Source organism: Beta vulgaris, chromosome 6 (genome assembly GCF_026745355.1).
Source record: "Beta vulgaris subsp. vulgaris cultivar EL10 chromosome 6, EL10.2, whole genome shotgun sequence".
NCBI classification, from domain to species: domain Eukaryota; kingdom Viridiplantae; phylum Streptophyta; class Magnoliopsida; order Caryophyllales; family Amaranthaceae; genus Beta; species Beta vulgaris.
This window is the reverse complement of record NC_079207.1, coordinates 2,411,610-2,551,528: the sequence shown is the minus strand read 5'-3', so window position 1 is coordinate 2,551,528 and position 139,919 is coordinate 2,411,610. Positions and strand designations below refer to the sequence as shown.

Sequence of the window (139,919 nt, the reverse complement as noted above, 5' to 3'; positions counted from 1 at the left end):
CATGTCTATGCAGTATGCAGTCTAATAATTAATCTAGGTTGGTTCTTTTAACACACACAAAAAACTAAATTTTGGTGATATATTAATTATGCAATCAAATTATAATTAGGAGACTAAATCATTGCCCACATTATCTTATTACACGTGAGAACATGTATTTGGGACTTTGATTAGCAAAATAAAACATGTGCGATGATGAAAGCATTAAACATGTTGGCATGCATATGAATATAATATATAAATATAAAAGAACAGGAAAGAAGAGGATTAGAGATGCAAAATATACAAAAAGCATAAATTCTTTAAGGATGTACATCATGAAAAGTATATTGTTGGTATAATAAGAAATAAATTGTAATTGACCTCCAAGAATTATACTTTTGTAGCATGGTCTTGAATGAAACGATCCATAGGAAGAGTAATCTTGAAGCTTGAAAGAAGATCTATAACATGTTTGAAGTGTTGTGGAGTGTATTTAGATCAGTGATTTTCGTGGTGTATAGCGTATGTAAGTTGTAGGAAAAAGTCGTGGAAAAAGTGGTCAAAAATCGAGTGAAAATGAATAAGTCTATTATAGGGAAACATCAAGATAAGATTTGAGGATGTGCGGCGCGTAGGCCTATTTTACGGCATGCTGATGTGATCAGGTTTTATTATCTATCTAATCTTTGAAAGATTTATTTTGTCCTCATTAAATATCATCGTTTAAAATTCGAAAATCTATTATTCTAAGGATAAAATCTTACTTTTCATATATAATATCTTTAATTTAGAATTTATTTATTTAAAAAATACAATTAATTATTTTTATTTGGAATAATCAATATTTATTTAAAATACAATTAATAACCAGGAATAATTAATTGAGATTTTTTTATTATGAATTTTTAAAATACAATTAATTATCATGAGTAAGTAATTCGACTTGGAATAATATAAATGGACAATAAGTTTTTAAAACGATTTGCATTTAACTTTTTCAGATTGCTCTTCCTTTGGACTCTACGAATTAAGACGATGATATAATTTTTTATCATTGGGTGTTAAATTAGGGAGACATTTTTGTGTATATAAATGTTAACTAATATATGTGTCAGTGTTACTAGTGGTAGTTAACTTCTTATAAGTAACTTTTCCTTTTTCTTTTTTTTTTTTTGAGCCCCTGTAACCTCACGGTAAAATGAATTTATGTTAGGGTTGTGAGTGCGTAGCGGAAGCAAATTAAAGATGTAGAGATTGAGATAAATAAATAGAGTTGGAAATATGTGGCAAGAAAAGTAGCAAAAGATGGACACAAAATTTAACGTGGGAAAAATCCTCAAATAGAGGCAAAAAACCCACGGACGACGAGTACCCAAAATCCACTATATGAAATAGGGGAGTACAAGAACCCTAAATATTATTAGGGTGAGTATACAATAAAACTCTCACTATAGTAAGAAACTCACAAAAGAGTATTACAAAGAAGAATAGTGGATTAATTATACAAGATAGGTTACAAACAAAGATGGTTAATAATTGTAGGAAGGCTTATGTATGATTTTTGGATTTGTGGGTGTTGGTTGATCCAAAGCATATGCACAACACCTTATTTATAGGTGTAAGTATGTCGGTTAACATGCATCCTCAAATATCTAGATTTCTCTAGCTTAATGACTTTGACATATGCAGACATTATATTTCCCCAAATGATTTCTAGAGAAATCTTGATGCAACTAGAGCACTACTTCAAGAGATACACCGACATAGAGTTAGGCTTTGGGCCATATAAAATTTGGGCCATATTGACCCAATAATTTCCTATGGGATACTCTTGCATAGGGCCACTCACTCAGAGATCCATATAACACCAATCTCCCCATCCACTCACAACAATATTGAAATATTTACATCCATCAAGATCTGAACCTTAATCTCCTATGAAAGAGATATTAAAAAGTCATACAATTGAATCTCACAAACCAAAAGAAAGTCCTACAATATTTTTACCTTGCTTACGTTAGTTACGTACACGTATTAATTAAGAGATACTTCCTATATAGGTCGTTGACTAGCTCCCATTCTCCCAACGGTTTCAAACTAGTCCAACAAAAAGGCTAAACAAGAGACCTAACACCTAACTCAATCAAAATTTCCTATCAATTTACTACCTAGTGTCCTGATGCTTCTGAAAATAAACTACTATATCTTTCTTAATTTCCTTACGTCTAATAACGGTATTCCTCGGTCAAAAACTGAGGATCATGATATCATCAAAATTCATCATCCGTGTGCTTTACTCCTATTTTCTTACACAGTTTTACTTCAATTCTAACACAGATGTCAAAGTTGCTAATTGCTAACTAATTCCATGTTGACCGATTGGCCTGGTTTCAGATTTAGGAGTAAATATATCAATGTAAATAGTATATTTGTGTCTACATTAACATGGACTAATATTACATATTTCCTTCGTTTTATAATAAGTGAAGTACTTACTATTTTAGAACGTTCCAAAATAAGTAAAACATACCTTAAATGGAAAAAAGAAAATGACAAAAATACTCGTCACAAAATTGTGTAGTTTGCTTTTCTCTCCCTCTTTTGATAATGAAAAAGATGTTTTATGATTTTTTGGCTTTTGAAAATGATGTTTATTAAATTTTGTATCCAATTCTTATATTTGACTTATTCTGAAACGGAGGAAGTATGTTATTCTTTTCCCCTCGGGGAAGAAAAAAAAAAAAGAATTTGAACACGACTAAGAGTGAATAAGTTTATATAAGAGACATACATATAGGTAAAAAAGACGAAGCCATAGTCTTCGTTTTCATTTTGAGTTTTATTCAGTTAAACAAAAATTGGTAATATAGGAACAAGTTGTACTAATGATTAACTTGTGTAAGCAAATTGGTCAAGAAAACCAAAAAAAAAAGGATTATAAGAAAACAGAGGATTATAGTACATCAGGTGAAAAAAAAAAAAACCTATATGAAATTACGAATACATCAATATTAATCAGAGAAATGATTTCTGCTCCATCTGAGATATATTAGCTGCTCCAGGACTCATCATAGCAAAAGAAAACCAAGCTTGAAAATTCGGTGACAAAATAAGTTCAGTTGTACCTACACCATCTTGCATCTTTTTATCCGAAAACGATTTCTGATCTTGTTCTACTTTACAAGATACTTGTTTTTTATCTGATAACTTGTTTTGATCAGTTTGAAGTTGAAGTTGAAGTTGATGAGGATGAATCGGCAACGGTGGCGGAGCAACACTCTGAAGGTTGCTACGCCTATAGCGCGGCGGCTGCTGAGACGTTGCCTGATTTATTAACAATTGAGGTTGTGCTCCCGTGAGTTTTTGTACAAGTTCGCGAAAATGGATCGGTTTCACCTTGTAAACCTTTGGTTGTGGAGGACCTGAGGGTGCTAATGCGGCTAATGATTTCATCTTCATGATTTTTGAGGCAGAGGTTTTGTGAACTGAGTGAAGATCATAGTGAGTTTCTGATCTATGTTCTTGATGTTTCATGTTTTTTTTTCTTTAGAAGTTATACTTGTATATAACAATATGATTGTCACCTTGTTATTTTTTCACTAGTGTTTTTGGGTTGGTGGTTAACAAGAGAAAGACAGAAGAGAAGAATATAAGGGGAAGTTGAAGTGGGAACAGGTTCAGAATTTATGACTTATACTTGTAGTGGGAACTCGGAGAAAGGGTAGCTGTTGTTAATGGGACATTAGACGTGTTTGAGAAGGTGCGTGGTCAATATCATAATGCTTGACCTTATATTATAACAATTTTTACTTTTTGAGGGACCTTATATTATAACATTATTATTATATTACTTTTTCCGTTTCAAAATATAGTTCTTATTTTCATTTTAAGTGTTTTAAAATATAGTTTTTATTTTCATTTTTGATTCCACGTATTTTCGTAATTTGTCTAGAAATATCGTGTCCTAATCATAAATTTGCTTATTGAAATTAGCTTTTCGCTTTGTTTACTCAACCCAAGTGTTACAATTAATGCTCTTTAACTAATTATTTTCCACTATCTCTCTTAAAATCATTTTTTTCTTTATAACTTTTATTTAAATAAATAAAAAAATTATTATTATCCTTTTTAGATTCTACTTACCTTAATTCTCGTGAAAAAATATAATTAGGAATTTTTTTTTTGGTGTTTGTACCCGATTCACCCTTCGGGCTACATCCGTATCGAGGCCAAGTTCGGGGTGATTAGGTTCGATTCCTCTCCCTAGGGTGTTGCGGGGATTCGAATACGGGTCTATTCTACCAAAGTCAGTCCCATCATCATTGGGTCAATACTTGGTTAATTAGGAATTATATTTTGAAAGGGAGAGACTAGAGAGTATAAGATTATAGTCTACGCTACTATAAATCGCATGGATTTTATATGGAAAAACCGTTAAAACATGTGGGCATTTTTGGCTTCATGTGTAATGGTGGGACATGAGACTGTTTGACCGGCCGCCTTCAATTGGCGGCTAAGGCGCTGATATAGTAGTGAGAATAGAGCGAGGGATGCGCATAAGGCATAACTAACATTCATCTTTATCATTGTCTTTTTATGTAATTCTATCTCAAACTTGATTCCCCCGCTATTATTGATCCAATTGGTGTATGACTTGTAAGTTGCGTCAATTTTTATAATACTTATATCGATAATACACTCGTGCGCAAAGAAAAAAAACTTCCACTTTAATTCTTGTATATGTGTCTAACTAGGATTGATAATGAAATTGGTTCGCGTCAAATTCAGGTCGAGCTATTTACATAAATGGGTTATTACCTCCAAATCCAACCCATTCATTTAAACAGGTGAAAAATTTCAACCCGAACATGACCTATTTATAAACGGGTTGACCTGAATTCGACCCGTTTAACCTGATTTTTAAAAATTTCTTCTGAGGTTCAAGAATAGGTGTTCAAGTTCTCCCTGGTGAGAATTATGTAAAAAAAAAAATTAATTGGGGAATTAAGCTTCAATAACTTTTATCAATAATTTATTGATCCTTTTCGTATATTATCCATGTCTCTTTTTCTATTTCGTATATTAGGTGGACAAGTTCTATTTCCTGTCGTATATTCTCTATTTCTTTAGTACTTGAAGTTGCAAAAATAACTTTCATTTTCAATTATATGAATTAGGCTAATCTATGAGTTTTTTCTTCCTACTTTCTCTTTCTCACACTATCTCTCTCCGTGGGTAAGGCTTTACAGTTAATTTACATGGTTTAGGCGGGTTATTTTCGGGTTGAAATTTTCAACCCGAACCTATCCCGTTTAGCTTTCAGGTCGGGTTCAACCCAATTGGTTAAACTGGTCGAAAACTTCAATTCGGACCCGCTTATTTCAGGTTAGATTCGGGTGTGGTTCTCGAATTTGGTCAACTTTTACCAACCTATGCCTAACAAATTGAAGTAGAAATGTATGATTAATGATATGTATAGTTTATAGATTAATAAATTGGAACCTTCTAGATGGGTGATGATTGCCAATTGCCATTGCCTATTTGCTACATTCACGTGCTATATTGGTGATCCTATTTGGAACTTGAAGCACCCTATTAGTGTATTATGGATTAGAAAATTCTTGCTTTAGTTTGACTCTTAAGAGATTTCGTTTGTTATTATAGAATTGGAGCCTTCAAGTATAGGTGGAAAAGAGGTGGTTGCGTGGTTGGTGTTATCTTGGCCATTTGTTTTTTTGTTTTTTTTTTAAAAAATATCATCAATCCGATCATATTGAGGTGTAGATTGAACATTAATTAGATGTTGGTTATGCTTGATTTACCTATCTTATTTAAAGTGTAAAAAAAAAAATCAACAATATATAAAAATTGTGCAATTTATATAATACCATATGTAGTGCATGTATTTTGAATCTGAAAATCACAAGTACAAACCTTTAAAAACATATAGATATTCTTGTCTCACATTTGATCATCAATATACCCCCAATTTTACCATTTTCATTCAAATTTAATTTGATCACTTAATAGATTGTTTCTAATTAATATTCGTTTGTATCGTCCACGGTCCACCCCATTCAACCTCATTCTTTCAATTATCAGCTTTGCTTCTTTCCATTTCTTTCTTATACTTGTCTTGCCACTATCCCTTCCCCTTTATAAATCCCCGTCTTTCGCCATCCTCTTCCCTATCTTAACTTAACCTTCGACAACCACAACCTAGCCCTTCTCTCTCAACCATTACTTTACCTTATTCCACATTCTGACTTACCTCATTTATGGTACGGACTGCACCCAGGTTCGTACTTTGGGGTGATCAAGCTATAAGTTTTACTTGGAGCTTGGTGCACCCACGTTATAGTTCAGGGTGTTGAGGCCAGTTTTACCTTAATAAAACTACTATTGTTTTTTATTTAGTTACAACAAATTTCTTTTTGCAATATTAAGGAAATATGAGAGAGAAGGATTTGACCCAATTGCCCATACCTTTTGCATGTGGGATAGGTAAAATGAGGATAAAATGGTCAAATTGCCCCAAACTTTTACCAAGAAAGGAAATGTTACAACTAGATCTTGGCATGGGTCGGGCATGTTAAGGGGCTCAACCCGCTTGGGGAAATGACGTGTTGGGTCGTGTCGTGCCAGATTTTGTTCACGACCCGTCCCAGGCCCACTGACCAAGCTCATGCCTCCTGCAAACTTGACATGTGTTTGATGTTGTTTTTTATTTTCTACTGTTTTAGGCTTAAAAATAAAGCAAAGGGGCGTTCGGCTCGCGAACCGGCCCACTAACCATCTAGGCAGGCTTGTGCCAGTGCGGGCCTGAAATAAAATATCTTGAATGTGGCAGGCCCACATAGCAAACAACGGGCCAAGCCAAGCCTTGAACGGGTTCGCATGCTAGCCCGACCCAGACTCACCTCTAATTGCAACTAAATAAAAACACCTATAAATAAAATTTGTTGCAACTAAATAAAAAAAAAAAAGCATACTTCTACACCAAATAACAACACATATATGTTGTTAGGTGTCCAGCCCATTTTATCAAGTAATAATTATTCATTTACCAAATATACACGCAACAACTTGTCAATAGCTCAGCCACTTGTTAATTCCTTTCTAAATATTAGCTACTACTAGTACTAGTACTAGTACTAGTAGTTGTAATTGTTGTTAGGTGTCGAGCCCATTTTGTCAAGGCAGTAAGTTTGGGGCCTTTATGTTTGGGGCCTTATTCTCCTTTGTTGAAAAAATGGGTCTTTGCTTCGCTGAGAGGTGAAGAGAAAAACACTCGAAAATTTGAAAATTAGCAAAGTGAGAGTCGACGGCAAACAGATGGATATGGTACGGGTATGGGTACGGGACAGAAAATGGCAAGATTTTGAAATTTTAGGAGAAGGTACGCGTATCCATATAGAATACGTATCGGGTATGGGTGCGGGTACGAATACGTGACCTAGAAGAAATACCCGTGCTACATAGAATGCAGGAGATTTAAAATATGGTTTAGTAGTTGTTTCTAGGTGCCAAAATTCACTTCCTGTTGGTAATTTTCTTATTGATATGTATGGCAAGTACATGAGCTATTGGAGTTCGGAGAAAGTGTTCGAGGAGATGGGACTGCGTAATGAAGTTTCGTGGTACTCACTTCTGTTTTCCTATACAAATGCTGGTGTTTTAGATGTTGCTGCAGAAGTATTTTACAGTAGGCCAAATAGGGTTGACATTTCTTGGAATATAATGGTTGCTGGTTTTGCACGATGTGGAGATTGTGATTTGTGTTTGAACTTGTTTAAACGAATGAGAGAAAATGGTGGTTGTCCTGATCAATGGACTTTGAGTGCTCTCGTTAATTATTGTGCTGAAAAGGAGGATACTCGATTTGGAATTTTGGGTGCATGATCCATGTATTTGTGACTAAAAGCGGTTGGTGCACGTGTGTTGAAGTGCAAAACTCAATCCTTAGCTTTTACAATGAATCGGGATCCGAGATGATGTTAGCAAGGCACTTGAGTCCATGAAATCCTGGAATCAGGTTTAATTTCCTGGAATTCTATCATAATGCTCATATGAAAATGGGGAATACCAATGAAGCTTGCATTCTGTTTCAGTTGATGCCACAAAAAAATATTGTTTCCTGGACATCAATGATTGCTGGATATGCAAGAAACGGGCTGAAAATGGAAGTCTTTTTTTGTTCGTCAATATGATGAGAAATTGTGTTAAACCTGATACGCTAGTATTTGGTCATTTGGTGCAGTCCTCCTTGCATGCTCAGATGCTCTGGTCTGGCTTTACTTGGCCATGGTTTGGTGATACACGGATGCTTGATAAAACAAGATTTCCAAACCTGTGTTTATATAGGGAATGCCGGAATGGTCTAATTAACATGTATACTAACGGCCCGTTTGGTAGTCGTTAATAAATTGTGGTAATGGGAATGCATTTTAAGTGTAATTCTATTAGGAAAGCACCCTTAAAATCTCCATGGGAAAGCAATCTCACCCCTAAACTTGTGTTTTTGTCTCCAAGGGGAAGCAATTTTCATTACCACTCATTACCACCTATAAGCTGGTATTGGACGGGAATGAAAATTCAAGAAGGAAAGTGAACACTTTAGGATAAATTAACATTACCATGGGAATAGACAATGATATTTTTCACAAATTTAAGCACAAATTCATTCCCATTACCACCATTTATGACCAACTACCAAACGGGCCGTAAGGCCTAAGTGTGGAGACTTACCTGGAGCAAGCAGACCATTTGGTGATGTTGTGAACAAGGATTTGATATCATGCATGGAATACAATGTTGTTTGCATATGGGTTGCATGGACAGGTTAACCAGGCCATGCAACTTTATGAAGAAATGTTGGCACTCGGGAATAAAGCAGATGTTGTCACATGTCACATTCATCGGTTAACTAACGACTTGCAGCCATGCCGGCCTTATTGTGAAGGCTCAATATCTTCTGGAGTCTGTGGTCAGCTCATGGCCTATCTCAGGAAGTGCATCATGTGCGTGTATATTGGATATGCTTGAGCGTCGTGAGTTATTAGCAGAAGCTAGGCAGTTAGCTAATAGTAATTTTCAAGGAGCAAAAGTTCTAAAAGGAAATTCATCTGAAGATATCATGTTAGGAGCATGTTCTATAAATACAGATGTAGAGTTCGCAAAGCAAATTGGTGAAGATTTGATGACCTTAGAACTTGAGGAAGAGATGAGCTATGTTTCATTATCAAATTTGTATTGTGCAAGCGGGCAGTGGAAAAACGCGGAGATGGTGAGGAAGACTATGGTGGATCAAGGAGTTAGGAAAACGCCTGGAAGTATTTGGATAGAAATCGGAAATGATACAACAAGTTTTGTTGCAGGAGATTATTCACACCCATACATGATACATGGACAAGATATGTAAGATACTAGGGAATCTTGAACTAAATTGAGATATCCATGCATTTTATTAAGTTGCAGTGTTTAAGTTTGATTCGAGTTTTCAACCTCTCGCATGAATCTAAGACAAGATTTAGGACTGTGAGACGGTAATTATAATGAAAATTACTATGTGAAAGATACTTCCACTTTTGCATAGTCTCTTCATATCCAGTTTTAGGCCCGAAGTGACTACAATTAGTACCTGTTATTGAGGACTTAATTTCAGTTTAGTGCAGTTCATTTTAGTCCAATTTAGTTCACTTTATTTCTGTATGGGTATAACCCAAGTTCATTAACGGCCTTCTCATCTATGACCGCGAATAAGATTATGGACGCGAGTATGATAAAACCATTAAAAGCACCGTTCGAGCCAGTTCATCCCCTAGGACCGGCAGTGTTGGCGGACGCCTAACAAGACAAAATAGAGGGAATCTTCCCACCTGTCAAATGCGTCATAGCCCTACACGTGTCAAAGGATTATACATCCTGTCAGAGGAATAGTACTTCTATAAATACCCCAATGGTACTATTCTGCAGGTACATTCTCTTACACACTAAAAATAGCTTATCTCTCTCTCTCTTATTTCTCTCTCTATATCCTAATGGTCCAAATATCTGACTTGAGCGTCGGAGGGGGTTTCCTCAAAACCACCCCGAGGGTAGTTTACGTTTGCATCCTGTGCAGCTTTCCAACAAGGACGTGAGCTCTCAAGACTTGGCGGACTCTTGCGAGGACGCTAACCGTTTCAAACCGAAACAATTTCGGTTCGATTTCTCTCAGTTCAGTTCAATTAATTTTAGTTCGGTTCAATTTCTCTCGATCTAAATAACTGGGCAATTGGGTATCAGAGTACGAAGGCTTGTGCGCTGTAGCACTTTAAAAGAGACAAGGATATCATCAACTGGGTGCTTTCAAATTGTTGCTGGGGTGCAAGGGTACTATGCAACACCCTCGTGAGAGATGAATGTGCCAGCTGTACATTGAAGTGTTGCGGTCATCATCTACACATCTAATAATAGACGTAATTTTGTAGTTGTACTCTTTGTATGGTCACTTTGTTCAATATCTTGTTTAGCTAACTAAAATTTAGGTAAATACAGTGTATTTTCATTATTTTGTCTCCCCGATAAAGAACAACAAAGCTTTTTAGCTCCCATAAGTTGGTCGTAGGCTTGTAGCACTTTTTTTTTTTTTTTTTTTTGAGGGGAAGGCTTGTAGCATATTAGATCCTCCTTATAATCGTTAGGGGGCATAAGATCTTGTCATTTCAATTTGGCCTAAATCCAATTCAATTTGAAATTGATTTTTGATTTTGAGTTCAATTCAATATGAATTTGTACTAGATCTAATGTGGTCAAATCTCAATAACAACTTGATTATTGGAACCTTTTGAGAATCCAAATAAACAATTTTCCCCTCTCAATTTTATGCATGCGATGCATGGAAAAGCAAATATAAATTACCTTAAAATTTGATATAATTTTCACGTATTTTAACCTTGTAATTTTCTTAAAATTGATAAAGATATATAAGTTTGTTTTTTTTTTAATTTAAGGATATTGATAAATATATATAAGTTTGTTTGTTTTTTTAATTTAAGGGTATACTTCTTATTTAGGGTAGATTTTGAATCTTGCCCTCTTACCTTATAGTAGAACAATAGAGATAATAGAACAGCATGTGATAGTCTAGTGGTATTGGCATCACCTCCGATCCCAGAGGTCATGGGGTCGAGTCTCACCCCTTGCGATGAGGGATCCCCAATTCCCCCCCCCCCCTTCCTTACAAGGGACTTCACCTTACCTTAAATAAAAGTACAATAGAGATAATAATGGACTAATAAAAGAGATTCTGAAAATTCAAATATTAGTCAACAAGCCTTAGGCCTTATCCTTCTAAGCTGAACCGAATAAAACTAATGCCACCATGAAAGGAAACTAAATGAATGTGAAGTGGATCTGTTTGAATTGAACTTAATGGAGAAAGGGCATTTGTTGAAGCTATGATATATAGCGCACAATACATGTGAGTGTCCTACATTGATAAAACAAGAAAGATGAGTTCAATTTATAATGCAAATAGATTACTCCCCTTATTGCCATATGATTTTAAGATAGAACTTCCTTTATATTGTGAAGTGGATTTTTCATGCTTTTTCTAGATTGCTCCTACAATCTCAAAGCCCTCACTCTTTTTTTTTTTTTTTGTTAACTAATGCTTGCTTGGTTTTGTTTCATAGTATCAGTTTGCATCAACGATTATTGAAGCAAATAACATTCAAATTTTAATGATGTTCAGCACTGGTGTAAGTGTTGTTTTCAAATAAATGAATAATGCTCCAATTACTTTTATTTGGAATCTTTTGAAAAAGTGAAAAGAAACATCGACAACTTTGTTAGGAATTAGGATAGTACAAGTGTACAACTGTACAAGTATAGTACTTGTGTTTGTTTTGGTCAGTCGTTCCACTATCTATATGCTTTTGTAAAATATCCAGAAGTGGTAGAATCTATCGTCAATTCCATTACTCCTCTATATAGTCTATATTTAGGCCTTGTTTGGTTGTAGTATATAGGAAGTCATACTTCCTAGGAATTTATTTTTTCCATATATTTGAAATTCCTAGGAAGTGTAAAATTGTGTTTGGTTGATAATGGGAAGTAGAACTTCCTATGGGAACTCTACTTACCTAGGAGGACCTAGGTAAGTAACTTCCTCCAAAATGGAGGAAGTAGAACTTCCTAGGAAGTGCAAATTTCTATGGTTTTGCCGATCAAACAACTTCATATACTTCTACTTCCTAGGAATTTGCACTTCCCATGATTTGTTTTGTCAACCAAGACCTTAATATTTTTTGATCCATTTATATTTTGTGGTGAAACTTGAAAGTCAACTAACGATATATAACAAATAGTTGATGTGAACAAAAGTAAGGTTAGAAAAAGAGGGAGCATAATGTGAATTGTTTTAGATACAAAATTTTCTTCTAATTTTTTCTTGCTTGTCATCTTGTCGACAAAGGACCATTCGGAGTTTCCTAAAATCAACAAAACCTCAACAATAACCTCAAAATTGTCAACTACCTCTGGTAAAGTTGAATTTACATATTGGAGAGTCCTGTTATGGAACCTAAGGAGCCGCAAGTCTGAAGTGAGGGATGAGAGGGGGAGAAGAGGGGTAGCCAATAAGCCAATAGATGACCCAACTCATACTTTATGTGTACGTGTTTTAGAATAATATATTTGTGAATTAAAAATACAACACGCTCTTTGTCTTAAAGTCGTCTTTTTTTTTTGAAAAAAAAACTTGTGATGTCATAGATTAAGATAGGGATAAATTTTCATAAGTACATATGGGACAATTTTAGAGGGAACATGACACTCCCATCGTTGTTCAACTCCAAACGGCACAAGTATAGCAAGGTGACGGGCATTATAATTGACATCCCTACGCACATGAAACTACCAAGACACAACATGACATCATCAAAACTTTTACTAAAAAACAATACATTTCTATGATCGAATCTAAATCGGAAAAAAAAACAAGCTCCTCTAGTAACGCGATAACCTAAAGATGACAATCCGTCTCAAACATCACACAGGTATGGCTATGCGCACGAGCCAATTTCACGACAAAGCAAAGGGCTTTTTCCTCAACAATTTCAGGGGTTCACTAGGCCTGAAGCCGACGAGTAGCAGACCAAAGCGCGCCACCACTGTTGTCTCGCTCTACGACCCCCAGCCTCACCCAATCTTCTCCCACATATGCATTGGTGTTCACCTTTACAACTCCATCAGGTAGAGCCATCCATTGGTCTTAATGTCTTCTTACTTTGCATGTAAATACGCTTTTATAAAGATATTCTTATTTACTTTATTCTTTTGTTCGTTTTCCACACTGCTTTACTCTACTTGTTGAATTCCGTATTTCTCCTTTCCTTGATTATAAACAAAAATATCAATTTTTACATTATCTATCTTCCTTACCTTATTTCATGTTGCTAGAAGGAAACATAATACTAATCTAATTAAAGCTTTTCAAGGAGAATCCACTAGTGGAAAAATGAAGAAGGGTTGCGCTGAAAAAGGCATGTAGGGCTGCGCTTTTTGACAGCAGCTCTTTCAATAGCAGCCCTTCACATTTTTAGTAAGGTTGCGCTAGAAAAGCGCAGCCCTTCATAGCTAGCGCTGATACCTAAAAAGCACAGCCCTTCCTACCCAAAAAAAAAATTTTTTTTTTTGACATTTTTTATTCACTCATAATCTCACATTTTCTGAAATTATACAGAAGAGAAGAGAAACGAAACGAAAATGAACCCAAAACAAAAAAAAAAAGAACGAAACAAAAGAAAAAAAAGGAACAAAACTAATATACAGAAGAGAAGAAATTATAGATCTGAAAATACAAGAACATTAATCAAAACGAATATGAAAATACAAGAACATTAATCAAAACAAAGAGAAGTATACAAGAACATTAAATCAAAACAAAAGAAGTATACAAGAACATTAATCAAAACAAAGAGAAGTATACAAACATTATAGATCTGAAAATACAAGAACTACCTCCAAACATTAACCTAATAATGTTTAAATACATAAAACAAAACCTTAATACATAATTAAGGAAAAAAAATTCGGAAAAACTTAAAATGCCTATTTGACTCGTTGACCCATTCCGCTTCCGAAAAGGTATCACAATAGGCAATCGGACTCCGTCGGCATGATTCGTGCAAATCATTTCAGGCTTTTTGTCGCGTTTGTCGCATTTTCTGGGAGTTTTTGAGAGAGAAGAGAGGATGAGAGAGAAAGAGGAAAGGGAGGAGGGTCGTGAGAGAGGAGAGAGAAGGAGGAAAATGGATGAGGGACGTGAGAGAGGAGAGAGAATGAGGGATAATATATCTGATGCCCGCTTAATATTTCAAAGCCCGCGATTTTTTTATTTCAAATTTTTTTAAGAAGGGTTGCGCTTTTCTTCAAAAGCGCAACCCTACTAAGTGTTGCGCTTTTCCTAAAACCACAGCCCTACTAAGTGAAGGGTTGCGCTTTTCTTCAAAAGCGCAGCCCTTCTGTTATGTAGGGCTGCGCTTTTGTACAAAAGCACAACCCTTCACTGGTAGGGCTGCGCTTTTATCAAAAGCGCAGCCCTTCCTCCGCAATCCTTCCTTTTTTTTCCCCTAGTAATCCTAGATGTTTCTAGAAGGTTATCCTTTTCGTGAATTTGGTTGATTGGTTTGCTATAGTTGATTTGAAGTACGTAGTAGTAATTGTCTAGTACTCTCTATACCAACACTTGTAACTTCTTTAATTCATCAAACCGTCAACTCCTTTCCGTCATTCGATCCAAAAAGGAAGATAGCGGATAGGATTCTAATTCTCGATGGTGTTCACTCATGTTGTTTTCAAAGGTACTCCAATTATTTCTTTCCAAAATTTTGATAAAGTGAGAAAAAAAACATCGACAACTTTATTATGATAGTACAAGAATAGCACATAAGTTTGTTTTGGTCTCTCATTATGCTATTGCAATATTGGATTAGATAGTCTTGTAAAAAAAAATAATTAATTATCTAGTAAGTAGAAACCTTGTCATTTTTATTAATACTTCTTTGTTTTTTACACTATTTACCATGTTTATCTGGGCAAATTAAAGAAACAAAAGAAATATTGTGTAATTTTTTTACATTTATTTGTCTTCATATAAAATTCTAAATCATTAATGAAGTAAATAGTTAAAAATATTTGCAATTTGTTTGGTAGTTGGTTATAAATAATGGTAATGGAAATGAATTGGTATGTAAATTTGCAAAGAGAAATCATTATTGATTCCCATAGTAATGTTAATTTATTCTGAAGTGTATAGTTTTCTTCTTGAATTTTCATTCCCATCCAATGCCACCTTGTTAGGTGGTAACGAGAATAATGAAAATTAGGGATGAAATTACTTTTACACGGAAAAAAAATACAAACTTGGGGATTATAATTCTCTCCTCATGGAGATTTTAAGGGTCCTTCCCTTTTAATTTATACTTAAAATTCACTCTCATTCCCCTCAAAAAAAAAATTCACTCTCATTACCGCAATTTATTAACGAGATGAATGTTGTGTTTCAAAGACAACAAAATGTTACAAAAGAGAAGAGTTATTGTTACTTATTTATCGACAAAACATGAGATACAATTTTTTTTTTCCTAATTAACTCTTGCGTTTTTACTTATATCTCGTCCTCCCTAAAACAGAGGACTATACAAAATTCCTCAAAAAGAACTAAAAGTGTAACCCAAAATTTGTAATCTTTCACAAAATCACACACAAAATTTGTACAAAGAGAAAAAAAAAATGATCCCACAATCATCTCATCTTTCTTCTTCAAGAAGTTCAAGTTCATCATACCCTTGTCTAAACCAAGGATCCTGTAAAATCTCATCAACACTTATCCTGGTCTCCGGGTTCGAATCCAACAATCTTAACAACAACCATTTCAATCCCGAAGACATTTTCTTAAGCAATCTAAACTCTCCTCTCTTCATCTTCTCCACCATTTCCTCCAAATCACAATTTTCTCCATTAAATGGTAAAAACCCTGTACATAAAACATACAAAACAACACCACATGACCATACATCAGCCTTCGCACCATAGTACCCTCCACCTCGTCCTGCCATGATCACCTCCGGAGCCGCATACTCAACTGTCCCGCAAGGGTCTCTAAGGATCGGACCAGGCTGATCATTAGGATCATCGATGATTGCGGCGAGGCCGAAATCAGATAGCTTAAGGCTCCATTTGTGATCGAGGAGAATATTTTCTGGTTTTATATCACGATGGAATACGCCTCGAGAATGGCAGTGTTTGACTGCTGAGATGAGCTGCTGGAAATAATGACGACTAAGATCTTCCATTAATGGGCCTCGTTTCGAGATCATCTCAAACAAGTCACCGCATCTGGCGAATTCTGTTATAACAAAGACTTGACTACTTCCAGCTATGACTTCCATTAATTTTGTAACATGTGGGTGGTTTAGTCGACTCATAGCTTGTATTTCTACTATGTCTATGTTGTCGGCAGAGTCTAGCGATTTAATCGCTACGCTCTCGCCGCTGCGTGTATCACGAGCATGGTACACTTTTGCGTAAGCACCACTGCTTAGGAGCTTTTTTAGCTTGTATTTGCCGGAGAAGTGTCTTTCTGGCATTGTTGTCTTATGACTTTTCACGTCTGAGAAATGGGCAGAGGTTTTTTTGTTCTTTTAAAATTGTTTGGGTTGTTGAGAATTGAAAAGAGGGTTGTGGTAAGTGTATGACCGTATCTACTGATAAGCGAGTTATCAGGATATATAAAGGCAAAAATTCTTCTTTGCGTGGGGTCCACGATAAGTTAATCTATATTTTATCCGTTAATAGTTAGTATTAGTTAATATGGTTGTAAATCGTATGATGCGATTATACTCTTTGGTTTTAATAAATGCAAAGATTTGAATATCTCTAATTTATCGGTAAAAATAATAAAATATTAATATGTTATAGAAGTGCTTTGGTATTTGCAAACTTATATTTAAGTTATATGAAGATACATGAATAGTGCATGGTATCGTGTACCATTGTTGTTAAAATCTCAATATGGATCTTACGATTCTAGGATCCAAAATGATCTCATCGATCCTGATCCTACGTAGGATCTTGATCTTGTAGGATCTTTCGATCCTATTCAACTACAAAAAATCACATCGTAGAATCTTAATACGATTATACGATCCGACGATTCTGCAATTCTACGACCTGATTCTATCGTAAAAAAATCATAAAGTAATTTCACATATCTTATTTCTCCTAATTTTGGTTTCATGTAACATCAATCTTATAATATTGAAAAACTATCACCATTTGTTAATGAAATAAAACATTATTAATTTGCTTAAATTTTTAACATGAGTTTCTCTCACTATATTCTAGCATAATTATCTCTATTTTATAGAATTGTATGATCTTACGATTATATAATCCTATGATCCGATCCCACCGATTCGATCCCGCCAACCCCTACGATCCAAAATAGGATCTTGATCCTGATAACATTGTTGTGTACATTAAGATGAACATAAAATCCTATTATATACTAACATGTGAAAAATCAATTGTTGCATACTTGCATTTATTTTGAGATGGAAGGAACCGTTTTTCTTCTACTCTTTGATGGTTTTAGAGGGGTAAAAGAGTTATACTGTGACATGGTGAGTCGTAGACTTAAAATGATATTTTTAAATAATCATATTGGAGTTACACTGCTACGTTTTTCTTTAATCAAATAAGGAATAAACTTCTAAAAATAATATAATAATTACTCTATTACGTGGTTTTTGTTAAAACCACCAATCTAATAAGTTCAATTTTAAATAAATATTGTAGAAATGACTATAACAATATTAAAAATATATTGAATCTATCACTCAAAAACAAAAAAATAAAAAATGAATCTGGTCATTCAATTCCCTATAAGATTTTCTATATAAGAAGATATAAAAAGCATATAATAGAAGCATGATTGCTTAGCGATTACTACAACAAGTCAATAAATGTGATAAGTAATGAAGAGTGGGTAGTGTATGCTGACAAGGAGATGAGGCGAACGAGGAAGAGGTGAGAATATGAACGAAAAAACACGTGAGATTGAGCTGGAAGTGATTAATATGGTGTAATTATAATTTATAAATGAATGAGTCATCACGCAAACTTAATTTTCTTCAAAGAAAAAAAAAATGCGGTTTCAAGTTCGCGCATTTTTATGATGTAGTCAACGATTTAAGGCGTGGCGTGGTAGGCGGTTAGAACATCAGAAGAGTTAATTGTTGATCTACATAATTAATCGTGAACGAACAATATTATTATTCAAAACTATATAATATTCTTCGCATTATTCTTTATTTGTCTTAATGCTTTTGATGATAGTCAACAATTGAAACTTTGTATAGTTGTATCTGACCTTGTGCTTATTACTATTATGAATTATCCATCTAGAATGTATGACTTCCAATTGTGATTCACATTACTTGATTGATTGAATTTATATTTGTTACTCCTTTCGTCGTAAAATATAATGATTATTTTAAATTTTGCGAGTCCTGAAATATAATGTTTATCTGCATGTCAAAATATTATTTTTTTGAAATATCATCATTGTAGTAATTTTATTCTGATTGTATTTTCATATTTGTTGAGCAATAGGTAATAGTCTAGTGGTGTTGGCATTATCTCCGATATCAAAAATACTGATATCGAATCTCCCTCCTTGCAAGGAACTTCATCTTACCTTACAAAAAAATCTTCATATTTGCATGAAACACTATACCTATATTAATGAAATTCGGAACCTTTGACCACTTTCTCAAAAAAATTTCTATCCCTAACTCTCCTCATCTACTTTCATTTTAACCATTTACACGTTTTCTCTCCTTTTTTATTTTAAATCTCTTAATCTTATTAGATGTACCAATTTATTGTTTCCCGGGTGAGTACATTATTTAAATCAAATGATAAAAATTTCACTTATCTTGATTTTTATGAAAATAATACAAATATTAGGGTAAAAAGTGTAATATAATTGAAATCTACCCCCCAAAAATATAGTTCCAGAATTATAGTTTTTGATTTGATTTTAAAATCAAAACATGGTATATTCACGAATCAAGATTATCAATGTAATAAATTCATATAATTTTTTTTTTTATCAATGTACTACTTATATAAGATAAATACGAATTGGTATCCCGCCTGTCAATGATCATTATAGTTGTTGCCTTGTTGGAATAATTGAGCCCAGTGAGACAACTGTACATAACTTGAACGTTTTTCTACATAAACGAATATACGATCAATTCGATAACATTATCTATGATCAAAAAAGCAGAGACGTTCAATAATACATGTGGACGTCCAATAATACATGTGGAATATGCTCCATGTTCCGAAGTGCCATCTACTTTTGTCTTTCGGTTAGGTGTTGGGTGGATGATTGGATCAATTATGATAGATACGTCTTCCAGGTGCCCAAAGATTACTGCTTAAGGTTGTGCTTTATTTCAATTTCGAAAGAATTATCTAGTTTATGTAAGGGAATCTTAGGAATTTTCAATGGTAAGGAGGATGGTAGGGTGGATATCGGATCGGAGGAATTGTGATCCGAATTCGATTTAAAATTTTTGGATATCCGAATTTGGATTGGATCACCAGGTTTTCGAATCAAATCACCGGATTTTCGGATCGGGACGTCGACATTTTTGAAAAATTTCGATCCAAAAACCCAAATTTTTTCGAATATCCGAAATCTTATAATCGGATCTTTGGATCGGATCAGCGGATTTTCGGATGGGATATATTTGAGCATTCCTAGAGGATGGTATGTCTCAGCATTTTTTTTAGGCTTATATTGCCGTACTTCATTGTTCATTTTTAATTGCAACGTTTTCTTTAGTTGAAAGTTTTATATTAAATGCAACATTTTCTTATTTGGTAATATCTTTTATTTATTTCTCTCTTGACATAGGTCTTACTTTTTGTCTTTCTTTATCTCTCTACTCTTCATATGAATTTCTTGAAATATTTTGCCAATGTATTATGTTGCGATTATATATTATAGAAGGAATAAAATATTAATCATTCTGTTTCACTATAATTCTAGGAGTGAGCGCTATTTTTTTAAAAAAAAAAAGGTAAGAAAGAGTATTAGGAGGTCCTTTGCACGAGGATCAAGGAAATCTGCTAATGCATTGTTACAAGGATTAAGATCGAAAAAGTCATAATCGACTAAATGGCGAATATTGGCTATTCAATTCGTTGCCTTGTGTGGTTCTCTATATATGTGTTTGATGCTCAAGCTACTAAAAGACTTAAAGGAGTACTTGTATGTCTCCTATAATATTTGCAATTTGCCATGGGGTTTCCTAGAGTCCTTGAATTGCTTTGCGGCAAGATGAATGTCTCCGTCAATTGTAAGGTTTTGTATCCCCTGCTATATGGAGTAGCATGTAGAATACCATGTTGTAGTATGATGGATCGCTATGTAGACTTGGATTGTGCCTAACTTATAATTGTTTTAAGGATATTCCCTTGATGACACAGATGACAAACTGCGATAGAGGATGAGCTAATAAAATCGTCGAAGTTGAGTTTAAAAAATGATATGGCAAGAGGTTCCCAAGCTATCAAAATAGATTGATTTTTGAGACAGGAGTGGATGGTTGATAGGTAATATGAGAGTAAGGTGAACTTATCAAGTGGTAGTGGTCGATGATGATCTTAGGTGTCATTTTATATGAAAAATTGGGCTTTTGTGTAAGATTATGCAGATGTTTAGATAGATTTTCATTGTTAAAAATAACATCATTACGCTCTTTGCAGAGGCTCCAAAACATACGGATGATGAATTTAGTGATTAATTTATTTTTTGCCTTGATCAATTGTCAAGTAGATAACAGATAATTTGACAATGTATAAATTGAAACTAGCTATAACTTTGGGGAGATCCAAAAGTTTACTCGAGTTGATGCATTAACAAAATAAATGATCTATTGTTTCTTGTTGCTGATTACATAGTTTGTAAGTAATGAAGGGGATAATTTTCCTTTTATGGAGAATGTCAAGAACCCTTAAACTATTATGACATATTTGTTTGAGAAAATCTTTAGGTTGGGGGAATGTGTAGATCCCAAATCCAAATGTATATATGGCCATTTATTTTTAGCGGGCTCGAGGTTGTGGGCTAGCCAACTTGCCAATATAATCATGAAGTTCACGTTTGAGTCAACCCCTCATACTAATGTGTCTGTTAGATTTGATTTAGGCAATAAAATCTCTTTTATTTAGGAGGGAGGATCTCATTGGAGTTTTGGGACATTACAAGATTCATTAATTAGGATAAACTAAAATCCACCACATTCAAAAAAAAAATGATAGTATCTATTAAATTCTAATTAACCTCTTCTAAGAAGCATAAGGCGCCTTAAATTGAATAAAAAACATGTCAAAGATTACTATAAACTCAACAAATTCTCAAATGTCATTTTCAAAATCATTGTTAATTGACGGAAATCGCATAGACATACAAATTTTCAATAATATTGAAATTAGAAGTCAACTTATTGAACTTCAACTTTCAAGGAATCTTTTCCTCATGAAAAAAAGTAAAATCTCTTCATAGATGTACATACTAGCTTTCATATGCACGCGATGCGTGTGTTACTTTCAAAATTTGTTATTCTATTAGATACTCCATTCGTACTTTATTTATGATTAAACTTAAATGTGAAAAATTCAACAGTTAGATGAATTTAGATATATTAATTCGCTAATGTAAAAAAATAAAAAGGTTGTGAGTGATTGTTAACATTAATTTTTTGTGAATGAATATTGAACTGAAAAAACAAAAATAATGAGTTGGTTTAACTAAATTAAAGAATATCAAAGGATGTGAATGTTCAGACTTTTCATGTGCACGTTATGTATGCCATCTTTTTTTTATGAGGTATAAATATTTTGTCCATTTAATTTTTGATTGAAGTATTTGATGCATATACCATTTTAAACTTGTTTTAAATGGCAAGTTGGAATGAGAATTTTTAAATGATTTGTTTTTGTAATTTTTTTCATTCCATTAATTAGATCATTAAGGGTATTTTAGTCACTTCAAAAGAGGACACCACACCTCCTCCCTTGGCTTATATAATAGAGATTTGACAATTCTAATAGAGTAATAGAGGTGACATCGTGATGTGTATACACGTCTTTAGTATAGATTTAGGGTCTGTTCTCTTCGGCATAAAACAGCTGAACTGGACTGATCTGAACTGAACTGAATTGAATTGAACTAAACTGAACTGAAATGAATAGTGATATGTGAGAGTAAAAGTATTGTCAATAGTTGAACTGAACTGAACTGAAAATAAGCTGGGGAGAACATGCCCTTAGTGTTTTCTGAGTAGTGGTGAAGAAGCCCTAAAATTTCAGGTCTTTGACTCTTTGTAAAAAGTTTCGAAGTCTTCGAAGGTGTATATTTGCGAGAAATGATAAACATCTATCTGATAGATGTTTGCAAACATCTATCAGGGAATAGAAAATAATAAAAGGTTGAAAAAGGTGGTAATGTGGGTCCTAGAAAATAATAAAAGGCTGAAAAGATGGTGATGTGAGTCCCAAGAAATAGAAGAGGAATGAAACACTATTTATATTTCATGAACACTATTTTTTAGTTGCATAAACACTATTTGTAGTTACACGAACACTAGTTGTAGTAGTATGAACACTATTTTTTAACTCGCGATTTTCGAGATCACTTTTTTATTTCACTGACCGTTTGCAATTTTCGAGATCACTTTTTTTGTTTGACTGACAACCTATTTCCATATACATTGACAAATTTATCCCTGATAGATATTTGCAAACATCTATTATATGTTTATCATTTCTCGTATATTTGCTCATTTATTCAGGAAGTGAAACCCTCCTCTCTTCATTCTTCCCTAAACCCCTAAAACGGTAAAACCCTCACTCTGCAAGCCGCAAAAACCCTAACAATGGCGGAACTAAAACTCTCAGAAAGCAAAGACCTAACCCGAATAGAACGAATCGGAGCCCACTCACACATCCGAGGCTTGGGCCTGGACTCCTCCTTAGAACCCCGTTTAGTCTCTGAAGGTCTCGTGGGCCAACTCCCGGCCCGTAAAGCCGCCGGCGTAATCCTCCACATGATCAAAGACGGCAAAATCGCGGGCCGAGGAGTCCTAATCGCGGGCCAACCCGGCACCGGAAAAACCGCAATTGCAATGGGCCTGGCGAAATCATTGGGCCACGGAACCCCATTTGCAATGTTATCCGGGTCAGAAATATTCTCCCTTGAGATGTCGAAAACGGAAGCCCTAATGCAGGCGTTTCGGCGTGCAATTGGGGTTAGAATAAAGGAAGAGGCGGAGGTGATTGAGGGAGAGGTTGTGGAGGTCCAAGTTGATCGCCCTGCTGTTGCTGGGGCGGCATCGAAGACGGGGAAATTGACATTGAAGACAACTGATATGGAGACTGTTTATGATTTGGGGACTAAGATGATTGAGTCTCTTAGTAAAGAGAAGGTGCAGAGTGGGGATGTTATTGCTATTGATAAGGCTTCTGGCAAGATTACTAAGCTCGGGAGATCGTTTTCGAGGTCTAGGGATTATGATGCTATGGGACCTCATACTAAGTTTGTGCAATGTCCTGATGGGGAGTTGCAAAAGAGGAAGGAGGTTGTGCATTGTGTTACTCTTCATGAAATTGATGTTATTAATAGCAGGTACTTTTTTTTTATTTGGTTAAGCATTGTGTTTCTGTTAAGCTTTTATGTCACATTTATCTTTCTAGATGTTTTCCCGTCAATTTTAGTGCAAATTAGTAGGTGTACACTTCTGTATGGTGGAGAAGGTGTGCACGATGAACATCAAGCACTAGGTTATGAACATAAAGACCAATACCAATGAACATATACTAACATAGATATATATATGTTTACTTGGCTTGTTAGCCATGTACATGTATTCATTTGGCTTGTTAGCCATGTACATGTGTACCTTCCGCATCATACGGACATGTGCACCATCTACGGATTATAATTTTAGGCTTAAAGATGTGGTTTTTTTAGTATAGATTGCTGGTTTCAGTAGTTTTTTTAATCGTATGTTCTATATGTACTGAGGATTTGATGGTAGGAAAATGACCTATGTCAAAAGATGAAAGGCTGGAGAAGTAGGAATTGGGGGATGAGATAATGCTAGCTTGTCGGGATTGATCCTTGTGCCGTTTCAAACCTTTTCACAGAAAGACTATGTGGTAGCATTTGTAGAGGAAGTGGAATATGTGTTTATCTCCCTCTATTTGGGAATTATTTTTGGTTTCTGATTCCTCGATTAAATTTCTTTGGTAAGACACTTAGAGAGTGTTTGATTGGGCGCAAAACATTTTCCTAGTAGTTTTTCCTTTTAGCCTTTGGTTTATAGAGGGTGGGAAACAATTTTCCAAATGGTGGAAAACACTTTTATTGTCAAAGGGACGGAAACCATACCACATAATCCATCCTTGTACTCACCTTTCTCCCCTCCAACCTTCCCCATTTATTTACGTTCCGATTTTTATCTCCGTTTTTTATGCAGAAAAGCAAACGAACTATAAGTGTCTTTTCCCTAGGATAATGTTTTTCAAGGAAAGACATTTTTCTCTGAATTTTTTTATGTCTAACCAAACAGAGCCGTACTTTAAGTTTTAGCTTGGTTAGGTTTTAAGAATTGTTGGTTGAGGCCATCAATAATAGGAATTGAAAAGAGAAGTAAAGCAATAGGTGTTTTTGGGGAGGAGGGGAATAAAAGATTTCTGTTTCATGATTAATAATCTTTGCTGATGTTTGTGATATAATTTATTCGATTTGCTATCTGGATTTCAATTGGGCGCTGAATTTGAGCACAGATATAGGGAGGCAATAAGTATTAGGATTCCAAATTATTGTCTTGCACATTTTTATGAGAATTTTGTCAATTCCTTGATACTTTCATGCCTGTACACACTATCCCAATGATTTGCTTCTGTCATCTTACTTTCTCAGATTTGCATTGAGTTCTACTATTATGTACCTTATACATTTTGGAGTGAGAGCAATAAGCATACACGCAAGTGTACTTTTAGGTCTGCCAATTTGATGGTGAAGAAAGCAATCAGTTGAAAGTTTAAATTGATGAGTGATTTGCTTTTCAGGTTCTGAAATGAACCCTCCCTCGCCCCTAGTGTATAGATTGTTTTGCCTGGCACTTTCTGATCCGAAGGGAATAAAACTACTAGGGTTCTATGAAGTAATCATTCATGAACTTATTAGTGATTCTCTTTATAGGTCCATCATAGCACATCCTCCCTGTTACTCTTTGGATTGTTAGGTCTGGCACTTCTGAACATCCGAATACGTTTATAATTGCCATGTCAGGCAACATAAAGTTGATAAACCACTGGGGTTGATATGAAGTCAGCACTCTATTAGATTCTTAGTGATTTTCTGTACAGGAAAGGCATTTTCTCCTGATTAGGAATTGTTAGGTCTTGCACTTCTGAACATGTGAATACGTAACCAACATATTTTAATTCCCATGCTTCTCTCTAGGTAACATAAAACAATTGGAGATGATATGAACTAAACAATCAATTAACTGATAAGTGCTTTCTTATTAGGTCTGGAATATCTCCTTTTTTTTTTTTGTATTTTGTCTGGATTGTTAGGTTTGGCACTTGCAAATATCTGAATTAATGGCCACCAAGTTTCATATTGCCATGCCTTTTTCCCAGGAACATATATTTATTAAACCATTAGGGATGACATGAAGTCGGCAATCAGTTAACTGAAAAATGCTTTTCTTTATAGTTTCAGAATAGCTCTCACCACAAATTATTTTTTGATTGTTAGGTATTGCCGGCAGTGCACGTTCAAAATATCTCAATGTATAACCATTTTATATTAATGTGTATGCTATTATGAGGCTCATTTTCTGCCTACGTCTGCCCTTTTTTTATATATATAATGATTATATTTGTCTTGTGGGTGGGTGAGTGGGTGGGAAGTTGATTTAGAGGTCATCTTTTCATGGTTAATTTAGCAAAAAACTGTTTGTATGCTGTATCATATAGTATTATTCTCCCTAAGTTTTTGTTTGGACTTTAAGTAGTTTGCTTAGTCCAGACACCTATGAGCTCATCTGTCAATAGCTTACGGCTCCCTGGGCTACTGCACACTGTCAGTGTCTATGGCATGGCCGAGTTGGTCATCAACTCATCACTAAAAGTCTGAAATTATCTCCTTATTTTTCTGATTTTCTTTTGTGATTAAGTTCTATCACACTTCAGCATGATCATATATTCTTTTTCTGCTGCATCGACTCCTTGAAGTCTCTTAGGTGGTACTGTGCTATGGCCAGTAAATTCTGCATTTACATACATGATCTCAAATCTCTATGTGTGGGAATTCCAGTTTAATTTCATACGCATTTAACCAGTTCTGCTTGTAGCTCGTATCCTGCCCTTTATGCTAGTACATCAGGCCATCTAGTTTGCTATCACCATTGTTAAATTTGTTTATACCATGGCATAACTCTTATTACAAATCAGTACATGTGGCACTGTATACATGGATCTTCGTTGTAACCATGGTACCATTCTCAAATTCATATAAGTACATGTGGCTCTAATCTCATTGTTCGAGTCGATCTTACAAAGTTCGCTATGAAAGACGGACATTTTGATAGAAAATAATACGTTGTAGGAGTGCATTCATCATACACCCAAGGCTACTTTTTGCTCATTTTCTCATTTGGAGCTTACCTATTATGTGATTTCAAATGAGCAACGAGCAAAAAAAAAGGCCTTGGGTGTATGATGAAATATCCCTACGTTGTAGGACTGAAACAGACTCTGTTGATAGTGCAAACACCTGATAATATTCCAAAGAAATACTGCTATCCTATCCCCTGATAAATAGAAACTTGATATTCCTTAATATATGTGGTAACCTTATTTTGAAAGTATCCAGACTTATATAGCATTAAGCAATTGTTCCCTCATCTCACTGTATATCTGTTGGTCAGAACACAGGGATTCCTAGCACTCTTCACTGGCGATACTGGTGAAATACGCGCTGAAGTGAGGGAACAAATTGACACGAAAGTAGCCGAGTGGAGGGAAGAAGGGAAGGCTGAGATTGTCCCAGGGGTCCTGTTCATTGATGAGGTGCACATGTTGGACGTTGAGTGTTTTTCTTTCTTAAATCGTGCCTTAGAGAACGAGATGGCACCAATATTAGTAGTTGCAACTAACAGAGGGCATACAAGGATCAGAGGGACCAATTACAAATCTCCACATGGCATCCCGATTGATTTGCTTGATCGACTGCTCATCATCGCCACGCAACCCTACTCGGAAGAGGAGATTCGCAAGATCTTGGACATCAGATGCCAAGAAGAGGATGTGGAAATGTCCGAAGAGGCGAAAGTTCTGTTGACAAAGATTGCAGTTGAAACATCACTAAGGTATTCCATTAACTTGATAAACTCCTCTGCTTTGGCATGCCTAAAACGCAAGGGGAAGTGTGTTGAGATGGAGGATGTAAGCAGAGTCTATCAGCTGTTTTTGGATGTAAAGAGGTCGACACAGTATTTGATGGAGTATCAGAACCAATATATGTTCAATGAGGTCCCGGGAGGAGAGACGCATGAAGACCAAAACAGTGAGATGATCTCTTGATAATATTATGTTTTAAACTTTAAATTGAAATGAAAGTTTGATGTTGACCAATCACCCTTCTGGTTCATTCTGAATTATGTTATGATCCTCACTGAATTATGTAATCATCTTGTGTAGCAACTATTTCTGACTTGCTGCAGGCAGAGGTAGACTCTGAATGATTAATGAAGGGCCTATGTTAGATTGTTCAATGGGCCTAAATTTGATTATAGTATCTTCAAATTGTTAAAGCCACATATATGTTTTCCAAACACTTCTGAATTAAGACTCTCCTGTAATTATAACTTGGAAAAACGGGATTCCGCTGATTGTGACACTCAAATCGAGCACCACGTAACGAGGCTTTAACCCAGAACTTCACTAGCATCAGGTTATTCATGAGGGTGTAATCTTGTTTACCCCACCAAGAATAGTGAATTCCCCAATTTCCTCTCAAGAACTGTGTAATGAAGCAATATAATAAAACTTGAGCCACTTAAACAAGGTACGAGAAATAGGCTGCGGATGTTCATTTTTGCATAGTCGTGGAGTGGTGTAAATCAAATGAATCCATAGTGAGTTAGGTTGTGCTCAATTAGACTCTTAAACAGTTTGAGTCATCCTTTTCTACGGAGTCGAATTCCGAGTTCTTAGCAAGTAGACGTGTTAAGAGTTCGACTTAGCACCCTAGGTGACATTAGCGCCCTAGGTGAGATTAAACCTTTATTTGCTCGACACAGGGATCAAGCAATTATATGCTCTTAATATGTATTTATGTTATTATGTGCATCCAAATAAGAAGGGACATATACATATATTAGTAACACCTCATACAATGCTAAGCTCTATACAGTGCTAGAGGAGAAATAGAAACACAGCCTCTGCTTCTGCTTCTTCCCCTGAAGGAAAAATGAACAGAAGTAGAAAGAACACGAAATACAGCACCAACATCGAAATGAATAGCAGAAACAGCCCACTGCAAAGAAGCTTGAGAATTCAACGTCTAGTCGACAGGCAGGCCCGTATTTGTTGAGTATAATAAATATTGTCATTACATATAGAATTTTTTTTTTACTTATTTGCATAATAAATACTTGTCGATTAGGGCCCAATTTTTCGTTTCGCCCTTAGGCCACCGTATACTCAGAAACGGGGTGATGACAGGATGAGGTATGCCTGTAGTTACAGTGCATCAAGGAGTCAAGAGGAGCGTTTAAGTTGATGGTGCCAAGCCATTAAGTAATAATTCTGCAAATGCAACATATCAGAAATTAAGCATGTCAAAGGACTATAATTGGAACATCTGAAAGGCAGTCATTCAACTAGTAATTATGCATATAAAAAAGCAGGTGGAGAGTTAAGTTCCATTAGAGAAAGGCTATTTCGTTTCCAGAGAGAGTGAAGATGTCACTGTATCTTGATCGGCTCTGTCTATCTGAAGTATTACTTACACCAACCCTGCTAACTGAAACTACATGAACGACATACATTTCATTACAAGTAATGAGTCCGGCTATTTGGAGAACAGTTCGCCGGAGAAATAACTGTGGCATGAACCTTACTTGGAAACTGAAAAGTCAAATTTTGCCCTTTCCATAGAACTTGCGTTGTCAAGTAATTTTAGGGTCTAAAAGACATTGCAGGTCCATGTTACAGGTGGTGGGGAACTCACCTTTTGACTTGAAGGTCACAAATTCGAACCCCACTACCTAATTGTGTTTGGAAGCAGGGATTCTCTTACTATCAGTTTATATCTTTGGATATGGACCCATTTCCTATAGTTGGACCGTCGCCACCGCCGGCTTACCAATCCAAGAGGTCCAAGAAGACACTAGCATCAATCCCCAAATAGCTTTTCTATATATACAACTTGGGCCAACCATCAAATTACCAGGTTATTTGAGCCTTTATAGTTTTCTAATGGGAGAGTGCAGTCCACAGTCCACATTCCACATTCCACAGTGGGATCATCAAACTAAAATAATTAATTTTCATAGCAGCAGGATTATTAATTATTAATGAAGTTCTCCATAGTTCAATTAGCACAAAAATGATCTCAATGACAATCAAAATATAAACAAATGAGGAGTCAGTTGGGCCACAACAACTTTATACTGTAAAAGATCCCTCATTAATTATGTACATTTGTCTGGGATAAAGTTGTGCGTTATCCTTTAATTACGCAGCTCCTCATATCAAATTATATTTTCAGATTTGACACTACTTTTCACACGTAAAGCATTAACTTATTTAACTATAATGAACATTAACACAAAGAAACACAAGACATAATGTAATACCTTATACCTATAAACAAGGAAGGAATGTTCTTCACTGCTTCCACTACCACAAAAAGCTTCATGTTGGACTAGTAAATTATCTATTGAAACTTAAAACTAGGTTAAATACAAAACTATAATATAGATTTTTCCTTGCAAATAAGAATTTTTCTCAAGAAGTATTTCTCAAAATTTTTTTAAGATAAGATGAAGTCCCTTGCAAGAAAGGGGGAAAATTGGGGATCCCTTCCAACAAGGGGTGAGACTCGATCCCTTGACCTCTGAGATCGAAAATGATACCAATACCACTAGGCTATCACCTGCTGCTCAAAAGTATTTCTCAATTACACGAGGTCAAATAAACAAACTATTCAGATATTATAGCTTGTCTCCTATATGGCTCTACGACGCATCACAGCATCACATGCTCACAGATTTTATAGCTTGTCAATTTAGTAGGGTTTATATTTGTGCAATCATATGATTTGTTTTGTTTTAAGCTAACATATCGTCGCTATTATACTATGATTATATTTTATCTTATATATCACCACCTTAAAAATCATATTAACATTTATGACTTCAGGCCATGTTTAGTAAATGGTTTTTTCATTGGCTTTTAGTTTTTCAATTTGATCAAACAGTCAAAAAAAGTGTTTGGTTATTAGCTTTTTAGTTGGCTGAAAACTGACTTTTAAGCCAAAATGAAAAAGTTGTCTGGACAGCTTTTTTGGGATTGGCTTTTGGCTTATTGGCCCATAAACTCTCTAATAAACAGCCAATAACCAAAACACTTTTGCAAACAACTAACTTGAACATTCAACTCAAAAAGTCAATACATACAACCAATGCTTACAGCCAGTCAAACAAGCCAAAAGTCAATAGCCAACAGCCGATTGGCAAACAATCCCAGAATGTTCGATATTGGATAATACAATAACATAAACAATACGAACAAAAACGGTCATCTACTAGTAAAATCGTTGCTTTTGAAAAATATTTTTCCACTTGTTAAATATGAGTCTAGGCCGCACCCGATACTCATCATAAAAAGAGATAAGAAGGTTCCACATCAAAACTATAGATCAATAAAAGAACTAGTTGCTTTGCATTATAAAGTAAACTCATTATTTCTCTTTATCAACTAGGACATCTCCAATCTCCATTGTTATGTGCTATACATTATAGTTTCAACGATACTATTTTGTGCTACTCGTCAAGCACGGCTATCTCGATTATAAACATAAAAACGATCATATGGATTATAAAATAGGCATTTCCTTGAGAATCTCACAACATCAACTAAAAGTCTAGAACTATATACAATACTATATGCAAAATGCAAGATTGCAAAAAGATTATTAGTATATCAATATGGAAGGAAAACTCATATACAAAGCATAATATTTATGTACCTAGAAATCAAGACAGAAGAGGCTGAACCCAAGAAGAATTGTCTAAATTTGGACGAAAATACCCAAAATTTCTGAGCACCTGATTATCAGCAAAATTGAGGGCTTTATTCATCCCTTTAAAACAAGACTCCAAATTATACATCTCATTGTGTTTCCCACTGCATGGTTCACACCCAGTAAAATGTGTTATAAATGGTCTCTTCATTAACTTTTCATTTTCTCTCTCCAAATTATACTCCCACTGCGCACGATAATCTTCCCCTGCCTTTTCCGCATGTCTCCTCCTTAACCTACGCTCCTTCTTCTCTATCTTGCTATAATGCGCCGTTACATTTTCATAATTTCCTACTATTTCCACCCAATACCCTTCAAAATAATAATCTTTTTCTAAATATATTTTGTCTTTCCAATTTTCTCCTTCTTTTACCATCAAATATGCTATCCCAGTTTGATCATCTGATTCTGGGTATAATTTGTCAGTAAAAACTGACTTTAGAATATCACCCCATTTTTCATAATCTGGGCTTATTGGGCCGAATTGAGCCCATTTATCTAATAAGTCCATGGACCACTGACAGTTTCTAAGTAGAAAAACACCAGCATTAAGCCCAGTCCAACTCTTCTTCTTAAACACTAAGTCGGCCCAACCATGGATGATCAAGTTATGGGCTTTGTATTTTTCAAGTGGTAGAGTGAAGTCCATATCAGTAATGGCTGCGTCCGAGTCAACCCACCAAATCCACTCGGCTTCCGGGTGGGCTATCATAGCGGATTTAACAACCGGGTATTTGGCCCAAAATGAAAACATCCTAGGATCCAACAACACGTTGTTGTAGAATATATCGTAGCCGTGAATCCTACAGTAGTCCACTTTATTCTTAAAGAACCGCAGCAAGAAGTGGTCACCCATAGGATTCTTGCACGGGCCGGGTTGAGACCCGGTTACCATCACAACCTTGTCCGGCCCGGAAATTGATGGGTTCCGGCCCATCCACTGCTTGCGCTTCTCGTCCCAGTTTTGGACTGGGCTTTCTAGAGTGTAGCCCATTTCTGGGTCGTCGTAGAATGTTGTCGGGTCGGGTTGGACTTGGGTTTGGGTTTGGGTGGGTAAAGGAGGGGAGAAAGATGAGGAAGAGGAAGGAGGGGCTGTGAAGCACCAGAGAGACCAAATGAGAAGGAAAGCAACTAATGCACCACCCAAGAACATGACGACGTCGGAGGAAAGCGACGTCGTTTTGTGGCGGAAATTGGGGAGTTTTTGCTTCTGTGGAGTTTCATAAACATGGGTTTCTTGAGGTACCATGTTTCTTTATGAGGAGGAGAGAGAATTATGGAAGGAATTGAAGTGGAGAAATGAAATGTAAGCATGAAAAGAATGGGTTTTACGTCTTAAAAAGGAGTGTAGTAGTAAATTAAGGAACGACTGAAACTGCATTAATAGAGGGAGATGGGTCCCACTAAATTTACAACTATGTTTCAGTTAGATATTAGTATCGGATATTCGGATTCTCGTCAGTCGTCACTTCGACATGAATATAGTACTCCCTCCGTCCCATAATATAGTGCTTGATTCCATTTTTTCACGGGAATTAAGTTAAATAGAATCTAAGAGGAAAGTAAAAACTTTTTATTATTAAAATAAATATTGTGTAGAAAAAAAGGTGATCTTAGGAGAGAGAATGAATAATAATTGGTAGCAGAGCATTAAATGCAACCCTTGGGTTGAATAAACAAAGCAAAAAAACTATTTTCAAGAAGCAAATAAATAATGATGACACGATTTTTCTAGTCAAATCACAAAAAATTATGAAATTAAATATAGAACCAAGCACTATATTTTGGGACACCCAAAATGGAAATGAAGCACTATATTATGGGACGGAGGGAGTAGGAAAAAACTGTTTACCCACTGGGTAACTTACTCATTAGAGATAGACATTAATAATAAGCAGAGTCCAATTTAGTAGAATTATTTATTTTTAATTGTCTATTTCTAATGGGTAGTCTATCCAGTGAGTAGATGTAGGCATGTAGCAATTTCCAAATACAGTATAGTGTTGTTCGATTTCGAGTTAAATGCAATAAATATATTTTTACGCACGTCGATATATTATACTATTATAGGATGAATATTTGATTGTAATCAATGATAGAGTAACTCTAAAAGTTGACAATCTTGTATGTGATAGATAGAGAGAAAGTATAATAAATATATTAGCTATAAGTATATTGAATTTATTATTATTTTCTTTTTATCTTTCTCATGAGAATTGCCAATTATTATGGACATGAAACATTTTCAGTGTTTTTCTAGCACAAATTTGAATATGTAGCTTGTCTAACGAGTCTGAGTAACATAAGATGATACCAGTTTTACTGTACTCGTTAGTCTAGGATCGGTCATTGGAGCTCATATCATACGCCCTCCGTCCCATAATATAGTGCATATTTCATTTTTGGTGGTCAAACTTTAAAATCTTTGACCGAATATTCTCATTTGTATATATAAAAAAACATATTCATGTAGGATCTTATTAGATTCGTCTCAATGTGTAGTTTCATAATATCAACTTTTTATATTTTTTATTAATAAAGAATTGAAGATATTAAAGGTCAAAGTTACATTTTGGAGACCGTGAAAAAAGAAACAAGCACTATCTCTATTATATAAAGGAAGGGGGGAGCAATGGTGTCCTCTTTTGAAACGCCTATTTTGCCCCCCTTTCTTTTCTAAATTACAAAAGGAATGTCAAAATCAAAATCGACACTCAAAGAAAACTACCTAAAATAAATTTACAACACTCACTCATAAATCACTTAAAAGAAGAAACTTTACAATTCACCCATAGAATTGAGAAAATCACGTTATAAAAATCACACAAATCACTCAAATAATCAGGAAACTTTATTAATACTTAAAATTAATATACAAACTAAAACTAGCTAATAACCTAGAACGTCAATACATACAAAAATATTTAAAAAATTAATGGTGGGTCATGATAAAAAATAGAGGTGTATTTGTAGTGAAATCAGAATTTAGAAGTTAGACAAGGAAAAAAATTATTTACTTTTTTATAGTGTTTTCTATATATAATGAAACTTTTACATATATTTGGACATATTTTTTTCTATTATATAATAGAGATTAATTATCAAGGTAAAAAAGCTTATGTAAAATATCATTCAAGAATTAAAGTACAACATATCTCTATTATATAAGGGAAGGGGGGAGCTATGGTGTCCTCGAATGAAGAGACTGTGTTACCTCCTTTCCATTCTAAATTAAACACTTACAAATCAAAGGGGGATTCAAACAAAAATATCAAAAATATAATTATAACAATCACTCACAAGGCAACTAAAATCATAAAATTGCATAATTTACGTTATCCAAATCACTAAAATGACGAAACTTTACAAAAACTTAAAAATCCACTTACAAACTACAACCTATGAAAAAATTGACTTGAAATCAAAGTGTCTATTTTCTTTACACTTTATGAAATATTGTACTTAATTCAAAAATCAACTAAAAAATTATAATATTAGAAATCATAAATAAATTCAATAAAATTTCTATTTTGTTCATAGAATTTAACTTTGAAAAGTAAAAAAAAAAAAAAAAAAAATTGGGATAGATTTAAGTGACAGAAACTAAACCAATCAAATTTTGCAACTAAAAACAATTATACTTCGTATGTCTAATGTTCAAATTTTGACTCTTATGCCGAAGAAAATCGAGTTTCTCTTTCAAAAAAAAAAATTCAAGCACGCATCGCGTGCAAAAAATTCTAGTATTATGGGACGGAGGGAGTATGAATTATGAGTATATAACTCGAAGAATAAGGTAAAGATCTGGACACGTGGAATAAAATGTTGGAATTTCAGAAAGTATTTTTGCTTCTTTTGTTTTTGTGCTTTTCGTAACCGACACAGTTAATTGCACTTGTCAATCTTTTTTTCTTCCTTTGGAACAAATTAGTCACTTTTCATGATTAATTGCCTGGGAGAAAAGAGATTACCTGTGAAACAAAATTGGCTTTATTGAAGCTAATAATGGAAAGGTTAAAGGAAAAGGGAATCCTTGGTGATATTGTTACTGTTTAAAAGCGCGCTTCATTGAATGAAAGTGTCTATACTTGAGATGATCTACTCAGATATGTCAAAATAACATAAACTCCTGAGCAACCTCTGAACTCTCAATTAGGTAGATATTCATTCAAATGCTATTGTGCTTTCGGGTGCACAAAGTACTTGTGTACTAATTGGCATTTTCAATCAGCGCAAGTACGGGTAAATGAGACGACACAACTCGCGAGCTATATAAGATCAACTTGATTAAAACTCGATCAAAACTTGACTCGAGTAAGGGCGGATTAAATTCGAACTCGGCCCGAAATGTTGGTAAGTCAAGTTCAGAAACCCGATACTCTACTCGAAAACTCGTGAGAGTTTCGAATACCCAATTATCAATAGCAAATACCTAAATTCAATATATTTCAATCTTAAGGTTGCTTTTAACATGAGACATTTGCAAACTACTCAAAATTAGTCGATCAAAACTCGACTCAAGTGAGCTCAACTCGAGATACTAACGAGTCGAGTTGAGCTAACTCAACTCGAACTCAACTCGCATTATTGACACCCCTAATCTCAAGTATCATACTCCTTCCATGTTCCATCTTAAATTACTTGTTACATTATTGTGACACGTGGGCAATTGAGCATAAGTATTTCTAGTAGAGGACATAAGGTGTAATGGAGACCACAACTTTATGGAAAAATAACAAATATTTGAGAGTCATACATAGAAAGATGGTAGAAAGAAAAGAGAATATTGATACTTTTTTTAAAAGATTATGATTACCAATTAGGGCTCGTGTGATTAAAGTTGGAAAGTATAATTTCCCATGAATTTGCATTGCCCATGAAATGTTATTTTCTAGGAAGTACATTTTTTTGGTTGGTAGAACATGAGAAATTTTATTTTCCATGGTATTTTCCACAAGGTGTCGCTCTTCACCTTGTGCGCTTACCGGTCAATTTGCCACCTGGATCTCGCTTCACATTGGCCCCTGTCGGTAGGTCTCCGACCGATTGCCGCCTTTCATAAAGTTCTCATCCCAATTTTGGGCCCTTTTCTCATGCTCCCCATGGTATAATGTGTTCCACTCCTTGTCCCACGAGCTATGATCATAGATCTCTTGCCAATCTTCCAAGAACCACCATCAAACATAACCTTATGAATCGATTTAGCAAGTTGGGTCACCAATATTAAGCTTTTCTTCAACCTTGGAATGAACTTGACATCTTTCAACTCCAACAAGCCACCATGAGTGAGTTTAAAACTCACATCACCTTGCCCATGACTTCCACTACATTGTCATCCGCAAAGATATATTTTTCCAAGTTTTCAGGATTTAAAATTCCGAAACAATTCCTTGTATGGTGAGGAATAACGAAAAGAACCCTAAAGACCCATGATCTTGAGCACCCAATGAACTCTTCTGGATCATCCATGCTTACCATCAAAACATGTCCGAAATCAAGTCAGTTGATTCATCTTCTTCTTCTTCACTTGCCCATTCATCACCACAACCCTCTCTTCAAATGCCCTTCATCACCACAACCCCAACACACCACATGAGTTCCTCCATTTGGTTTACCATGCCATCTTGACTTTGATCTTTCATGGCTTGCATTTCCTCTTTGTTGATTTCTTCTCCCCTTACTTTCACTACTATATGCACCACCTATGATCCACCAAACTATCTCCTTCCAATGTTCTCACTCAAAATCAAGTCTCACACGTCATCATACTACAACTTCTATTTGCCATATGAGTTGCTTATGACGATCACAAATTCACAATAGTTTTCCATGACAAGGGCAAAGAAGACAACAAACTAATCCCTAGTTATATATAGTGTTTAACATCCCCGACCCTCTTTCTCTCCTCACCCTGGTTTGTGTGCCATATATAAATGGTGCAAAAATTGTGAAACAGAGATAGTATAATCTTAGCAAACAAATTAATATAAGTTTATATTGCAAATGTTAATCAGGTTTACCTTCAAGTGGATAATCCTTAATGTAGTTATATATATATCGTTTAACATCCCCTCTCCCTCTCCTCATCCTGATTTGTGTGCCACATATAAATGGTGCATATATTGTGAAACATAAAAAATACATTTTTAGCAAACACATTTAATATAAGTTTATATTGCCACTGTTAATCAGGTTTACCTTCAAGTGGATAATCCTTAATCTAGTTATATGAAGTATAAGGTTGAGTCGAATTCGAGTATGTATCCAATATATTTAACATAAGATAGACATTTATTTTTTATCACAATTGTTTTAGGTCAAGTCAATTCTATTTAGATTAATTTCAGTTTACATTAAAAATTTGATTACGTACTTTGAGTACATTATGAAATGGGGGTTTGATTTTCCAACTTGATTTATATGATAATTTAATAAATATCTAATTTCACCTATGAAAACAATATGGTATGTTCAATTCAACTTTTTCAGTTTCGAATATGTAACTAGAGATGCTAATCGTGTTGTAAACTACTAAAGTTTTGAGGTGCTTAAGACAGTCTTAGGAGAAGACTTGCCTATATTTGTTTGCGGTTTGAGATGAGGTATCGGCAAGGACAAGCATAGTAAATAAAACCCAACACTTTTTATACGTGTCGCAGTTCCATGGTGAGGCTTTCATGATTCAATCAATGAGGTTAAACAAACTAGTGGAAGTGTGGAGCTTTAATAATTTAGCTACCAGTAAAAGTAGAAAGTAATAACCATTTTAATTTCTTAACGAAAGAGGGATTTTCTTCACATGGGGAGACTGGCTAGGTGGCCACTGCGGTTGGACGAGTTACGTGTGGTTACAATCGCTCATTATGCATTGCTTTTTTTTTTTTTTATTCGTTAATTTACTAGCCTAAGCAAATATCCATGCAAATGCTTTAAATATGGGGTTGATGAGAGTCGAACTCCCGACCATGAGTGTGAGAAGTTGGAAATCTAACTATTGAACTTCCACATGATTCTCAATTCTCATTATGTGATTTAGAATCAGAAGCAAATATTCACACAAACGCGTCAAATATGAGGTTGATACCATTGGACTTCCACATGATTCTCATTATGCATTGCCTATTAATGTTGGCGAAGTAGAAGCAGAAAAGAAGTAATTATTAGTTGCTCAAAGAACATGGGCTTGCCTTACACACGCACTTGCATCAGCCAGAGATGTGGGACTGCTCATTAATGTTAAGCGAAACACAGAGGGCTGATGGATTGGCCCAATGATATAGTCCAGTGGTACTTTTGAGAAGTGAAATTATGCCACAATTCTCCCTATGCAACTTAACCGACGAAGTATAGTAACATGGTATATCAGAGTCTTATATGATTCAATTTAATACTATATCTATTTTACAATAAATGACCAATCTTGTTTGTTTGATAGAGGTAGTAAAGAACTCACCTTTTGATTTTAAAATCGCAAGTTTAAGTCCCACTACCTATTTGTGTTCGGGAGTAGGGATTCCTTAATCCCCCTACTCTCAAGCGTTGACCTGTGTAGCACTGTAGTTGAATGTGACTGACCTTGCAGGTTGCAACCTGCAGGCACGTTATTCATCTTACCTTTAAAAAAGTTTTAACATGTATGTTAGATTTGAAACCCCGGGCTTTAGTATACATAGCGAAGATACGGGCAAAATGCCTCGATGCGCTGCAGTCACTACTTTGATTTGACTCCTTTTATACAATTATGAACTTTACGTAACTTTCTCAATTTCAACACATTGATAGGTAGGCCTTGGCAGTACGATAAAGTAGTCAATTGGGACGTCCCAGGAATTATACCTATAATGTTCACAAACAGACCCATTCACACAGCTTTTCCTTTGATTTTTTTTCCTACAAATTATTAGTAAACAAATCCTTTATATTCAATTATCCCTTATCATCAAACTTATTTAAGAGGTGACAATTGTAGATTTGTAGTAGTGTTTTGAATGTGGGCTGAACCGGATGGTACCTTATAGTAGATTCTATTATTCTAGTGATTCTTTTAATCTAGTGTTTTTGGATTTGTGGGAGTGGGATGATATCTTATAAATTCTATTATTTGATTTTCTACAGTGGTTGTCTTGGTATTCTAGATGGTACAAGATTTCATACTAGGACCAAAGAATTATATGCTTTACATAAGACATCCTTTGAATTGAGGAACTCTAAAATAAATTGAGGAATACTGATTTTTCCGTGGTTTTCTCCTCATTTAGAGGATTTTACATAAAACTATCTTGTGTTATTTGTGCGCTACATTTCGCTCATTTATCTTGCCAAGTATTGCAATTTGCAACTTACTTGTTAACCCATCATGTAACAAACAAATCCAATTCTTCCATCGTTCGCTTTGGCATGTAATCTATCACCATTTTTGGCCTCAAACCCTGTCTCGTGCTCTTGATAGTTTATGTAAGTTTGGTTTGATTTCTAATATCTCCTAAGAACTAATGATATCTTTGTAACTTGTGTCCAAGAGTTGAGTAACATGATCTTTTTAGATGAAGCTAAGTTTCTAACCTTTTGGTCTATATGAAGTATTGAAGTGTCAACTGTCAAGTGTTTATTGATATGTTAGAGGCAAAACAGGCAATTGAAATGAAAAATCCAAATAAAGTAGCTAATACTATCACGAACAATGTGGACACATGGAACGAGAAATAACATATAAACTATTGATCCACATTATAATTCATGTAACAATTGAAATAATCATCGTCTTCCTCAATGTCCTTAGGCATATACATATGCAACACAGAAGATTACCAATACAATATGATGCACATTAGAGCTATGTTACTCGGATATAGAATGAAATCTCTCAACCTATGTCACCAACTCACAAATGCAACAACAAATAGGCAGATGCATCTACGCATAACATACGCAATCCATGAAGCTGAGAAGTAATAACCAATATCTACTATCTTCCCTTAACTCACTAAACACGGTCAAGAATATCTGTAATCCGTAAAATGCTCCTTCAATTTTCATCTAACAACCTTCCAAGTCTCTCCATTGGAGATACACCAACCCTGCACGATAATGACTATACGCCCCAGCAACAACTAGTATGTGAAACAATTGGTGGCTATGTCCTGCAATGTCGAACTTCCCAGGCATCCACCGCTCAGGAATCCTAGTCGCATAAACCAGAGCTCCAAGGCCATAAAACAACCCCATTAAGAGCTCATAGCCAGTAGTATAGACTGCAGCAGGTTTATTCCAGTACAAAATGTTTTTGTGCAGAATTGGTAGTATCCCGGATAAGGCCATACTAGAGAACAGAACAGCTCGTATGGTTCGTAACTCTGGTTTCTGGAAGGCGGGGAGAAGAGAAAACAGAACCGTCATGACTGCCAAAACAGTGATGAAACCAATGTAAAGGTTGCAGAAGAAGGGGTAGCACATGAAGGAATAATAGACCAGAGGGTAAAAAGAGGTTGAGATGAGGGCTGCAATCCCAGCATAGTCTACTCTGAGCATGATGTATGCTAAGCGCTCAGAGTGGCAGTAAAAGAGGTGACATATGCTGCTAGCTAGCAAGCAGAACATGGCTCCGCCTAAGTAGGCGAAGAATGGCCAACGAGTTATTGGTCTCCTTGTTACAGGTGCTATTACATTTGCTAAGTCACCTGTCATGGTACGCTGCAGCAAAACAAGTGTAAATTTTAAGATGGAACATATTCTTTTATCTACTTATGAACGAAAAGTGTTGGAATAAACAGATCTAGTTCCTAGAGAATGCATAAAATGAGCACATGAAGGGTGAAAACAGATTCAAAATATCACTTTAAACCTCCTTTTTCTAGTACTGAAAAACCCATTGCAAATCATTTTGTCCGGCAAAAGTTATGAAAAGAGGATAGATAAGACTTGAGAGAATTATATTCTCTATCAGATACAACACTGCTAAGTGCTAATGCTGGATTTAGACTTGAGTGGGTACGACATTTCTAGGTCTAAACTGCAAGAAAATGAAAATACTGCAAGTTCTGAATTAGAAAATTGAACATAAATATCAACACAAGATAGATCAACAAAGGGCCGAAAATTAGGAACCTACCAGAACACAAGCATCAGTGTGATTTCCACTAGAAAAGCACTCTGGTAAACAGTTTGAAAGAAGCTCCAAAACGTGCCAACCAGATGAGTGGAGCATATTCTTTGTTGGCAGTGATGTTTTAAGTTCTTCACAAATTTTATGAATATCAGACATGTCTGGTAATGAAGGCAGGCTGGTCAGTAGATCTGCATGCATCTTGTGCAAATCCGCTCTTCTGAATACATCAGGTAGATGTTGAATAGAATGGAGATCGACAACATTTGGAACTTTCTTCGCAGTGTATATTGTCAAGCAAAGAAAAAAGAAGAATCCAATCAAATGTCTGCAAAAGTGAGTACAATAACAGAAAATTATTTTAGTTCTAAGTTCAGTGTGCATAAGAAATCCAAGAAGATAAGAGGTCAGCCCCAGTTTTGCAAATGTAGTAACATGAACAACTAATTTATTTCTTAGTTTCTAAGCAAAAACTACAACAGCTGATTCTATAATGCAAATACTCACGAAAGTAGACTGAACTATGGACTATCAAGCAAGAACAAACCGAAGTAAGATATTGTACAAAAATAGACTGAACTGTTAAGTGTTAACTATGTGAACAAAATTAGATTTAGTGATGTTTCAATTAAAAATTCATGCATAGAAGTCACTCATGTGAATGATTAAAGAAGTTACTAATGATAGTTGAATTGGAACATTTACTCAGGAATGTTACTCCAATTCATTTTCATTCTTTCCAGCATTGTAGATGCATGAAAATCCAACTTCAACATCACTAAGGTCATCAACTGTTCGACTTATTTAAACTTATTTTAGAAAAAATGAGTTTAAATAAGATCAGATAAGTTCAAATAAGAACAAATAAGTCTAATAATACAAACATCATCAAGTTTATATAATAAGTTCAGATTAGATAAGTTTTGATAATATAAGTTCAGATCAAATAAGTTTAGATAAGACAAGAAAAGTCATGATGAGTCAAAATAAGTAGAATAGGACGGACCCTAAGGGTCTGTTCGGTTGGACGGAGAACATTTCCAATAGAAAGTGATTTTCCATGAAAACCATTTCCTAGTGGAAAGCTCAATTCTGGATTAATTTTCCTTTGTTTGGTTGCAAGAAAAGTAATTTTCCTTTATTTGTGAAGTGTGGACTATGTTGTCTCACTAGGGAAAGTAATTCTCCACCCTTGGAAAATGAAATTCAACCCATATTTTCCCCTTCTTGATCCGGTCCAGACCAAACAGAAGAACGTGAGGAAAATAGTTTTCCTAAAAAACACTTTGCTCCCAACCAAACACACTCTAAGTCTATCTTTGTTAACATGGTTACAGTTCATCCTCCTTTTTGTGCATTTCCTTAGTACATTCTAATTTTTATTAGGTGTCACATAATTATGTTTATTCTTTTCCATGTTCCCTTCTAATAATAATTAAACCTTAAAAGAACAAGTACATTTTGTAGCTATACAAGTTCTCTTTCTGTTGAGGAATTAAGGGAACATATAGCGCTATTTATGCAGTTTGGACCACTTTGCCAGATTTGCTACTTAATATTTAATGATGGTATCTACAGCATGCTATAGGACAGTCCATTTCTCCAAAAATAATATAAAAAAAAATCTACGAGCTAAAACATTATACTTCCTCCGTAACAAAATAAATATTACACTTATTAAATATGATTGTAACAAAATAGATGTTACACCTTCTTTGTAAGCAACAATCTCTCTCCTATTACCTGGGTCCTTTTTTTTCTCTCTCCTATTTAAAAAATTACCTAGAAAAATGTGTTTGTGAAAGTGTAACATCTGCTTTGTTACGGAGAAAGTATGAAGCAAAACAAATGAAGAATGTCAAAGGTAGACTTCAACAACAACAAAATAATCCAGATTTGCTGTTTAGTTGAATTATTGAACTTAAACGATATCAATTATTAGATATATGTATAAACAAACTATATAATATGAATCAAGATCCAAAAATATAATACTATAATAAATTCAGAGACAAATCATAGACTAAAATAAAAAAGATTAAATTATAAGAGGGTTGATGAATTCATACGTCCAGACATTGAGAGTCTCATTATGAAGAGAAAAGATGCTGAAAAAAGCTTGCTTTAACGGCCAATTAGCTCTGTAATGATCCTTAATATACTCATTATCTCTTAAATAACCTGGCAAAGAATGATATTCCACTAATTGATACTTCACTTTCTTCCATAATCTTTTCCCTTTCCCTTGTTTGTTACAACTTGATGAAGATTGAACACTCGAATTACTCATCTTCCTTTGATTTTTTCACTGAAATAAAATGTACCCAATTTCTGAATCACAGAAACAAAAGATACCCAGAAACTATTTTACTGGAAAAAATTGATAGCAAGAAATTAGAGGAGAGAGAAAATGGGGAGCTGAGAATGAAATCCAAGAAAGCAGGGGTTTTAAGTTGAAGGAGAAAAGATGGGTGAAAGAGTTAGGTGATGGAAGAAACTACTTAGATTAGAAGGGAAAAACGAATTTGGGAGCGCTATTAATAAAGAGAGAGGAAAGAAGTAGGAAAAGAGAGAGAGAGAATTGAAATTTGAGGGGGGAATCTGGGTATCCAAATGTTAGTTATACTCGTTACAGATGCGAAGATGCCAGTCGAGAAAATTGGGTGTTTTTTAATGAAACAATTGCTAAATTGGCTAAGTCATCTTTTGTTACTTGAAAATGATGGGTGATTACTGATTTGTTTAAGATTTTGTTTTCTATCGTTTGTTGCTTAACGATTTGGAGTTCTTTAAAGAAAGTTAATGTATCTACTAATCTAACCGTTCAATTAAGGGGTGCCCACTACCGGCTGCATATAAAGAAGGTAAAAGTTAGGAATTGGGATTGATTCAAGTGGTAAGCTTTTCCGTCTTCTCTAAGAGCATGTATAATGGAGCTCTCTCAGGAGAGAGAAAATGGAGAGCCATGTCTTATCCAATAATGGAGCTCTTGGGTGTCTCTTCATGGAGACACTTGGGTTGATGGAAAATGACTCTCCAATGGATGGGGCCCACTTCTTATTGTAATTACTTAAATTCTATTTTCTTCATGCAACCATTTAATGATCTTTTTTATAAAATTTAAAAAAAAAATGGTAATAATTACTATGCCAACAACTATAATTTTTCTTTATCTATAAAATGAGCCTAATATTGGATATTTTACTATCTTTTTCATATCTCATCCATCTTTAATTTTTTTAAGTGTTGAGGAAAAAAATGAATACCAACTCAAACCCAAATTTCAGAAATACCCAAATACTCACAAGAAATCAAAGGAATCCAAATGCAAGTTTAGAGTTCGTCATTAAGAAACTCGTAATTAGCTTCAAGATGACTTGGTACAACATGTATGGAGAAAGTTTGGGGCAACAAATGAATAAGTGTGAATATTAGCTTTTCTTGTTGTATGAACGTGTAAAAGTGTTGTATAATTTAAAAATTATTTTTTCATGTTGTAGGTTAATTCTTCATTTCATGCCAAATTTATGAAATTAAATATTAGCACTCATACTTAATATTGTTTTTTAAAAATTTTACATTACATAAATTATGAAAAATATTAACTTGTTATTATATTTAATTTACATGAATAACTTTATTTATATAACTTTGATCATAATATGAAATAAGGTTTATTTATTGACAAGGGGATCGCAAAATAATGAAAAGTTAAATGGAGAGCTCTTTAAAGAGTTTTATTGTTGTTGGGTGTTTTTAGACATGACTCTTGAGAGTAGCTTGAAGAGAGAGGATATGAGAAATAGTGTGGAGAGCTAGTTAGATAGACACCAACCATTGTACATGCTCTAACAATGTCTAGGGCTCAATTCCTACCCCAAGCATTTGCTTGGAACTTAAGAGAGGGCTCTATTCCTATCGCAAGTATTTGTTGGGATTTAAGAGGGAAGGGATTGGGGGTATCTGACTTGTAATAAGCCTCTGGGTAGGGGCCTTATGCGAGGACAGTCTAGAAGATTTCTTCTTATCAAATTTAAAAAAATATATATATAAAGAAGCTAAAAGTGAACAATGGACAAAACATTAATTAATTCAATGGATGTATGATTTTATCATAATTTCAATTTTACAATGTCTACAATAAAATTATAGTTACTATAACTTGTGTATTTTTAACTATTTATTTTTTATTTTAGATCCACGACATTCATTAAATTGACTTTATAATTGGATTATATTAAAATTTATACATAGATAAATTATATATATATATATATATATATATATATATATATATATATATATATATATATATATATATATATATATATATATATATATATATATTAAATTTGTATATTTTAATAGGTTTTATATTTCACAAATCTTTGTTAGTGGCGATAACAAAAAAAAAGCTGAAGAAATAAAGGAATATACTCTAAAAGGAATAAGAATGTCTAATTAATTGACACTTAGTAGGAAATTTTATTGTTCTTTTTAAAATTGAAGCTACATTTTCTTTTTTTTTTCTTTTTTTTTGACTTAAAACGACGATGGATATATTAGCTTATGGGCATAGCCCTGTTAGGAGTTACATCTTCGCTGTTTGTGCTATTCAAGAAGTTTTGGCCCAAGCAGCTATCTAGCATAATAAGTTTAGTACAAGCCGGGGAAGGGGATAAAATACATTCAATCCCATAATAGCTATGTGAGTCTTCTTTTGCACACTTTGCCAACTCATCAGCGGTGGTGTTAGCTTCTCTTTTTTCATGCACGAGCTGACCTCCATCTTGCACATTTTGACTAGTCTGGTTAGTTCATCTTCTCTTTCCTCTTTCACTAGTAGAGAAATACCGATTTGCGTCAGACTTGGGACGCCTATTTGCGCCGGACTTGGGTCCGACGGCACAGGTCTCGACGCAGATCTTTTACCTATTTGCGTCGCATGTTGTATACGGTGCAACGCAGATGGCTCTCCCCAGCACCAGATAGAATGAAGAATTAGTTAGTCCAAGCTCCTTCTCGCCCCCATTGGAGGCCGAGTAGGATAGCTTGTACCTCCGTTGCCTTACTATTTTTGCAGAAACTATTTGCAATAAAACCTTTGAGCCAACAACCATTTTCATCTCTACAAAGACCTCCAATACCTGTTTCAAAATTAGCTGACAAAAAAGCAGCATCCACGTTGATTTTTAAGGTGTCACATGATGGGGGTTGCCAACTTGGGGTGATTGGGATTGTTGTTTTAGGTTTAACGTGATTGCAATTGGGTTGTGAAAAGTACCATTCTTGAGCAAACCACGTCAAGTGTTTGATAAAAACATCCTCATTTTCATTTTTTTTCTTAAAAATTCAATTGTTTCTTCTTTTCTAAATTTCCCATAAAGTAAAAGAAAACAAGACATTCCAAGGAATTTTTCCACGATGGACTGTAATGAGATTGAGGTTTTCCTCAATCCACTTATGCAAAAGTTTGGTTCGTCGCCCAATTTGGTTTATTGATTTTTTTTCCCAAATCGTGCGAGCTCTCGAGCAATCTCTAAGCATGTGTAACATATTTTCCTTTAGGTACATTTTCTTCATTTTTTTCTATGTTTTCAAGATTCAATTAAATCAATGGATATGATTAGTCTTTCGTTGGTGTAGGCATGGGTGTTGTTATCAAGGCCACATCCTCTCAACAAGCGAGATTATAATAGAAAGTTAAGATTACAGAGGCAAAGTCGATAGTCCTGGGCTTGCGAATGGCGACGCTATGCAACCCAAAAGGTTCATGGTTGAATGTGGTAATCTGCAAGTGGTTGGCATGATAAACCATAAACAATTTGATGGATTTCACGTAGGAGTTATATATAGGAAAATTCGGCCTCTTGTTAATTTGTTTGATGTTGTTTTATTTCTCATGTGTTAAGAGAAGCTAATCTTGATGCTCATGCTATCATGCTATGACACACTATTCCCTGCTCGAGTTTAATGGTGACTTGACCTAATTAACCGTGACTTGCCTATACCATCAATAAATAATGGTGGATAATAGATTTGTAAATTAGTTAGAACTTACCCTAATTAATGGTGACTTTCCTATATGAAAATTGGACATATTGCTAACCCATTAGATAAATAAGTTAAGTCAATCAATTGTATACTCTAAATCTCTAATCATGATATCGAGACGAGTGACCATGATATATATGGACACGATCAGCACCGAGGGAAACAACACAGAAGGTGGGAATGACACAAGAGCGCACGAGGAGGTTGACGTAACAACAGAGGATGCAAATACAATTGCGTACAGTTTGTGATATATTGAAGATGGAATTGACCTAATGATTGAAGAGTAAACCGAAATTGTGGATCGAGAAAGAGAAAACCTAAAGCTCCAATTATACCATGTACGAGTATTACGTATGATCTAGTTATTAGGTCCAGACTATCCCCGGGTAAGAAAAAAATTCATTTATTAATATAATACTTTATGATAATAACATTAAATACAACTTAGCCTAGTGGTTAAGACTTTAGTATATGTATTTGAGGTCTCAAGATCAAACCCTATACTACGTAATTTCTAAATTTTTTTATTATTGACATAGATTACATAAGCTAAAACTCCCTAAGGAGAGCGCCACGTGGCACAGTTTCTTGTTTATACACGCCTTTTAATATATTTGCATAGATTGTTGTTCACTGATCAATTAGGGAGCACTGGACTATATATATAGATAATGTTTTTACATAACTAAAAAAAAATTTGGGCTCCTTTTCAGGAACCTAATGGTGAGAAGAATTTTCCTATGGGTTGTTCTCGAAGAGGATCCTCACCTAGAGGTCCAACAAGCACCCCCCTCCATCCAAACATTGAAATTATACTTCCACGAAGATTTGAACCTTGATCTTCGATGTAGGAGATATGAAGCGATACTATTAAAACAAAGGGTCTTTGATTGTTACACATAACTAATCAATATAAAGTTCTTTTTTATCTCAATTATATACTTCACAATTACATTGATAGTATGACCTTGTATTACAAATGTAAAATTTCCAAAAAATAAAGTTGAAGCAAAGACTCCAACAAGTAGATGAAATTTTCAAAAGAAAATGTGACCGTGGGTTGCAAAGGGTGCTTATATAGGAGTATTTAATTACCTCTTCAACGTCTTCTCCACAATCCTTAAATTTATTTACGTTTTGCAAAGTCGAAGCTTAATTGAGTTCGATGTCAAAAAAAAAAAAAAAAAAAAAAAAAAGCTTAATTGAGATAGCGTCCAAATGTAAGGCCGTAAGGGTCCAATGAATGACCTCAAATACAAGGTTAACTCCAATAAATTCCCTTCTTTTAGTTCTCTAGATATTAAAAATAAATTTTAAGTAGGTAAATAGAATCTCCTTAGCTAGCTAGGAGTAATGTTTTGCAGATAGGCTGATCACTATTTTTTTATATAGAAAAAAGAGATAGTAGGGAGATTTCCCATGGTGAGTCACGTAGATTTGTTTATTAGACAAGGTAATCCAATGGTTAAAAGATTAGAGTCAAATTTACATAGCTTTTATTGGACATGGCTTTATTGGATAAGGTCATTATTGGGCAAGGTCATTATAAGGCCAATAAAGAAATTCAATAATTTTTGAAAAATAAAGATTTTGTAAAAACAATTATATATTCAGATTGACATTCATTTAAACTCACTTTTGGCGAGGGAGATGTGGTAACTCAGTAGAGTACCAACTCGAATTCTAGGCATTGTCCAAGGTTCGAATACTCATCCCAGCAATATGTTGAGTATTTAATTCTGGGATGTTTAGTTGGTCTTTAACCAATTATCTTTCTTAATATTAAAAAAACTCACTTTTGGCTCGCCTGATCGCTACCGGTCTTTTATGAGGCGACCCTCTTACAATTTGTCCCGCACTGACTCTAACCCGACAATAATCGAGTCTACCCTACATCATCCTTTCGAATAATTACTATGCTGATCACTTTGAAACCACAATAAAGTTTTTGGATTAAAGTCAGTAGGTTAATGAATTGACCATGAGTAACTTTAATTTTTGATTACAAGATACGCAACCATGGCTCCTACCTCCTCCCTTCTGCATCTGATCTTACCATGAATGAGCTTCAAGAAAATGACATATTTGAAGAGTGAGCGATCAATAGGGAAGAGATGGATACATTACTGAATTTGGTTGTTCTTGTTCGTCATGCATGTGATCATATGAGTAAGCAATTCATGATGGAGACGTTTATTCTTTGTTTACATATGAAGTACTATATATATGCTATTATATTGTTGCAAATGTGAATGATATTATAACATACCGCATGTCACTTATTCGGTTATGCCTTAGGACTTGTGTTTATGGCCGTCAAAGGTAGATGGATTTTTGGTTGGGCTCATTATTTGTTGCTAAGATTTGTAGGTGGACAGTAGAGATTGGTATAAATCAATGAAGACTAACATTGTCTAACCACTAAGCCTTGCAATTTAGGTACTCGCCTACTAGTAGTAATTCTATGATATAATAGTTCTCTTTCTTGCCTAAATTTAGGTGGAAATGTTGAGTCATTATAGTACATTTCCTGCATATTTTCCGATGTAAAAAAAAAAAAAGATGTCCTTTATATATTTTAGTATATATTAACGTGTAAAATGCAACCTGTACGGAGCTCAAAACTCTAGCCTCCCTTCTCTCTAAAACCCTAGCCTCCCTACCCGTTCTTCATCAGTTTCTTGAATAAATTAGCATCTCTTTATGATATTTCTTCAAACCCTATTATGAGGTTTTTTAATAAGGGGGATCTTAACTTGCCAAGGGTGAGAATCGATCCACAAAAACCTCCTGGAATCGGAAGGGAAGCTCTAACCATTAGGCTCCCTCACTCTCCCTCAGGTTTTATATATGCCAATGCATAACTTACAACTTCTATTCTCTATTGTTTAATATTATAAAAATTTGATAGTATGGAAATACACATTAAGACAAATCACCATATAATAATTTACATGATAAAATTACTTTTATATACTAATTTATTTGTTTCAGTTGCTCCATTTGACATTTGAGCACTATATCAACCAATTTTGACCAACTTTTTCTGTTACCATTATTTACAAAAAAACAGTCAAGTAGGACCTTGTTGAATTCATTGCGAGGATTTGGAATATCAACTTATTATAATTTTAAATTACATGCAATTAGTGATATATATTAATGTTCGAATAAACGTGTTGGAGTTAATGAAAAAGAAACGGTGCAACTAAATAGAAATAAAAACAGAGAAAATATCATATTAAGTTGGTGGTAGACTTCTAGTCCATATTGGACTCTCGACGCCAATCCTCTAAGGTAGAGGTAAATAATCATCATCTGCAAACAACACACAGATTAAACACAACGAAAGAGACATTTTCAAGAATCTATTAGTGTACACTCCTAGATAGACCTAAAGCCCCATGCCAATTGCAACCGTCCCCTAGCTTAAAGTGTTACAAAGTCCCATACTTTGAACATGATGTCTTAAATTCATGCCCATGTATTTTAATTCAGGCCTTCCAGGGAATGTGATATGCCTCTTCGTGTCTAGTTAAACCAAATACAACGATCTAACCTAAACCTGTGTAATACTATCACTTATGGTGAGAAGTTCTCTTAAGTCTTTAAAACTATACCACTTTAAACAAAGAAAACTTGATGGAATAATAAATAAGGCCAAATGTAGTCTCAATATTTGTATACTCCCAAAAAAATCTTGACTATTTATATCTTTGATTACATACTAGCAAAACTCATAAAGTTTATATTTCGATAATACACATTGCAATTCGTTAGATTTCGTGGTAAGGAGCTACCTTGATAATTAAATATTGATTGTTAACGTCTCTTCACCGCCCTTTCATATTTGTACACCCATTGCTAATTATCTAGAGTACAAGTCATACTACTCTTTAATTTTATGATTGGATAATATCTACATATCTTTGATCTCATAAGATTTGGTTGGACATTGAACGTGGTCTTATACTCTTATGCTAAACAGCTAAAGAAGTGCCACAAACTTATGTTTGGAAAAGTCTGAGGCCAACACTTCTTCGGCATAAAATAACTGAACTAAACTGAACTGAACTGAAATGACTAGTACAGTGATATGTGAGAGTTAAAATATTATCTAGAAAGACTGAACTGAACTGAAAATAAGCTAGGGAGAATAGGCCCTAAGTTACTAGTTTGTTATTGACATCTATTTGATACGATGTCAATAGATTGGCACCGATATTTTTTTTAGTTAGTACCGTCACTAGTAGAATAAATGCTATTTGCTGCGGTGATATTGCTGCGGTTTTACCTATACGCAGCAATATAACACGCAAAAAGAAAACAAAATAGAAATTGACAATATTGCTGCGGTTTTTTAAAAAAACCGCAGCAATATAGTATTAACAGAAATTTTTTTGAAAAAAGGTTGACTATTTTACTAGATATATTGCTGCGGTTTTTATCGAAAACCGCAGCAATATTTTAAAATAATATTAAAAAATAAAACTTTAATATATTGCTGCGGTTCTTATCAGAAACCGCAGCAATATCATTAATTTTTTTTTAAAAAAAAATATAAAGCCTACATGTCATGTGAGTTAGGGTTTTTCTTTCTCATTTCTATCACACTACACAGCACACGCCGTTTCTCCTCCTCTCATCCCCCCTCTCTCTCTCCTTCTCTCAACCTCTCTCTCTCCTCTCAACCTCACCGGATCTCTTCGTGGCCTTCTCTTTTCGTCGACAGCAAAGCCCTCGTCGCCGTTCTCTTTTCGTCGACAGCAAGCCCTCGTCGACGTTCTCTTTTCGTCGACAGCAAGCCCTCGTCGACGTTCTCTTTTCGAAGACCTTGCGCTCGGTGGCTTCGTCGAGATTTCTTCTCGTTGGTCGAGATTTCCTCTTCCTCACCAGTCGAAGAACTTGCGTTCGATCGTCTTTCAGATCGACCCTTCGAAGCCCTCGCGAACCTTCGTCGTTCCTCTCGCGTTCGGTCGTCTTTCAGATCGACCCTTCGAAGGCCTCGTGAACTTTCGTCGTTCCTCTCGCGTTCGATCGTCTTTCAGATCGACCCTTCGAAGCCCTCGCGAACCTTCGTCGTTCCTCTCGAAAGCCGTCGTCGTTCAGGTATTTCTCTGATTTTGACATTCAATTTCTTGTTTTTTTTGGATATTTTGTCCTTTCTGCTTTGAGTTTTACGATTTTAATTTTTAAAGTTGTTTACGTTTATTTTTGCAAGATTTTGTTCGTCCTCTTTGTCGTTGTTCGTCCTCCTTCTCGCTGCTCGCTGGACGTTGAATCGCTGCTCTGGGCTATATTTCACTTTCATTTTTCAGTTTATTATTTTTTGTTTTAGGGTTTTTTGTTTTCAGTTTTTTATTTTTTTAATATTGTTCTTATTATATTTTTATTAGTCATTTAGTTGTAACTGTTTTTTATTTTTGCTTTTTCATTTTATTTTTTGTATTATTTATGTAGTTACTTTTTTTATTTATATATATTAATTTGATTTATATGTCAATTTATCTTCAGTTCGTTTATGAATTTCGTGGATAGTGGATGGATTTGTTGCTTGATTTTAATCTTTCAAATGTGATTGCAAAATGCAAAAAAAAAAAAATTTTTTTTTGGTTACCAGGACCTATTGCTGCGGTTTTGGGCCAAAACCGCAGCAATAGGCTCTGTTAAATCCATAATACATAATAATATTGTTGCGGTTTGGACTAAAAACCGCAGCAATATTTGTAGATATTGCTGCGGTTTAAAACCGCAGCAATATAATTATTAATTATTGCTGCGCCCTTAATTGCTGCGCGCCCAAATCCCCAGCAATATGCCACTTTTTAACCGCAGCAAATAGCATTTATTCTACTAGTGCGTAAAATTTACAAATATCACTAAGATGGTACAATTGGTAGGAATTTAGATACAGTTTTTTTTTTCTTTTATTTCGATAGTAATTATAAAAGCACCACATTCAGTCTTTACTCTTTACTCCCTCCGTTTCCTAAAAATCTTCCCACTTACTGTTCCTACAGATATCAAGGAAAATCAAGTTGTGTGGGGCATAGTGTGAGTAAAGTAGGAGAGATAAATGGGTTAAAATAAATAAACAAATAAAAAAAGGGGTTAAAGTAGGAAAGAAAAAGGGAGTAAAATGAATTAATAATGTATTGGTAGACCATATGATAGTGACATGAGAGGGTAAATAGGAAAATTTGTTTTGCCAAATAAGGAATAAAGCAAAAGAGGGAAGATCTTTTGGAAACACCCTTAAACGGAAAGAGAGAAGATCTTTAGGAAATGGAGGGAGTATTACTTTACCGTATTCTTTTTTGGAATTGAATGTTCCTTATTATTAGTTTACTCATTTTTTTGTTTCTATTTTTGAAATGAGACCACCAACTTTCCATCACACATACATTCAACTTTAACATAAAATAATAGTTTGTCTTCCCTTCTATGTCTCACAACATTGTTTTTTCTAAAACTTTGTGAAAAAAAACGGGTAAACTAATAAAGATCAGACACCAGAGAAAGTATTTGATACCGATAAAATTGGAATTTTTTCCTTGAATAATGCAAAAGTGAGTTTTAATTCCCAAAAAAAAAATTCCCTGCGTACCGTCCATGTAGGACAGCACGCGAGAATTTTTTTTTTCAACTTAAGTAAAACCACTACTTGACTGAAGTAGCGGTTTACAAAAAAAAAAAAAAAAAATTTGTTTTTGTGTGTTGTGTAAACCGCTACTTCAAGTAGCGGTTCATTAATCAAGTAGTGACTGAAGAAATCCCCAACTCCAAAGTTTGATATGTGCTTGCAAAACTTTTTTTTTTTTTTTGTGTTGTGTAAACCGCTACTTCAAGTAGCGGTTCATTAATCAAGTAGTGACTGAAGAAATCCCCAACTCCAAAGTTTGATATGTGCTTGCAAAACTTTTTTTTTTTTTTTTTGTGTTGTGTAAACCGCTACTTCAAGTAGCGGTTCATTAATCAAGTAGTGACTGAAGAAATCCCCACCTCCAAAGTTTAATCAAGTAGTGACTGAAAAAATCGGTTTCTCGCGTGCCGTCATACGTGGACGGTACGCAGGGAATTTTTTTTTTGGCATATTTTGGGAATTAAAACCACTTTTACATTATTCAAGGAAAAAATTCGATAAACTTGTACTAGACATTAATTACGTGGCATACAAATAGATGCAACGAATTTGTCCACACTACTAGTAACAACTAAGAACTCACTGCCATTACATATTAACATGTTTACATCACTTGGCATCTTCTTCTTTCCCGCCTAATATAGCGCAAACCATAACCAAATCAACAAATCCTTTCTCTTTCACTTCATCTCGATTAATACCTCTCTACTCTAAAATTCTGCCATGTCCTAACCCTAAAAAATAAACAACCAAAAAGGAAACTATAGATTTTTGTCAGATCTTCAGGTTTTTCTCGATATTCCGCAATTAATTTCATTTATTATTTTGATACTATTATTTTCAAGTGCCTATATTATCAAAGTCACATCCATCTATTCTAACAATTCAATTTTCTCATCTTCTTTTATCATTATTGATCTCTTTTTCCTCCTCAAAACACGCACTCTTTTTTTTTTTTTTTTTTCTCTTCACTCAAAATTCAATTTTATGTTTTTTCCGATCAATTCAAAATAAAAATAAAAAGAAATGGGGAACTGTCAGGCGGCGGAGGCGGTGGCGGTGGTGCAACACCCAGGAAATGGTAAGATTGAGAGAATGTATTGGTCGATCAGCGCTAACGAGGTCATGTGTTCGAATCCTGGTCATTATGTTGCGCTGGTTGTTGTTGAATCTTCTAATCCATCATCACCTGTGAAGCACCAACTTAAACTTCTTAAGCCTACTGATACTTTGCACGTTGGCCAAGTTTATCGTCTCATCTCTTTTGAAGGTTTGTCGAACAAAATTCAATTCTATGAATTTTCGTGTTACGTTAGTGTAATGTTTTGTATTTTTTTGGGGGGTTTTTGTAGATGTTATAAAGGAGTTTGCGGGTAAGAAATCTTTGAAATTAGGGAAATTGCTCAAGGAAAGTGGTGTTTTGAAATCTGATGCGCGAAGATCTAAACTCGATCACAAACAGGTATTTGTCCTTTTAATCCCTTGTTTACGTATGATTTACTAGTTAAATTCACTTTCAATTGAATTTAATCCTTGTTTTGTAAATTTAGAGGGCGTAGTGGGATAAGGATACGGTATTAATGGGTGCAATAGAAAGAAAATAAGGTTTTCCCCCTTGTCTAACATAAGTTAGGAATAGTATTGAAATAACTTTAATAAAAAACCATAATACCCTTGCGGCATGTTTGGTTAGTGGTACTAAATTGTGGTTATGGTAGTGCTTTTAAGTGTAAATTTGTGAAGATCTAATGTTAATATTCATGGTAATAAAACTTGATGTCAAAACATGAGTTTTTCTTCATAAATGGATTGTAATGAAATTTTAGGAAGAAAATAGGTGTTTTAGGATAAACTAGCATTACCTTGAATATTGACATGTGAATGCTTTCACAAATTTGCACTAAAAATCATTACCATTACTACCATTTAGTACCAATAATCAAACGGGTCGTTAGTAATTCCCACCTTCTCTACTCTTTTCTTTTAGTTTAGGATAAAGTTGTCTTTTTAACATTTTTCTTATCCATACATCTTGTATCACCTTTCTCTCACAGCCCGTTTGGGTAGTCGTTAATAAATAATGGTAATGTGAATGAATTTCAAGTTTAATATTACAAGGAAGCACCCCTAAAATCTTCATGGAGAGACAATTTTAGCCCTTAAGTTTGTGTTTTTTCTCAGTAGAAATACAATCTCACCCCTAAACTTGTGTTTTTTCTCAACGGTGAAGCAAATTTCATTATCACTCATTACCACTTACAAGGTGGTATTGGATGATAATGAAAATTTAAGAAGAAATATAAACACTTTAAGATAAATTAGCAGTACCATGAAATGAACAATGATTTTCTTCACAAATTTACATACAAATTCATTCCATTACGTTATAACCAACTATCAGACGGGGCGTTAGTGAAAATTCTACAAGGATCATACATAAAAATAACCATTGAAATCTAATGATCCTGAATAATTTTGAGTTTTGAAATATACATTTAGAATCATTCTAATCCATTATATTTTCATGATTATCTTCTATGACCATCATATAAATGTCCTTCTATATACAATTTTGATGGTATAAGGGGAATTTTATCCCTCTTCGATTATCTGTTATATCTATCCTTCTTTTCTTATCCCTCTCAATGAGCACCACAAGAGTATATATTACTGTATTAGTGTAGCAAACTGGCAATCTTACATGCTGGTGTGGTCCATGTTGGAGAATAGCTGATCTATTTATCAATTTACTTTATGAAAAGAGCGTGTACATCATGATTTTGTCTATCTACCTAGGTTTTTGTGAAACCATTATACTTAATTGGAGATGATTGCTTATTTGCTTTACTTAGATTGCATGTAGCAAGTTTTTTTTTTCCATATAGAAGTTGGTTTTTACATGTATGATGTGTCCTATCTAATAGATTATACTTATTGAAAGTGGGGGGAAGAACGAGCGAAGATAATTTTACGACTTGTTGAATCTTATTTGAACGTATCTAGAATTATCAAAAACTGTAACTTAATTTTGGTGAAGTTAAAATGGATTGAACAAGATATTATTAAAGTTGTACTTCTCAAACGTAGGGTATTAGTTAAGTAACTTCCTCATATTTGTATTTTTATCAACTAAATAATATTACACTTCCCCGCTTTCCAGTTTCAAGAAAAAAAAATCCATGCTTTTATATTATGGCTCCGTTTGGTAGAGCGTAAAACGTTTTCACGGAAAACTGTTTTCCTCTATTTTTAGTTTTACATTGTTTGGTTGGCAAAAGAGTATAAAACCATTTTCCCTTGGGGTAAAATTATTCCCCCAATGATGGAAAACCATTTTCCTTTCAAAATGAAGGGAAAACTATTTTCCTTATCTCTCTTGTACATTCCTCTCACTACCTCCTTACTTTCCCTTTCATTTTCCTTTCATTTCATCATTTTCCTTTCATTTCATCATTTTTCTTACATCGAACCAAACAACGGAAAACTAATTTTGGAATTGTGTTTTCCATTGTAAATTGTTTTCCATGAAAATCATTTTACACTGAAAATGTTTTACGCCCTACCAAACGGAGCCTATATGTCAAATCAAACATCCCCTTGGTCTTAAATTGTGAACTTTAGTATTGATAATATACTCCTATTTAAAGTAATAGTACTGGTCTTATAGACCTAGACATTTTAAGTTTTGTCAAATCAATAATTGTGTTATGCTCAAAATGGAAGCAAGGAGGATAATTTGAGAATACAGGGGACTTCGGAGAAGGTTTTTTTAATTATTTGGTAAGATGAATAACCTCTAGGCTGCCCTCGTACAGGGTCCAACCTAAAGGCCCAAGCACTTGAAAAGAGGGTGAGTTGTAGGGGAATTCTCCTCCAAGTGCCCCTCACTTGGTGGGATTCGAAATCCCGACCTTAAGGTTATGAGGTGGAATTCCTACCAACTGAGCTAGGCTAAGTTTGGTACTTAGGAGAAGGTATGTGAGGGTTATGGAAGTATGTATTTGAATTGTTTTTGGATGCATGATGATGAGTGATGAAGGTTGCATTTCGTTGTTATGAAATATTTAGACCAAATAACTCTATCATCCATATGGTAGTCTTAAACTAGTCTTATGTAACTGAAATGCCGTGTGTCCAAGTGCCATCTTTCATGAGTATGGAGTTTGATTGACCAAATCATGTAAGGAACATGAAGCTGAAATGTAAAGCTTAGCTACGAGGAAATCCATAAGTATCATTATTAGAAAATTTTCTAGTACGGAGTACCAACTTTGGTTTTTAATGTACATTGGTACTACCAGAAAACTTTGATACTATAAAAAAACTCTTCGAGATTAAGATGCATCTTGAGTTGACGTATAGTGTGACTTATCAGATATATTGGGTCATATGAGATTTTCCCGTTCTCTCTCCGATTTCGCTCAAAAAAAATTACATCCTAATAAGAGACGACCATACTTGTTTAATTTATCTCTCTCAACTTGAATACCATGAAGAGTTTCAAATGTACTGTAAAAAATCATGCTGTTAGTGTGAAGCCCTTTAGTAATACCACAAAACCCTGTACTGGTCCTCAAAATGAAGTACTTAATTTGTCTTTCTAATGAGAATGAGTTGTGAATTCCCCTCAATCATAATGTTTTTATCTAACGGGAATATGGCTGGTATATATTATTCGTTCAACAATCCTGCATGATTGGAACAGAGCAAGTGTGACCTTTCCACCTGAAGTGACCTTTTATCTGGTGCTTAAGTAGTGCACGTGCATGTCAGCATGTCTAGTCCTTTACTGTCCCTTTAATTCACTCCATTTTTTTTAAATGTTTGGATATGTGAATTTGAGCTCGTCTAGGCTTCTCATAGGAGCATGACATTTCGCACAAAAAGACAAAAAATAGATGCTAAATTTTAGTACCAACTTATACTAAAATTTAGTAAAATTGGTATCAATATCAAAATAATTCTTATTTTGGTACCTAGTGTAAATGAACTTTGCCACTTTGGTATCAACTTTGAGTTCTAGTACCAATTATACTTACATTGGAACCAATTATACGTACGTTGGCACCAATTATACTTACTTTAATATTAATTTTGAACTTTGGTATTTCTAATACCTCCTTTGGTACAGTAATTTGATATCAATTTTAAATTTTAGTATCACTAAGGGCTTGTTCTTTTCGGCATAAAACAGCTGAACTGAATTGAACTGAACTGAATTGAACTAAATTGAATTAAACTGCACTGAAAATAAGTTGGGGAGAACAGACCCTAATACCTCATTTGGCACAATAACTCTTAGTCTGGTACCTATGAAAGGCCATTTTGGCCTCTTATAACGAGATGCCCAGTGTTTGTCTATGAGTTTAGACATGAGGGAACTTATTAAGATCTATTCCAAATTATTTGAAATGACTTGGCTATTACCTATTGGCTAAATAATTTGGTACGTAGAGCAGGAGATGCAAATTGGAAACTTTATCATACCTCCCATTTCTTGACCATAGGCTAATAATTCTGTGGAACCCTCATCTTATGGTTCCAAGCTATGTAAGTTCAAATAAGCTATTTTCAAGGCTAATACATTTAGGTTAGTGAAGTTCAGAGTCAATAAGTTTAGATAAGTAAAGTCTACACTAGTGGAAAAATGAAGAAGGGCTGCGCTAAAAAAGGCATGTAGGGCTGCGCTTTTTGACAGCAGCCCTTTCAGTAGCAGCCCTTCACTTTTTAAGTAGGGCTGCGCTAGAAAAGCGCAGCCCTTAAGCTAGAAGGGCTGCGCTAGTTAGGAAAAAGCGCAGCCCTTCTAGCCCAGAAGGGCTGCGCTAGTTAGGAAAAAGCGCAGCCCTTCTGGGCTAGAAGGGCTGCGCTTTTTCCTAACTAGCGCAGCCCTTCCTACCAAAAAAAAAATTTTTTTTTTTTGTCATTTTTTTACTCATAATCTCACATTTTCTGAAATTAAACAGAAGAGAAGAGAAACGAAACGAAAATACTAAACCCAAAACAATAAAAAGAATGAAACGAAAATGAAAAAAAGGAACAAAAACTAATATACAAAGAGAAGTATACAATAAGTATACAAGAAGTAAAAAGAACATTAATCAAATAAAAAGAGAAGTATACAAGATAACATTAATCAAAATAAAAGAAGAAGTATACAAGAATAAATTAATCAAAATAAACAAAGAGAAGTATACAAGAATAACATTAATCAAAATAAACAAAGAGAAGTATACAAGAATACATTCAAACAAAGAGAAGTATACAAGAACATTAATCAAAACAAAGAGAAGTATACAAGCAAGAACATTAATCAAAACAAAGAGAAGTATACAAGCAAGAACATTAATCAAAACAAAGAGAAGTATACAAGAACATTATAGATCTGAAAAATACAAGAACTACAACCTAATAATGTTTAAATACATAAAACAAAACCCAAATACATAATTTAAAGGAAAAAAAAATTTCGGAAAAACTTAAAATGGGTATTTGGAGGCTTAAACGAACTCGGATGGCTTAAAAAGCCTAAACATCACGCAGCAGTGAGTTTTCTTTGGCTCGTTCCGCTTCCGAAAAGGTATCACAATAGGCAATCGGACTCCGTCGTCATGTTTAGTGCAAATCGAAAATTATAAATGGTTTTTGAGACAAATGTTTATGGGAGTTTTTAGAGAGAAGAGAAGATGAGAGAGAAGAGAGGTGAGAGATAAGGAGGAAAGGAATAATGAGGGACGTGAGAGAGGAGAGAGAATGAGGGATAATATATTTGACGAATCCCCGCTCAATATTTCAAAGCGCGCGATTCCGAAATTTCAAAATTTTTCAGGAAGGGCTGCGCTTTTTTAAAAAAGCGCAGCCCTACTAAGCAGAAGGGCTGCGCTTTTTAAAAAAGCGCAGCCCTTCACTTAGTAGGGCTGCGCTTTTTCAAAAAGGCGCAGCCCTTCTTACCTACAGAAGGGCTGCGCTTTTTTGAAAAAGCGCAGCCCTACTAGTGAAGGGCTGCGCTTTTTTAAAAACGCAGCCCTTCTTCTTAGTAGGGCTGCGCTTTTTTAAAAAAGCGCAGCCCTTCACTAGTAGGGCTGCGCTTTTACGAAAAGCGCAGCCCTTCCTGCGCAGCCCTTTATGTTTTTTCCCCTAGTGCTAGAACCAATAACAACTTATCAACTCCACTTTACAATGTAATAAGTATTAATAAGTTAAGATAAGTTTAGTTCAAAGATACATATACTTCATTTTTTGGGGGTTTTTCTACGTATTGCCCTTGTGTTTAACAAAATTCTACGTTTTATCCAACTTTTTTGAACTTTTTACATCATACCATTAAACTTTCAAAACGTCACACAAAATACCCTTACCAATAGAAAATCCTACTCCAAGCCTCACTTAGAGCATTCCCAATGGTGATGGGTTTGATCACCAAATTTTCCTACTTACTCATGTTTTGATCATTTCATGATCAAATGTATCACCTCCACCCCATTCATGAACAAAAAAACCATCAAACTCCACTTTATCTCTCCTACTTTTCACTACCCCACCTCAACTTTCTCTCTCCTATTTCTCTTTCCTACTTCAATAAATAATATAATTTACATATTAAAAATAAAAATGAATCATCTTATGATTACTTAAAATTATAATAATTAATTACCAAAATTAATTATCATTATTGGGTTATTAGTAAAATAATAATTAATTACAAAAAATTAATTATTATTATCGCATGGCGGGTAAAATAATAATTACTTACGATAATGTAATTATAATTATCGCGTATTAATACCAGAAAAATTATTATTATCGGATAATTACTTTCATTAGTTGATGATTAATTACTAGTAATCGAGAACGCAACATCAATCCATTAACAACAATCAAAGATGTTTTTTTTTAGTAAAAGAAGGTAAATATATTTATTAGAAAATATGTTTTTTTTCCCTCTTTTTAGGTGAGGAGGAGAAGGTAAAAAATTATAGAGAAAAATGATGTATAAATATTTTTAGAGAGAGAAAGGTGAGGAGGAGAAGTGTTTTTTTTTTGTTCTGAAATATATCAATATGGGTATCATTTTATAGAGGGGAAAAAATATGAATTTTGGTATGTTCTTTTTTTTGAAATACGAATTTTCTGAGAAATTTTGTGGAAATTTCCACGAAATTTCCCAAAAAGAACACAGCAGCAGCCACGTGGCAGCTTGCCACTGGCTGGCTGTGTGTGACAAAGCTCATTTTGTCTTCCATTCACACGGTTCATTTGCTGATGGGTTTGCTCACATGGTGATGGATGACAAAACATGTCATTTGGTGATGGGTTTTCTATCACCAATGGGATGCATGTTTTTTTTGTTCAGCCTGATTTTGGTGATGAGTTATATCACCATTGGGAGTGCTCTTAGCGTTCAGTTTCTCATATCATATCCCAAACTTCTGTCAACTAACATAAAATTTTGTAAAACACATGGGTTTGTAAAAAATTCTACTCTATGCCCACAAGGTAAGAAAGTACAAAATCGACTGTTTGATATCATGTATAAGGTATTTTGTTTTACGTTTCGAAAGCTTAGGGTGTAACTTGAATTTCAAAAAGGTCAGATACAACATAAAATTTTGTAAAACACATGGGTACTATGTAGAAAAACCCGTTTTTTTTTGCTATTGCAATATATGAATTTTCACACTTGCGATTGTATAAATTTAACAATTTTTTCACCAAATATCCTTAATAAAATCGCAAAATTTACCATATACCGTCAATGTTTCAGATATTCACCGTATACCCCTAAGGTTTCGAAAAATTTCACCAAACGCCTTTTTCTAATAGGCGGCGGAGGGGAGGGGGCTGTGGCGGTGGAGGGGGCTACGCCGACAAGTTATGGTAAGGGTTAGAATTAGGGGATTAGGAGTTAGAGTTAGGGGTTAATAATAGCAAAATCGTAAATAAAGCAAACGGCAACTTAAGGTCCGTTAGGAAAAGGGACATATGGTGAACGTTTTAGGAAACTTAGGGGTATATGGTGAATATCTGAAACATTGAGGGTATATGGTGAATTTCGTAATTTGTTGGGGGGTATATGATGAAAAAACTATAAATTCTAACATTATTATCTCTAATTACGTTTTAGTAATGTTATATAAAGTTGAGATATTAGATATCTTTCAAAAAAAATATAAAGTTGAGATATTAGATGTATATATCGAAACGAATCGAACAAGATCCCATAAGAACGGGGCCTTGATCCACATGTTAGTCTTAGCTCGTCCCATATTATTACAGGGCCTATTGTACTTGGCCCAAGTACAAGTTACAGCCTTTGAGCCCCAAAACACAATTGTAGGCCCATGATTAAGCTAGCTAGTCATGGGAATTAACCGAGAGTATTATGTAGCTTGGCGAGTAAAGTAATCTTGGTCTCTGCTCGAGCCTAACCGGCTTTGATTGTTAAGCCGTGATTGAACTTGGGTAGCACCGATATAGGTCTAGTAATTCAGACAAGTAAAGATATATTCAAGTAAGTGGAACTCAGATGAAGAAAACGCATCCTAATTGTAGTTGAGAAACTCCCAATTAAGCTCCGTTTGGTAGGGCGTAAAAGGTCTTCAATTCGCTGAGAATGGTTTTCCCTATCCATTAAAGATGCATTGAAAAATTTGTTTGGAGTTGTAGTGAATATCATCTATTCATTCGCTTGCAGATAGAGCAGGCCGCACCTGGGGGCTGGGACCATGAGTAGCATTAGCAGGAGCAGCAGACGCGTGAGTAGGCATCATGGTGGTGGGGTGCAATGGAAGCCTGCATTGCATAGCATTGTTGAATTCGGAAGTTGATCACCTTTCTTTCCCTTCGTTTTTTTGTACTTTCCATCTCTTTAATAAGCAACAAACATTTCGGTTCTTTATTTAAATTGTACAACTTTACTAATGTGGGTGTTCCTGCTAATCTGTATCATATAGGACTAATCAAACCTGCTTTCTAGCTCCCACCGATTCAGCTCTTTTCGCATATACTAGTAGTTGTGAAGTAATCTTTCTGTTCTTTTTTTATCGTTCTTACTTAGAATCTTGACACTAGTCATACTTACAGATAATATTTCTTAATTTTTTTTCAAATTATAGGAAAAAATATAGTCATGGGGTCTTGTTTAATTCGTCTCAATTTGTACATTATTAATATTCAAGCGTTATAATTTTTACAAATATATAATGAAAGATATTTAAATTCAAAGACGAGCATTAGGAGATGAGCACAGGAAAATGAGAAAGATAAAAAAAACAGAAGTAATACTACCTTGAAAGTTGAGATTTTTATTTTTTTTTTGTCTCTAAAACAAATTTTATGTGCTACATCCGCTAGCTAAAATATCCACAATATTTTTTATAAAGTTATAATGGGATTCCTTATAAGTTATAATCCTAAAGTTGTTTCTTTTTAAATTAGTGGGACATTACTCTTGGTCTTGGGCTCTTGGCTAATTATAGGTACTAGCCAACCAAATATATTTGTACAAATATTTATTCATCCCGTATTGAAAAATTAGGATGGACACGATGCATGTTAATCGAATGAGTAATTGATATTAACTTCATATAATAAGTTTTATAGAAATATAGTGAACTCATATGCATATTTGTGACAAGGAGCAAATAGAGTTATATTGATGTTTATGTCTCTTCTTGCTTATATAAATCATTTAATCCTTTTAGTTTATTTTATGTTCAAAACTTCTTTTTAGGTTAGGCTCCAACTATCTACTTCTCCGTTTTTTTTTACAGTGACTCACTTTGACTTTTGATACATATCGTTAACTATTTTTTGTGATTTGTACTTAGGAACGATATAGTCTATGTGATATCTTATTAGATTCGTCGCAATGTATATTCTTTCAAATATTAACTTTTTATAATTTTTGCGTATTACAATTAAAAATATAAAAGTTTAAAATTGTATCCAAAGAAAACAGGTCAACTGAAAAAACAGTGGAAGTATGAAGTTGTAGCCGGGTGTAGCTTCAAGCTTGAGCAGTTGAGCTGCTCTGACTATTAGAAGGTAGAAGACGGGTCTTGAAGTTAAACCTAACAATATCCAAAATAAAGCAAAAGGTAAAAAGTCAGACCACGAAAGTCTAAGCTCGTGATAGAGTTAACTAAAACAAGGAGTCAAGGACCAAGGTGTTAGTGACTTTCTGGATAAGAAGGTGATCCTGTACATTACATGTACATCCCATTGTAAGATTAAGATAGATTTTGTAACTTGTAACGAATAGGTGACCTATATCAAGACTCAAACCACCAAGACCCTTGGATCCAATGGTATCGTTTCCTATCTTCTATATGGGAGACCAAAGTTCGAATCTTGGTGGAAGCAAATTTCAATATTGTTGGGGAGGGGGGAGGGGGTTGGAGCTTGGTTGGGCCTCTGGGTGAGTGGCCCTATGCGTGAGCAACCCAGAGGTAATTCATCTTACCACGAGTTCCTGAAAAAAAATAAAAAAATATCAAGACTCAAACCAAGCTAAGCTAGGCCTTATGATAAAGAAAGAACCTAGCTTCTAATTTAAAGGTTGAAAACTTGATCCTCATTAAAGACACTTTCGGAGATTTTCCTCTTATTATCCACTACTCTCAAATTGTCTGCATGCAAGTTCGGATCAGATTAACCTGGAAAAGAGTTCGGTCTAACAGAGTCCTTAATCTTACCACGAGTTGCTAGTGGGAAAATAAATACCGATAATCAAAGTATAATAAGTGGACAAGGAAGACATTTCCTAGACAAATATTTATAACTATACGTATTTGCAACTATTAAAAGGATAATAAGGACACGTAGGAGGTCCGAGGTCCTGAACTTTTGCCTTAATTGGAAAGTGATATGTTTTGGAATTGTATGTATCTCCACTAATGGACCATTAAGCAAGCGACGATGATCATATTGTATATATAGCGACCCCATATTAACAAATGAAGTATACAATAAACATTTGGAATCCAAACACACTCGTTTTCCCTCCATTTTCATCAGGTACTTAGCATTGCCAGCCTTCTAATTTTGGAAATCAGGTCTATTTTATATTATATAATCTTAATTTTTTCTCTCTTATTAGTTCATTTTAGTTCTTCTATCAATATTAAGGCTATGTTTAGTTCACCTGAAATTTTCTGATCTGAACTTATCTGATCTGATCTGAACTTATTTTTTCTGATCTGATCTGATCTGATCTGAACTGACCTGATAATAAGATCTTATCTTTTAGATTGTTCTCAATATATAAGAAAAAATATAGTCATGTGGGGTCTTGTTTGATTCGTCTCAATGAGTACTTTATTAATATTCAATTATTATAATTTTTACTAATATGTAATGAAAGATATAGTGATTTTTAAATATAAGCATAATCTGAACTAATCTGATCTGAACTTATTTTTTTTGATCTGATCTGATCTGATTAGATCTGAAATAAGCAAAAATAAGGTGAACTGAACATAGCCTAATTATGTGCTTCCACATTTAGTTGACATTAACGACGAGTAAATTCTTAATATTTGGGCTATGTTTGGTAGGGCATAAAACGTTTTTTTGAAAAATTGTTTTTTTTTCTATTTTCAGTTTTACATTATTTGGTTGGCAAAAGAGTGTAAAACTATTTTCCCGTGGGGTAAAATTAGTCTTCCAATGATGGAAAATCATTTTTCCTTCAAAATGAAGGGAAAACTGTTTTTCTTATCTCTCTTGTACACTCCTGTCACTACCTCCTTACTTTCCCTTTCATTCATTTTTCTTACATGGAACCAAACAACGAAAAACTAATTTTGGAATTGTTTTTTCCATTATAAATTATTTTCCATGAAAATCATTTTCCATTGAAAATGTTCTACGTCGTACCAAACGGAACCTAATGTATAATATAAAAAGTTTAAGATGTTAAGGATGAGGTTTGGTTCTTACCACCTCCAAACCTCATGTTCGGAGGCTACTTCTCCCACTTATTCTCTTTAAATGCAATACTTTGCTTTCATACAACTATGTATATACTAATTAGTTTTTAGGCCTGGATAATTATAATTTTCATTTAACATTTTACTTTATAAATATTATACCAAACATTATTTCGTTTGGTGGTTAAGACTTTAGTATATAAGCTTAAGGTCATGAGATCAAATCTTATAAGATTTATTTTTTATTTTTTTCTATTGTATGCGTGTTTACATAAAGTAAACACTATAGGAATAGCGCCACGTAACATAGTTTCTTACAATTAGGAACACTTTTTAATATATTTGTATAGATTTTTATAATCATTTAGAGCATATATGCATGATCGAGTCTTTAAGTACCACTTCGTGGTTATATTAGTATCATTTTTAAGGTAAGATGAAGTCCCTTGCAAGGAAGGGGGAAATCGGGAACCCTCCTTGCAAGGGGTGAGTCTCGATCTCTTGATCTTTGGGATCGAAGGTGATGTCAATACCACTAGGCTATCATCTGCTGCTCAGAAGTGTTTAAATAATTAGTATTTGGTACTAGAAAGGTTATCTTTTGGGTAAGGAGGACTTTGTATAGCTCAATCTATACGGTGTCTTAGTCTAACATTTGGGGCCACACACTTAGATTTAGCTATACTTTAAGAGATTTAAAAATATCGAAAAGAAAAGGTAAATTTTTAAAGGGAAAACATTTCTTCTAGTAGAAAAAAAAACTATGTGATTTTTTTTTCAATCCATTATCTATTTTCCAAATAAAATATAGTTTCTAAAAGTGTTTGAAAATATTGAAAATGATAAAAGTGTTGGAAACAGAAAACGTTGACCCATAAAAAGTGTCCATGCATCGTAGGTGAATGCAATATAAAGAATACGTACTTGTCAAGATAAGGAAAAATCTAAGTGATAGGTGCCTCATGAATCATATATGAATCTCTTTCTTGTGGGCATTTCTATTTTCTACCTTCTATCACATTTGACGTGGAAGATATATGAAGTATAATTTTTTTGTGTAATAAAGGATTTGGTTGTTAAGACTTGTGCAAAATGATAATGACAACTTTCGATTCATCCTCTATTACATTAATGAAAGAGCTTGATATTCTCTGATATGGTTCACCACCTTCAAAACCTTTAATAAGTTGTCTATTGAACTAAACTTCCTCCATTATTTAATTACCTCACTTTCTTATACTCTTTAATACAAATTTGACAATTAATTCAAACATACTATAAAAGTTTTTTTTTTTTTTTTCCAAAATATATATTGCAAGTAATGAAAAATGTACAAGCTAGTATTATTTTAGTTTTAATTCTCATATGAACTTCTAGTTTCTTCTTTCTTAATTCTTACACCATTGTTCACCTTCTAAATTCAGTAAAATATATATAATAAACGTCTATTATAATGTTTTTCTTGGAGTAGTTGTCTTCCATTATTGGTAAGTATGCCAAAAACTTTAATTTACATCTAATTGTAGGGTCATCTGCATGATCTCATAGACTCATATTATTATTCTGTAATTGAAATATAATTATTGTTGTTTTTTTGTTGGTACATTATGAATTACTGTTTTCAGAGACTTAAAGATTTAGAATTGGAGGAAGAACAGCAAATTCTGTAGTTGTAGACCATCATCAACAATGAATTATCAGAAGATATTCCGAGTTTGGTTTATGATCCATGTAGTAGTATTATTGATTTTGAGGACTGAAAAGTCAACGGCAATGGCAGAAACATACATGAAATACAAAGATCAGAATCAAGCAATTGAAGTTCGAGTTGAAGATCTTCTAAGCAGGATGAGTTTGGATGAAAAGATAGGTCAGATGACTCAAATTGATATCTCTGTCGCCTCCTATGATGTTATGAAGACTTACTTAATAGGTAACTTCTATATATTTGTTATTGCTTTCAGCATGTGTCGACCTAATTTAGTTGGTAAAGTCTTGTGAGGTGATACCAAATAATCAAATCCCGTCTATATCACTAGTCGCTCTCTAACAAACAAAAAGAACTAAATGTGTCAATTGGTCAGTTGGGTCCGGTTTTAATTGTTATTTGTGACCTGAAATCTTGGAAATAGCATAAGGCTGACTTTGAATGTACATATCTCTCAATCTATAAAGGGTTTTGATGTGATTAGAATTGGAGGTGATAGCTTGTTCAAAGAGCTTTCCAACGATAGGTCATATGCCCAATTCCGCTTACGCCCGTTTTATGAAGAATTGCTGAGAGCATATCGCTACTCGCGGTTTGTGAGATACGTTTCCGAATCAGTTTTTCTTATTTAGGGTTTTGTGCGGAGTATATTCTAGGGTTTTTGTGCAGGGTTCCTTATGTTATAAAAGGACCTCTTGTGCTCATTATTTACACACAACTTATGAAACACTTCTAAAATTTAGGACTCCTTGTATTATTCTCTCTAGTTTTTCTCCATTATAGTGAAGAAGCTCTAATCCCCCACATGTAGACATAGGTCAAATTTGACTGAACCACATAAATCCTTATGTTCTTTGTTTGTTCATCTTTATTGTTTTCCCATCTTTATTATTTCATTATTAATCAAACTACAATACCCTGTTTCCTAACACTAGTTGCCAATGAAATTAAATTTTATCGAATCTGTTTCAAGCAGGATGGATGCATCCATTTAGTAGTGGAGTCATTTGACTGACCCCACTTAAATTTGGAATTTTTCTGGAAAATTTTGAGACTTGCAAATATTTTTGACTATTGAACATTTGTTGTGAATCAGTGATTAATGGTTTCAAGTTGGGTAGTTATGTGAGTTAGGAAAGTTACTAGAACCAGTGTTATCCAATATATGCAGGAAGTGTGCTGAGTGGGGGAGATAGTGCACCATTTCTAGGAGCTAAAGCTGAATATTGGATCAACATAATCAACGAATTTCAGAGAGGTGCCTTGGCTACTCGTCTGAGGATACCGATGTTTTTTGGAATTGATGCTGTTCATGGAAATGGCATTGTCTATAATACAACTATATTCCCCCATAATATTGGTCTTGGAGCTGCCAGGCAAGTTCCTATAACACCTTTCTCGCTGTTTGCTTTTCCTTATTATGAAAAGGACACAAGTCTTCATGAAAATGGGGTTTCGTCCTAAAACCAATTGACAATAACGATAATTTGATTCCAAACTTAGTAATCTAGTGTAAAGATAATTTACAATGAAAGAAAGCCCTGAGAATATCATTGCTACTGCAAACATTATACTACATAATGAAACATATTTAAAACAACTATCTTTGATAATGTTCCTCGCGCTCAAGACATTCTAGATACTGCTACTATATTTGATGATGATTACTTATTTGGGTGCAGAGATCCAGACCTTATTAGAAGAATTGGTGCTGCGACTGCTGTGGAAGTCAGAGCTACAGGGATTAGATACGCCTTTGCTCCTTGTATTGCTGTAAGTACCTCTACATAGATAAGAATCCTTGATCAGTATGATATTTAGGCAATTGCACTTATGTGAGCCTCACTTCCATAATAGATAGTTTGGTGTTTTGCCATATTCATCCTTATCAATATATCTGAAGTTAAATAACGAGTCTAACACACAGTTGATAAATGATTGTCAGGTTTGTAGAGATCCAAGATGGGGCCGTTGCTATGAGAGTTACAGCGAGGATCCTAAGATTGTGCAGGAGATGACTGATATAATCTATGGTTTACAGGGAGAAAATCCTAAAGGATCTTTAAATGGCATTCCTTATATTGGAGGAAGGTATACATATATATAGCACCATATTGCATGAAATCATCTTTTAGTAACATTGTTTTTATTCATACTAATAGATTGTACTAAGATAATATGTGTGTATCAAAAAAAGGGACAAAGTTGCAGCTTGTGCTAAGCATTTTGTGGGTGATGGAGGAACAACTAACGGCGTTGATGAGGATAACACAGTTATTGACCCTAATGGGTTGTTTAATATTCACATGCCTGCCTATCTTGATTCTATCAGCAAAGGGGTGGCAACAATTATGGTCTCATATTCTAGCTTGAATGGAAAAAAGATGCATGCCAATCGTGACTTATTAATGACTTATCTCAAGAACACTCTCCAATTCAAGGTCAGGAATCTGTTCTAATCAGTAAAACTTCATTTTTGATCTGTCAAAATCAGTAACTGTATAAGGGTATAACACTTTCTGAAACCTTTCTAGTAGTAAAAATAGTTTCACTTTGATTAAAACCTGGTGGAGAGAACAGGTTCTTACGTCGTTAACTTGCTCTATAATGCACATTTCTATTCTTTTGAACAAGTAGGGGATGCTTATCTCTGACTGGGAAGGACTTGATAAAATGACAACTCCGCATCATGCCAATTATACAGACTCTGTCTTGGCAGGAGTTCGAGCTGGAATAGACATGGTCAGTGATATTTGAAGTAAACTTCGTGATTACCTTATTTTCAGTCTTCAATTAGTACTTAATTTCACTTTGCTGTTAAATTTACAGATTATGGTCCCTTACAATTATACTGAATTCATTGATATTCTTACCTACTTGGTTAAGAACAATTATATTCATATGGAGCGAATTGATGATGCTGTAAAGAGGATTTTGCGTGTTAAGTTCATAATGGGTCTCTTTGAACACCCTATTTCTGATTATAGTCTGGTTCATGAGCTCGGAAGCCAGGTAATAGATAAAATTATGGACATATATCATAAACAGGTTTCGAGTTTAGTAGTGGAAATGAGGTTTCTTTCTAGTTGATTTTCCAATTTCGATTATGCAGGCTCATAGAGACTTGGCAAGAGAGGCGGTAAGAAAAACTCTAGTACTGCTGAAGAATGGTAAAGATGGAGATAGCCCATTGTTGCCCCTTCCGAAAAGAACATCAAAGATACTAGTAGCTGGTACTCATGCTCATAATTTAGGCTATCAATGTGGTGGATGGACAACTAGATGGCAGGGATTTATGGGTAATAACGGCACAAGAGGTAAGCTAAAGTGCTAAACATTTGTAATTAAAAACTGGTTTTTTGTTAGTCATTTTTCACAACTAACACGACTAGTACAAGTATGACTAATTATGAGGTTATTATTCGCCTTTTTAAATCTCAAAAGCTAAGAGTCTGTTCTCTCCAGCTTATTTTCAATTCAGTTCAGTTCAATTCAGTTCAATTCAGTTCAGCTTAGTTTAATTCGATTCAGTTCAGCTTTGGACAATACTTTTACTCTCACATATCACTATTCATTTCAGTTCAGTTCAATTCAATTCAGCTGTTTTATGCGAATAGAACAGGCCCTAAAACCGAAGAACTTGTACTAAAAGCAAAATAAGTGGGAATGTATATGAACTTGCTGAAACATATATTTTTTTAAAACTTGAGCAGGAACTACAATCCTGAATGCTGTAAAATCCACTGTCCACCCAAGCACAGAAGTCATATACAAGGAACACCCAAACAAAGAATTCATCGAGTCCAACAGCTTCACCCATGCCATTGTCGTTGTAGGCGAGCTTCCCTATGCAGAGTACGATGGAGATAGTCAAACACTCACGATGATAGAACCAGGCCCCTCAGTGATCAACAATGTCTGTGGGGCTATCAAGTGTATTGTTGTTGTTATCTCTGGCCGGCCCCTTGTCATTGAGCCCTACATGGCCTCAATCGATGCCTTAGTTGCTGCGTGGTTGCCTGGCACAGAAGGCCAAGGAGTTACTGATGTGTTGTTTGGTGATTATGATTTCAAAGGAAAACTACCAAGGACATGGTTTAAAACTGTTGATCAACTACCCATGAATGTTGGAGATCCACACTATGATCCTCTTTTTCCCTTTGGATTTGGTCTGACAACTAACAAAATAAGCTTATCAGTAAACAAGTCAGAGATCCAATATGATTGAAAGAATTCAGATTTGTTGGAACAAATGAAAATATACCACTCTCAGTAGATTAAGTCGGAGCACTATACTGTTATACTTCATTTCTTCAGGAATGTACAAACTGTAATCTGTAGGGTATACGGCAGCAAATAGTGGGCATTCTTTCTGTATAAATCTTATAGTATTACATGTGTAAAGTGTAATAATGGTGTCACAAAAACTATAAAAAACAAAATTATTTCCGATTCTTTTGAGTACAAAGATCATGACAAATATTTTCTGTTGCAACAGAGAAGAAAGAGGTGGAAAAACCTATGAACAAAGTCCTTAGTAGTTAGTAGTTACTGTGTTAGGGATAGTATATATCTCTTTGATGAGTACATATTCTTATACGAAGTACAATATATTTTGACTTTCTCTCTTATAACACATGGGAGTGTTCTTTGTGCACATTTCAACATTGCGATTTGCAAGTACTCATTATTAAGCAACAGAGGAAATATAAATTAAGTAGTAGGGATGTTCCATGTAAAATGGATCTTTGCCCAATTCATAAATGTTCTATCATTTTTTAAGTCAGATCATTAAAAAAGTAGTATTTATAATCCAAAAAAGTAGTACAATCAATAAATTAAGTAAGTATATTGAAACCAAAATCAATGCTGCTACTTTTTTTAAGGAAAAATAGTAGTGCTTTAATTAATCAATATATAACGTGTCCATGAGTATATAAGGTGAAACAATACTAAGACAGTGATTTACCCAACATTGCTCGAAACCAAAAGGCACTACTTTCGCAAGGTGGTAGCCTACAAAATTTCCACCCTTTTAACATGAGAAAAAAACAGATTGAAAGAAAACTAGAATACAGAGATAAAATGTCACCAAGAATAGCCTCCAAATCAGAGAAGTAGAGTGTTGCGCGAGTTAAGCGTGAGACCAAGACTTGAGCATCAGACTCAACAAGGATAATTTCCTTCAAACCTTGTTTTTTTGGCTCAGCCAACAGCCATGAAGATGGCTTTTGCTTCCGCAATAAATTTCTCTAACCCTTGTCTCCGAACTATTCCCTCTCTACCAAGTGTACCATTCCCCCATAAATCGCGAATCACCAAGCCCACATTCCTCCACAACTCCACGAAAACTCGCCATCTCCATCCTCTCCTTTTTAGCCCCTCCCTCCTTTTCACCATAATCAAGGATTTCATTGAAACCCCCCCCCCCATAACAACAAGAATATCAGTATCTGTATTAGTGCAAAGAGAACGAAGAAGAGACCATGTTTTGTGCTTGTTAGCCTCCTCAGGCCATCCACATTTTCCTATAAACTGACATCTCATATCACCCTTGCCCACAACGTCACCACAAATATGATTTTGTGAGAACGAAATCAAGGTAAAAGAAATAGAAGCATTATTCCACATTTGACACAAACCACTTGCAAGACCAACACTAGAAACACCAATAGCATTGGAAAAACCAATTCTATCCTTCATCTATTCAGCAACATCTTTTTTGATTTTTGTTTCTAATAAAAACAACATGTCGGGGAATAGGGATATAAACCATCTCCTTTTTTGACAAACTGTAAGGGTTCCCCAAACCTCGACAGTTCCAACACATTATATTCATAACTCCGGGCGAGGTTGGTCTAATCCAACATCTGTTTTTTCGCATCCGCAATATCACACACAACAGCATCATTAACAAGCATAAGGTCCGAAAATTTTCTTTTGTCTCCAGTAGAACTACTATTATTAACCTCCATGTCATTCATTATAGTCTCATTTATGACCATCGAAACCACTCTACTTCATTTTGTGTTTGTGGTTTTTAATAGTAGCAGTAGTGTTAGGTGCAGCATTAAAGATAAAAGGTTGTGCAATACTAACCGAAAGAGCCAACATCTCATATGATGTACTTATGGTGTCTACAACAGCCACCGAGGGGGTAGGAGCAGACCCCTCGACAGTAGCAACAACCATTGCTTGTTGGCCGCAGCTAGGAGAAGGAAGTTGCAGAGCTTCAATTGAAACCTTCGCACCCCCTTGGTTGAACTTGGGCTGGTGAAATCAAGGATACGAGCACATCCAAGGAATGCTCGTGCTTCTTGTTCCATCTTCAGCCTACCTCTCCTTGGTGAAGCTCAAAGCCAAGAGCTCCATTGTTTCTCAATCTCCTTCTCATCATCATCATGACACTTCAAACAATCCCTCTCTATATATCCTATTGTACCACACATGTAACAGAACATCGACAAGCGTTCATATTTTGTCGCCAGCATGGCCGAATCACCTCTCTTTAATGCGATTCTTTGAACCCTTCGCAAAGGTTTAGTCACATCCAAAAGAATACACACCCTTAGCTTGCCGACTTATTCCATCGAATACCACTCGATTCCACCTCATGTACTTCGCCCATGCTGCCACCAATTATTCTCACATGTTTTTCAGTCCGATACGTCAATGGTAAATTGTATATTATAACCCGAAAAGGGCATAAAGTCAGAGATATGTTCGAAGGTTGAAGATCTCCGTCAATTTCATTAAGCAAGACTAGGTTTTGATCGAGCGACCAAGGTCGCCCAACCATAACCTTGGATTTGTCTCGTTGATTTGTGAACTGTACGACAAATAAACCGTTTTCAGTAGTTCTAAACAAAGCGCCATTAGAGATGACCCAAATTGGTTTAAGGTACATTTTAAGGCCTCAAAGTTGAAAGAACATACTGTGAGAACCTTCCCCACCGAGGAAAGTTCGATATCTTGATTGGAATTATCACCCTCGGTTTCTTCGAGAATAATTGGTAGATATTCTTCTGATGTTATCTTGAGATTTGAAACTTTGGTTGCAATTTCCTCAACCATGATGGCCAACTTCAATCCCAAGGAGGGATCAAAGCCTTAAACGATTGGGAAGAAAGATTGGATGGCCAAGAGACTTGCGAAAAACTCAAAAAACCCTAGGTCACCTAGGGAAAGACTCTTAACTTATCATGCTTGCTTAGCGTAGTATATTATTGTGCTTGCTTTCATTATTGCTATAATATACATACAATTAGGTCTTACTTTGATTTTTTACATACTATTTTTTTTATAATCATCTAAAGATTTGGTAGCGTAATATTAAAGTTAAATAATAAAGTCTTGATTAATAGACTAAGTGATAATTAATAATTAATCTTATTAATTTCAAAATAAAATATTATTAATAAAATTATCTTACTTGGAGTAAAACCCAGGCCTAAAAGTTAGTTTTGAACTAAAAGATGTTCAAAATGGTTATGATTTAGGCTTTTCTCCCTCTAACATTGAAGCAATTTAGAAAAAACATGGTTAAGCACTTCAGCATTTATGAAGTACTACCAATTAAACTTAAATTTTCCGCCAAATATGTGTGTTGAGTGTGTCGAATCTTGCATAATTCCACAACTTTGAAGCATTTCAACTTTCAAGTTTTACAGAAGTCCCGCCTCTCATTCGAACTTTGCAACTGAAGGTGGCCAGTAGCCATGGCTACCGGCGTTCTCTGCCTGCTCTTTCTTGCATTCGCCTGTTCACCATCCTTCGTCTTCTCCGATGACCTGGCTTTAGGTATTTTCTCTCTCCTTTATACTTTCTTCACCAAATTCTAGGGTTTCAATCTCATTTACTCTCCTTCCTATTCTATATTCTCCTTCCATTTGCAGGTCAATTCAATGTCTGTAAAATCTTGATTAAGTTCTAGACAAACAAATCGTATAACTTTGTCATTCTTGTTAACCCTTATTTTTCTTTGAAATTCGTTCCAGTTTTATGTTACAGGTTTTAATCTGCAATATTTGCATTTTTTTTTTTTTTGGTTTGCTAAGCAATATAATTCATGAAAGTGGATATGATTTTCTGGGGAAGAATGGTGATTTATGTAGGAAGAAGCCATATATTGAAGGGGAGAGGGGTTTTTGAGTCCTTGACATTTCATGATTTTCACATGATATGACATTAACAATGACAAATTGGGTACAATCTAACTTTGAGAGAATAAAAATGGTGTCTTCGTCGCTCAGAGAATAGAAGGCTTATCTTTGTTTCAGTATCATTTATCTAGTTTAGTGCTATAGTATGGGTTAGTAAATATTAATGTAAATAACTATGATACAATTATTGTTCACATTAAACCAGGGAGAAAGAAAAACCTAGCCAGGGATTGCATAACCATCACTCCAATTATTTGTGCTAGAGGCGACATGGTTGATGTGCTAGATGTTGAGCTGAGAGATTGCATTATGCCACTGCCTCTTCTCTCTTTAGGCTCTGTTTCTTTTTTTTTTTTAGATGTGTTCAAATAAGTTCCAATAGAGTTCATATGAGATCCAGACATCCGGTCAGAGATGTCCAAGAGTAATTTCACGTTTCACAACTACAATAAGTTCAAATAAGTTAAGTTAAAATGTGTCGAAATAAGTCAAATTTAGGTGAAGAGAATACATCCTTGACGGCTCGTTTGGTAGTCGTTAATAAATTGCGGTAATGGGAATGAATTTTAAGTGTAATTTTATTAGGGAAGCACCCTTAAAATCTCCATGGGTTGGCATCTTTCCTCCATGGACAAGCAATCACACCCCTAAACTTGTGTTTTTGTCTCCAAGGGGAAGCAATTTTCATTACCACTCATTACCACCTACAAGGTGGTATTGGATGGGAATGGAAATTCAAGAAGAAAAGTGGACACTTTAGGATACATTAGCATTACCATGGGAATGGACAATGATATTTTTCACAAATTTACACACAAATTCATTCCCGTTATCACCATTTATGACCAACTACCAAACGGGCCGTGAGTGGTTCAAGATTATGGAATTGACTCAAATAGAGGAGGGAATAGTAACAAAAATGGTTACCTTTAGTGAGTGTTTGGTTCAAGCCAAGGGATGGAAATGAATGTTACCCATGATCACCATGTATTGAGGAAAGTAACAAATTGGAGGAATCCAATACCACCAAGTAATGGTAATAGATTGATGAGGGGTTGAACCAAACAAGAAGAAAGAGAATCGGTAATAGATTCTGCTTTTTGGAGCCCAAAAATAGTGAAAGAAACGACCCCTTAAACTACTAGAACAAGAAGAATGGGATTTTTTATTTTATTTTTGGTCACTAACTCAGTCAAGGATGGTAGAGATGTGTCGTGCTTTAAAAAAGCTCTACCAAATTTTCACTTTATGCATGTAAAATTTGACGTGTCTAGTGAAATCGGTAAGTTTAAGACCTCTCGTAACTATATGCAGGAAATAAATCTAGTTTCCAGAGGATGGAGCTCTATTTCTGATAGGTGAATGGTTACTTTTCTGTTTATTATCAGTCAAATAAGGCATGTGGCACTTTGAGGCGATAGAGATCCTAGTGCTTAGCGTAAGGCAAGACGAGAAGACACTCTTCCATAACAAACATTACAGTACCTCGAGGTGCCCCAGAGGCATACATTCTTGAGGAGATGCGCCTTAGGTGTGATATCAGTACACAGGCACTTCTTTGCATTCCTGTAGGAGATCTTAAGTTCCTATTGATGAACTTCAGTAACTCTGGTGATTTGCGGAAATCAGGCTTCATTTCATGGACAATTTATTTCTGATGCATACTGTACATAATTGAAGTTCAAAATTTTGGCAACTGCTAGAACCAACGGGGCTGAACGGACTCCAACATGATTAGCTTGAGCTTTTGGTGTAGATAAAGTTTCTAGTTAACTAACGTTAGCTGACTTGTATTTATAGAGATTCCTTGTGAAAATATTTATGTCGATAGATAGACAAGGTCATTGTGGAAGTTCTATCTAGGTTTGAGGGCAGTTCACAAAGGTAGAGGGAGCGAGAATACAGGTTTTTAAGTCAAAGGAAATAGCAGTTGCTATAGTTATGGGCCTTTTTCCTAAAGAAGTGATTTGGTACACCTTCTAGGTGAGTTTAGAGGTGAATTCATCTAATATATTGAGCCACTGGTTGTTTAGGGATTATATAATTGAACTCTAAGGGTTGAGAATTAAGATATTGAAATAACACAAGCAAAGGGGAGATAAAAATAATGCTAAAGGACCTGCTTCCAATATACATGAATTTTGCCAAAGAAATGCTATTTTGTATATTCAGGCAAAAAGAAATTCTTATGCAGAAGGTGATAAAGCACCATTATAAGATGAACTTGATTAACAAATAAGATATGCATCATTGGCATGGGCATATTAGTTTTATATAAATTTAAAATACTTAGTGGGGGAATCGCAAAGGTGAATACTTGGTAGACTGTAGACAAACTTGATAATCTCAAGAGTTGCTAATTCATTAAAGTAGAAATCCAAAGGCACATGTTAAAAGCAGATCATGACCTTTTACAAAGTGCAAATCTTACTTCTGCGGTTCTGCCCTGTTTTCTTTTCATATCTAGAGGCTGCCCATCCCTGCTATGCACACCTCCACTCTTACGCTTGTGCTATACATGTGTGAACTATCTTTAGAATTTTTATGTGCTTCAATTTCTTTGACCATGATTTGTGGAGCTGGCTTTGAAATGACTCATTCAGGTGGCATAGTTTTTTTTTCTTTGTGTATTTGAATTTGTGAAAGACTCTTAGGACCTTGGAAATGTACCAAACTCATGTATGGACTTGATTGTTTAATTGCTGCTGTTAATTACTTGAGTATTGACTTTGAAGTCTGCTTTTAAATCTGCAGTTGTTGGTCAGTCTACTGCACTGCAGATAGTCCCAAGTTTGCTCGTCAAAAATTCACCTGGTGTTAAGCCCGGCGTCAATGTTCTTGCTGAAAGAGTGCATATATATGGTTTGTCAAGAATGAAAAATCTCAAACGATTTTCCCATGCTGTGACAGTGAAAGTCTTGCACCTGAATTCTAGTCTTCGCCAACCAACTTTTGAGATTTGTTTCCACAGGTAAGCAAGTAAGCGGTTTCTTTAAACAGGTATTTCATCTTCTAGGAAATGACAATAGACAAAGTGAGCGGTTGGATTAGTGAATAAATTGAATCGATTAGTTACAGTGAGAAACACATATATTGCTAATTTTGAAGAAGTGACGTTCTCTTATTGTGGACTATAGAAGTAGAGACATTCATCTGGGTTACTATTTTTTTACTGTGCCGAAGGATTTGGTTCAAAGGGAATTCGGTGTGCCAAAATGACCATGATATGTTCGTAAATAGAAATCTCAATATACACTCTTTTCTGTCCTAATTATGTTATCGTAGTAGGAAATAAGACCTCTAGTGGCCCCCGGGCCCATAAGCGCTGTAAAGAGCCAAGACCGGAGACCAGAGCAGAAACAAGAGAAAAGTGGCAACTATAACTCCTGGCCTTAGTTGATTACCACTTGTAGTTACTGAGAATAATAACTTCTAGTTATGTGTAAAATAAATGAATTAACTTAACATTCTTTTAGGAAAAACCAAAATGAATTAGAATATTCTAGTGGTAATAAATCAATGGATTGTGGCTTTTTTTACCATGTAAGGAAAATTGTTTCTCTTGCAGGAATCTGTCTCTTGGGGTAGGAATGTGCTCCCCAAGTCAGTGGCAAAGGGTTTCTAAGGGCTCATGGGCTCAACGGATGTCACCCTTTGACCACAAGCTTTTAGATGTACGAATGGCTAGTTCATCATTGGAAACCCTTGAGTTGATCCTTCAAGAAGGTAAACTATTACTTGCTCCTTGCATTGCTTCATAGCAGATCATTCTGGCTACTTCATTGGTATTAATTGCAAATGGCTTTATAATATGTTTCCTACAAGGACAATTTCTGGGGGCACTTTGCATTGTTGATATTTGGCTTTTGATTTGAGATATGGTTTTTTGATACAAACAATGATAGTTTCATTTTCGATCCATGCCTTTACTTTTGACTTACTTGACATGATGTCTTTCTCAACCTCGTATAATATGCATAATTTAACGATGTTTTGAGGGTAGTATGGAACTTTTTTTCAAATTCCACTGAGCAATGTCTGCTGGAGCCTGGAAGGTAGCATTTTCTTAGCTAATCCCTCGCTCCCCTGATCATTTACTTAATATCCTGTTTAACTTACCTATGGCTAAGTAAGAAAAACAACTCTCTCTCCTAAAATTATTGTCCCATGTTGACTTATCATGTCCAAAATTGAGTCCATTTATTCTACAATTCACTGGTCCTCACCTATGCGAAGTCAAGTTATTAGTCCTGGATGGATGATGGGAGTGGCGTGTTCAATGAAGATGCATGTCAAAGTACTTTAGGAAGGCGTGAGTACTGTTATCTTCTGTACAATGCACTTGAGTCTATCAGAAATTCATTTAATGTCATTACGTCCTTCGGTCACTGCTCACTAATAATATGCCTAGTTGTTATTGTCACTTTAGAAGTACATAGAAGATGTAGACCTGTTTCCTTTCAACTTAAATTGGAGCAAATTGGTACTTGGAAATAAATCATTCCACTTGTATTGAAAGACTTGTAATGATGTGGATTCCATTTAAAGTATTTTAGTGCTGATGTATTGCTTCTAGCTAGATGGCAACAAAATGAAAATCGTGTAATTTGTACAATTTTTTTTTGTTGTAGGTTAGAAATGTTAGGAGTCTAGTAAATTGCAAGAGAATAGTACTTCCTGTGGACAATCAGTGTCTTGCTAGAAAGTTATTTCATGTCTTTCAGAAAATTCTGATACAACTATGTAGTGGAGGAATTATGTTTGACAGGTATGTCATTGCTATAAGCCTATAACAATTTTGCGCTCTTGAAGTCTATTCATATGATGTATATGTATTTTCTAATATACTTTAAAAGGCACATTTGATGTGATTTTGAGTAAACAAACCATAATCATCACTGATGATAACATGATTAGTGCTGTAGATTTTGGAAGGAAACAAATTGACTTGTCAAACCAATACCACAGATATTTATGTGATGGTGGAAACCCCCGCCAAAAAGAAAGAAGTTAAAATTAGAAGCAAGGTAACTATAGCAACAAAATTAATCACTGGAACCTCATTGCTATTAGTCATCCATCTCCCTGGGCACTAGAAATTGGTCATATATGTTTCTATTGCACTTGATATGTTCACCACAAACCTAATTTAAGCTTTCTACTACCTCCATCCCTTAATTTTCTTTTAAGTTGCTTTGTTATAGTCTGGATTCACATCTTTGACCATCCAAGTATCTGATTATGTATTCGTAGAAAATATAAAAATTTCATGTCTTGAAAACACACATTGAGTCGAATATAACGAGATCATATTACACATGATTTTGTTTTATTTACTTTTGAGAATTTGTGTTCAAACTTTTGGCTCTGTTGTAATGAACTAGCATCATTAAGGTAGATAAAAGAAGAAGATTAAGGAGTGAAACTGATATTTGATAGATAGTATGAAATTTGATAGTGAACAAGATAGTAACAAGCATTTGAGAGGCTTGTTTCTCTCCCAAAACTAAACTACTAAATCCTCCAATATATTCTTCATACCCTCTTCTCTCCCTAATCTTTTTTATTTGTAGTGTATTTGCCTTATTCCCCAAGCTAACATATTAACTAGAGTATTTTACTAAAATACCCCTGCTCCCTTGGCTAGTCTATTACATCTGTGATGAGACATTATCTTTAGAAAGGAAATTTTGGAACGGAGGGAGTATGAACTAGGTGATGTGTTCACTAATCACCTCCCATAGTCCTTCATGTCAAGATAATGCCTCAATATGTGTGGATTATGATCTGTAATACCAGCAAGATCTGAAAATAACTATGTAGACATCAATTAATCGTACTTGTTCTACATTTATTTCAGACTTCTCTTCATATCGCATTGTGTTTCTGATCCTGGGTACGCTTTTGATTACACTGGCTCCCACATTCAGTGAGTCTTTGATATTCTATTATAGCAGTGCTATGGCTGTGGGGATCGTCCTTGTGGTACTAATTGTCCTTTTTCAGGTAATCACAAGTTTTTGGTATAATTATCTCGGTACCTGTGCTTTTACGATTATGAATCTTACTGGGTTGTTTTTCCCCCCTTTAAAGCTACTAATTCTTTGCCACAACTATTGTTTTGAGCTCTTGACAGGGAATGAAGCTTCTTCCTACTGGTCGAAGAAATTCTCTTGCTATCTTTATGTACTCGACTTTTGTGAGTATCATACTTATTGTTTTGAAGTGATAGTTGTCTCATTGATATTCTCTGTCAGATTACATTACTTTGATGTATCCAGATTGGCGTCGGATCGTTTTTGCTCAGTTACTTGCCACGTTTGCTGCGCACAATGCTTGCGGAGATGGGTGTCAGCGAGGACATGTACAATCCTGTATGTAAGTCCTATGTGATTGGTCCTGAAGCCTATCTATAGACTAAGGAAACTTAAATGCACCATAGCTTCCTGGTTCTCTATTAGGAGTCTTTCTGTTCCCCTTGGGTGATCCATGGTGGTAACATATCTTTCTCCTTATCCTACTGAGGCAAATATGACATTGTGTCAGCCATTTAAATTGGTAGTGGTTATGTTGTGCCAGTTTCTTTATATTTACCATCATTTCCTTGTCAAGAGTATAATTTCTGATGTGCTTTCTGATTTAAATGAAATCTCTGGATGTTCCCTGCTCCACATGTATGTATAATATAGTTTGTGGCGAGTGCTAATGCTTTCATGACTTGCAAATCATAGAATTGAGAATAAAGCTTGTGTGTAATTGGATATGGAATGTGGTATGTGAATTCAGAAGGCAATGCACCTCCACTACCACGAGCAAACATGTGTTTCTTCATTTATCTCTATTACCTTTTATGAATTTGATATTTGGGTGTTGATGGAAGTTAATGAAGAAAAACACATGTTTCGGATTGAGATGCAGTCTTGGACACTGATATGGTACATTTCATGTTAGATTACACAATCTTCATTTCTATATTTCCGCAAATTATTACCTCATACTTAACAAGGTATGAGCACATAGTTGGTATTAGAGTGATTTAAATTTGAGACAAACTGCAAGTCAACAATTAACTGTCCCCTTGGCATAACTTGTCGTATCTAAAGCTATAAGCTGGCTAATGCATCAATAAATGAACTGCAGCTGGCCACTTTTTTGTTGCTGTTTATTTCACTTGCTGGAGCATGGTTGGGCTTTTGGGTTGTTCGGAAATTAGTTCTCACTGAGGAAGGATGTATTGATACAACCGTATCTCAATTTGTGGCCTGGTCAATCCGGATTTTCGGTGCTGTTATGATTTTGCAGGTATGTAAACTATCTTAAAATGATGATGTCTTGCTTCATATATCCTCTATTGATGACCTTTCAACCAGGTCATGGATTTTGATGATCTTGTGTTATTTTCCAGTGTACTTTGGATCCTCTGCTGGCTGCAGAAGCATTGGTTTCTGCTATTTTGATATCATCAATTTTGCGTAAGGTTATCAAACCAAGATTTCTACGCCGACTTTACAGGTAAAAGCGTGAGACGCTGCATGTACTAGGCTTCATTATAAATTGAGTTCATCAGATAACGTCTAAGTAGTTCCGTTTTCCTCATATTTGAGGGCGAAGAGTGGCGTGTCTGAAATGTTGAAACGGCAAGTATTTATGTGATAAACTAATTAGTTGATATGATTTTCTTGCCTTTTATCAGCTGCATATCAACAGATGTTTGTGAGTTGTTTAAAACCTAAATTGCTAGCAGAATGGGATTTGGTCACACCCAAAAAACAAAATTCTTGTAACTTCTGAATGTAACATCAGATATCTGAAATGGTGCCACTGGATACATTAATTACGTTGCTCTTCATTTTCATAAAGAACTATCAGTAGCCTTTTTATGTACTTGTGTAGGAAATTACGAAAAGCTGCTGCAAGAAGTCACCAGAAAGTGAGGGGTCATGATTCATCTCCAACAGTTAGAAGAAGTGTAGAGCATGTGAGCAGTTATCAAAATCCTCAAGATATGTTTCTCAGTCCTCCATCCAGATGCACCGCACGAGCTGCCTCCTATTCTCCAGTCAAAGGTTAGCATTTTCTGATGCCTTGTGTGAGAGACCGCACTAGAGTCTACTCTTATTATATCACATCTTTACCTGTGAAATCATTCAGGACGATCCAAGAAAACTCCTCCGCCTCCTACAGAATCTGACACCTTCTTCTCTACCTATCATAACACACCACAAAGGAGGAACTTTTCTGATAACCAGTGGAAATCATTGACCAAAGAGTGCACAAAAAAGGGACTGGAAGAACTGGTTTCTTCTCCTGAATTTAATAGATGGGCTGTAGCTCATGCTGAAAGAATCACATTAGCTCCGATTGAGAAGGACCCCAGTGCAACTAGGCGTAAGTGGTTTTTCTGGTTCAGATAGGTCGGAGGACTTGAATTAATTTGACGATCATGGAGAATATTTTCTCAAATTCAGAAGCAGCTAACTGTGTGGTTTTTTTTCACAACAGCCGGTGAGAGTATTGAAAGTTATGGAGTCCAGAATATCTTCTTAAGCACTGATGTCCTAAATTCTGCACATAATCTGGTAGTATGTAGTTAGTTTTGTTAATATGGAAAAGCTTAATGAAGAACATGCTCACCAGTGGAAATGAGAGGATTTTGTTTGTGGTCCACGATCGCTAAATGGATTTATCAAATTATGCCCCCTTCTTACATGTTCACCATGAATTCTTCTCCATTTAGCCGTAATCCTTGGAGTGTGTTGTGTACAATAGGATAGGTTTGGCACTATCTCTAATTCTAAGTCTTGAGACTTGTGTAATGTTTAACAATGGTTTCTTTTCCTACGATTGACATATTTACATGTCTAAGACTGAGTAGAAGAAACTAGAAAGTTCATATTGTGCACTTAAAATACTTAACCTTAGAACTGCTATGCTCACAATCATCAAATAAGTAATACTTGTAACAATTGAAAAACTGATCCTATTTTTTCTCTTGATCTCCTTGATTCTTACTAAAGCATTTAAGAAGCCAAACTCTTAATTTAGAATGACAACGATTGCCGTCAAAAGAAAGTAAATTGACAACTACTCAAACCTAACGGAGTAAATGCGTTTTGACACACTTGATATTGAACCTACTAATAGCTTCAACTAATTTTTAGGTTGGGTTATGCCCGTAGTAATGATATTTTTCATTTATTAATATTATACTTTAAAATGATAACACTGAATATGACTTGGTTTAGTAGTTAAAATTCTAATATTTTTTATTATATTAGTATAAATTTAACGGTTTTTTCACAAAGTATTTTCGAGTTTTCAAAAAAATTCACCAGGTACCCTTCATATATTCAAAATTCACAAGGTACCCTCGAGTTTTTGTGTTGATACATCAAGAGGCCCTTAATGACTAACGACGGTTCACTCCATTAGTCATTATCCCTAATTTTGAACAAGTCCTAACACTTTGCTTAGCCATATTAGTGCTTGTTGAACTTGTTGGCGACTTACTTTTTAGTAAAACATACCACTCAAAATTCCTAGCTAAATTCCTAATTTGTTGAACGTATTGGCTCTACTATGGTGTTGAGAAGCAAGGGGCAATAACCATTGCTAATTGTGTATAAACTATTGTGTTGGAAACAACATTAGTAGCTGAGAACAATAGGCAAATTAGTAAAGTTGATTTGCAGTTTATTACTCCTAAAAACCAAGAAAGAAGAGAATACGGCGGATCGAGTGAATGTAAAAGATTGCTTCACATATGTTAAACCCAATATTCTTTATGTACATAGTGTACGTTACTTCTATTTTTAAGGTCAAAGTAAATGAATGGGAAAGAGAGTCCCTAAAATTCTAAGGGTTTCAATTTGAACAGTGTAATACTAGTATACTACAAACAATTTGGTCTTTGGTGCATACTAAGAGGGCATATTCACAAAATCACAATATATTAGCGCCTAGAGGCTACAAGATGTTATAGGCTTGTTGCCAATTTCAGCACTATTTCAATTTTAACCTTTAACAAATATACTTCATTTGTTTTAAAATAAATAAAATGTAAGAGTTGAGGCGCAAAGATTTAGGAGACCAGGAGTGAGAAAATGTATGTCAAATAAGGTAACATATTATTTATCTTAAAATGGCTTAAAATGATACATGTTTTGAACGAAAAATGTTTGAGTAATTGTCAGGGACTCAGGGTTGTCAACCATCTTACACATAAGAATAAAATATTGATATATATGTAATATATCTAATCAATGAAAATCTAATAATAAAAGGATTGATAATCCTTAAAATCACTCAATAAGAAAATTGACAACTTTTAAAATAAAATATCGATATGTATGTAATACTACATCCGTTTCATATTAATAGTTACACTTACACTTTTCACGTATGTCGATGCACTATTTTGAGCCTTTATATCTCTAACTTTGTATTTGTAAAAAATATAAAAAGTCGATATTCTAAAACTACTTATCAAGACGAATCAAACAAGACCCCACACGACTATATTTTCTCTTAACCATAACTCACAAATGATAGTCAAAGGAAAATTTGTGAATAGTGTCAAAAGTGAAAGTGTAACTATTAATATGAAACGGAGGTAGTAATACTTTGAACAGAAAGACGTGAAGTAATAGAAATCAAAAGGTTGGGAAATTGTTACATCGTGATTCATGCAAATAGAGAGGTAACATTCGAGTGAGAACAAAAAAAAGGTACTTATCTGATTCATGGTCCAAAACTCCAAACTCCTATCCAAACGCTAACAATGTCGTGTCGCAGCATGCATGACGTGGGACCAACATTGATGTGAGCAAATCATCCTACATTACTAGTAAAACTCTGTGTAATTAGCTCAAAATCTGTTTGAAAGTTGAAAATCGAAGTTGCCTAACTTGCTAAACAATCTAATCTCAACCACAGATATACTCCATATATGCCCATCCATCCAATCATGAATTAAACAATGATTTTTCGCAGATACATAATGTTACAAAACAGACAAGATCTTGTATAATTAAAGAAAGTCTTGTTTACCAAAACATTAAATAATACAAATTGGTGTAGTAACTTCAGATTTTTTTTTAATTTGCGCGATTCAATTTTTACATTTGTCAAGGCTTAAATTTAACCATTAATATGTATCTTTAATATTAATAAGTAAAAAGCTATCAAACAGTTAATATTTTAAAATATATGTACGTTGAAGCAAATCTAACAAAATTCTAAGTGCGTGATTACATCTTCTTAAGCATAAATTGTATCAATGGTCAAATAAGTGAAGTATGAACTGTATGAGAATACTGAAGAGTAGTATCAAAGTACAAAGTGTGTAGGATTTGTAGGGAAACGAGTAACAGATAAAATACAATAACAGGAAGAAATATAAAGTATGAAAAAAAATCTAAAAACAACACACAAGAATTTGAAAACCCTCTTAAACTAGGGAAAAACCACGGTTCCGATCTCCAGGGACAAAACTTCACTATATTATTTTTGGGAGTACAAAGGTTACCACTACAACTATAATATAAGAAATATATGTTTAGGACAAAGTTCTACTTAGTACCCTCCACAACAGTACTACTACTAACTAAGCCTAAACACCCTCCCACTAATATTGTGTTTGCCTCACACCAAATACTCTCTCTCACTCTTTGTGTTTGTGTATTCTTCACACTCTAATACACTCACCCTCTTCTATTTTCTTTTCTACTTGTGCTGCTCAGCTCTCACGGCATTGCTCATTATATAGAGCACTTCATAGCTCTTTCTTCAAGCCACAATTAATGACATTGTAGCAAATGTCAAACTTCATGTAGGATGATTCATAAAGTCCTCTGCCATCTTTCTCTTTTCTCCCCTAGAGCCTCCAAGCTATATCTAACTTGCTCTAAAAATACAAAAGTAAAATCTCCTTATTTATGCAAAAAGATCTATTGCATACTCTACTACTCTAGCCATTAATAGCTAGCTCACTTAAGTCAAACAAGATTAAAGGTTCTCATAGAACCAAATACCACGGCAAATCTTTTTTTTAAAAAAAAAAAATTAATGATAATAATTAATAATAATACTACTAATAATTAATGATTTAATCGAGGAGATTAACCCAACAGGCTTAATAAGCCCTTTTAATACCATTTTTTTTTAATAAATGTACTTTTTTTATAAAAAAAAAGCTAGAAATAATTTTTACAAAACTTCAAAAAATACGAATTTCCAAAATCGAAAAAAGAACTTTCAACATTAAAAATGTTACAATTGTTATTGAAAACGAAGGATGTAACAAGTTAACAAATAACAAGTCGTATTTCATTTGGTACATGTCTATGATGTGATGTTTTAGTAAAGACTCCATCCATTTCATTTTAATCTATACACTTATACTTTTTACGTATGTCAATATAAAACTTTGAGATATATATTTTTAGTTTTATATTTGTAAAAATTATAAAAAGTACATATTAATAAAATACATAGTAAGAAGAATCTGACAAGATCCTACTATATTTTTGTTCATGTATAAATTACAAAGTATAATTTGTGAATAGTGTAAAATGTCAAAGTGTAACGATTAAAATGAACGGAGGGAGGAGCTTATAGACGTATAGTGATATTCTAAAAGACACATTTCATCTAGTAAATTGAAGATTGATTTACCATTCGTTATTCAGTTCTCCCACTCCCACTCTTTTTCTCTTTGTTCTTCTTCTCTACATCTTATTAATTATCATCAAATCGCAAAGTAGTGTTTTTGTTATCTCAAGAAAAAAGAAGCACAAATCTCTCAATTTTAGATTAAATTTTTTCCAGCAGTATGATTAAGACCCAAGTCACAGTTTCAGCTGAAGATAATAAGCTGCTGTTTTCACTACTGAGATCATCATCATTTCGAAGACGTCGTGTACATGGTAATAATGAGATGATTATGAAGATAAGCAGCAAAATTAATGAGCATTATCAGCAACTACAAGTAATTAGAAAGAAGAAGATGGTGATGAAGGAGGAAATTAAGGAGAGATTAGAAGAAGATAAGCAGAAAAAATGGTGGTTTGTAAAGATGATGAGAGAAGTTCAGCCATATTTGGATGCACATAGAGGTTCTACCTTTGTTGTTGTCATCTCTGCTTTCGTTGCTGATTCTCCACTTCTCCTCCATTCTATTCTCCAGGTGTCGCTTTTCTCTCTATTTCTGAGGATAAAGACAAAGAAAATTGCATGATAGTATATCTTAATTGCACCTAATATTTCTTTTATATCAAGAAATAAAAAACTATTAGTTTATTACTTTATGAAGAAAAATTGGATTTAATAATTCAATTTTTAAGCGGTTTTCTTAAAATAGTCTTACTTATGAGTTACTTTTTGTTAATCCAATTTTTTGGTGATATATTCTCATAATGATTCTTGGCTTGTTTGTGACCGACATAACAGGTCAAGTGTGACATGCGCCACACTCTCATTAATTAGACCATTTTTCCCTTTTCTACCTCTTTTCCTTCACAACCACCACGACACCACCCATGCCATCCCCCTACAACATCACCCCACCAGCCTACCCCCTACCCAGGCCAGCTTTCCTGACACTAAAAATTGTTAACGATGACGAAAACCACCACGATGAATACAACGTGATTCGAGGAGAGAGACATGAGAGAAAGGGGTGGGGGATTGGTGGCTGGGAATTGGGATGGGGGCCGATGGAAAGTATAAAGGTGAAGAGGGAGGAGAGAAAAATGAGTAGGAGGAAAAAAAAATTACCTCAAGTTAAGGTCACATATCGCAAGTCACTTAGGGCCATTTATAAAAAGGTACCATCAAAATGTTGGATTATTCGAAAATAACTTATAAATGGGACTATTTTTTTAGAAGATCGGTTAATAGTTGGATTATTAAAATCAAATTTCCCTTTTATCACACCTTATATATATATTTATATAGGCAACATATCACACCATTAATTTATGTCAGTTACAGATAATGCATATATGTGGTTATCAATAAGATTTACTAAAAGTTCTAATAACAGGTTACTACATATGTTAATGCATAACATATGAGTATGAAAGCAAAAATAAATAAGATTATTGATAATGCATATATACTTAGTATGAGACTGTTTATAATGTCGCACCAAATTATTTTATCATGAAAAGTCATTTAAGGTGTCTCTATGAGGTATTCTATGTTTGACACATATATATTGTTAAATTAGAAGTTTCTCATTTTTTTAGTTGGTAAGTTAAAGTCCTTTATAAAGAGGGAGAAAATTGAGGGGAAAAAAGGATTATAAGTCTACTGTGTGCTCAGAATTGATGAATTCATGGAAATTAGAAAGAGATAATAATCAAAGGATCAGGAGCTAGCTCATGTGGTAGAGCACCCTCCTCTGATCTCTGAGATCAGGGGTTCAATCCTTACCATGTGGTTAGTCCTTGGGTTGACTTAATTTCCCAATCAAAAAATAAAAAAGAAAAAAAGAAAGAGATAATAAGGGTCGATGATGATTAAAAAATTCTACTACATGCGTTCAGTAATTTAAAAAAGTATATAATACTTATAATTTCATGATTTCTAATGTATTATTTTACTATTTAATATGTTTTTTTATGTATAGTGAAAATTATAAATATTTAATATTATGAAAACTACGCATATATAAATCTAACAAGAACATGGAGATTATTGTCTAATAGAAAGGGTCAACTTGGTCCTTACCGCCTCTTGAGTCTTGGCCCCCAGGAAAAAATTATTTTCATCTATTTTGACCTTTGGTCCCTCCACAAATTTTCTTTGAACAATAATCTTGTTTAGAATTAATATTTTTTAAAATAACTAAAACTATACAATAATCCTCAACTCTAAAAGATGATTATTTATATAACTAATATAAATATCAAGCTTGTTTGGTAAAGCCGTAAAGAGAGTGAGAAACTCATGTTATAACTTTGACGATACTAAGTTTAAACTTCATTTAATTACTTATACTTAGGCTATGTTTAGTTCACCTGAAATTTTCTGATCTGAATTTATCTGATCTGAACTTATTTTTTTCGATCTGAACTAATCTGATCTAATCTGATTACAAGATCTTATCTTTTAGATTTTTCTCAATGTATAAAAAAAAATATAGTCATGTAGGGTCTTGTTTGATTCGTCTCAATTAGTACTTTATTTAATATTCAATTATTATAATTTTTACTAATATGTAATGAAAGATATTTAATAGTAATAATGATTATTAAATCTGATCTGATTTGAATTTTTTCTAATCTGATCTGAAATAAGCAAAAATAAGGTGAAACGAACATAACTTTCGAAGTAGGAATTTTTTTTTATGTCCCCTGCTCTCAAGCGTTGACATAGTCACGGACTCCTTTAGTCCCCGACTGACGACTTGGAAAGAGAGTTTGGAACGGGAATAACTGATAACATCGAATGTGGGGGTTGTTGGACTTGAACTAAAACTAAAATATGGAATTACTATATCTCTGTCTTCTCTCTTCTACTTCTCTCTAAGCAAGTCTACAACTACAAGTGCAGCAAGCAATTATCTCAAACTTTTTGATTCTCAAACTCCCTTTAAAACAATGGCGATTTCTAATTATACAAACCCCAAAATATTCCTCCAACAAATTCCTCCAAAAATAGCATCTTTATCAAAAAGTAAATGTTGGAGCTTAAACTTTTCTGAAAATGGGTCACTATTTAAAGCAATCAAACCTTTAACTGCAGTATCCATAAATGGCGGCGGAGAGCAGGAGAAATCAGTGAAATGTCAAGTGTCGAATGACACAGAGTGGGGAGAAGAGGGGGAGGAGAGAGAAAGAAGTGGGTATTTGTCATCTTCATTAGAGAAGGAAGAGCAATTTGTAAGATGGTTTAGAGAAGCTTGGCCTTATTTTAGGGCTCATAGAAATGTCACTTTTGTCATTATCATTTCTGGTGAAATGGTTGCTAGTCATTTCTTAGACCCTTTATTAAAGGCATGCCTTTCTTTTCCCTTCTCTTTATATTATGCTATTATTTCTTGCTAATTTTGTTTATTTATATCAACTTATTTAGAAAATTGTTGCTGGGTTTCAGAATTTGTGTTAAATTGCTGTGTTTTTTTATGAGTGGTTGAATTATGAATAATATGAGGGAAATTGAGTTGTTGAAATGGTGGTTCTAAAGCTAGTTGGTGTTGCAGGACATATCTCTACTGCATGGATTAGGGATCAGATTTGTGATTGTTCCTGGTACTCATGTGCACATTGACAAGCTTTTGGCTGAGAGAGGTTAGTCACTAAGTATTCAGCTTCAAATGCTATACTATACATTTTCTTACATACTAGTATACTACATCTGTTTCTATTTAATCTATATGGTTTGCTTTTCACTAGAACCAAGGAAAAAGTGGAAAAAGAGGAGAGGGAGGAGAGGAATTATGAAAATTGGCGAGTAAGAAGTACAAAAAGTAAATAATAAAAATTAGAGGAGAGAGAAAAATGAGGGACATGGGGAACAAAAGTGGGGAATAATGATTGGACATTTTTAACAGTGTAACCATTAAAAAAGAACGGAGGTAGTACATGATACACCCCTAACTCCTAAGGCAAAGGTTATGTTCTACCGTTCTAGAAGGTGGATATAATATACTTCCTCCTTTTGTGTGCCCCATTTTCCTTGATTTATCTTACAAGAGTTGTATTGAGTGGGTTGGTATTTTTTTTTCTTGTATTGAGTGAGGTACGTATAGAGTAGAGGGCGAACGATGGGAAATGAAGTAATCTTTTAGGGAGAAACCAAAAAGGAAGATGAGGCAATCTTTAAGAGGCGAGGGGAGTAGTCATGTATGCTCTAGAAGGTATACTAGCTAATACTTTCCGTTGGGTACATGTTTCTACGAATATGCGTGTGTATAATAGACATGTCGACACAATTAGCAAGGCATTTATTCACGGGCATCTAATCAGGAGAGCTAATTATTTGAGGAATATTTTGTATTTGTGATAAGTTTATCAAGTACTCTTTTTTACTCTATAATCCTTTCATTTTATGACAATGTGTATTGAATGTTCACTTTGGCACATTCCAAAAGGATTGGCTACGTTTCAACTTTCACCCCTTAAGCATTTTTTTATCCACATTATATTTTCATCTGAATATTTAATGATAAATTAATATTCCTCATTAAATGTTATAACAATTTAAATCTCAGACAGGATATTCATGAAAAGAATTGAATGGCACAAGGTTTACCAGGAAAAATGATTATAACTATACTGGTTTGCTTAGCAATTAGGCCAAAATAGCATAGCCTATCCTTTAGAATGGAGGAGCTAGCATTATAATAATACTCTAATCCCATTAGTTTTGAAACTGATTGTGAGAAGATATGTCTAAATTTATGTAGATTTATGTGATACCTATTGTATTCATGAGGACCCAAGAGAATTAAAGACTATATAAGTAGGCATGAACGCATAATCTCTTGGCTGTGTTCAGCTGTAATTATGTTCTTCTTGTCTCTGGTATCTGTTAAGTGAAGCAATCTTGCATCTCTCTTGCTTTGGTCTGTATTACCTACTAAATCTTACAACGACTGCCTTTTATATGTAGTATCTGTGGAATCTTTTCTTTACAGCTATTCCTCTGCACTCTTTTCCAGTTCTTGAAAAATTGCAGAATTTGTTTATGTGCCTTATCGAGCATTCATGCCCTATGTCTAAGAAACATCTTGACAATGGATTCATGCAGGAAGCGAGGCTCGGTATGTTGGGCCATACAGGATTACCGACTCTGATTCCCTTGAGGCAGCTATGGAAGCAGCTGGAAGAATACGTATAGTGATAGAATCAAAACTTGCTGCTGGACCTTCGCTTTGTAACATTCGTAGACACGGCGAAAATAGTCGATGGCATGATGTTGGTGTAAGCGTTGCAAGTGGAAACTTTCTGGCAGCTAAGGTAAGAACATTGAACCAATATAAATTTTTGCATCATGGCTATGAGGGTGAGCTGAAGGTTTTTAAACATGTAATGAAAATTTTAGAACGATTGACATGTTCAGGTTAGCATGAATTTTTCTTTATTAGTAGTGACCTTGTTGCTTGTTTGTAGAAATAATATATGGCGGTAATAATAACGAGTTTCTGCATCATGTTGCAAGGAAGGTCCCATGATAATGTGCATTGTATTGGCAGCTCCATCCTTAAGCATGCATTTATTCCATTAATTCCGTTGTCTCTCGTCACCACTTTTAGAGGTGGTATAAATTGGTAACCTGAAATGATCAAGAAAAACACATACTTGGGATGGAGTTGAATTGACAGTCATTTACATTTCTTGCAAAACAACTTACAAAGTCATCGTCATGACCATCATTTAGTACTTACTTTGCAAATGTCTTTTTTAGTTATAGTTGCATAGTGAATCACACGTAGCTTGTGGTTTCGTTGTTCATTATGTTTCAGAATTAGTGAGGCTTTAGTAGTTTTACAAACTCTTCTTTTAATATGTTAACTTATTGTAGAGAAGAGGAGTTGTGAAGGGTATTGATTATGGGGCAACTGGAGAAGTCAAGAAAGTAGATGTTGCTCGCATATGTGAGAGGCTTGATGCGGGGTGCATAGTGCTTCTAAGTAATCTGGGTTATTCCAGCTCTGGAGAAGTACTAAATTGCAAGTATGCTATATAAACTTTGGTGTTCTGTTTCGTTTCTCGCCTTTTCTTATTGGGTTGTCTTAGCTCGATGAGACTTGCAAAGCATGCATCATCAATATCACAATCTGATTTTGTCAATAATCATTGATTAACCCCATCAGATCCGACTTGCAAGTATAATGAATAGTTACTAGCTAATATTGTTTTTACTTTACATTTTGTGTTTGTGTTTCATGTTGCTTCATTATCCCCTCAAATTAGAACGGCCACACGCTCATAGGATGTGGACGGTGCACATGTATCAAAATGCAAACAAATAAAAATGAAACCTGCATGTCAGTATAGGTGCAAAACTAAATAACATCAAGTTTATTTAAATGAACATGGTGGTATAAAGAGCATCTAGTTCAATAAAAAGAACATTTATTTCAAACAGAAAGAACATCTATAAGTTTTAATAGTGGCACACCACTCTAACCTATTCAACTCACCTCTATACACATTAGTGTTCCGATTTTTGAATGAATGTTTCACATTCATATATTCCAACATTTTCGAATCCTCATTTATTGTTTTTGCCATGGAATTGTACTAAAATAACCTAACACTTATGTTATTTTTAGTTTTTCAAAATGTTCGATTATTAATACAAAACATACATTTACTATTGCACGACTAAATCATAGTACATGCACATCTATATATTTTTGGATGGACATCTATAATTTTGCTATAATTTAGGTGTCATTTAACAAGTTGTGATTATATTCATAGTAAATGTACATTTGTGATTGCACATATGTAAATTCTATATTACGAAGATGTACATTTGTTTTTATGTGTAATGAAATCGTATAGAAGATATGTGTAACTAATCTTGTTTCTTCGTTTTCACATGAGAACAGTTCACATATATATAGAATAAGTTCACATGAGAAGAGTTCATGTATGATAACATAAGAACAGTGGAATCATAACCTTTTTCGTAAAAAAATAATTTAGCCAAAATGGATTTAAAAAGAATTATAATAAAGTGTTTTCATGTTCTCATATAGTCATATAAAGATTGTTCTCACGGGAATATATGTAATTGGTTGAAAATACCGCTGTTTTGAAACGAACATTTTGATCAACTTAAACAACATTAGATTTGGGCCCATATTCAAAATATAAAAGGTATTTTTTATATTGGTTGAACATAACGATGTTTTGAACTGAGCATTCTGAACAACCTAAATGAACATTATTTGAAAATCTCCTATTGTATTGATTAATCAGAACGCTATTTTGAAATGAACAATTTGAAGAACTTACAAGAATGTTAGAGTTGGGTCTCATTGTAAAGTATAAAAAATGTTCTTTTTATTTAACTTAGTGTTTCTTTATATTAACGTAATGGTCATTTGTGTTAATCTTAGATATGCACTCGCGCATTCTGTCCTTTTTTGTCTGTATTTTGATCCGTGCGCATGGTGCTCACCATACGTGTGCACCTTCTACCAACTTGCCTTATTTGTGTTGAACTTGCTGATTTCTACCAACTTGTAGAACATAACTTTTGATACTTAACTGTTAGGTCTGTATAATTATTGTAATCAAGTAATTGATCATTGATAATCTTCTCGTTCCTTCCTCTTTTCTGAACTACAGTACGTATGAGGTTGCTACTGCTTGTGCCCTTGCTCTTGGTGCTGAGAAGCTAATTTGCATAATTGATGGGCCTATATTGGATGACTCTGGACATCTTATCCGGTACCTCAGCCTTCATGATGCGGACAAGCTTATTCGTCAACGAGCTAAGCAAAGCGAGGTTGCTGCTAACTATGTCGAGGCTGTTAGTCAGGAAGATTTCAAAAATCAGGAGCAGTATCAGTTCACTGATACGGTCCCATCATTGTTAAATGGGAAAAGCAATGCAATATTTCAGAATGGTCTTGGTTTTGACAATGGAAATGGACTATGGTATGGCGAGCAAGGTTTTGCTATAGGTGGTCAAGAGAGGCTTAGCAGGCTAAATGGCTACCTTTCAGAACTGGCAGCTGCAGCTTTTGTATGCAAAGTAAGTACTATTAATGGCTCAGGAACAATCTCCTTTTCATTTAACCTTCTTCATTTGCGAGCTAAATCATCTCACTAGGATCCATTACAGTTCCTATATTTTGTTTTGTTGTGTTGTCATCTTGATTCTGAATTCTGATATGAATGTCTTAGGACCGGGATAATTTATAATGCTAGCCTAGTAGGTCCTTGTCTGATCTAATATTCTCGGGCTACAACTCAATTTCATCTGGCTTAGGATATATTTTGGACCTAGAAAGAATTGTGAATTGTCATTAATGCATCCTCCATTTTTACAAGTTGAAGACTAGTTGACGGGACACAATATCTGAACATTTAGTAAATTGGTTTATTTAAGTATATTGAAGTCTGTTATTGATATATTTTCCATTTTGACAGAGCTGAATACTAGCTGACAAGGCACAATATTTGAAAATCTAGACAAATAGATCCTCATTAGCTCACTTTGTGTCATTTTTTGTTTCTTGTTAAATTTTTAGAACACGCTCGAAATGTGGTTGACTTTGGCATATAGTGTATATAGGTGCTCGTTATTGGTACCCACTACCCATGCATTACATATCCTTCACTTTCTGAAGGCTTTTATTGATAGGAACAATTCTATGGTTCCAGAATTTTTCTCACGAATATGGTTGGATATATATTTTATGGCTCCTATATCATGATATTGCATTGAAAAATTTAGTATTTAACTTGAAAGCACCGTCTCCCCCCAACCCCCCAGCGCACAACAACCTGGCCCAGAGGAAGACTAGTGACGGGATTGCATGAGATTTAGGGCATATGGATTTGCTGTTTAAATATGAGTTTATTTTGTGTCTCCTTAAAACAAGGGACCTGTTGTAGCAGGTCTATCTTATCCATTATATTATTTCTTGCTTTGACTGACTTCCAAGCTAATTGAATGAAATTGGGATTCCTAGTAATTGAGCTTTTTCCTTATTTTGTGTTTTCTGTCGTTACATGGAGATCATGATATGTATTTTCTGCTCTTCCCCATTCTTTCCTTACAGGGTGGTGTGCAAAGAGTACATCTATTAGATGGAACAATTGGTGGAGTTCTTTTATTAGAACTTTTCCAGAGAGATGGAGTGGGGACAATGGTAGCAAGGTATATGCTTTTTTTTGTTGGGTGCATATATGAGAAGTGTGGATCTTTGTTGGGAGAGTACAGGTTTCCTTTTTTTGTCCTTCTCTGCTTTAGTCGAGGATTGTCTTTCTAGGGCGAGGAGGATGTTTTACGAAGTAACTTTGAACATTTTAATTTGAGCTGTCAAGCAAATTTTCTTACCTTTCTTTTCCGCTTTAAGAGCAGCAACCTAAGAGAACTTTGTAAGATGTTTGATGTGAGAATTCTTTCTAATATTTTCCTTATAAGATTTTGCTTTTGATGTTAAGGAAAAATTATAGTTCCATCCTGACTCTTTCGCTTCTTTGATTTCAAAGGCAACAAAGTACAGAGGATGTAAGAACAGTTGTTTTTGCATTCAAATATGTGGTTTTCTAATATCTAGAAGCAAAAGCATTTATAAAATACTATGTGTTTCCAAGCACAAAACATTGTTTTCTAACAAAAAACAAGTAGAAGTACAGCATTAATATGACTGAGGATGACAAAAGCAATGGACTCACAGTTCTAAATTTTAGTGGAGAGTAAACCTCTTTTTTTTATTGGTTTTATGCTTTCTCATAAATGGAGATTTCAACATATATCTGAAGCTATTTTTGCATATTCTTCTGACTGGAGATAAGTTATTTGCAACTTTGAGTTTCTTCTTGGAATCAGCTAGAGCTTTCTTTGGTGATTAGTAATTTAGTATGACAGAAGCTTGAATTTGATATCTTGCTGTTTCGGGCATCTTATCTAGTCATTGGCAATCCTCCCTCAATTATGATGTAGTGCTGATTTTGGTCCCAGAATGCCAAGGGTCTGAAACCTAGTGGTGATGCTGGTAACAACCTTCGTTATCTTGGTCAAGCAAGGCCCAGGTTTTTGGACTCTTTTGGAGTAGGGGTAGTACCCCCTAGCCACCCCCACCTCCTGACCCCTTTTCAAGCAGTTCTTTGCTGAACAGCCAGAACTCTAGTCCGAAAATGTGAAGGATGTTGTTTTCAATTATCTGCTTCTAGTTTTATGCACACTATCATCTAATGTTTTTGCAGCGATGTTTATGAGGGAACACGAATGGCTAGGGAGGCTGACTTTGCTGGAATAAGACAGATACTCCAACCTTTAGAAGATTCTGGCACATTGATTCGGCGGACTGATGAAGATGTATGTAATCTCCATATTTTAGTTTGCTCCACTTTTAGCTTATCTGATGCATTTACATTGAAAATTCTATTGTGCTCCTGGGAGCACGGTGCACACCATACACCCTGTAAATTTGTTCCATTTCCTATAAGTAAATGTTCTATTTTAATAAATGTTCATTTTAAGCATATTTTTCAGCAAAAAAATATGTTCTAGTTTTCGTAAAAATTGTTCTATTTTCAATAAACAAATGTTCTATTTCAACAAATGTTCGTTTTAAGCTTATTTTTTAACAAAAATTTATGTTCTATATTTTGTGAATCCGTTTTATTTTCGATAAACAAATGTTCAATTTTAAAAATATATTTTTTTAAAACTTATTTTCCACCAAAAAATATGTTCTATTTTCACTGAGAATATGTTCTATATTTGATAAGCATATGTTTTATTTAAGTAATTGAATTCTAGTAATATTCCACTTTAACAAAAAATGTTCACTTTCGTATTTGGATTATGGTAATGTTCCACTTCAACAGTAAAATGTTCTTTTTCATAAATGATTTCTTGTAATGTTCAATTTCAACAATAAAATGTACGTTTTCGTAAATGAATTTTGTAATGTTCCACTTCAACAGTAAAATGTTCGTTTTCGTAAATGTTTTATTTTGTATTGTGGGAGCACAGTTCTCATTGTGCTCCCGGGAGCACAATGCACGCATTACATTTACATTACAAATCTACAATGAAGCTCCTCTTCCCTCCTACCCTTTTGATTTGTGATTGATTTGAATATTTTTGCTTGTTTTGTGGCTATAGTTACTTGCAACGATCGGTTCTTTCATCGTTGTGGAAAGAGAAGGTCAGATCATTGCTTGTTCTGCCCTTTTCCCATTTTTTGAGGAGAGATGTGGGGAAGTTGCTGCCATTGCTGTTTCTCCTGAATGCCGTGGACAAGGACAGGGTGACAAGTTACTAGGTATGTCAAATCTATAAGCATTTGTAGCAATAACAGGGTGTTTATGCACTCTTGAGATACGATTGGCTTCGAAGAATATTTTAAAAAAATTATACTTGCTTTATTCCGGTATTGCATAAGCGCAGATTGAGGTCTGACTTTTCGGTTTGAATCATGTATCGGAAAGCCCAATAAGAATGGTTGTATGAGAAAATGGAGTGTGTTTCAATGAAAGGAAAGTATGTGATTATGTTGCGATAATCCATAGTAGAAAGTGAGACCTTTGTTTGAGATTAGGTGTATGATTAACCAAATGTGATTGCATGCATCTATTTTATGACTCTATACTTCATTGTTTCCTTTCAATTGTGTCTTCTTGCACATCCTCCACATTAGTCTATCTTCTGGTCTAGACTAGTTAGCTGTAAGGCTCTCTTCACTTTCATTGATTTTATCTAAAACTATACTTCCTCCTTTTTTTTGTCTATTGCAACAATGAGATTTTTACACTATTCACTCACCACCCTTTCACTATCTCTTGTGATTTTTACGTTAGGAAAAATATTCTCATGTGTGATCTTGTTAGATTCGTCTCGATTTATACTCTCAAAATATCAAATTTGTATAATTTTTACTAAAAGGTGTTAAAGTTGTGCATTGGGAAGCGTGAAAATTCTATTAGTACAACAGAAAAAGAACGGAGGTAGTATTATCTAAACATATCTGAACTTATCCGAAATTATATGAACTTTTTTTATCTGAACTCTTTTTTGTCCAAGAGGAACTTATCTTGTCTGAAAATTCTCTTATTTGTGTGTTAAATTGTCTCAATAAAACCTTATTTTGTCAGAATTGTTTTAATTTGTTTGAATTCATCTTAACTTACTGAACTTATTTTGGCAGATATAAGTCCAAATAAGTTAACTTGAAGTGAACACACCTACAGTAGGACATCCCAAACGTTGTTATCAGTGAGATAGATATTGGTTGGTGGTTGTTGGGCATGTTAGTGATGAGGTGGTTTTTGATTAATTCATCCTTTAAAGTGAGTAAATTGTTTTCTTTCAGTTAGGGATGACCTTGAGCCGAGCCAAGCAGAACTGTACTCACGCCTAGCTTGATTCGATTTAGCTTAGTTTTACCGACTTCGAGCTCAAATTCGAACTCGTTGCAAAGAATCATGGGCCACCTAATATAATTATCTACGTCAGGAAGGGTAAGAAGGGAAAGGCCCAAGAGAATGAGAAGAATGCCAATTCAGTAAAATAGTACCGAAGGGCAGTAAAGAATATCAGAGAGCAGGATATTCTACCTGTGAGTGGGAAAAGGAACATTGGGATTAGGGCAATCTCAGGGGCTCAATCACTTACGAGTTAGGAGTATAAATAACAATCAGTAGTATTTTCCTCTTTTTATAAAATGTTTTGTTATCTTGTAGTTTCCTTTTGTGGAGAGAGCTCACCTCTTGAATGTTCAGTAAGTTGTAAAGATTTTGAGGTAACTTTATCCAATTAATATAACATATCCCTTTACTGTTTTCCCCTTAAGATCTTAGCTTTAATCTAATTCCTAGCAACTTCGTATTAGAGCCAGGTTAGGGCACCATGCCACCATCACCATTCAACTGGAGAATGACGTTGGTGGGATTCAGACCACCTTGACTAAGGTCATGGCCAACCAGCAGACTATGGGTGAAAGGCTATCCGCTGAGATGGATCTCGCAGCCCAAGGATAGAAGGGCGAGCCACCCGAGCCCTGGAAAACCAGGATGCTTTAATCCAACAAATTCGAGAAGAGCATGGGAAGGCCCAAGAAGATTTGAGGGCAACGTTGGCCGCGTTGCTTCAGAGGGGGCCGGACAATTCCGCCACCTTCAGCAACACACCCATTTGGAGGGGACCTATCCACGAGGAGGAAGAACCGGAGAGCAACACCTTCCGCGCCTTTGAGCAGAACAACTCCTTGCCGGTGTGGAATGTTGGAGGTATAGAAAACTTGACTTTCCCCATTTTGATGGTTCCGACCATGATGGGTGGATCCTTCGAGCGGAAAGGTACTTCAAGTTTTATCGTTTGGAGGAGGGAGAAAAGTTGGAAGCCGTCGTAGTGGCCCGCGACGGGGATGCCCTAAGAGAAATATTTAGTTGTAAGGAGCTAAAAAGTCGGTGTTGCGCCAGTTTAGGACTATCGGCGCGGGGACCTTGAATGAGCAGTAGGTAGGAGGAGTAGAGGAGTATAAGAAGAAGTTCATCGAGTTGTTGGCTCCGCTGGAAGGAGTGTCGGAGGAAATTGTAAGGGGAGAATTCATCAACGGGTTCAAGGAAGACATTAGGGCAGAAGTGGTGTTGTTAGGCCCGAGGTCAGTAGAAGTGGCCATGGATCTCGCCATAAGGGCCGAACGAAAAGTGAAATGGGCCTCTCATAAGAAAACCCACTCCACTTACACAAAAACCCAACCCTCACATACTCAAACCCACAATCCCAAATATCCCCCCACCACTAACCCATCTGGATCCTTCTCCGCCACCAGTCTTTACTCAATACCCGCCCACATAAACTACCCAACCCACTCTCAAAACTCCCAAAGTGCAACCACCCCCATCCGGCGACTTAGCCATGAGGAAATGCAACACTGTCGCGACCGTGGCCTATGTTTTCGCAGTGATGGAAAATGGAGCGCGGGCCATCGATGCCAGCGCAAGGAGCTCAGTGTACTAATGGGGTCTGAAGGGCCGGAAGTAGAAGGAGATGCCAAGGAGGGAGAAAATCCGGGTGTTGAAGGGGAGGAAAAAGGGGAATGCAAATCCCTTCTCGAGTTACAAGGTATTAATATAATTGAAAATTTCTTACCTTTAGTGTAATTCTGATTTGATTTTGGGAATTCAATGGTTGGAGAAACTTGGTACTATGAAGTTCAATGTGGGCCGGGAACAGTAACATCGAAAGGAGATCCCTCATTGGGGAGAACTTTGATTTCACTAGAGGTGATGATGAAAACTTTGACCAGAGAAGGGGGAGGATATTTGGTTGAGCTTGACCACCCCTGAAATTCCTTCTTATCCACCCAAATTTTAGCCGACCACCACAAGATCTGGGTCACCCACCACCCTACTACCTTACCGAGGCCATGAACACTCAATCGTGTTGAAGGATGGAAGTGACCCTGTGAGTGTTCGACCCTACCGATACCTACACATGTTGCAAGCTGGGTTGATTCGGCTATCTACTAGCCCTTACTCTAGCCTGGTGTTGCTAGTAAAGAAAAAGACGGAAGTTAGGTGATTTTGTGTTGACTATCAGCCCTTAACAAAACCATCATCCCAGACAAATACCCCATCCCTATGATTGATGAGTTGCTCGATGAGCTTAAGGGGGCAACCATATTATCACCAAATCCGAATGAGGGAGGGAGATGAACACAAAACTGCTTTTCGCACCCACCAAGGGCATTTTGAATTCATGGTGTTGCCTTTTAGCCTCACCAATTCCCCGACCACCTTTCAATCCCTTATGAAGGACATTTTCAAGCCTTACCTACCAAGATTTGTCTCGTGTCTTTTTTGACCACATACTTGTCTATAGCCCGATCCCATCCCAGAAGCCCACAAAGAACACCTCCACCTGACCCTAAACAAACTAGCCCATCACCATCTCTTTGCTAACCCTTTCAAATGTGAGTTTGGGAGAAGGGAGATTGCATATTTGGGGTATGTCATTTCTGTCCAGCGGTAGACCAGGACAAGATCAAGGCCATGACGGCCTGGCCATACCCAAAGAATCTCGAGGAGCTTAGGAAGTTTTTGGGATCACGAGTTATTACAGAAAATTCGTGGCTAACTATGCCACCATTGCCTCACCTCTCACACACTTCTTAGAAAAGACGCTTTTATGTGGTCCCCAGAAGCCACCAAAGCTTTTGACACCCTCAAACACAACCTCGCCACAGTTCCAATACTAGCCCTACCCAAGACTTTTGTGTGGAGGCAGACGCTTCTAACTATGGGTTAGGAGCGGTCCTATCCCAAGATAACCACCCCTAGCCTATTTCAGTCAAACATTGGGCCCACGAGGAAAGCAAAAATCCATCTACAAGAAAGAACTAATGGCCATAGTTCTCTCCACCATGAAGTGGAGGCATTACTTGTTGGGGAGAAGATTCACTATCAAAACCGATCAACAAAGCCTTAAGTCTCTCATGGAGTAGCGAGAAATAGGGCCATAGTATCAAAGGTGGGTGAGTAAATTGTTGGGTTTCACCTTTAATATAAGCTACACGTTGGGGGTTAGTAATGTAGTTGTCGATGCACTTTCAAGGCAACCGAAGGAGGCCATTGAACTGCACAACATCAGTTCTTCGTGCCAATTTAACCGGGAAAAATGGCTCCCACAAGTGCAGCAAGATCCATTCCAGGACATCAAGGAAGGAAGGGCGTGTCCAAAAGGATACACCCTACATCAAGGGCCGGTGATGTATAAAGGCCGATTGGTTATACCTAGAACCTTGGGCTTGGTTGCTGCACTCCTTAAGGAGTATCATGATGGCCCAATTGGGGACATGCCGGAGACATGAAAACTTACCAAAGACTAGCCGCGGCGTGGTATTGGCCGGGCATGAGGAGGGATGTACAGAGATATGTTCAAGGCTGCCATGTTTGTCAACAGAACAAACAAACTACTCTAAGCCCTAGAGGGCTTCTCCAACCTCTCCCCATTCCACTCAAATTTGGAAAGAGGTGAGTATGGATTTTGTGGAGGGCCTCCCAATTTCATATGGGAAGGACAATGTGCTAGTAGTTGTTGATAGGCTCTCCAAGTATGCGCATTTTTTAAGCCTCAAGCACCCCTTCACCGCTCAATCTGTGGCTAAAATCTTTACCAAGGAAATCATCAAGCTCCATGGTGTTCCCATCACTATTGTAAGTGACCGAGACAAGATATTCCTCAGCTTGTTTTGGAACGAGCTATTTAAATTGCAGGGCACTTCTCTCCATTATAGTACCGCATACCATCCTCAGTCCGATGGACAAACGGAAGTGGTGAACAATCCGAGGCCTACCTACGGTGCTACATCAATGGTAAACCCAAGTCTTGGTCTAAGTGGTTACATAGGGCGGAATATTATTACAACACCAACTGGCACGCATCCACATTGTGCACCCCCTTCAAGGCGGTTTATGGGAGGGATCCTCCACATGTCACTAAGTACATTAAGGGGGAAACTGCAGTACACTAGACGATCAACTCCTTGAGCGAGATGCCATTATAGATGACATCAAGGCACATCTGTTGAGCACCCCTCAAAGAATGAGGCTGTATGAAGATGGGAAAAGGAGGAAAGTCAAGTTTGAAATTGGAATTTGGTGTATCTTAAGCTGCAACCATATCGCCAACAATCCCTCTCTAAACAGCCTAATGACAAGCTAGCAGCAAGATTTTACGGGCCTTTTGAAGTGCTGCAAAAAGTAGGGTCAGTTGCTTACAAACTCAAGCTTCCCGATCATGCGAGAATCCACCAGGTGCTCCACGTATCACAACTCAAAGCTTCCGTGCGGCCGGGCCCTGCAAACCCCACCATTCCCCCTGAAATCAGTCTTGAACTTGTCTTCGAAACTGAACCAGAACAACTCTTGGATGTAAGGTCTCACTCACACTCTTCTGTCAACACCACTGAAGTTCTCATGAAGTGGCAGAACCTACCTGAGTACGAGGCAAAATTGGGAAGATTTCGCAGCTGTGAGTCAACGTATTCCCCGCTTTCACCTTGAGGACAAGGTGGCTCTTTGGGCCCGGGGTAATGTAAGGAATCATTGGCCACCTAATATAATTACCTACGTCAGGAGGGTTAATAAGGGAAAGGCCCAAGAGAATGAGAAGAATGCCAGCTCAGTAAAATAGTACGAAGGGCAGTAAAGAATATCAGAGAACAGCAGAGGATATTTTCACCACAATAACACTCAGTAGTATTTTCCTTTTTTTATGGAATGTTTTGTTATCTTGCAGTTTCCTTTTGTGGAGATAGCTCACCTCTTGAATGTTGAGTAAGCTGTATTGTTCTTGAGGTCACTTGGTCCAATTAATATAACATATCCCTTTACTGTTTTCCCCTAAAGATCTGAGCTTTAATCTGATTCCTAGCACTCGCCTCTAATTCAAAGTTGGAGCTTGGTCATAAGAGTGATTCGAGTTCGAGACGAACTGAGCTTGGCTTCATAAACCATGCCACAGCATTAAGCACACAAAAAAACAAATTAAGTTACAACTCGGCTCCATACTAGGATTCAACTTGGGCAACTCTTGTTTATAATTACTGTTTTGTAACTAAAATGAAATCTAGGCCCTGGTGTGGAGAATCTTTCTTTCTAATGGAAGTTTTGAACCATATCTACCAATATTCTTAAATTAATGAGCTCAAGAGATGATAAGTCGTACACAATTGAGTTTGAGTTTTGCTTGTTAAGCATTTGAGCTATAATCTTAAGCTCAAACTTAGGCTCTTTACGGATCAAGCTCGAATCGAGTTTGACCGAATCAATTCTGGGTAGTTTACAAACTGTTTTTCTTGTGTTCACCTTCTTTCAATTAAATTGTAGTTACTAGATAATCATTTTTCTAAGTGTAACCTGCAGATTATATTGAGAAGAAGGCATCATCCCTTGGATTAGAAATGCTTTTTCTGCTTACAACACGCACTGCAGACTGGTAAGATTACCATCCTTTTACTCAGTGATCAGATTTTACTAGATCTCTTAGTATGGAAGTTCAAGATTGTAAAGATATATATTCAACTTTGGACTAGTTTTGAATTGCGTAAAGTTCTTGAGATACCTCTGTTTGAAGTTTTGAAGATTTATTCATCTCCTATATTGTGGCTCGTCATTGATGCCTATGTGAAAACAATCTCGTCAGGGCAGATCACTTGGACAAGATAGTAACTTCCTTTACATCTGATTATGCTGTGGCAAAGCTCTCTTTATGCTAAACTTTTGAGCATCAAGTAGTATACCTAACACCGTCTCCTCTGAGGCCAGACTCCATTGAGTGCCAATCTTATAATTTCTAACGACCAGTCGACCACCAAACTCAAGATATTTATAATGTGTATTTAATGCCGAGAGGGTTCTATATGCATGCATAGCATCATGACGTGGTCGCATGAGCTGTGAAGCACGTGTGCATTGCAGATACGTAGTTTTAGTCATTCTAACATTGAATTCTAAGTTTATGCATCACCATTGAAATCTTTGCTTATCAAACTGATGTTTGATTTTATATGCATGTTCCTAGTCATAGCCTAAGAGTGCTTGTGGCTCGTTGTAATAGAAGCCTATATTATTTGATAAACTGAAGACACAAATTATAAGTTTGAATGAAAGTGAAGCTGGAATTAGGATTCCTACTTGGAGATAGCTCTGGGTATTTATATGATGTAATCTATTGGTGCTTTCCATCCACTTTTGCAATTCCGATTCTCATTTCAGATTATTACAGGTTCGTAAGGCGTGGATTTTCAGAGTGCACCATCGATTGCTTACCGGAAGAAAGAAGGAAAAGGATTAATTTGTCACGCAACTCTAAATATTATATGAAAAAGCTGGTGCCAGACAGGAGCGGGATAGCTGTTAGATGATCAGCCTTGTAGATTTTGAAAAGAAAGAAGATGTATGCTTAACGACTAGGTTCCTTTGAGACAATTCCAAATGCAATTTTGTAGAAATAGCTCATGTTAGCGTACATAGTCGATCACCAGATGCAGGCTGTTTGTATTGGCTGGTGCTGCTGCTGCTGCTGCTGATGATGATGATGATGATTTGAATAAGAAATAAGTATTTGTATGTATGAATATGCCATGTAGTTACAATTGTGCATACAAGTTTTTATCGTTAATTGTTAAATTTAAACTCTAATGTTTTTGGGCAAAGCTATAGTGACTCTGATTAGTCACAGACTCCCAGGTCATTGTACCCTGGTGTCTGGACCCATCGTATTATAAGAAAGTGGAAATATCTATATCTGGATCATGCAAATTGTCCATTGTTGTCTTTGTTATGAAGAAAAACCATGGTTTAGCAAGAGTGTTGGTGCAGCAGGTGGAGTGTACATACTACATACTCTATTCGTTTCTTAATAGATTTTCCATTTGCTTTGTGTACAAGCCTCTAAGACACATTTCTGCCCGATCCTGTCTTTAGTTAGGCAGTAATAATGATTGTGAGAAATTTATAGTTCAACTATACACAATAAGATGAATCAAATAAGATTTTATATGGCTACATTTTATATATTTTGAAACCATGAGCACATTTTAGATTTGTGCATATGATGTATCCAATAACTTCTACTCAATCATAGTATGATACTGGAAAATATATTCCTATATGGAGATATCATTTCTCATTTTTGTTCTGGTCAACTCAAGCTTGATTGACGAACATCAAGATGACCTATTGGTTAATTAATTCTAGTACATCCAACGCACATCATACACCAAAAAGTAAACAGAGTGATACTAGAGAATAACCAACTTAAACTAGAAAGCATGTCCATCCTTTCTCCTGATTTTCTTCCAAGATTGCAATATTTCATCTGCTGAGGGTAACTCTGGCTCATCTGAATCACTAATATCAGAATCCGAAGCATCGGATTGTAGTATTTCATCGAAAGTATCTTCACCTTGAGAATGCGCATGTAAAAATTCCTCGCCCAAACAAGCAGATTCATCAGAAACCACGTCAATAAAGCTAGATGATTTGCTGCACGAGCTGGCTCTGTCATCTTCATCAAAATCAAACTTTCGCTTTTCATCGCAAGATCTACCAACAGATAATTTATTTTGCTCAAAGTCATCATCACTTAGCAATTCTTTATTATCTCCAGCAATATAGAAAACATTCCTTTCATTGATATTCTGTAATGCTTTAAGCAGTTCAGAGGATGTGGATTCATCTGGCATGTCACTTTCACAAATAGTAGTAGATAATTTCTTAAGGTGTTCATCACTGATTCTATCCTTATTCTTCTCAAAAAGACCAGTCCAGTCTTTCTCATTCAATTGAAACGGAGCATGAGCCATTGAGTTAACAATTTTAGCAGCCTTTTCGTAATCATCTCGGAACATCGCCTGGCAGACCATTTCAGAGAATAGCAGTGGATGTGGAATATCTCCAGCCTCCAAAGTTGTTTCAAAGGCATGCTCCAATAAATGCCACTGCACAAGGAAATAGAATGTTGTATAATGAATGTTGACACTGAAACTCTGAAAAGAAATTTAATTGCTTTACCTTGCTCGCTTTTGATGCCTCCACAAGCAAAGCTGCGTGTTTTTCCTGATCAAGCTGGAATCCTGAAAAACACATATCCTTGTACGCATACTCAAAGTACTCCCATTGGTATGCATAAGCTGATGCTTGAAGCACTGCTCCATATGTATAGAGATCTGGGATTAGAGGAGTGTCACCATCACCCACAAAAGCTCTATATCCCCCTTTGACTTTCTCGAACAACTCCTTCACCTCTAAGAACATATCATTACGCCCATAAAGCTTTAGCATGGCATTTATTGTTCCAATGTTTGGAGGACAATGATCTAGCATGCGCTCAAAAATTGATATACAATCATCAATATGTCCACCATCCATAGAAGACATGATCATGCGAGTGAAGGTCACAGCCAATGGTTTGGAAAGTCGCAATTTTTTTAACTTCTCAATCTGTCCATCAATTCAGGATATTAATATTCCCTTGAGACAAGTAGAAGTGCAAAACAAGTTTCATGTTCATAACAATCCCACCAAATACAAGCAACCTCAATCCATGCAGCATCTCACCTCCATCATTGCGTCTTGCCACCTTCCTTTGTTGCAAAGGCAACATGCTAGTTCACAGTACACACTGGGTGATCCCTTAATTCCCCTCTGTTCCATCTCCCTGACTATACGCACAGCTTCATGAACTTTACCTTCCTTCCAGAATGTTCTGACAAGAACTAACACAGAATCTAAGAGTAAGCACATCATGCAACATACTTGCTACAAGAAAGAACCCAGAAGGAGACACCAAGAAACTACCTTTGTATGTAAGAGCGTTGGGAGACTTGCTACTTTTAGCAACTTTCTGAAATAGCTCGTGAACTAGGTCATACTTTGAAGAGTTTAGCATCACCTATGAAAGAGACATCAGCAAAACTTGAGCAGTGTTCTTTGAAATTCTTTCAAGCATATACAAAACGAAAATTATATACCTCCATAGCAAGTCCATATGTAGCGCTATTAGCTTTTAGACCAGATTTCCTCAATTGCTCAAAGACCCATGATACCCCCTTCCAGTGATGAGTTGGGACACAAGCATTCAATACCTGCATATTACTAAATATTTTCAATTTGCATATAATGCAAATCAGAATTTTATGTGGACGGTAAACAATGAGCCTCTTACAGAATTATAAACTACTACATCCGGTTGAAGGGTGGGATCCCAGCTCTTTGAACGCATATTCTCGACATTTTTTGGAGGCTTTTCCTTCATTTGCTCAATAGTGCTTATCAACTCCCTCACCATTCCAGCTTGACCAAGAGTAACAGCAATACTATGGTACGCAGCCATGTCAGGATAGATGTGACAATCCCCCTAAGGCACTTAAAGTAAAGACCTCATCCAATTATCATATAAACTTTCAAATGATACTTTAACACCATCTAAAATAATGCAATTCTAATTACACGCATTTGCTTGAATATTCGGAGAGCATCATGGGGTCTTCTAGCCTTTCCAAGAACCGCAAGAAGCTTTGTATATACAAACCTATGACACCAACAAACGCAGAGATATGCATAGTTTAGAACTTAGAAATCCAAAAACCAAAAAACTCATCCTCTATCACCATTCCCAGATCATTTTTCTTACAAACAGCTCTTTATATTGTTTTTATTTTTTTCTTAAACTGAGTTTCAACATCAACTAATTAGAAACATAAAACAAGCAATCATTCCACTACGAACAAATTCAACAAACCTCAACAAAAATCAAAATTGACAAGAAATCAAGATATGAAAATCATAATAGTATACCTGCTTTTATAATGTCTATGTTCTTTTCTGCTATACACCCAATTCACAACTTCTATAGCCTGCCTCCAACAACCCTGATCACCAAGTCCTCCAAGAATTTTAAGCAACTGATCTTCAGTAAACTGCAGCTGTGACTGTTTCATCATCCTAGTAAACTTCCAATCCTTCATTGTAATCTCACGAGCACTAAGCCTACACCATCAATTCATCAACCAAATGATAAAAACACAATAACATTAATAAACCCCTAATCAAAATTTAGAGCTTAACCTGTGAACAAGGATTCTAATACCCTCAGCTTCATTAATTCGACGACGCCGAAAAATAGAGCCATTTGCATATTCATCTTGTAACACACCTTCTTCCAATTCAATATCATCATCCAAAAATGAAAACAAATCCTCAACTTTTCTCTGTTCAAAAATCAAACCCAGTTCTTTCAAATGCTCATATTTCAACTTCCCGCCAAAATTAGATTGTTTTCCTTCATACCCAGTTGCCAATTCCCTCAATTTTTCTCTCTCCTGAGATTCCCATGGCTTTCCCACCAAATTTGAACCCTTGGATTTTGAATCAACGGCTTTATTGAATTGTTTGTATTCCTGAGATATCTTCCAAAAGTGAGATTCATGGGATAGAGTTTCTTTCTGGGATTGTGTGAGGGGTTCATGCGGGGATTTAGAGGCTATGCGATTGGATTTGCGGAGAGATTTTTGGAGCTGTTTTTTGCGGAGAGTGTGAATAATTTTAGGGGTTGGAAATACTCCTTTCTTAAGAAGTGTTTGTTTGATTTGTTCGGTGATTGGGTCGACGGAATTATTACAGGTTGGAAGTGCAGGAGCTCCGGTGAAGGACTCCATTAGTGATGACTGATGAAATGGGATTAGGAGTTCGAAAAGATTGGAGCATATCAATGGGTTTAGTTGAGGTTTTTAGGTTTGCGTGATGTGGCTAAACCGCTAAACGGCTAAACTGTACTTTAAGAGTTGCATGTTGCATCCCCTAGGCCCTAGTCTCCTATTCCTCGTCCAAAAGAATATGGTCTTAATTCGTACACACTCAATAAAGTTGTAAGTTATTATTAGAGAAGGCTCGTCATATATTCAACTTATGTTATGTTTATCGTAAAAGCGGATTAGCAAAAATATTATTGTAATGTAGATTTTTAGTTTGAACAAACTAGAATATTTTTTTTGATTGAAGAGAACTATAATTTTGTTGTATTTCGAACGAGTTGTAGAAAACATTTTTAAGTCAATGGAGAAGGTCTTAACTACTCAAAAAATTTCTTAATATGGTGCGGAAATTCTAATAATATCCCCAAGGTAGCCAAATTTGAAGGCATATATACGCTTTAGGACAAATTCCAGGCCGAGTCACTAGATCTGATGAGATGCATCATAGGGTCACAAAAGACCATCTGAAAGTATATCCATGAGTTGGAACAAACAAATGTTGGGGAATGGAGGCATTTATTAAAGCTGTTTTCGAATTTGAACAACAAATATATGACCAGTTGTAGGACGTCTTTCAATCAATCTACAGGGTCTCAAACACTCGATAATTATGCAACACTTGAAATGCGATACACTGCGTAAATTTTGGGTCCACATAATTCCACCAGACCACATCTATATATGAATCTTGAACAATACTTGGATTATTCATTTGGTCAATACTAATTCCTTTATCATCACTAGTCCATTGATTCCTTCCACCGGAGCTCTATATCCAAACAAATTACAGTCAGTTATCATAGACTGGGATGGGGCAGCGGGGATTCAGCTAATGACTGACAGAGGACACGAGACCGACCTGTTTGACAGGTTTCGTAGGATCTGCCAGAAAAAAAACAAGGAACAAAAACATATGTTTGTACTAGCATTCTTAAATCAGAGTAATAGGTTGCGAAAATATGCATCAAGCTAACAGATGAAAAAAAAGACGGACAGGGAGGAAACACACACCAAAAGTTCTCTCATTCACAAACAAAACCTAATGTACAACCACTATAAAGCTCTATGTAAGGGATATCAACACAGCAATGCCAAAGTTTAATGAGTTCACTAATAAACAAGAATTTATAATAAACATAAAGACAAGAATGTGGATGGGGGATAATCCTTCTATTTAGCTCTTTGACTTGGAGTGCTTCACAAGCCAGTCAATAACTGCATCAATGTTTGTAGAGTTCTTGCATGAGATCATAAAGCAGCATACTTCTCTGTCTGTAATTGACTTGAGATCCCTGCACACAAAAATTGTTGAATGTTGACAAAATGAAGGAGAAAATCACAGAGCTGCAGGAGTTCAGGTTACACTAACATGACGAAAAAGCTTGCACTAAACACTGTAAGTATGTTAGAGAAAACTCAGGTTAATGTCGAATGCAAGAAAATGTTCTTACATTTGATCCATAAGAGCTTCTTTTGGGAGAGCTCCAGCCTTGTCTATTTTATTTCCGAGCACCAACAGAGGGATGCCACCCAATGAGGTTTTGCTAAGCAGATCATGAAGTTCACTTCTTGAGATGCTTATATTATCATGATCAGCAGCATCAACAACGTAACTGCAACAGATCAGATTCAAATATCATCAAGCTAAAAAGAAACTCAAATTTTCAAGCTTCAATATGAGGCATCTTATCTTGCTATTTCGAAAGAAGAGCAAGCTACAAGATTTGGATGTGATAGTCACAAAGCAATTACAACTAATTCTGTTAGTGTATAAATTATCATCCAGCACCATAAACGACTGAAATCATGCATTCAGATATAACATGATCATATACAAGGCAATCAGCAGCAGGAAGCTAATTAATGAAGTAAATCCTTACCATACTGAGAAAGGTCGGACGCAACAATATGGCATGATGACTAGCAGCATAAACATGCTGTCTCTGGCTAATTCTTAAGTATAATACAAAATTATGGACGTCTTCCATGTATTTCTGTAACTTGTAAGGGTATTTAATAGGAGTACTGCATGTCATGTGTTCCTATAAGGGTACTAAATAGGACTACTGCCTATGTCATCCTCAGCATATTTTCAGAAATCAGGGACAAGTGTGTAATTTCAAGGACAGATGCATTAACAAACCAGACTAAACGCAATGGTTGCCTCTAGTCATGAAGGGTTCCAAGTACCAAGAATGTCCATGTCTTTGTAAAGATTAAACACCTCATCAGCCCAGCAAGAAACAGATAAGACGTATATACATATTTAGAACAAACCAAGCTTAACTGCATAAAAGGATCCATGGTTCACTAGCTTCTCAAATCTCAACAATCAAAAGTCCAACAGAAGATTGAGCATATCCAATGATGAAAAGCTCAAGAGAGTGCTTTAATCAAGTTATCCAGGGGAAAGAAGGAGAAATAAAAAAGAGAGAAAAAAAGAAGAACTCATACACTATAGCAGAGACAGCACGGCAGTATCTCTCCCACATACTGCGGAACCTTGGTTGACCTCCAAGATCCCACAACTTTATTGTAACATTCCCTTTGGTTACCTTCTTCATATTGAATCCAACCTGAAAATCAAATGAAATCAAAAGGATATGATGGCCTCTTCATCACGAGCAAATCCCATTTGTACAAAAAGTACACCATTCAATAAAAGGAGCATAAGCCTAAAGCAAGATAACACTTACAGTAGGGATCATATCTTCACTATATCCTCCAGTGGCCACAACGTTTACAAGAGAAGTCTTTCCTGCATTCTGAAGTCCTATCAAAGAAAGCTCCATTTCCTGCTTGAAAAAGAGGCTGCAACAAAAAGGATACATCGAAATTCAATCTTGTGCAAAAAGATATTTTGGAGCAAATAACTTGTCGGTGGTGTGTCCACAACTGACCAATAATAAGTTCGGTCAGTACCCCTCAGCTTGATGATTGTCATCATGATACAAGGTGCAGCCCTTGGGTATAAATGCATTCGGGATTTGACACAGACCTCACAACATAGCCACTGATAGGCCAATGGACATGAAGGATCCGCATTTAACAGAAAATTACGTGAATTATGTATTTCCCAGAAAGATGGAAAAAAAATTAAAGTCATCTAAAAACAAACCCCAAGGATCATAGGAGTATAAGCCAGGGGGAGTTAAATTCACTGATAAAAAGTTGCTTCCTTGTGGTGTGAAACAAAGACAATAGCCATGCTAGTAGCAAAGCACATGGCGTTAAAGCCTTCTAAGCAACAGCCTTCCTGTTAGGAAACAAAATGTGCCTATATATCCTTCTTGAGTTATAGTAGTACAAAGCCATCCCATTGTTAATAGAACGAGGCATGGGGATGGCACGAGGCATAAGAAGCTATCTACATTGATGATAAACTCCAGATAAATTAGAGTAATTGCAATGCAGTTGCTCTGAAGCTTGTATTATCAGAAAATTTACAGTTCAAGCTGGGCCAAATAGATTTTGTACTCTTACAACCCTCTCCCCCCTTGGTCACTACTCACTACTAACAGCGGACTGGGATGTGTCTATCAATCTATCTCTCGAATCAAAATAGAACCACATTTCATATAGGCTCTTAAGGTGTCCAAGGTAGAACATATCTTATAACAAAATGAAATCGAGCGGCGGAGAGTGAAGACAATGGAGTTAGCTCATCGAATCAAAATGCCGACGCTTTCATTACGCAGCTGCTCCCCCTTCCCCTCCCATTCTTTCTAATGCTTTCCACATCACATCGCCTTCAGCAAGTTCAAAGTTCGAATAATTTACTTGTTTTTGTTCATTTAGTATCAAAACACCATATATTATCAACAATATGTCATTTCAATTCAAATGAATCAAAAACTAGCACCTAAAACAATCTAATTCAGACCCTAGGTTTTCAACAAAAACTTCCACATACCGCATCTACGACGAAATTATTAATTCGACACAAAATCAGAAAGATAGAGATTCGAAATTCGAGATTTAAATCAATTGCACAAAGGTAATTTGAAAATTCAAAAAATCACGAAAACAATTGAATTCACAAGAGTAAAAGTAAAAAAATTGAAATCGAAACTTAGCACAATTACATATACATAAAGTGAAAGAGAGAAATTAACAAACCTTCTAAGCCAATTAAGAAAAGCATCCCAGATTCCCATGGCTTCCGAAGATGTTAAGTTTAGAGAGAGAAAATTAGAAATTCTATCACCAGAAACTCTTATTTCTCTCTCTTACATACAAATTGACCCCTTGAGAAAACCTTCTTTCGCTGCGCTGGATTGAAAAGGAAAGCGGAAACTATAGTTAAAATAGTTTCAGAAAATTAAATAGGACAATATTTTGGACATTTACTGCAACTTTTCTGTACTTTTAAATTTGTTATAACAGTAAAAAAAAAAAAAAGCGAAAAAGGATGTAGGTGGATGGAAATTAGTGGGTGGGAGGGGAAATTATTAATTTTTAAACATACTGTGGGGGTTGGGGGATGTGCTATGATTTGGGGTTGAAATTACAGGGACCCGTAAAATACGTGCTGTGCATTATGTGTATCAATCAGCCAATCAATGAATGTGATTTTTATCTTATTTGCATTTTATACCTAGGTGTAATTCACGCTCTCGAATCGAGGTGGTGATTTATTTTGGGGTTGTCCACTCGGTTTAGAAGAGTTTTGCTCCGACTACATCCGAGTTTTCAATCCATACCTTGCTTGATGGGGAGAAAGTATTTGCCCATATCCGATATGGGACTACCTTTTCCATATAGGATATTTGATATGATTAGATGTAATTCAGATATGATTTAATAGCTAGCTGATATGATATAAGATTTCAACTAACAAGGTCCCAAAAAAAATAAATGAAAAACTAAAAAATTATAATTTTATAACATTACTTTTGTCATAAAAGTTACATAAATGCCATGATATTAGCCCATATCGGATATGGGCATATCATTGCTCGCTTGGTGGGTGAGTCTCCCGACAAGAGTTTCAGCATGTGGTGAGGCTCAAACTTGAGACCTACCTTAAGGCCTAAGAGACATCAAGCTGCTTACCACTTGAGTCAATTCTTGTTGGTAGAGGTGGTGATTTAGGCCCAATTCTTTTGGACTTATTTTCAATTTAGTTCAGTTTCTCTCAGTCCAAAAGAATGAGTTTTAGTGTTCAGAAAAAATTCAATTAGAATCTAATAAGATTATAAGTAGAGTTGACAATTATTTATGGGTGAGTGAATTATTCATCCACCCACACAGGATAAACGGGCAAAAAGACGCAGCGAAGCAGGTGATTGTCGGGTGATGAGTGAACCGGATGATGGGACGGGTCGGATATGGATGCTAATTTTTATCTATCACCTTCCCCATCACGCTTTCCTCCAAAAAAAAGTTTAAATTTTTGATTATTTTTTTACTTCCACGTAAAAAGATTGATATTATTAGTATTACTTTTCGGTGTGTAATAAGATTGATATTAGTGGCTTTATTGTTAATCTATTATTAAGTTTTCATATATTAATTTTTTTAAAATAGTTTTTTTTCTATTATCACCTGCTTCCCGTCCATTCCATCCGTCTCACCCGTGGTTGATGAGTGGAGTGGATATGGTGGAATTCTTGGCGGATGATGGATGGTATGGATGCAGATTTGGGTCCCGAGTGATGGGGGTGTAAATCTTATCATATCTGACTCATTGTCATTTCTACCGCATAAAGAGGGTTGGAGAATGTTCGCTACGCGGCGTCTAAGAGAGTGAAAATAGATAGCGGCGTTCACATGTCTGACAGCTTTGCTCATCTGGCAATTACAGGCAGTGCTAAGTCGGTTATTGGCGGAATATTTTGATATTGTGCTTTGGGTAGCCCTCTTATGTTATCCTATTTGACATGGTAATGGGCTTTAGCAATTAGCATGGTGTGTTCATGTGTCAATACGGCTTGCTACGAGAAGGATGAGGATAAGAATAATGGATTTGGAAGCCTTCTTTCTCTAGGCTTCTAGCCTTACGTGAGGAAAATCAATCTTGGGGACGTAGTACATGTTGATATGTGGTTCAATTTCATTATTGATTAACCCTCGTCTAATAGGATGTATGTTTATAATAGGAATAACAATCCAATCCAAATCCGATTTTAATCCACTCCGATTTGAAGGAAAAAAGTTCGAGTCGACTATGAGAAACAAATCATCTAAATCCGACTTCGTTCAAAAAGTCCGACTCTGAGTCGGAGGAGGGTCGGAGTCGGATCTCATAAAAAATCCAACACCCGAATTCGATTTTAAGGCAATTAATCCTTTTATTATTTATATTAATGTATTATGTAGGTATAATTTCACTCTAACTTTAAGGCAATTGTATTATTTAAGATTTTTCCATTAAAGAAATTATTGTTAAAAATAATAGTAATGTTTAGATTATTTGTACTATATATAATTTTCATATGATTATTAAGAAACAGTAATAATTAGATTATGTATTATAGAAGAATTTTCAATTTAAAAATTGAGGGCGAAAAAAAAAAGTCGAATCTCAGTCGCATGTTAAGATTTCAAGTCGGATTGGAGTCGGAGTCGGATTTTAGGATATTAAGTCGGACTCGGGTTTTCGAAGCCGGATGTCGAAGTCGGACTCAAATTTAAAATCCGACCTCTTGTAGGTTAATGTACCTTTAATATTTGATATCCTAGTGAGAAACAATTGAAAGATTTATGATTGAAAAAAAAAACGTAATTTGTTTCCATTAGTCTAATAAGGATAACAAATGAGGAGAATATGTATTTATGTTTTCCTCCGAAAACGGTACTTGTTACTTAATACTCATACCAAACAATTAAAAATAAAAACGCTTACTTCCTCCATTTCAAATTACTCGCTATACTTTGAAAATTCCACTATTCATCTATAAGGTTTGACCATACATTATTTACTATTATATAAAATCAGATGTTATAATGTAATATGTCGTTGAATTCGTCTCAATGTACATTTTCATAATATTAAATTTTCATACTTTACTTTAATACACAATTAAAGATATTAAGAGGCAAAGTAATGCACTGGCAAGCGTGAAAGTCAAAAATATAGGCCTGAGTAAAAAGAAACGGAGGAAGTATTTGAATCCGTTTCCTACATCAAATTTTCTCATACCAAACAACCTCTAAGCTAACAAAAAAAATACACAAAAAGCAATCAAATTCAACAAAAAGCAATCCTACCTTAAAGGAGGCAAGAGGTAGAAAAAAAATACAAGCAAAACATACTAATCCAATTAATAACCCCTTTTAAAAACCTCTATTAACCCATTAATTTATTATCAATTTCTTAATAAATGCTACCTCTGTTTCAAATTAATTGTTATACTTACACTTTTCACGCATGCCAATGCAGAACTTTGAGGACATCTTTAGTTTTGTATTTGTAAAAATTATAAAAAGTACATATTAATAAAATACATACTAATACGAATTTAACAATATCTCAATTCCCACATGACTATATTTTTATTCACGTATAAATCACAAACGAGGGTCAAAGTGCAATTTGTGAATAGTGTAAGATGTCAAAGTGTAACAATTAATTTGAAACGGATGTAGTATTAACAAACCATTACTTTCGGAGGGTGTTTTTTTCCCCTTATTTTCTTGATTCGTTTCTCACCCCATAATTTATCCCTCTCTTTGTTGAATAACTCCCCCTCTTGCCCCCCACCCCACCCCCAAAAACCAGGGCCACAAGCTATTCTTACCTGACTGAGCAAGTCACACACACACATACTCATCTCCCGAATTTTGCTGTTTCTTTTCTCACATCTCATGACAATATTTCACAAAAACTTCCAACACCATTATCATCATCATCATCAGGTGATTTTGGACGATCACTCTCTAGAAAAACAAGGAGAAACGACATTTTTAACTTATGTCAAATGTCCAAATCTAAATATAACCATGATGAGTTTAACTTCATCACTTTCATCTCTCTTTTCTTAATCTCTTCTTCTATTCTTTCTCCTTATCTCCCTTTCGCTTTCGCCGCTTCGTCTTCTTCTTCTTCTTCCTTTGATCTTCATAGACGTGATCCTTTGCAACATTTTAAGTATTATCATGGTGGTTTTGATCTTCAAAACAAACATTACTGGGCAGTAAGTTTCTCTTTTTTCTTTGATGTATTTCAATAATATTACAGTCTTCATTGATTTTTATCTCATTTTATATGTTTTACTCTGTTTTTCAGTCAGCCATTTTTACCGGAGTTCATGGATATGCAATGGCGGGAGTATGGATGTTGTGTGGATTGGGATTTGGAATTTTTCTGATTACTAAGAATTGTTGCAACAGTCATTCTTCTTCTTCATCTTCAGTTAATCATACAAATTATTCGAGTTTCTCAGATTATTTGGTGTTAATACTGATTCTTTTATTCTCGATTCTTGCCTTGTAAGTGTTTTAATGCTTGCTTTATTACGTTCGTACTTTATAAATGCATGAATTTCGGGGGAATATTGACAATAAAACTACCTTCATCTTGTGAAGTTTTCTTCTTTTGAGGAATTATAGCTGATGCATGTAGGAAAAATGTGCACCATGTCCATGACCATGAGTGTAACGTGGTACTTCGTTCTTTTACAAGGTTAAAGAATATTTATATTCAGATGATACTTTGAGAAGCTTTTGAAAATAAGTTGGGGGGTTTTAGTAATGAGAGTTTTGGAGTAAAAAGAGAGTTTTGGACTACTTTTAGAGTTTTGATTAGTCAAAAACTCTAAAAGGGGTGTTTGGTAAGAGGAGTCTTAGAGACAGTTTTGGAATTAAAACTCTCAAAATAAAAAAGCTCATAACATGAGCTTTTTCTTTAGAGGATTAGGTACAAATATGTTCAATGACTTTTTTTGCCTCTAATAATACTACTACACATTGTATTAAAATGTCTATAAATATCATTTTACTCAAACAAATGGCAATAAGCTTTTAGCAATCAGTTAATTGTTACTAAACACATTTACAAAAAAAAAGTTGTCAAATCAGTAGTCAAATCTGCTAAACAAAAAGTCAAAACTCTAACAACAAACTCTAAACTCTAACAGCTAAACTCTAAACTCTATTTGCCAAACAGGGCCTTATTTTTCTCCATCTTTTCTTTTTCGTACAAAAATTCTGACTACTTAAGTTATTAGTTATTTCAAATAGCTTATTCAATCAGCTATCGTATAAGTTTCAATAATCTATCTATTAGTTTTTGCTATCACATGTTTAGTTTAAGCTTTCTCATTAATTTTAGTTGCATTACTAATGTGTCCAAACAATAAACATAGTCTTAATGGTTGCATAGTTTTCCGTACATTTGTTCCTTGCATGAAAATGGAGGGAAAAAAACATATAATGAAATGGGGAGGAAGATGAGGATTATGGAAGATAATCCACATATAAGGTTAAAGGAGATTCCTACTAAAATCAATAAATTACAGTAAAAGTAGCTCCTTTAACTTATATTATAGTATTTTCTCTCCTATTTCTCCAATATGGAACAACTCACATGTGTAGAACATATATGAGGTTCAAGTGTTCAACAAACATATATATAGAAGCCATACAAGAAATTACGGCCCGTTAACACAAGTTTTGGGTCTTAACATGACTGTTGAAAATTAAGGATGATGTAGGGGTTGTTGGCTTTTGACTGGTTTAGTTGGCTTGTTTGACTGACTAAAAGCATTGGTTGTATGTATTGACTTTTTAAGTTGGCTGTTTAAGGCAGTTGTTTGCAAAAGTGTTTGGCAAATTAATTGTGGTTGTTGGTTGTTTATTAGAGAGTTTGTGGGCGTCAATAAGTCAATCAGAAAAGTTGCTCCAGGCAACTTCTTCATTTTGGCTTAAAAAGCCAGCTTTTCAGCCAACCAAAAAGCCAATAACCAAACACTTTTTTTAACTGTTTGATCAAATTGAAAAGCCAATGAAAAAACCATTTACCAGACATGACTGTAGTATCACCATTGATGTTTCGAAAAAAAGTGGTTTTTGTGGTCGTGCTAATTTCCCCATGGCCATGATTATGAAGGATTGCCACAGGTTTCGTGATGGCAGAAAATCACAAGACTCTTGAAGCAACAAAGAAAGTGAAAGAAACTATGCTAGGAGCAGGTAATGAGGCTCGCAGAACAATCCACAAAATAAACAAAGTAATCAACAACATCATACCTCTCCTAAGTCCTTATGATCAAAGCACTTCGTTTCTATTGAATACCACAAGTCAACAACTTGGAACAGAGTCTCTCAGCATCAAAAAATTTATCCAGAAGAATGACCATTCCATTGATCAAGCTATACGAGCTTTGTAAGTACCATATCAAGCTAACATTATACTACTATTATACACATCAATTTTGATCAGTAAAAATTGGCAAAAGTTAGTAAAGATCAATTTCGAATTCGATCACAACTATTAGGTTTGGTTAGTAGGAATCAATTTTTTTTTATCAGAGAAGAATAGTTTCAACAAATTTTGTGTACAATCACTAATGTACTAGTGATTGAGCAACTACTATATTAATAGGAACTAAAAATTGGTTATAATCTTAAATAATTACTTTTAGTTAGCAAATTAGTTACTTGCTGTGTTGTTCGGACTATTCATTTCACCTCAAGTATCTGTATCAGATGTCCGACACACGGACATAGATGAGATACTACGTACCGGACATGGGTATTTGAATCTGAGCAACACATAGGTTATTTGTGAAAGATTCAAGTTAATGGAATATGACTCTTAGATTCTTAACATAATTTGTATTTTATTCAATTTCTTTGTGTTTAGGTACATAACAAACCTTGTAGTCGTGACATTGAACTTGTCAATTTCGGTTGCTGGTCTAGGTGAGACTATCTTCTTCAAGTAATACGTTGTTGTGTCATTTTGTTCCTTTGGTACTTCTAGGGATTGCTCTACTAATGAAAGTTCATGTACTTGACTGATCAGTTCTCATCTTGCTACACTGGCATCCGGGATTCATCATGTAAGTCGTTCAAATTGATCATTAGTAAGTTGCCAATTGTATTAAGGATATGTAGAGCTGTTCAACAGGCCCGACCCCCACGAGAAGCTCAAGCCCAACATGTTTTTAATAGGATTAGGGCTCATATTTGTCATATATATTTGAGCTCTTAACGGCTTTTAATTTAACGAGTTGGACATGAGTTTTGAAGGACTATTAAAGGGTTATAAATATATATATTAACATGGGTCAAATTTTAGAACTTCGTTACCGTCAATATGACTACTCTCAAACCTTTCTCTCGCTCTTAGATAGTACATTGCAAACCAAGGCTCGGACTTCTCATGAGGACCCAGCCCGTTGAACAACTCTAGTACTGATAGCTATTTTGGCTCCTATAAAGTTGGCCACGTTTGATACCCCTCCCTAGCCAAATCTCAACCTCGCATATTTCCTGAGAAATGACCATGAACAAGTATAGGTTAATTTTTCTCTTTTGGTCAGGAAATGCTTCTTTGAGCAAGTTTAAGGTTGAACTTCTTCACACTCGAACTTGAGCTTGAAGCACATATGACTAATATGAGCAACATCAGGGTTCAAGCTCGAGCCGAGCCTAAGCTAGCAATAATCTTCAAAGAATGAATTTAAAACATCTCTTATTAATTTGGACACCAATCAAAACTTGTAGCAAGCTTGGTCCAAATATGCAAATTGAACATTTGATCTGAGTAATTTTTTATACATTTGTTATACGACTTTGTTTTGTATCTTAAACATAGTTACTTTTAATAGAGCTTCTCAACTCTGTCTTGCAGAATTATTTTCTTATGCTGGATATTAACAATGGCATTTTGGTTTCTAACTGGAATTGATTTCTTTTTTCACAAGTGAGTACAATTAAGTGACATCTTCTATTTTGCCTTTTAATTAATGTAAGATTTTTCAGTGAAATTTGAGTATTGTTGTTTCCACCATCTTTGGTGTTAATATTGCAGTTTTGCAGAAGATACCTGTATAGCACTTCAAGACTTCAAAGACAACCCCGTAAATAGCAGCTTAAGCACGTTACTACCTTGTGCAGATGCATTAAAATCACAAACTGTCATCGTCGTAATTGGCCAAACCGTTCACGATTTTATTACACAGGTACATACATTTACTGCCAACACAAAAATGTATCAGTGACATTGTTCTTTAAGGGGTAAAATTAGAGCTAGGCATGGGTCGGGCTAACATAAGAAACATGGAAGTGCACAACGAATCATTCATGAATAAAGTTTTAAGCAAAAGTCGATATGGATACCAATACCACTTAAGATCATGCATGAATTCCGCTTTTGAAAAACTGACACGCTTTTTTGTTGGCCTTGCTATTTCAAACTCGATTACTATTTACTACACAAATCTCTATTATATAAGGAAAGGGGGAGCAATGGTGTCCTCTTTTGAAACGCCTATTTTGCCCTCCTTTCCTTTGTAAATTACAAATTAAAAGGAACTACAAAATCAAAATTGACACTCAAAGAAAACTATCGAAAATAAATTTACAACACTCACTCACAAATCACTTAAAAGAGGAAACTTTACAAATCACCCATACAATTTATGAAATATTGTACTTAATTCAAAAATCAACTAAAAAATTATAATATTAAAAATCATAAATAAATTCAATAAAATTTCTATTTTGTTCATAGAATTTAACTTTGAAAAGTAAAAAAAAACAAAACAAAAAGAATGGTGAGAGACTTAAGTGACATAAACTAAACCAATCAAATTTTCCAATTAAAAACAATTATACTTCGTATGTCTAATGTTCAAATTGTGACTCTCATGATGAAGAAAATCGAGTTTATGTTTCGAAAAAAATTCAAGCACGCATCGCGTGCAAAAAATTCTAGTAACACAATAACACAACTACACACAAGGCTCGTTATCCCAACATGGAATGACCCGTAACCTCCCACAGTACATTTGTTGGTCCAACTTTTTTGTTTCATCATTTATAAACGTCTCATACTAATTGAATATTAATAAAGTACTCATTGAGACGAATCAAACAAGACCCCACATGAATATATTTTTTCTTATATATTGAGAAAAATCTAAAAGATAAGATCTTGTAATCAGAGAAAATAAGAGCAGATCAGATCAGAAAAAATAAGTTCAGATCAGATAAGTTCAGATTAGAAAATTTCAGGTGAACTAAACATAGCCTAAGTTCCACATAAACCATATGCACGTGTAAGACGAACGCATGTTAATGACATTGAATTTATAAATTGGATTGAACTCTCTTTTCAATCAAATCAATATCTCTCATTTTCACATTGTTTCTTGCAGTTGAATTTGAACATAAATATTATCCCAAAGGAGCTTGGGTTAGACGAAGCATATTATGTTAACGTGCTTGACGATAGAAAGATTTGTGACCCGTTTGCTGGTCCACCAAACTACGAATACCGAACTGGAAGATGTCCCAAGCGTGCAATAGCAATTCGTGATTTGCCAGATGTAAGTAAAATCCAATACTACTTAATTTATTTACTAAGGGTCCGTTCGATATTACTATGGTTTTCTATTTCTTGGTTTTTTGATTTTCAAGTCATGTGATATATGTCCTATAATGAATAAAAAATTAGTCAAATTTATTGGGAACATGATAATTTTGAAAACTGACAACTGAAAGTGAAAATCACTTTTTCTGGTTTTCAGTTTTTAGTTTTTAGTTTTCAAAAAAAATAAAAACTGGAAGCAAAAAACGATAACGAACGGGCCCTAACACATTTGTTTCCTGTTTTTTCCCCCCTAACAATTAGTATTGTGTGTATCGGTTACACGTAATAAATTTATTATAAAGTAATTTTTAAGTCAAAATGGATCATTTAAAAATTAAAATAGGTGATTTTAAAGTCAAAATAATCAATTTTAAGTCAAAATGAGTCACTTTAATTTAAATAAAGGTCGATCTAGCTTATGTTTAGGGTCAATTATCCATAACCCAAATCTGACTTGATTTTAGTTTCAGCCAGAAATTAGATCCCGAACCTGGCCTAATAGATTGGGAATGATCCGAAACCAATCCAATATGACTTGATTTATATTTTATAATTGCAATAATTACACTTTACAAGATTAAATCATTACAAGTCCTAACTTAAAATGTCAATTCAACCACACATTTAAACTTCAAAGGCATGAATTAGCCATCGGCTTCAAATTAAGAATGGCCTTGACGACCCAATACAAGTTTATAATTAGAAAATAGGCCTGGTGACATAAGTTGTAAAAGTTGGGTTAATTTTAGTCCCAACTCAAACCTAACACAAATTTTTAATTAGGTTGTTCAGGTTATTTTCGGGTTCAAAAAATCAACTGAACCTAACCCCTTGAGGTTTCAGGCCGGGTTGAATTGACCCATTTTTTATTTCAAGTCAAAAATCTCAACCTAAACCTGAAAATTTTGGGTTTGATTCATGTTTGTTATCATGTTGGATCAACCCTAAAATTATCCATCTTATGATCATATACTTGTTTTGCATGCAGATTCTTGCAAGATTTACTTGTGACGACAATGATACATCCTTCGAATCTTGTAAAGGCAAGGGAAAGTTCCTTCCAAAACCCACTTACTTGATGGCATATGCCTACATTCGATCAATTGAGTACTTAACTAATGTATTTCCTGATTTGGAGGATCTTATTCATTGTTCATTTGTCAAAAATCGGATATCGGATGTGGTTTTGCACCAATGCAAGCCATTTAAGGTGTCAACATATGGTTTATGGAAGTCCATACTTTGTTTATCAATAACAATGGTCATATTGGTCTTACTTTGGGTGGCTAAAGCCTACCAAGATCATGGAAGATGCTTCTCCAAGTGTTATTCTATCACTACGAGGCACCAAGAGGTCCAAGAACCTTAAAGGACTAGCCATGCATGCACGTCGAAACATGCTTTAATCGAGTTATGCTATTCCACCTCTTACCTATACATATTATACTTCTAATTGACATAGAGAATGCAAAAGTTCAAAATGAGGGATTTTGATGAGGAAGAGAAGAAGCGAGCTCTTGTACAATAAGCTTAGAGGTTGATATTCTTACAAACATATATACATTTATTAGTTGATTGTTTTTCTAACTTAGATCATATTTGTAATTAATTTTGCAAGAAATTAAACAAAGAGTGAAGAATAAGGAAAAAAAAAGGAGGGGTATACTGACAAATGTACATATATAGCTATTGATATTGAAATAAAAAAAGTCGAGAAAATTGCTTAGGTTTCAAAACCTTTTGTCCAATTCAATTTCTATATTGTGTATGATAAGTACTCTTTTTTATAGGGTATTATGATGTGTTCTAAAACTTTCAATCCAAATTATTGGGTCATAATTAAGTACCTACAACAAAGTAACACAAAATATGTGATACCGAAGATCTTGATTACTTAAGTACATTATAAAAAAGTTGTTTGATTTGTACTCCTTCCGTCTCATAATACAAGTTTTATTTCATTATAAGGTGTCTCAATATTATAGATCATATTTCTATTTTCAGTTCAATGATTAACATCCAAAATACCCTCATGAAAATAATTTCATTTCCACAATGCCATCATCATTTCATCTCTCAATGCACCATTATTAAAGATAGAATGAGATCTTTTACTCCATTGAACTTCTCTACACGTTAAACCGTGTAACATTAAATTTTCAATTTTTATTTTTTGTTGAAAGAAAAACACAATATAAGTGTTTTCCAATAAAAGTGAATCTATTTATCCAAATAAAATATGATTTCATTTATCTTACTTTTCGTGTAAAAACAAAATTCAAAATTCAGGGCTTATATTGGGGAAGCGAGGGGGTATATGCTTGCATATAATGATGGCCACTGGTGCGGGCTGGACCGGCCGGACCATGGGCCGGAGTGGGCTGGGCTGAGATTTTACGGCCTAGGACCAAACCATGAAATTCATGGGCTGGGCGGGCTGGCCCGTGGGCTGAAAAATCTTGGCCCACACCAGTCTGTTACCGGTTTTCACGGTTCGTGGGTTTGGTGGGATGGATCGGTGAGCCGGGCATGAGAATTTTTTTTCAAAATTATTTAATCATTGAAATTATTCATTATTGTTAAATAAATTTTTAAAAATGAATTAAAATATATACAATATTAATATTAATAAATAATTTCATTATTTTTAATTTTATTGAATTATAATATATGCAATTTGATTAGAATATATACAATTTGATTAAAATATACACAATTTGGTTCAATATTTACTTGGATTCGGCTGGTCTGGTTCATGGGCTGGGTTGGACCGATTTCATGGTCCGGGCTGGGCGGTTTTAGTAGTGGGCTTTAGTGGGCTGAGCTCAAGAAATTTGGCCCACGACTCACCCACCAATTTCACGGTTCGAGTTGGGCTGGACCGGGCTTTTTGCTGGCCCGGCCCACATGGCCCACGAGGTGAGCTGGGCTGGATGGGCTGGATTGACCCGCACTGTTGGTCATCTCTACTTGCATATCTCGATATCTCTTGTACGTCTTTAACAAGAGACGTACACAAAAATAGGCAATAGCTTATAGCCCAGTGTCGGGATGTAGCGAACACCGCTATTCATCATTCATGTACTAATTAGGAAATGGGAGTTGGGAATAAATGCTAATGCTGAAGACATTGATTCTTCTTCTGTTCAGACTTTTAAAGATGTCAACTCAAAGTGGCCTTTCAAACCATCATAATGTTACAGTGTAACCTGCCGCTGCGGTTTTGACCCAAAACCACAGCGGTTAACTCATAAACTTGACATTAGTACGGTTAAGAAATAGGGCGTTGTAGTATGATTTAATGCAGAACAAAATCAATGGAATAATAAAGATAAGAAAACAATAAAGATGAACAAATAAAGAACACAAGGATTTACGTGGTTCAGTCAAATTTGACCTACGTCCACAAATGGAGGATTAAAGCTTCTTCACAATAATGGAGAAAATTAGAGAAAATAATACAAGGAGCCCTCAATTTACCAGAGGCTAAAAGTATTTCTAAAGTTGTGTCAATAATAATGAACACCAGGTTGCCCTTTTATAACATAATGAATCTCATACAAACCCTAAAAGATAACTCAAAAAAAAAAAAAAAATTAAAACCGCGTTGCCGTCAGGCCGCCCGATCGGGTCGGACGACAGCAGCTGATTTTTCCCAAAATACTAATATCTCGGGCCCGATCGGGCGAGGCTCAAGAAACAGCACATGTCGAATTTTTTAAGGCACAAACTTAACAAGTACACCACATTCATAATTATGTTAGTTCCGTAAAAGGTAAGAAAAATCTTTTTGACTATCCTCTTATAAGACGCTTAGCTAAAGGGCTATTAAAGACTAGACACCCCAACCCTATCTTCGCCCATTCATTCCAAGCAAATATTTAAAGTAGGAATCAAATTCTAGTCTTCTAGAAAAGATGGAAAACTTCACCGTTTGAACTAACCCCAATTTTTAATTTCATATTTATGTATATGTTAGCTCGTACTAGTTGGTAATTTTTTATGAGTTAGTCTTGTAAGAGACCGCTTATTTTAAATCAAAATTAGGCAATGACAAGCCCTATATTAAAACAAAAATTATTAAAAACAGATTTTGTCCAATAGTGACTAGTTTGATTTCTTTAAGTAACTAATTTAATCCATTTGGTGATCAGGTCTACTTTTATATTAAAATTATACCTTCTTTTTTAATAATTTGTGATTTTTCATACACCAATTCAAAATATTATGAACTTCCTTGAAGAAATTCCTACTATTAAAATTTATTCTTTTGCTATCTATGTATATTCCTTTAGGCAATCACAATAGGTTTACAAAAGGAAATTTTAACAAAAATGGGTTGGATCGGAGAACGAACTAAGAGAATATTGACTTGAAAAAATTAAAGGTCTTGTACAAATACAATAAACGATGATGATAGTTCAATATGATCAGATGTAGTGATGTCAAAGGATAAATCTCAAGATCAAATTGAATCAGTTGTTTGAATAAAATACTGAGGAAAATTTCCTTAGCTTATTGACAAAACCGAAAATTGTGCAAGGACTATTTTCAGTACAGATATAGGCAATTGGACTATATATATTTAGCTTTTAGATAACTATTAGTGGGAAGGATCTTATTAACGTCCATGAATGATAAATCATATATCGAACGGCCAAATCGGAAAAAATGTTGTGCATTGTCAACTATTTTTATATAAGGTGGCAAGATGATATCTTGAGCAGTTACACATTTGTGGCCTCTAACGAAAATAAATGTGTCATAAGTTCCATGTTGATTACTTCTTTCAGTGCGTCTTGCGTAGGGCGTGATATCATGTTAGCCTGTCAGCTCATTTTCAAATTAATTGTCATATTTCACTCGTTTCTCCTCGGAATCAAGTTTTTGACCAAGCTTTGGAAAGATATTGAGCAAAATTTTCATCTCCAACTTGAATCTTCCCAAAATATTAAGTGTGCTATGAGATATGATCTTTTGAAGTTGATCCTTGTGTACAAATCCTTATGAACAAAAGGAGTTACTCCTGTGAACAAATGGAGTTACTCTTATGACCAAATGGAGTTACTTGTATGAATACATGGTTACTCTTAGCAATAAAAGAGTAGTCACATAAACAAATGTGGTTACTCTTATGAATACTAATCAGTTTACTTTCATGAACGAATGAGATTACTCGTTTGAATAAAATGGGTTACTTTTGTGAACAATTGGGATTACTTGATCAAATAGGGTCATCATATGATTAAATAAGGTTAATATTGTGAACCAATGAAGTTACTCATATGAAAAAATGAGGTCGCTTTTGTGAACAAATAAGGTTATTCATTTGGATAAATGAGGTTACTAATCAGTTTATTCTTATGTGTGAATGAGGTTACTCATTTGAATAAATGCGGTTACTTTTGTGAACCTATGGGGTTGCTCTTACTTCTATGATTAAATAAGGTTACTCGTATAATTTATTGAAGTTACTTGTATGAATAAATAAGGTTGCTGGTATGAATAAATGAAGTTACTCATATGATTAAATAGGATTTCGATTGATTAAGTGAGGCTACTTGTATGAAATAACAGAGTTACTTGTATGAATAGATGGAGATTACTCGTATGATTAAATAACGTCATCATAAGATTAAATAAGGATACTCTTATGAACAAATGATATTACTCTTATTAATAAATGTGGGTTACTTGTGTATATAATTGAAATTATTGGTATGAATAAAAGACATTACTGGTATGAATAAATGAAGTGATTAATATAAATAAATGAGGTTATTCATAAAATTAAACACGGTTACTCATATGATTAAAACATTAAAATAGGTTACTCATATGATTAAACAAGGTTACTCCAAAAAACTAAACAAAGTTACTACAAAAAATACATGAGGCTATTTATATAATATTTTTTGGTTAAGCGTAACAATAAAAGAGATTACTCTTATAAACAATATGAGGTTACTTATGTAAACAAAATGAGGTTACTTTTGTTTACTCGTATGCTTTCTCAAATCTAGAAAGATATCTTTCCTTTGTTCTCATCAATCTGTGTACTCCGTAATTGGTTTAATCCGTCATTATAAACCTCTTTCTACTCCTCTTTCAAACCCCCAAAATCCCCCCACTCTCTCATCCCTTTGTTCTCATAAATTTGTTCATCATCCCAACAGCATACACCACCGCAATATGATGAGAGAGATGTTGAGGTATGAAATCGCGTGACTCACCCGCATAAGAGAAAGGCACACCCACCATCGACAGCCTGATCTGTGTCGTCGGTGAGTGATAAGAGATAGAGAAAGTTGTGGGTTATTGGTTATGTTTACTCATTAATCTTTGTAAAACTTGTTGGTTGCTACTATGTATGAGATAAAGGTTTCATAAATTTATGGGTTCTTGTATCTTGTTGTTTTCACTACTAACCATGAGAGAGAGAGAGTTTGAATGAAATATGATAACTGATAAGAAGAAATAAGGAAACTTGAGCGAAAGAAGAAACGTGAATCCTCACCTGGACTTATATATGAGCCAGCTACATACGAAAGTATGAGTGTGGCGGTCGTATATGATCAAAATTTGTGTAATTCTTAATGTTTGTTAGTTATAATTTCAGTTTTTACACATTTGATTGACCAATAATTTAGATAATTTAATTTACCTTCCAATAACTAAGCACCAAACCAGACATATATTCTTGTCAAGGCAAGCACATATATAGTTGATTAATTAAATAATGTTATCTAGTAGAAGTATGTCTCAACAACTACACATGATCAAATACAATTGAATAATATAATACTATACGTAATAGTTGGTTGACGACAGTGAAGTTCCGTAGGACAAATTCAATGGAGAAATGAAGAATTTGTAAAAATAATGTACATACATTATTAAGCATTTATTATGGAATCACTCACCAAAGGTCCAAAACTATGATGAAAGAACGATGCATGCTATTGCTAACCGCTATATAGGAATCTTGTCAAGTGCTTGGTTGTGTAAATGTGTTATATGAATATATATTTTTGGATTCATCTCTTGGGAACTCCTTAGTAAAAAGAACTTTATTTAGAATGTCTTCGTCTAAGGTCACTCATTTAGAGGCTCAACAAACCTCAACTTTCCACTTCATAGGATTGAAAATTTTCCTTCCACCAAGAGTTGAATCTTGGTCACACATGTGGTAGATCAGAAGCCATATCATTGGATTCAAGAGTTCTTGGTAAAAGTTGTATGAAATTGTAAATAAATCCTATATAGTTTTTTTTTGAGCCCCCTTTCGAAAATTCGTGGTAAGATGAATTTTCTCTGGGCTGCCCTCACACAGAACCAACAAACCCCCTCCCCCAACAATATTGAAATTTTACTTCCATCAAGATTTGAACCATGATCTCCCATGTGAGAGATAGAAAGCCAATACCATTGGACCTAAGTACACACATCCTATGACTATCAACCCCCATACTTCTGTTAATCTATAATTATCATCAAAACAAATTAGGTACCACTTGACTCTTCAACTTGTATATATTTGCAAAAGATGAAAAATATATATTATTATGAGTTTGGTATATACAACTCTTAGAACTAATAAAAAATATTACATTTCTTGAACAAAATCACTTGTCCATACCAAATCACTTGTTTATTAATAGGGTAGAAAAACCATACTAATAATTACTTAGGCCCCCGTTCTTTTGACTGAGAGAAACTGAAATGAACTGAGAGAAACTGAACTGAAAGTACATCCAAAAGAACAAAGCCGAGTCCACTCATGGTACACCCAGGGGCATTTTCGTGATTAATTGGAACTTCAGGGGCACGTTCGTAATTTCGCGCACTCTCTCTCCTCTTCCTCTTTCGCGTGTTCTCCTCTTCCGCGTGCTTTCACTGCCATTTTTTCCGGCGATGCTGCCGCTGCTTTTGCAGCTGCTCATTTCCGACGATACCGTCGTTTTCATCGTCGCCGTCGTCGTCTTCGGCGTAACGTTTCGGGGGTTTTGGTCTTCATTTCCAGATCTCGAAGATTTAGATTTTGCCATTGATGAAGATGACCAAAAATTCGAAGCTGATGAAGGTTGGGATGATTGGAACACAGATGAAAACAAGGAAAACGATGAAGAAGATTCTCAATTCAAGTGTTTGTTCTGTAAATTTCAACTTCATTTCTTCCGATTCCTTGCTTCAACATTGTAGTTCAACACACCATTTTGATTTTTCTGGGTTAAGGAGAGAGATTAGTCCAGAATTATGGTTTGTTTACCTTACTTTCAAATCTTTTGTTTCTGATTTTTTTCAGTTTATGCAAGCTAATGATTGTTTATTTTGTTATACGGTCGCCGGAGTGGTTGAGATGTGGAGGAGGAGAGAGAAAGGAGTTTGTTCATGGTGGTGGTGGTGTGGAGCAGTGTTTATTTACCTAATTTGTGCTTATTCAAGTTTGCTCATTTTCTTAAATGAGTAATTTGTGCTTATTCAAAGTTTGCTCATTTTCTTAGATGAGTAGAAATGCTTGCTCATTTGCTCAGCTGCTCATTTTGTTTATTTTGCTCATTTGCTCATTTTGCTCATTTGCTCATTTGCTCATTTGCTCATTTGCTCATTTTGCTCATTTGGAGAAAATAACCTTGGGCGTACCATGAGCATGGTACACCCATGTGTACTAAAAATATTCCCAACAAAGCCTTATTGCTAAATATGTTCACTTTAATTCTTTTATTATTTATTTGAGAATAAGTTAACTTTTTTAAATTAGCTTTTGCAAAAGGAAAAATTTCAAAAAACTAATTTTTATAACCAACTTTTTTATAAAACTACCTTTTAAAAATTTTCTTTCAAAAAACTACCCTATATAACATATTCATTTCGATATACTACCACGTTACATTTATATTTAATACTAATTAATAAATGACAATCGACCTAGGTGTTGAGAAACACTAGGGAAGAAAAGAATAGCAATTTACGATGACTCAATTATTAATTAGTGATCAAACCCAATTTATGGTAAGACGGTGATATATTGAAACAAATTTGTTATATAAGGTAGTTTTCTGAAAGAATTTTTTTGAAAGAAAATCTTTAAACCAAAATTAATTATAAAAGGTAATTTTACGAAATTTTCCTTTTGCAAAAAGATCATTCCTAGATTTTTCAATCAATTTCGTAGTTGAAGTCTTATGGATAAGAGTTCCCAAGATGTTATCTTATGAAGAAAAATCTAAGATTAACCTGGACAAAATAATCTAAAATTCACCAAAGATCCAACACAGTAACAGTACCCAATAGTGTCCAATACTTGAATAAAGTGCAGAAATGAATGAATGATTTTTACTAAACTTGAAAACCCTTCAAACGCAAGAGAAAGAAAAAGAAGAGAAAAAGAAAGAAAGACATTTTCTGGGTCTCAAGTCATCATCACACCTGGACTAGATCCACCATTAAAACTCTGACAACTTAACCTCTCCTTTTATTTATTCTTTTGGTCCTCTCCTCTAATTTGTAGTTCTTCTTCCAAAAATCATTTTTTCATATACTGAAATTTAACTGTATAAAGATGTTCAAAGATTCAAACTTGCTGAAATTTGAAGTGAATTTGAATTGGTGATGAAAAGTGAAGATTTGAAGAATTCATGTCTGCAAATTCTGCTTCACCCAGTGCTCGGCTGATGTCTGGTAATTGGTTTGTCTTTCTAATCCTGCTCTAACTTATGTATACTAGTCTAATCTTTTATCTTAATTGTGTGTGATTGCATTGTATAAGCTGTTTATTAACTTAAAATTGTGATTTTTTTTGGGGTTTAGATTTTCCATAATTTCATCCATTAGATATAAGTATAGATATCTGGAGAAAAATTTAGATGGTGGGTATTAATTTTTGTGCTTAATTAATTCTGTGCTAGATTCAATATCTTATTATATCTTGACAATTTAGGACTTTAGGTTATATTTGATGGTTTTTTTTGGTAATGCCAAAAGCTGATATATAAAGTTGATGATTTAGTTGATTTGAACCTACTCATTGGATCAGTTAATCAGTTGGTTGTTGTCATTTAATGTGACCATCAATCTTGTGAGCTCATGAAATTATCACACTTTTCTTGTTTGTTGTGCAGTTCCCACAATAACATTAAACCTGAAATATCAATTAGTGAAGATGTCCAGCAATTTTATATTTATAACTAGTTATGTTGATTTTCTGAGAAAGAAAATGAGAGATTCAGAGGAGGATAACAGTTAGAATTCACTATGTTGAGGTTAATGTTGTTTCAAAGTATATACTATTTTTTAGATTTTTAATGTTGCTCCAGATTAAATTGTGTGGGTTGTTTTGCTATGTTTAGTAAGAAATGAAATGCATTAATTTTCTTCTGGAATTGGGAAAAGGTGTTGTTTCTCTCACATTTCTAGTTTCTGTTTAATCTCTGGAGTAAGTTCAATGATAAAAAACTGTATTTGCGTTCATTGATGCTATAATAGAACACTGTGGTGGTGACCTGCTCTTGCATCTGCATCTGCATAGGTTGTATTTTATTAACAACAACATTATCTTGGGGATAATATGGAAGAGAAATTGAGGATGAGGAACAAATACAAGAAACCAACCACTTTGCGTTGCAGTGCAGGGAACAGATGTTCATTACCTGTTGCTGTGGGTAGTGTCATTGTGTGTCTACTTTTGCTACAGCTTTACACTCTTCTCCAACAAGAGGATGCTTTTAAATTGGATTCAGAAATACACATTAGTAAACGTTTTCGTGAACTTGAAGAGGTTGATGAGGAGAACATCCATATGCCTCCACCAAGGAAACGTTCTCCAAGAGCTATTAAACGGAAGCCCAAAAGGCCAAATACTATTATTGAGGAGTTCCTTGACGAGTCTTCTCAAATCCGGCATGTTTTCTTTCCTGACATAAAATCTGCTATTGATCCAAACAGAGGAAATGACAGCTTCTACTACCATCCTGGAAGAATATGGTTGGACACCGAAGGAAATCCTATCCAAGCTCATGGTGGTGGCATTTTATATGATGAGAAATCGAAGACTTACTATTGGTATGGAGAATATAAAGACGGCCCAACCTATCATGCTCACAAGAATGCAGCAGCGCGAGTAAGTATCTTTATGTGAAAATTTTCTCTTTTTATGAATTGTATGCTAATATATAGTACTGAATACTTTGAAACTGAAAATCATTGATGAAATATGTGGTCATGATGTGGAAAGAATCGTCATATGTGTTATAATAAGCAACTTGACATAATTATCAATAATGAGAGCGTGGTGCAAAGATGAGATAATTAAGGATAAAAAGGTTGGATAGTAGGGTTAGTGAACCAAGGACATCTGTCGTGCAATTTATGTTGCATGTGATGGAGTGAACTTTCCTATGAAAATATATCTCCATCATAGAGCATCTCAAACTTATGAGACAAAGTATCTCAAACTTATGAGACATACTGAGACATACTGACATTATCTGTAGAGAAATTTGTGTCAACAAAACATGAGAAACCTGCTTTTTCACATGGAAATGCCATTACTGGTGTTTCTAAACAAATGGAACCATAGGTGCTTTGATCCGTTGGCTTTCTCTTTCTTATGACCACAATCATATGTTCTGGACCAAACAAATTGTCGCTTATTTATGCTCATTTCAACATCAAGCTTATAACTGGTCTAGTGTGGCTGTACGCATGAAGCGATGTGGATCTTGTTCAGTAACATCTTGTTATCTATATGAGTATACTTGAAAAAGTCCAATTTTAACCTGATCCATTATCTATTCCTGCTCCTTTTGAGAACTTTAAAACAAGTATATAGTTGGAATCATGTACTTGAAATGATTTGTCGTCTTTCATATCTCTAAGAGTTTTGACAAGATGGGAATTGATGACTTTTCATTTCTGGATTTTCATGTATTCTGGCAGTTTCTTAGCTACGTTTAGATCTTTAAATGTGTTGGATAATTACATCAGACATGGATTGGGAAGTTAATGCCTTGGACTATAAATTGCTTCTATTGTCTTTTGTGCGACAAATTGAATCTTGAATAAATATACCGGCTTTCCCTTCTCCCTTCTTTTTTTCTTCTTGTTCTCTCCTCTGTTTCCGGACTACTCCCTGTTTTCACTTTTCCCCTTAATCTCTATTCTCTTTTTCTTTCCTCCAATCCTAGATATTTGTCTAGACGATTATTTAAGTTTGTTCTGTCCTAAATTCTTACATAGACAGCACAATTTTTCAACCATGCCAACATAAATTAGGGTGCTTTAGACATGGCACTCAATCTTTGAACAAAATTAAGATAAGCCACCCTAAGTTAGGACACTGTTCAAACTTCTAATTAATAATTTAACTAAAAGTCTACAACCACCCCTAACTCAGCTATTGTCTTCAACATTAGCATAATTTTGCATTTTATCTTACTGTTAATCTTAGCATGATTCTGCATTTTGTTTTTACTGAACACTCCCCTTCCTTACTCTCTCCCGCCCTCCCTTGTCCTTCCAACATTGCTAACTATAACCACGAAACGTCCTTGCGCCCAACTTCAGAATGATGCTATCCTACACCAACCAACACCCCTCCACTTGTCGTACCTGCGTAACCTCGGATATTACACTTCCCTATCTGATCTACTTATGCAAAACTTCTGCAACTCCCTTTAGCTGTTTCATTAATCAATATAACCACATGTAGAGCTTCTACCATCCAAACACCTCTTGATGACTCAATTAACACCGCCCAAAATTAAGAGAATGCACACTCACCCACGGAATAGACAGAGCGAAAAAGTTGAAACCTCCATCACCACCATGTGAGGGCTAGACAAATCTGACCATCAGAAGGCTGAGATATGATCTATTTTGTAGAAATTTGAGTATTTGACCTTTTTAGTTGCATTAGACCACATTGGCTCAAGTTGTAGAACCCAAATGATGGAGAACAATGAGAAGTTGGGAAAAATTGGAGTAAGCTAAGGTAGGGAGGAGACTTAGAAGAGAGTGAAAGAAAGGTTGAGGAGGATGAAGTGATCGATTGGGGTGAGAAATGAGATTGGTTTAGCTTTTTATAAACCTTTCTTGTATCTACATATTTACCTCTATTATAAGCATCTCTACTCTGAACACATATCATTAAGGTGCTTATTTGCGCATATCCTTATAATTTAGGGCAGATGAAGTGTTTTGGGGGTTGAAGTTGATGGAGCACAATTCTCATTGTTACAAGGAGAAAATAGAAATGCCTTTCTTTCTTCTTGTTAAAGAAAAATAAAAATTCATGCATATCATGCTGATTGAATGAAAGTCAGGATTAGGTATTAATATGGAGACAGTCGATGGTTAGGGGTTATATCTG

The 139,919-nt window shown here is 35.1% G+C and overlaps 13 protein-coding genes and 1 pseudogene across 20 annotated transcripts in view; 8 read left to right on the top strand and 6 right to left on the bottom strand.

Moving 5' to 3' along the window:
• Window positions 1-2,776: 2,776 nt before the first annotated feature.
• Window positions 2,777-3,738, bottom strand: LOC104894971 (hypothetical protein). The gene has a single exon (XM_010681361.4). It carries the CDS (start codon window positions 3,514-3,516, stop codon window positions 2,998-3,000), a length of 519 nt encoding a protein of 172 aa, XP_010679663.2. The 5' UTR covers window positions 3,517-3,738; the 3' UTR covers window positions 2,777-2,997.
• A 3,579-nt stretch (window positions 3,739-7,317) lies between these two features.
• LOC125498913 (pentatricopeptide repeat-containing protein At2g36980, mitochondrial-like) lies at window positions 7,318-9,466 on the top strand (annotated as a pseudogene).
• A 6,313-nt stretch (window positions 9,467-15,779) lies between these two features.
• LOC104894970 (CBL-interacting serine/threonine-protein kinase 11) lies at window positions 15,780-16,619 on the bottom strand. Its single transcript, XM_010681360.3, has one exon. It carries the CDS (start codon window positions 16,617-16,619, stop codon window positions 15,780-15,782), a length of 840 nt encoding a protein of 279 aa, XP_010679662.1.
• Window positions 16,620-22,893: 6,274 nt separating this feature from the next.
• Window positions 22,894-27,925, top strand: LOC104894969 (uncharacterized). Its single transcript, XM_010681358.4, has 2 exons — window positions 22,894-23,737; window positions 27,057-27,925. The coding sequence occupies exons 1-2, from the start codon at window positions 22,989-22,991 to the stop codon at window positions 27,709-27,711; spliced, it is 1,404 nt and encodes a 467-aa protein (XP_010679660.2). The 5' UTR covers window positions 22,894-22,988; the 3' UTR covers window positions 27,712-27,925.
• Window positions 27,926-28,433: 508 nt separating this feature from the next.
• Window positions 28,434-32,791, bottom strand: LOC104894968 (putative glycosyltransferase 7). Its single transcript, XM_010681357.4, has 2 exons — window positions 31,385-32,791; window positions 28,434-28,938 (listed from the first exon to the last, which is right to left on the bottom strand). The coding sequence occupies exon 1, from the start codon at window positions 32,685-32,687 to the stop codon at window positions 31,392-31,394; it is 1,296 nt and encodes a 431-aa protein (XP_010679659.1). The 5' UTR covers window positions 32,688-32,791; the 3' UTR covers window positions 28,434-28,938; window positions 31,385-31,391.
• Window positions 32,792-40,131: 7,340 nt separating this feature from the next.
• On the bottom strand, window positions 40,132-44,296 carry LOC104894966 (heptahelical transmembrane protein 4). 2 transcript variants are annotated; one of them, XM_010681356.4, is made up of 3 exons: window positions 43,610-44,296; window positions 41,547-41,868; window positions 40,132-41,128 (listed from the first exon to the last, which is right to left on the bottom strand). In XM_010681356.4, exons 1-3 carry the CDS (start codon window positions 43,828-43,830, stop codon window positions 40,475-40,477), a joined length of 1,197 nt encoding a protein of 398 aa, XP_010679658.1. In that variant the 5' UTR covers window positions 43,831-44,296; the 3' UTR covers window positions 40,132-40,474. The 2 variants fall into 2 exon arrangements, with proteins under 2 accessions (XP_010679658.1, XP_057251980.1); XM_057395997.1 differs by having other exon boundaries at window positions 41,547-41,816; window positions 43,610-43,723.
• A 10,523-nt stretch (window positions 44,297-54,819) lies between these two features.
• LOC104894965 (hypothetical protein) lies at window positions 54,820-64,217 on the top strand. The gene is made up of 4 exons (XM_010681354.3): window positions 54,820-55,026; window positions 55,265-55,510; window positions 55,593-55,702; window positions 63,932-64,217. Exons 2-4 carry the CDS (start codon window positions 55,267-55,269, stop codon window positions 63,968-63,970), a joined length of 393 nt encoding a protein of 130 aa, XP_010679656.1. The 5' UTR covers window positions 54,820-55,026; window positions 55,265-55,266; the 3' UTR covers window positions 63,971-64,217.
• A 1,960-nt stretch (window positions 64,218-66,177) lies between these two features.
• LOC104894964 (uncharacterized) lies at window positions 66,178-73,332 on the top strand. 2 transcript variants are annotated; one of them, XM_010681353.4, is made up of 10 exons: window positions 66,178-66,255; window positions 68,795-69,102; window positions 70,049-70,253; window positions 70,560-70,650; window positions 70,823-70,968; window positions 71,075-71,318; window positions 71,515-71,619; window positions 71,707-71,889; window positions 71,990-72,194; window positions 72,591-73,332. In XM_010681353.4, the coding sequence occupies exons 2-10, from the start codon at window positions 68,859-68,861 to the stop codon at window positions 73,103-73,105; spliced, it is 1,938 nt and encodes a 645-aa protein (XP_010679655.1). In that variant the 5' UTR covers window positions 66,178-66,255; window positions 68,795-68,858; the 3' UTR covers window positions 73,106-73,332. The 2 variants fall into 2 exon arrangements, with proteins under 2 accessions (XP_010679655.1, XP_019105596.1); XM_019250051.2 differs by having other exon boundaries at window positions 66,218-66,293.
• A 3,022-nt stretch (window positions 73,333-76,354) lies between these two features.
• LOC104894963 (hypothetical protein) lies at window positions 76,355-85,950 on the top strand. Its single transcript, XM_010681351.4, has 10 exons — window positions 76,355-76,677; window positions 79,794-80,010; window positions 80,608-80,765; window positions 82,900-83,045; window positions 83,176-83,238; window positions 83,321-83,413; window positions 84,180-84,341; window positions 84,445-84,551; window positions 84,933-85,105; window positions 85,191-85,950. The coding sequence occupies exons 1-10, from the start codon at window positions 76,596-76,598 to the stop codon at window positions 85,451-85,453; spliced, it is 1,464 nt and encodes a 487-aa protein (XP_010679653.1). The 5' UTR covers window positions 76,355-76,595; the 3' UTR covers window positions 85,454-85,950.
• Window positions 85,951-89,696: 3,746 nt separating this feature from the next.
• LOC104894962 (probable amino-acid acetyltransferase NAGS2, chloroplastic) lies at window positions 89,697-109,012 on the top strand. Of its 2 annotated transcripts, none has more exons than XM_010681350.4 (10): window positions 89,697-90,225; window positions 93,247-93,334; window positions 94,797-95,005; window positions 95,571-95,722; window positions 97,352-97,760; window positions 98,794-98,891; window positions 99,944-100,055; window positions 100,851-101,010; window positions 107,615-107,687; window positions 108,477-109,012. In XM_010681350.4, the coding sequence occupies exons 1-10, from the start codon at window positions 89,872-89,874 to the stop codon at window positions 108,613-108,615; spliced, it is 1,794 nt and encodes a 597-aa protein (XP_010679652.1). In that variant the 5' UTR covers window positions 89,697-89,871; the 3' UTR covers window positions 108,616-109,012. The 2 variants fall into 2 exon arrangements, with proteins under 2 accessions (XP_010679652.1, XP_010679651.1); XM_010681349.4 differs by lacking the exon at window positions 89,697-90,225 and adding an exon at window positions 92,500-93,040.
• A 219-nt stretch (window positions 109,013-109,231) lies between these two features.
• On the bottom strand, window positions 109,232-113,024 carry LOC104894961 (pentatricopeptide repeat-containing protein At5g67570, chloroplastic). The gene is made up of 9 exons (XM_010681348.4): window positions 112,322-113,024; window positions 112,052-112,243; window positions 111,704-111,785; window positions 111,420-111,611; window positions 111,226-111,339; window positions 111,053-111,146; window positions 110,813-110,970; window positions 110,267-110,695; window positions 109,232-110,193 (listed from the first exon to the last, which is right to left on the bottom strand). Exons 1-9 carry the CDS (start codon window positions 112,909-112,911, stop codon window positions 109,516-109,518), a joined length of 2,529 nt encoding a protein of 842 aa, XP_010679650.3. The 5' UTR covers window positions 112,912-113,024; the 3' UTR covers window positions 109,232-109,515.
• Window positions 113,025-114,002: 978 nt separating this feature from the next.
• On the bottom strand, window positions 114,003-117,309 carry LOC125498273 (ADP-ribosylation factor-like protein 8b). Its single transcript, XM_048646220.2, has 5 exons — window positions 117,127-117,309; window positions 115,704-115,818; window positions 115,462-115,583; window positions 114,459-114,620; window positions 114,003-114,299 (listed from the first exon to the last, which is right to left on the bottom strand). The coding sequence occupies exons 1-5, from the start codon at window positions 117,162-117,164 to the stop codon at window positions 114,182-114,184; spliced, it is 555 nt and encodes a 184-aa protein (XP_048502177.1). The 5' UTR covers window positions 117,165-117,309; the 3' UTR covers window positions 114,003-114,181.
• A 3,404-nt stretch (window positions 117,310-120,713) lies between these two features.
• LOC104894959 (hypothetical protein) lies at window positions 120,714-128,276 on the top strand. Its single transcript, XM_010681346.4, has 9 exons — window positions 120,714-121,145; window positions 121,238-121,440; window positions 123,059-123,334; window positions 123,815-123,873; window positions 123,977-124,013; window positions 124,808-124,879; window positions 124,988-125,138; window positions 126,336-126,506; window positions 127,539-128,276. Exons 1-9 carry the CDS (start codon window positions 120,930-120,932, stop codon window positions 127,917-127,919), a joined length of 1,566 nt encoding a protein of 521 aa, XP_010679648.1. The 5' UTR covers window positions 120,714-120,929; the 3' UTR covers window positions 127,920-128,276.
• A 7,516-nt stretch (window positions 128,277-135,792) lies between these two features.
• The window catches only part of LOC104894958 (uncharacterized), a 6,974-nt gene continuing 2,847 nt past the window's right edge, over window positions 135,793-139,919 (top strand). The window contains exons 1-2 of one of the 5 annotated variants that reach the window (XM_010681344.4): window positions 135,793-136,238; window positions 137,177-137,669. In XM_010681344.4, the coding sequence (XP_010679646.1) occupies window positions 136,189-136,238; window positions 137,177-137,669 (543 nt within the window). In that variant the 5' untranslated portion in view covers window positions 135,793-136,188. Of the gene's footprint in view, window positions 136,239-137,035; window positions 137,670-139,919 lie in introns of all 5 variants that reach the window. The other 4 variants (XM_010681345.4, XM_010681342.4, XM_010681343.4 and 1 more) reach the window with 4 other exon arrangements.

Excerpts from the sequence above, each read along its gene's own strand:
- LOC104894971 (XM_010681361.4), bottom strand. The coding sequence starts at position 3,516 with ATGAAACATCAAGAACATAGATCAGAAACTCACTATGATCTTCACTCA.
- LOC104894970 (XM_010681360.3), bottom strand. The coding sequence starts at position 16,619 with ATGCCAGAAAGACACTTCTCCGGCAAATACAAGCTAAAAAAGCTCCTA.
- LOC104894969 (XM_010681358.4), top strand. The coding sequence starts at position 22,989 with ATGGCGGAACTAAAACTCTCAGAAAGCAAAGACCTAACCCGAATAGAA. Across the intron at positions 23,738-27,056 it reads ATTGATGTTATTAATAGCAG|AACACAGGGATTCCTAGCAC; the intron begins GTACTTTTTTTT and ends TCTGTTGGTCAG.
- LOC104894968 (XM_010681357.4), bottom strand. The coding sequence starts at position 32,687 with ATGGTACCTCAAGAAACCCATGTTTATGAAACTCCACAGAAGCAAAAA.
- LOC104894966 (XM_010681356.4), bottom strand. The coding sequence starts at position 43,830 with ATGAGTAATTCGAGTGTTCAATCTTCATCAAGTTGTAACAAACAAGGG. Across the intron at positions 41,869-43,609 it reads GAGACTCTCAATGTCTGGAC|ACATTTGATTGGATTCTTCT; the intron begins GTATGAATTCAT and ends TCACTTTTGCAG. Across the intron at positions 41,129-41,546 it reads ACACTGATGCTTGTGTTCTG|CGTACCATGACAGGTGACTT; the intron begins GTAGGTTCCTAA and ends GTTTTGCTGCAG.
- LOC104894965 (XM_010681354.3), top strand. The coding sequence starts at position 55,267 with ATGGGGAACTGTCAGGCGGCGGAGGCGGTGGCGGTGGTGCAACACCCA. Across the intron at positions 55,511-55,592 it reads TCGTCTCATCTCTTTTGAAG|ATGTTATAAAGGAGTTTGCG; the intron begins GTTTGTCGAACA and ends GGGTTTTTGTAG. Across the intron at positions 55,703-63,931 it reads CTAAACTCGATCACAAACAG|ATAGAGCAGGCCGCACCTGG; the intron begins GTATTTGTCCTT and ends ATTCGCTTGCAG.
- LOC104894964 (XM_010681353.4), top strand. The coding sequence starts at position 68,859 with ATGAATTATCAGAAGATATTCCGAGTTTGGTTTATGATCCATGTAGTA. Across the intron at positions 70,254-70,559 it reads ATTGGTCTTGGAGCTGCCAG|AGATCCAGACCTTATTAGAA; the intron begins GCAAGTTCCTAT and ends ATTTGGGTGCAG. Across the intron at positions 70,969-71,074 it reads ATTCCTTATATTGGAGGAAG|GGACAAAGTTGCAGCTTGTG; the intron begins GTATACATATAT and ends TATCAAAAAAAG.
- LOC104894963 (XM_010681351.4), top strand. The coding sequence starts at position 76,596 with ATGGCTACCGGCGTTCTCTGCCTGCTCTTTCTTGCATTCGCCTGTTCA. Across the intron at positions 76,678-79,793 it reads CTCCGATGACCTGGCTTTAG|TTGTTGGTCAGTCTACTGCA; the intron begins GTATTTTCTCTC and ends TTAAATCTGCAG. Across the intron at positions 84,342-84,444 it reads GTGCTGTTATGATTTTGCAG|TGTACTTTGGATCCTCTGCT; the intron begins GTATGTAAACTA and ends GTTATTTTCCAG.
- LOC104894962 (XM_010681349.4), top strand. The coding sequence starts at position 92,645 with ATGGCGATTTCTAATTATACAAACCCCAAAATATTCCTCCAACAAATT. Across the intron at positions 93,041-93,246 it reads TCTTAGACCCTTTATTAAAG|GACATATCTCTACTGCATGG; the intron begins GCATGCCTTTCT and ends TTGGTGTTGCAG. Across the intron at positions 93,335-94,796 it reads CAAGCTTTTGGCTGAGAGAG|GAAGCGAGGCTCGGTATGTT; the intron begins GTTAGTCACTAA and ends GGATTCATGCAG.
- LOC104894961 (XM_010681348.4), bottom strand. The coding sequence starts at position 112,911 with ATGGAGTCCTTCACCGGAGCTCCTGCACTTCCAACCTGTAATAATTCC. Across the intron at positions 111,786-112,051 it reads CATAGACATTATAAAAGCAG|GTTTGTATATACAAAGCTTC; the intron begins GTATACTATTAT and ends TTGGTGTCATAG. Across the intron at positions 110,696-110,812 it reads GGCAAGACGCAATGATGGAG|ATTGAGAAGTTAAAAAAATT; the intron begins GTGAGATGCTGC and ends ATTGATGGACAG.
- LOC125498273 (XM_048646220.2), bottom strand. The coding sequence starts at position 117,164 with ATGGGAATCTGGGATGCTTTTCTTAATTGGCTTAGAAG. Across the intron at positions 114,621-115,461 it reads CGTGCTGTCTCTGCTATAGT|TTACGTTGTTGATGCTGCTG; the intron begins GTATGAGTTCTT and ends GATCTGTTGCAG. Across the intron at positions 114,300-114,458 it reads GAAGCTCTTATGGATCAAAT|GGATCTCAAGTCAATTACAG; the intron begins GTAAGAACATTT and ends TTTTGTGTGCAG.
- LOC104894959 (XM_010681346.4), top strand. The coding sequence starts at position 120,930 with ATGTCCAAATCTAAATATAACCATGATGAGTTTAACTTCATCACTTTC. Across the intron at positions 123,335-123,814 it reads GATCAAGCTATACGAGCTTT|GTACATAACAAACCTTGTAG; the intron begins GTAAGTACCATA and ends CTTTGTGTTTAG. Across the intron at positions 124,014-124,807 it reads TGGCATCCGGGATTCATCAT|AATTATTTTCTTATGCTGGA; the intron begins GTAAGTCGTTCA and ends TCTGTCTTGCAG.